The 131,192-nt window shown below is 56.3% G+C and overlaps 12 protein-coding genes and 3 long non-coding RNA genes across 26 annotated transcripts in view; 10 read left to right on the top strand and 5 right to left on the bottom strand.

Annotated features, from left to right (window-relative positions):
- The window catches only part of ORMDL3 (ORMDL sphingolipid biosynthesis regulator 3), a 9,856-nt gene extending 5,625 nt beyond the window's left edge, over positions 1 to 4,231 (top strand). Inside the window, exon 4 of the mRNA XM_065699225.1 lies at positions 1 to 4,231. This exon is cut by the window's left edge and continues 140 nt beyond it. The gene's annotated coding sequence lies outside the window, so the exon portion shown is untranslated.
- Positions 1 to 11,573, bottom strand: part of LOC136024122 (uncharacterized) — a 12,667-nt gene extending 1,094 nt beyond the window's left edge. Inside the window, exons 1-3 of one of the 2 annotated variants that reach the window (XR_010616756.1) lie at positions 11,412 to 11,573; positions 1,066 to 1,157; positions 1 to 305 (exon numbers count right to left, since the gene is read on the bottom strand). The exon at positions 1 to 305 is cut by the window's left edge and continues 199 nt beyond it. This is a non-coding gene — a long non-coding RNA (uncharacterized LOC136024122). The remainder of the gene's footprint in view (positions 306 to 1,065; positions 1,158 to 11,411) is intronic. The other variant, XR_010616755.1, reaches the window with a different exon arrangement.
- LOC136024117 (gasdermin-A-like) lies at positions 5,430 to 11,306 on the top strand. Its single transcript, XM_065699217.1, has 9 exons — positions 5,430 to 6,612; positions 6,766 to 6,976; positions 7,454 to 7,619; positions 7,705 to 7,798; positions 8,527 to 8,574; positions 8,817 to 8,971; positions 9,364 to 9,514; positions 9,649 to 9,722; positions 10,423 to 11,306. The coding sequence occupies exons 1-9, from the start codon at positions 6,282 to 6,284 to the stop codon at positions 10,651 to 10,653; spliced, it is 1,461 nt and encodes a 486-aa protein (XP_065555289.1). The 5' UTR covers positions 5,430 to 6,281; the 3' UTR covers positions 10,654 to 11,306.
- Positions 11,574 to 11,705: 132 nt separating the features above from the next.
- PSMD3 (proteasome 26S subunit, non-ATPase 3) lies at positions 11,706 to 17,347 on the top strand. Its single transcript, XM_065699216.1, has 12 exons — positions 11,706 to 11,924; positions 13,799 to 13,989; positions 14,190 to 14,327; positions 14,530 to 14,666; positions 14,745 to 14,935; positions 15,100 to 15,203; positions 15,290 to 15,404; positions 15,618 to 15,737; positions 15,817 to 15,920; positions 16,184 to 16,339; positions 16,709 to 16,759; positions 16,879 to 17,347. Exons 1-12 carry the CDS (start codon positions 11,762 to 11,764, stop codon positions 16,954 to 16,956), a joined length of 1,548 nt encoding a protein of 515 aa, XP_065555288.1. The 5' UTR covers positions 11,706 to 11,761; the 3' UTR covers positions 16,957 to 17,347.
- On the bottom strand, positions 14,867 to 23,121 carry LOC136024121 (uncharacterized). Its single transcript, XR_010616754.1, has 4 exons — positions 21,420 to 23,121; positions 18,714 to 21,055; positions 16,853 to 18,144; positions 14,867 to 16,408 (listed from the first exon to the last, which is right to left on the bottom strand). It is a non-coding gene; the product is annotated as an uncharacterized LOC136024121 (long non-coding RNA).
- On the top strand, positions 18,637 to 22,345 carry CSF3 (colony stimulating factor 3). Of its 4 annotated transcripts, none has more exons than XM_065699222.1 (5): positions 18,647 to 19,262; positions 20,001 to 20,161; positions 20,435 to 20,542; positions 20,641 to 20,787; positions 21,488 to 22,345. In XM_065699222.1, the coding sequence occupies exons 1-5, from the start codon at positions 19,247 to 19,249 to the stop codon at positions 21,656 to 21,658; spliced, it is 603 nt and encodes a 200-aa protein (XP_065555294.1). In that variant the 5' UTR covers positions 18,647 to 19,246; the 3' UTR covers positions 21,659 to 22,345. The 4 variants fall into 4 exon arrangements, with proteins under 4 accessions (XP_065555292.1, XP_065555290.1, XP_065555294.1 ...); XM_065699221.1 differs by having other exon boundaries at positions 18,650 to 19,262; positions 21,482 to 22,345; XM_065699220.1 differs by having other exon boundaries at positions 18,637 to 19,262; positions 20,001 to 20,542.
- Positions 23,122 to 25,391: 2,270 nt separating the features above from the next.
- On the bottom strand, positions 25,392 to 30,343 carry LOC136024086 (uncharacterized). Of its 2 annotated transcripts, none has more exons than XR_010616738.1 (2): positions 29,111 to 30,343; positions 25,392 to 26,919 (listed from the first exon to the last, which is right to left on the bottom strand). It is a non-coding gene; the product is annotated as an uncharacterized LOC136024086 (long non-coding RNA). The 2 variants fall into 2 exon arrangements; XR_010616739.1 differs by having other exon boundaries at positions 29,648 to 30,343.
- On the top strand, positions 29,639 to 37,875 carry DCAKD (dephospho-CoA kinase domain containing). Of its 2 annotated transcripts, none has more exons than XM_065699163.1 (5): positions 29,639 to 30,166; positions 31,523 to 31,640; positions 33,855 to 34,058; positions 35,894 to 35,981; positions 36,435 to 37,875. In XM_065699163.1, the coding sequence occupies exons 1-5, from the start codon at positions 29,858 to 29,860 to the stop codon at positions 36,718 to 36,720; spliced, it is 1,005 nt and encodes a 334-aa protein (XP_065555235.1). In that variant the 5' UTR covers positions 29,639 to 29,857; the 3' UTR covers positions 36,721 to 37,875. The 2 variants fall into 2 exon arrangements, with proteins under 2 accessions (XP_065555235.1, XP_065555236.1); XM_065699164.1 differs by lacking the exon at positions 29,639 to 30,166 and adding an exon at positions 30,441 to 30,459.
- A 5,436-nt stretch (positions 37,876 to 43,311) lies between these two features.
- On the top strand, positions 43,312 to 48,927 carry C1QL1 (complement C1q like 1). The gene is made up of 2 exons (XM_065699116.1): positions 43,312 to 44,009; positions 48,086 to 48,927. The coding sequence occupies exons 1-2, from the start codon at positions 43,446 to 43,448 to the stop codon at positions 48,263 to 48,265; spliced, it is 744 nt and encodes a 247-aa protein (XP_065555188.1). The 5' UTR covers positions 43,312 to 43,445; the 3' UTR covers positions 48,266 to 48,927.
- A 600-nt stretch (positions 48,928 to 49,527) lies between these two features.
- KIF18B (kinesin family member 18B) lies at positions 49,528 to 59,049 on the top strand. The gene is made up of 16 exons (XM_065699071.1): positions 49,528 to 49,553; positions 49,830 to 50,333; positions 51,631 to 51,788; positions 52,238 to 52,342; positions 52,611 to 52,721; positions 54,116 to 54,313; positions 54,500 to 54,676; positions 55,079 to 55,153; positions 55,273 to 55,385; positions 55,707 to 55,827; positions 56,095 to 56,207; positions 56,924 to 57,138; positions 57,589 to 58,117; positions 58,218 to 58,295; positions 58,484 to 58,575; positions 58,910 to 59,049. The coding sequence occupies exons 2-16, from the start codon at positions 50,030 to 50,032 to the stop codon at positions 58,999 to 59,001; spliced, it is 2,481 nt and encodes an 826-aa protein (XP_065555143.1). The 5' UTR covers positions 49,528 to 49,553; positions 49,830 to 50,029; the 3' UTR covers positions 59,002 to 59,049.
- Positions 59,050 to 65,442: 6,393 nt separating this feature from the next.
- On the top strand, positions 65,443 to 71,568 carry GFAP (glial fibrillary acidic protein). Its single transcript, XM_065698806.1, has 9 exons — positions 65,443 to 65,897; positions 66,687 to 66,747; positions 67,152 to 67,247; positions 67,318 to 67,479; positions 68,271 to 68,396; positions 68,511 to 68,731; positions 68,866 to 68,909; positions 69,538 to 69,623; positions 70,243 to 71,568. Exons 1-9 carry the CDS (start codon positions 65,443 to 65,445, stop codon positions 70,282 to 70,284), a joined length of 1,293 nt encoding a protein of 430 aa, XP_065554878.1. The 3' UTR covers positions 70,285 to 71,568.
- Positions 71,569 to 72,819: 1,251 nt separating this feature from the next.
- Positions 72,820 to 74,058, bottom strand: FAM187A (family with sequence similarity 187 member A). Its single transcript, XM_065699499.1, has one exon. It carries the CDS (start codon positions 74,056 to 74,058, stop codon positions 72,820 to 72,822), a length of 1,239 nt encoding a protein of 412 aa, XP_065555571.1.
- A 719-nt stretch (positions 74,059 to 74,777) lies between these two features.
- Positions 74,778 to 79,449, bottom strand: CCDC103 (coiled-coil domain containing 103). Of its 2 annotated transcripts, none has more exons than XM_065698807.1 (4): positions 79,357 to 79,449; positions 78,034 to 78,229; positions 77,370 to 77,502; positions 74,778 to 75,411 (listed from the first exon to the last, which is right to left on the bottom strand). In XM_065698807.1, exons 2-4 carry the CDS (start codon positions 78,174 to 78,176, stop codon positions 74,938 to 74,940), a joined length of 750 nt encoding a protein of 249 aa, XP_065554879.1. In that variant the 5' UTR covers positions 78,177 to 78,229; positions 79,357 to 79,449; the 3' UTR covers positions 74,778 to 74,937. The 2 variants fall into 2 exon arrangements, with proteins under 2 accessions (XP_065554879.1, XP_065554881.1); XM_065698809.1 differs by lacking the exon at positions 79,357 to 79,449 and adding an exon at positions 78,437 to 78,785.
- Positions 79,450 to 79,592: 143 nt separating this feature from the next.
- On the top strand, positions 79,593 to 101,703 carry EFTUD2 (elongation factor Tu GTP binding domain containing 2). The gene is made up of 28 exons (XM_065698805.1): positions 79,593 to 79,701; positions 79,904 to 80,009; positions 80,639 to 80,804; positions 81,295 to 81,373; positions 83,394 to 83,469; positions 84,178 to 84,243; positions 84,489 to 84,524; positions 85,355 to 85,445; positions 86,494 to 86,576; positions 87,069 to 87,235; positions 88,288 to 88,412; positions 90,045 to 90,108; positions 90,457 to 90,547; positions 90,902 to 91,037; positions 91,321 to 91,448; positions 92,425 to 92,618; positions 93,162 to 93,273; positions 93,498 to 93,638; positions 94,019 to 94,120; positions 94,672 to 94,754; positions 95,940 to 96,026; positions 96,306 to 96,432; positions 96,884 to 96,971; positions 97,441 to 97,559; positions 98,014 to 98,108; positions 98,944 to 99,097; positions 99,928 to 100,035; positions 101,046 to 101,703. Exons 2-28 carry the CDS (start codon positions 79,905 to 79,907, stop codon positions 101,139 to 101,141), a joined length of 2,919 nt encoding a protein of 972 aa, XP_065554877.1. The 5' UTR covers positions 79,593 to 79,701; position 79,904; the 3' UTR covers positions 101,142 to 101,703.
- A 2,429-nt stretch (positions 101,704 to 104,132) lies between these two features.
- GJC1 (gap junction protein gamma 1) lies at positions 104,133 to 126,281 on the top strand. 5 transcript variants are annotated; one of them, XM_065699212.1, is made up of 4 exons: positions 104,133 to 104,210; positions 120,066 to 120,179; positions 122,030 to 122,105; positions 122,231 to 126,281. In XM_065699212.1, the coding sequence occupies exon 4, from the start codon at positions 122,250 to 122,252 to the stop codon at positions 123,429 to 123,431; it is 1,182 nt and encodes a 393-aa protein (XP_065555284.1). In that variant the 5' UTR covers positions 104,133 to 104,210; positions 120,066 to 120,179; positions 122,030 to 122,105; positions 122,231 to 122,249; the 3' UTR covers positions 123,432 to 126,281. The 5 variants fall into 5 exon arrangements, with proteins under 5 accessions (XP_065555284.1, XP_065555286.1, XP_065555287.1 ...); XM_065699214.1 differs by lacking the exon at positions 104,133 to 104,210 and adding an exon at positions 104,570 to 104,733; XM_065699215.1 differs by lacking the exon at positions 104,133 to 104,210 and adding an exon at positions 105,763 to 106,164 and having other exon boundaries at positions 122,033 to 122,105.
- Positions 126,282 to 131,192: the final 4,911 nt, after the last annotated feature.

Raw genomic sequence — 131,192 nt, 5'->3', positions numbered from 1 at the left:
CGTGGCTGGAGCGAATGCAAGAGGAGCAGGGGGAGAGGGGGATGTTCCTTCTCTCTAGTTCCGTTTCTCCTTCCCCACGCAGACTGGGATGCAATTTCACAGCAGCTGTTTAACTGCAGTATCTGATAGACATACACCGCATGCTGGATCCTCACGCCCAATAAACCTAAACCAGCTCCAGAGTAGAGTTTAGTGGAAGCAGGATGCATGGCACGGGATTTCTTATATCCCAGTGTCATAACTAGATGCAGACTTCAAGGTACAATGAGGATGAATTCTGGCAGGATTTTCATCTATCCCAGACACTGAATGAAGAGGGATGAGGGGAAAAGCTTTTAGTGCTGGTACTATTGCTGTGGTAAATGCACTTTAATATATTTCCCTTTCTGAAGCTAAGTGCTTTAAGCAGTACGTGGGGGAAATTCAAAGGGATACAGCCAAGCTTTCCCAATACCTGATTGTTCTGGGGTTTGAGTTCCATTTTGGCACAGGGGAATGGGAAGAGAATGGCAAATTCTTATTTTACAATCTTTTACGCCACTGAGATAGGAAGCTCTTTAGTAAAACCAGTAGAGGAAGGAGTGACCTGCAACCTGAACAACTTCCTCTTTACTGTGGAACAATTCGTGTGCTTCAGGGAAAAGCTCAATAGAACCAACATCAGATTTGTTATTTTCAGCTTGTAGCAGAAGCTGATTAACAGCTCTCCAGCCCAAACTGCTGATTTTTAAGGGCACTCTGAGTGCTCAGGCAGTGCAGCACTCAGCCCAGGAGCTGGGTGCAGGGCAGTGATGACTGACAGCAAATGCCACTGAGCAGCTCACACGCAGCGACTGCACCAGTGTGGGAGAAGCTGCAGACTGACAGGTACAGGCCAAGTGAGATGGATGGATGATGCCTGCTTGCTGTAATCAGTGACTGCAATTTGGATTGTTTTCTCCTCAGTCCAGCTCTTGGTTGTTCAAGTCCATGTCCATGTTACTGGGATCTGCCAGTTCTCCACTTAGCCATGGACTTGGCTCAATTCCTGACTCGAGGCAAGTGAGTGTTCCAGTTCCGGCTTACCTGGAAATCAGTCGCTCAGCTCCACACGAGTCCTCACGTGGTCACTGGTGAGGAGACCGTAGGAGAGCAATACCGACCAGCACCAGCCTGACCTGGCCAACAGAAGGACACAATGGGTCACTGGTAATAATTATTTAGTACAGGAACAAAATCAAGCCTTTTTCCCATTAAATTCCCACCTAAAGGATGCAGGTTTGCAGGTTTAGATTTCCTGGCTAAGAGAGCTTTCTCCTGTTCAAAGTCATTGCTTTTAATTTTGGGTTGTGTTGATGAAATGTGTGAACCCTCATGCTTCCCCTGTAAAAGCCTCTCTTTTCTTGTCTTAGTGCTTCTCTCATACTTTGGACAATGGTATAAACATTTTAAATACGTCCTTTTTGTTCCTGCATTAGCTTTAGAGGTCAGAGTGGACATTGTTGAGTTGTTTGATGGTCTGAGCATAGGACATGGGAACTTCAGGTTTGCATCTAAGATCCAGTACTATTCCGGGTAGAATTTTACGCAAGCTGCTTTACTTCTATCTCAGACTTACTGCTGCAGAGAAGGGAAAAACATTTCATGTACCTCACAGAGGAATGCAGAAAGAATCATTACCTAATGTTGGGTAAGTGGAAATATTTGAAGTGAAAAGAAGTTTTCAAGAAGGTGGGAAGAGGAAAGAATCTGGCTGGATACCTGAGTGCTGTTGTCCAGTTTGACACGTGCAATTTACTGGATAGGGAGGTTGAAGCTTTTAACCACCACAATGCAAGGACTGCTGCTGTAGTTAAGGTACTATATGCCCTAAAGCCAGCACTCTTTAAGCTACTAGACAATGACTTTTGGGAAAAAATTCTGTTTTCAAAATAGAGACATTTCAATCAGCCAAGTACCTTTGAAATGCCTGAGAGATCAATAGCATCAATGCCCTCAGAGGCAGGGCGACTGTCCTCAGCTACAGCTGGGTCTGTAACACAGGCTGCATGTTGTTTTAACAGATCTCAATGTCTGCCCACAGCTCAGGCTGGTAAATCTCCAGAGAAAACAAAACTACTTACATATTTTGGTAGAAAACAAGGAGAAAACCTTTTCTTGCAACAGAAACAGTCCCTGTATCCTTAAAACCATTACTCCTGTATAGATGTGTGCTGATTATTTCTAAGTACATGCACATTACCCAAAGTCAGAGGAGTTTTGGTATTTTTAGCCTAAGTGTGAATTGAAGGTAGGGCTCAGCTCTTCTCAGTGGAGTTCAGCACTTCATGCAGTTTCCTTGAAAGCCTGGGCATTACAGCAGCTGAGGGTCTGAACTTGTCCCTTGTGCTGTTAACTGGGACATCCGATCCTAAACCAGGGTGGGATTAGAAACTTCTCCAAAACGCAGTTTTTAAAGCCTGAAGTTTAAAACTTCTTGATAGGCAAACCCTTAATTCTGATAGTGAGTTTTTCTGATTTACCTTGTTCACACAAAGGATTAAAATAGCACAGATGTGTTCGATGGCAAATGACATTCTTTACAACAGATGCCATGGAATAACTGAAATTAACTCAGACTCATACAGTTAATCCAATCAAGGGAACATAAATGAAAACTGGATAAACAGGGAAAGTGAGAACGGAAGGTTTTATGGTAATAGTGGGGTGTGTTAAGTAAGTATCTACACAAGATTAATAATTGAGTAGTTATACATCTGATAGTATCTTCCTTAAGATCCCATCTTAAGGGTAGGTATGAGAATTATCAAGACTAGAAAAGAAACCATAAGTGAATTGTAATTAAAACCACAGCCACAATTGCTACTTGTTAGTGGTGCCTGAAATGAAAGAGTTATGGGGAGTGCTGGCTGAGCACCCCCTGTGCCAGTTGCATGGCTCTTTCCTGTCGTATCACAGGAGCAAGTGGTGCCTGATTTCAGCTTCCACTTGGATACCACCACTGTAGTGGCCTGGAAGAACTGGACACAGTTCTGGGTCTCCTGGAACTGAAACCACTTTTAGTTTCTTTGTGTGTGTTAAATTCATGCAGAATCACGTTCAGCACTCAAAGGCTGCTCTTGCACACGCACAAGAGTGGAATCAAAATACTAAAACTCTTAAAGGATAAGTGATTCCTGAGAAAAGGAGATCAGGACAGTGTGGGCAGGAGGGGGGTTTCCATACCTGCAGCCACCAGAGCAGTGATCCCAGGGTGAAGCCCACCTTCTGCGTGGAGAGCCAGAAGGCGAGCACAAGGACTGTCTGCTCATACACACTGTAGAGCTTTCTTCAAGTACCCGTGTGAAGGAGACAACTGATTGTTACTGGTTTTAAATGGGATTTTGATCATGACAGATTTGCCTCTCAGACTTGTACGGGCTTTCTGCAGAGTGACCAGGGGCAAACTTCAGCCAGAGAATTAACAGCAGGCTCCATCCTGTGCCTGAGAAGCAGTTACTGGGTAAGCAGGTACTCCAGATGCTTTTCTTTTTCATTCTATCACGAATGCCAAAGGAGAAAAGCCTCTGGAAAGTACCACTTGAACAATTCACAGGCAGTGGCAGATAAAGTCTCCCTGCCCCATCCTGTCCTGGGCAAAGTCTCTTCTAAGCCACTGTCAAGGCCATGTGGGTATTTACACAGAATGGCAGTTACTGCACCAGGGAAGTCAGAAAACAATTGAGTACTGACAGCCTGATGCTTCTGTCCTGCAATGCCTTTAACACACCCCATGGGATGGCCAACAGCTCAACCCTTACCAGGAAAAAGCCTTTAAAAACATAAAAGAGAAAAGCAAAGCTGAGATATGGGGCTACTGAATTCCCAAGTACTTCTTTTTAATCATGATTTCATTTTTGTTTTAATAGACATGCGGTTCTGGCCCTTGCTAAAGGGCCAGCAGCTGCTTACTACTGTCAACACATTAACGTTTCTTCTTGTGACTGACATTGCTTTATCATTGCCTATAATCTCTTTTCAGCATGCAAGTGTTTGTGTGTCTGTAGCCTCCCTGGAACAGTTGGAGTTGAAGTAGTTGGGGTTTTAAGGGAACATTCTGACACTGTACAAAGTTGTAGGTTTTTTTTCCTCTTTTTGCTGTGGATACATGAGTCTCATGTAGAGAACTTTCTAAAATAAAGTGTGAATATTTTTATTACTCCTTTGTACAGTATTCTAAGAGAAACTAATAAAGTATTCCTGTAAAAACCTGGGTTTGGGTCCTTGCATTGTTACACAGACAGGTTTTGCTTTTAAACCAGCAGAGCAAATAAACACTTCATACAATAGTTAGGGTTGGAAAGGACCTTAAGATCATCCAGTTCCAACCCCCCTGCCATGGGCAGGGACACCTCACACTAAACCATCCCACCCAAGGCTCTGTCCAGCCCGGACTTGAACACCACCAGGGGTGGAGCATTCGCAACTTCCTTGGGCAACCCATTCCAGTGCCTCACCAGCCTCACAGTAAAGAACTTCCTCCTTATATCCAATCTAAACTTCCCCTGTTTAAGTTTTAACCCGTTACCCCTTGTCCTGTCACTACAGTCCCTAATGAAGAGTCCCTCCCCGGCATCCTTATAGGTCCCCTTCAGATACTGGAAGGCTGCTATGAGGTCTCCACACAGCTTCTCTTCTCCAGGCTGAACAGCCCCAACTTTCTCAGCCTGTCTTCATACGGGAGGTGCTCCAGTCCCCTGATCATCCTCGTGGCCTCCTCTGGACTTGTTCCAACAGTTCCATGTCCTTTTTATGTTGAGGACACCAGAACTGCACACAATGCTACAGGTGAGGTCTCAAGAGAGCAGAGTAGAGGGGCAATTCCAACACATGATGGACTGAGCAACAATTGATCCCTCAGCAGGCAATCGCACCTGTATGCCACACAAACCCCTCTGCTACCAACAAGCCTTAATGCATGGCAGCATGTGTGCACATGCAAGTTATAATATCATCTATAAGTCAACAGAAGTTCATAAAAGTGCCTACAGCAACATCATATTGTCTCCTTGTCAGGACCACTCTCCCAGGCTAAAGTGAAATCCTCCTAATCTCGGGACATTCTGCTCCTCATCCCAGCAGGCAGAGTATGAATGAAACCCAGAATGACGCTGGAAATCCAGTTCTAGAGGAGTGTCTTATCTGTAGAAGAAGTTACCCACAGCCATTGCAACCAATCAAACAGCTTGACCCAGGTCACTGACTAGCTTTTACGGGAAGAATTGCACAAGCAACGAGTGTTTCTGCCTCAATCAGCAGAAGTTTCCGAACCACTGACGAAAAAGGCAGGGAGAGAGCAGGTCCTAGCCTGCTGCTGGAGAGGCTGCTTCATTTCGGAAGCTCCGTGGACAGCTCCACAGGTTGCCCTCCCGTGAAGGAGAAGCCACTCACCCCACAAACAGGCAAGTATATTTTTAAGCGCTTTCGGTCCTGATGAGGGGTAGAGCAAACTGTGAAGTGTTCTGATTTCTTTTTTATCTCTGGTTGATGTCTCCCAAGGGAATGAGTCCTGTCAGAGCTACCTAAATGATTCCGCATTCAGCACGAGATGATTTCTCATCCATAGCTCCATCACACAAAGTTCTTTATCACCCCTTCTATATGCTAACTGAAGCAAAACTCAAACTCTGGATTAAAATCGCTATTAGGAAACCAACAGCGATTCTCCTTCTGCCTTTGAAACAGCCAGTTCTCTCAGGGGGGTGGGGGGGAAAGACAGGACAACACTTCTGGGTTTCATTTATACTTCTACTTATAACGCACTGTTCACCTCTCAGCACTTTCAGTTCTCCCAGTAAGACACAAATACAAGCTTTTTGTGCTGCTCTTATTTTGAAGCATTGCTCTTTCCTGCCAAGCAACAAAATGCACAGGGGAAATAGCAAAAAACAGCAAGAAACTACTCAACCTTTTTCCTTTAAAACTTGCATCAGGGCACCAAATTAAACTGATTCAAGCATTTACGACAATGACAGGTCCTAGGTTAAGGTGCAATGTCCAGTAATGAAAATGCTAATGGTAAGTACTAGCACATGCGGCAAAATAGCTTAACTGAAAGTTAAGAGACGCCAGTGTTGAAGGTCAGTGTGCTCCCAAATGACCTTTCCTCATCCGCAAAGGATATGGTGAGTCGAAATGAGATTCATGCTCCTACCTCTCCAAATGCTTTCCTATAAACCATCCAGTTCAAGTTGTGTCTTGGACTAACACAGGGTTTTTGGGGTGTTTATCCATTTGGAAGAGTTCTTCCTCATTACAACAACATGTTTTGTTACATCTTTCTCCTTGTACTTCAAGTAATTTGGCTTAACGTGCCTTGCCTCTTCCTAAGGCACAAGTCTATGTTGCTGTGGATCAAAAATTCATCCAGCTGCAACAGGATGTTTAAAAAAATCACCCAATCCATAGTGAAACAAATGGATCCAGATGGAGACCTGGTCCCAGTTCGCAGCATGTTGGACCATGAACATTTCAGACCCCTGTGCCTAGTGAGAAGAAAAAGAAAAGCCACATTCCAGCGATCTCCCCGCTACAGACAGACATGGTACAGACTGGAGGATGTGCTGCTGCCTAGACAGGATGGTAAAAGCTCAGGTAAAGACCACATTTATCAATCTTAAGCTCACAGTTTCCACAGACAAAACATTTGGGGCTGAACTAAACCATGTTCCATCTTTCTTGTGCATGAATAGTTGTAACATTGAGTCTGTGTAATCATGCTTAAGCAAATGCATGGAATGATTTCAGAGTATCTCATTCCCAATGGAAGTGAACAAGATTCAAGGCAATTTCTAATCAAAAGGAGTGTCGCTGACAGAATTGATGGGACTCTCATCGTTCCTGCTGACTGCACAAGAGCGGAGGTGAAAGGAGCTGCCTCCTTGGCCAGCGAGTGGTCCATCAAGCTGCAGAAGAACCACATACCACCAACAAAACTTGAGGCACTGAAAACAGAAAGGTAAGGCAGGCACAAAGGGTCATCCTCCTCTGCCCCATGCTAGGTCACACAATGGTTTTTCCAACAGCCAAACCCCAAGACCAGGGAGCATGTATCCTTCCTAAGGAAGCAGATTTCCAGAGTCCAGGAAAGAGAGGTGGTGAAAACTCCTCACCAAGCTTTGTAATGCTTATAGATCTGTCTGCCATTCAGAAAGCAGGAACACCTCAAGATGGAGTCAAGGCCTCTCCTCTCATTGTTTGTGCCTGGAAAGGAGCAGTTAGATCATGACACATCACCCATCTGACCTGCCAGGCCACCACCTCACTGCCCCTTGGAGAAGAGGAATGCATTGAGGACAGCAAGAATTCTAAGCCTATTTTCTGCCACCTTTTTCCCCCCAGAAGCCACAAACACAGTGATATTTTCATGTGACACAAGCATACAGTCCCACAGGACTTTTGTCCCAGCTAAAACAGGACCTTTTTTCTCTTTTAGGAAAATTAATACAAATCATGCCTTCATTCAACAACTACAGAAAAACCACCAGAATTTGTACGTGGTTCATGAGACCATAGAAACCCTGGAGGAGACCAGCTATCAGGAAATCTCTGAAGCAGACGGGAACTTCATGGCCCAGATTTACGTCAAGTTCTGTGCCAAGGTTGGGTTTCAGGCTCAGGATTCAGCCATTCCCCACCCTCTGCACATCCTCCAGCCTGATAACATATTAATGTTTCACTAACCAGGGCACCAGAAAGAACAAACAAAGCATAACCATACCCAAAGGTTGCACCATGGCCTTCAGGGCATTCCAGCTGGCCATTTCAGATGCATCGTGGGGTAAGTAACTTCCAAATACTGCTAACTCCTCCATTTGGGAAACACCACAGGAGAGGAAAGATGTTTTCTGAAGCATTGTTCAGCCTCACAGATGCCCTCACCTGATTTCAGGCACGAACACAATGTGAGTGACAGAAACCCCCTGGGAAAAAAGCTGTGCACAGTATACAAGTTAAAAGAGCTATCTGGGAAAGAGATGCAGCTTCAAGGGGGTGATAAGGAATGAGAGGGGGAAGCCCCAGCTCCGCATTCCAGGAACTGCAGAGCTCCTGCTGAGAAATGACACAGAGCAGCGCTGGTTTTGGTTTCCTTTCCTCCTCAGAAGGTCAGGGAGCAAACAGGGTGGCTGTCCCTCCACTGGGATGGGCAGAGAAAGAAAGGACCGAGCTCCATAAATCCTGCAAGACTGGAGAGCGCACATCTGGCTTTCAACCCCTGTGCTCCCCACACCTGTGTAGATCTGGTGGAGTATAAGCTGTCATATTAATTTCCTTGTGTTTTAACACACTCACTGCCTGATGAAAGGCACAGGACAGTAAGGAATGAGATTCAGGAATAATGAGTCCTAAATGAACAGGTGCACTAGAGAAGAGCACAACCTGACCTACAACCAGCATGTGATATCAGACCTGGGACACCAACATCTTCAGCCTTAAAATCAACCACCCTGGTAAAATATACCCCCCAGCTGAAAGCCTTTCAGCATTATCCTTTTTTTCCTGTTGCAGATCTTCATTATTTCCCAGAAAGTCTTACAAGCAGTCTTCAATCTGATGGTAAGAAACGTATTTTACTCCTTTCCCTCACACTGTTTCTCCCCGCTCTGGGCAAGATTGAGTTTCTCCAAACACAAGCCACCAGAATCAGTGTCTTTGCTGTAGTTTCAACACATGACAACTCAAAAGTTGTACACTGCTTTAAAAGAAAGTATTCATAGAAGAGTTTCAAATTCTAAATGTAAGGTGCCAGTGAACTTGCCTGGTTTGGAAGTGATACTTGGGCTCGTTCTGCTTTTCAGATGTCTTGCAAGGAACATTAGGAGCACTGGAGGCAGAAGTTAAAAGGAATTGTCACATTCTTTCCACGTTGTCTTCTCAGCTGTCCATCATCTTATTAAAAGCCATCAAAGCTGTGATGGGAGACAGGAACCTCTTCCAAGAACTGAGCCACAAGGTAAGCGCAAAGCTCTTCTCACTACCAGGATTTACAGACAGAGACATCCACCTCTTGCCCCAGAAACCACCTCTCCTGTACCACAACTAGCAACCCAAAAAGCCTTCACTCGGTGCATGTCTGGTCTCCATCACCATACAGACAAAGACAGTGCTCAGGACAGAGTCAACTGCAGAAATGTGTCCTCTGTAGAACCTAGCAGGTTCACTTGAAGGTATCAAACCATTTAAATGTCCTATCCTGTCTTTAACTGCAGCCAGTGTGAATGCTAAAGCCCCAATTACAGCCTCACAAATAGCATAGAGAGGGGAAGACACGTATTACATGACTGTTCACAAGCTCCTGGACTCACAAGCCTCTTAAACCCTGCTGTTTCCTCCTATCTCCTCTAGATGGAAGCAGTTCTTGACGAAGGTGACAGTGGCGAGCTGAAAACAGAAAGCCCAGCCTTAAAACATCTGCTGAGGCTCTTGCAGCAATCCTCAGCAGACATTCTCCTCTGCATGGCAGCAGCCATCGCCTACACCCTTGATGCTTTAGAAGGTAAGGCTTGCTGGCCACTTTAACAGAGAAATCAGTAGCACCAGAATACGTGAAAAGCATTCCTCACCCTTCACTTCTCCCCAGCTGGCTTCAGTTGTGGTGGGGTTTTGGCACAACCTGTTTTAATTCTGCAGAGCTCAGTGAGGATCAGCTCCTGCTGCTGCTCGAGTCCTTGGAAAACAAGATCGTGTCTCAACAGCTTAAGCTGGTGAGAGAACATACATCTCATTGGGCCCAAATGAAGGGATGGGTGGGGTGTGTGTTATTTCAAGTAAAGCAACTTTGACATGATGACACAGGTAGCAGTATCACAATTTAGGGTAACACTGGGAAAAGGGAAGGAATAATTGCTTCAAACATGGCAGGGATCAGATTACTTTAAGGAAAATCACCCCAAGACATGAAGGCCAAAGATTTCTACCAACTGTTCTGCTGATAATCAGCATTCAATCGGGCCCAGCTACCACCGCTTGGCTGGAAATGGTGGTCAGAGATCCCTGGCTTCTTTGGCTCCTGATTTAAATAAGAAAACAGCATAAACCCCACTATTTTGCCCAGGGAAATTGTGAATGCTCCATCCCTGGTGGTGTTCAAGGCCAGGTTGGACAGAGCCTTGGGTGACATGGTTTAGCGGGAGCTGTCCCTGCCCATGGCAGGGGGGTTGGAACTGGATGATCTTAAGGTCCTTTCCAACCCAAACCATTCTATGATTCTACAGTTTTAATTCCTTGGCCATAACTAATCCCCAAGAAGCCAGGAACTGAACACACGAGCACAATAATCTTTCAGGTTGAAAAGTCCCATATGAGCAGCACTTCACAAACCCAAGAGATCATTTACTTAACGACTTCCACAGCTGCGATATAAAAATACTGATTTTGCCTTTTCTTTTGGTCCTTGCTATGAAGGTTGAGAGCATCTTGAAGCAGAGAGAATACGGGAAGGGGTTCAGGGCAGACCCCAGCTTGCTCTACTTCTCCCGAGAGAGGGAACACCAACTAACCATTGCAATGGTGGAGATGAGCGGGGTGAAGCTCCATGAGGACGGATCTGCTGCTTGCACTAAAGAAGCCTTCTCAGCCACAGGAGCTCTGTACGTGTCCCTGTATGTCCTCAATCTTCTGAGTAACCCCCATTAGGTTACGCAGCCCTCCCATGCGGGCTGATTTAAAGATAATCACTTAACAATGTATTTGAAAGTCTCTTAGCACAAGCCAGCTTCTTTCTCCAAGTTTCATCCCTGTGTAGGTGAGGCTCTTGCACTGCTTTGAAATGAGTGGCAAAGGAAAAGAGCTGTGGCTGCCCCATCCCTGGCAGTGCTCAAGGCCAGGTTGGACACAGGGGCTTGGAGCAAGCTGCTCCAGTGGAAGGGGTCCCTGCCCGTGGCAGGGGTTGGAGCTGGAGGAGCTTTAAGGTGTTTTCCAACCCAAACCACTCAATGACTCGAAAAGCAAACCTAACGCAAGAAAACTCCTTATGGAAGCCAGATCCCAAACCTGCTTTTTTCTTTCCTCCCACATGAATGCCGAATGCCGGCTGCAAACCCCACTAGCCCAAACGGCCACACACCACTGAGCTTTACATGACCTTGGGTTTCCTCAGCGACCCAAAGCATCACCCCCGCTGCTCAGGCAACCCCTCCGCAGTAACCCCATAGCTCAACGAGTGGGAGCTCAGAGCAGTTCAACCCCGCAGGCCCCACCTGCAGCAGTAAGGGGCAGGCCCCGCTTCGGAACTGTATTACAAACGCTTTGCCGGCTGCTTGACAAATAAAGCTCTTTGCTGACCAACACAGCGCTTTCCAAGGGCACTTTTTACCCTGAGGTAACGCCGCGCTGCTGCCCGCTCGCCCACCCCACAGCTCGGAGGCCCCTCACGGAGGGGCACCGCTGCTTACCTGGGCGGCCACCGACGGCTCCGGGGGCACCAACAGCGCGGGTGGCGATGCCCATGGGGCGAGCGGAACCCGAGCCCCGGTTCCTCGAGCCCCGGTTCCCCGAGCCCCGGTCCCCGGAGCCCCTGCAGAGGGAGGCGGCGGCGGCGCCCATGCCCGCTCCCTCGCACCTCACCTCAGCGAGCCAGGCGGGAGCAGCCGAGCGCGCTCCCGGAGACACCCGAGGGCGTGACGGAAACAGCCGAGCGCTCTGCCGCTCGGCGCTCGGCTGCGCGGGCCTAGCTATGAGCGCGGGGCGGTGCGGCTGGCCGCGCCTGGCGGCTCCCGGCGTGCCCCGCGGTTGGTGCAGTGTCATGAAGCAGGAGGCCCCGTCCCGCCGCCGAGACAAGGCCAAGGCCCCCCCCGAGGGGCCGCCGCCCGCGCCCCCCGACGTGGAGATGCAGGAGGAGGCGGCGGCCGCCGACACGGGCGGGGAGCGGCAGCCGCAGCGGGAGCTCGACGCCGTCACGTTGGAGGGTGAGCGGGGCCCGGCGGGCGGAGGCGCCGGGGTGTGGGGGCAGCAGCGGGCCCGTGTAAGGGGGGGGTCGGGAAGGGGGAAGGGGCACGGAGGGGAGCATCAGTGAGGGGCGGGGGGGGGATGGGGGGGCTGCAGGGGGGATGGGGGAGGAGGAAGTAATGGGGGGGTCCTTGAGGAGGAGGAAGGGTAATGGGGGCGTCTGAGGAGGAGGAGAAGGAGGAAGGGTAATGGGGGCGTCTGAGGAGGAGGAGAAGGAGGAAGGGTAATGGGGGGTCCTTGAGGAGGAGAAGGAGGAAGGGTAATGGGGGGGTCTGAGGAGGAGGAGGAAGGGTAATGGGGGGGTCTTTGAGGAGGAGGAAGGGAAATGGGGGGGTCTGAGGAGGAGGAGGAAGGGTAATGGGGGGTCCTTGAGGAGGAGGAGGAAGGGTAATGGGGGGGTCTTTGAGGAGGAGCAAGGGAAATGGGGGGGTCTGAGGAGGAGGAAGGGTAATGGGGGGGTCCTTGAGGAGGAGGAAGGGAAATGGGGGGGTCTGAGGAGGAGGAGGAAGGGTAATGGGGGGTCCTTGAGGAGGAGGAGGAAGGGTAATGGGGGGGTCTTTGAGGAGGAGGAAGGGTAATGGGGGGGTCTTTGAGGAGGAGGAAGGGTAATGGGGGGGTCTTTGAGGAGGAGGAGGAAGGGTAATGGGGGGGTCTTTGAGGAGGAGGAAGGGTAATGGGGGGGTCTTTGAGGAGGAGGAAGGGTAATGGGGGGGTCTTTGAGGAGGAGGAGGAAGGGTAATGGGGGGGTCTTTGAGGAGGAGGAAGGGTAATGGGGGGTCCTTGAGGAGGAGGCAGGGTAATGGGGGGGTCTTTGAGGAGGAGGAGGAAGGGTAATGGGGGGGTCTTTGAGGAGGAGGAGGAAGGGTAATGGGGGGGTCTTTGAGGAGGAGGAGGAAGGGTAATGGGGGGGTCTTTGAGGAGGAGGAAGGGTAATGGGGGGGTCTTTGAGGAGGAGGAGGAAGGGTAATGGGGGGGTCTTTGAGGAGGAGGAAGGGTAATGGGGGGTCCTTGAGGAGGAGGCAGGGTAATGGGGGGGTCTTTGAGGAGGAGGAAGGGTAATGGGGGGGTCTTTGAGGAGGAGGAGGAAGGGTAATGGGGGGGTCTTTGAGGAGGAGGAAGGGTAATGGGGGGGTCTTTGAGGAGGAGGAGGAAGGGTAATGGGGGGGTCTTTGAGGAGGAGGAAGGGTAATGGGGGGGTCTTTGAGGAGGAGGAAGGGTAATGGGGGGGTCTTTGAGGAGGAGGAGGAAGGGTAATGGGGGGGTCTTTGAGGAGGAGGAAGGGTAATGGGGGGTCCTTGAGGAGGAGGCAGGGTAATGGGGGGGTCTTTGAGGAGGAGGAGGAAGGGTAATGGGGGGGTCTTTGAGGAGGAGGAGGAAGGGTAATGGGGGGGTCTTTGAGGAGGAGGAAGGGTAATGGGGGGGTCTTTGAGGGGGAGGAAGGGTAATGGGGGGGTCTGAGGAGGAGGAGGAAGGGTAATGGGGAGGTCTTCGAGGAGGAGGAAGGGTAATGGGGGGGTCCTTGAGGAGGAGGGGGTAGTGTGGGGTGAGGAAGAGGGGGTGCTGGGGGTGCTGAAGGGGCTTCAGTGGGGAAAGGGAGCTGTGAGGGCCTTAAGAGGGAAAGGGAAGTGGGAAGCAGTGTTTGAGGGGGGCACCCTTAGGAGCAGGGGGTGGGGGGAGCTGCAGAAGAGCCACGGTGGGATCCAGAGGGGCTGCAGAGGGAGGATGGGGAAGGGGGGGGGGGCACTGGGGACCGCCCGGTCCTGGTGCCCTGAGCAGACAGAGGTACCCGGCGCTGCCTTTGCTCCGGGTGAGGCTGTTCCCGGTGCTCCCGCAGACATCAAGGAGCACGTGAAGCAGCTGGAAAAGGCTGTGTCGGGCAAGGAGCCGCGCTATGTCCTGCGGGCTCTGCGGGCCCTGCCCTCCACCTCCCGCCGCCTCAACTCCAACGTGCTCCACAAAGCCATCCATGGGTTCTTCACGTCCAACAGCGCCGTGCGGGATTTCCTCCTCGGCTTCCTGGAGGAGGTACGGGCAGAGGGGACGCCTTTCCCTGCACTGAGGAACCTGTGCTGGGGGGGCACCGGGAGCTCAGGGATGCTGGGGCTGCGGTGCCAGCAGCTGGGCTGGCTCTTGTCACCCTCTTGTCACCGCGCTGGGGATGGACCTCGCTGCAGGCAGAGGTGGCACAGGGGGGAGCAGGCGTCCAGCAATGTCTCTGCCCTCAGTCCATGGACACGGAAGCTGAGCTGCAGTTTCGCCCGCGCACGGGGAAGGCGGCCTCAGCCCCGCTCTTGCCAGAAGTGGAGACTTACCTGCAGCTGCTCCTGGTCATCTACCTGATGAACAGCAAGCGATACCCAGAGGTGAGGTCCCCTGAGCTGCCAGCTCGGGAGCTGCGCTCTTTGTGTGGTGCTGCTGCAGCAGGCAGGGGCTGGGGAACCCCAGGGGACCCCCATGTCTGCGTTCCCCTTTGTTCCAGCTGTGTCTGGAGGCAGCCCTGGGCTCAGCCTCCCTGCTCTTCAGAGCATCACTTCCTCCACCTTGAGCTCTGTTCCCCTCCTGCAGGCTCAGAAGGTGTCTGACGACTTGATGCAAAAGATCAGCTCCCAGAACCGCCGGGCCCTGGACCTGGTGGTGGCCAAATGTTACTACTACCACTCCCGCATCTATGAGTTCCTGAACAAACTCGACGTGGTCAGGAGGTAGGCTGGGGCCTGTGTCCCACAGAGCCAGGGCTGCTGCTTTCCTCCTCCCTGCCACGTTCCCTCCCTTCCCTGCAGCTTCTTGCACGCCCGGCTCCGGACGGCCACGCTGCGGCACGACGCTGACGGCCAGGCCACCCTCCTGAACCTGCTGCTGAGGAACTATCTCCACTACAACCTCTATGACCAGGCCGAGAAGCTCGTCTCCAAGTCCGTGTTTCCTGAGCAGGCCAACAACAACGAGTGGGCTCGGTACCTCTATTACACAGGTGAGAGAGAGGGTTCTGCGCTAGGGCTCTGCCCAAGATTGAGGGCTCTGCATCTGCACAGAACCCATTGGAACAGCTGGAGATGGGGTTTCCAGGCAGGATTTGATCCAGTGGATCCAGTTGGATTTGCTTTTCCAAGCCCCTTGTGGCCTGTCTCAACGCAGGGCGCATCAAGGCCATCCAGCTGGAGTACTCGGAGGCACGGAGGACCATGACGAACGCCCTGCGGAAGGCCCCGCAGCACACGGCCGTCGGTTTCAAGCAGACAGTGAGCAGGGATGGGAAGCTCGAGGGGTTCGGATCCTCCTGGATCCTCATGGAAGCTGCTGCTCATGTGGTCTCTTTCCGCTCCAGGTGCACAAGCTGCTCATCGTGGTGGAACTGCTGCTGGGGGAGATCCCGGACAGGCTCCAGTTCAGACAACCCTCCCTCAAGCGCTCGCTCATGCCCTACTTCCTCCTGACTCAGGGTACAACAGGCAGCTCCCTGAGCCATGTCCCAGGCTCTGGGGGAGCAGGAAGCCTTGGGAAGGGGAGCAGCGGGGACTTCCTCCCTCTCCCCTCAAGGGGATTCAGCTTCAGGCTCTGCTTGGGGAGAGGGAGGAGGCGGCTGTCGGAGGACAGGAGCTGCCCTTCTCACTTTCCCCATTCTCCTTCCCTGACAAACACCTTCTCTCCTACAGCCGTCAGGACAGGGAACCTGGCCAAGTTCAACCAAGTCCTTGATCAGTTTGGGGACAAGTTCCAGGCCGATGGCACCTATACCCTGATCATTCGTCTGAGGCACAACGTCATCAAGACGGGTAGGGGGCTGCAGGGATGGTGCCTAGGGCCCCTTGGGCTGCCTGGCCCAGGGGGCTGCACTCCTGTCCCTCCACGCAGGTGTCCGGATGATCAGCTTGTCCTACTCTCGCATCTCCCTGGCTGACATCGCCCAGAAGCTGCAGCTGGACAGTCCAGAGGACGCAGAGTTCATTGTTGCCAAGGTACCTGCGTCAAGTCCTGTCCCTCTGCGTCCTGGGCTGCCCACAGCCCCTGGTTCTGGCAGCAGGCTCCCTCCCTGGGGCAGTGGCTGGTTTTAGGTTGAGGCCTCTCCAAAGGGACGCTGGGGACACGCAGGGCACCACATCCCCTCCCTGTGCGCCGCGGCCTGAGCTCACCGCTCCTGTCCCAGCAGCCAGCTCCTCCCTTCCCCTAAAGCTCAGCCCTGGCAGGCAGCGGGTGCCCTGACCTGCGCTCCGGCTTGCAGGCCATCCGGGACGGTGTGATCGAGGCCAGCATTAACCACGAGAAGGGCTACGTCCAGTCCAAGGAGATGATCGACATCTACTCCACCCGGGAGCCCCAGTTGGCTTTTCACCAGCGCATCTCTTTCTGCCTCGACATCCACAACATGTCCGTCAAGGTGCGAGGGGCTGCAGGGCCTGGCCGAGGGGACAGCAGCGTCACTCGAGGAGCTTCTCCTCTTGGAATCCTAGAAGAGTTTGGGTTGGAAGGGACCTCAACGCTCATCGAGCTCCAACCCCTGCCACGGGCAGGGACCCCTTCCACTGGAGCAGCTTGCTCCAAGCCCCTGTGTCCAACCTGGCCTTGAGCACTGCCAGGGATGGGGCACCCACAGCTTCTCTGGGCACCCTGTGCCAGCGCCTCAGCACCCTCACAGGGAAGAGCTTCTGCCTTATCTCCAACCTGAACTTCCCCTGTCTCAGTTTGAACCCATCACCCCTTGTCCTGTCACTCCAGTCCCCAATGAAGTCCCTTCTTTGTTTTCCAGGCCATGAGGTTTCCCCCCAAATCCTACAACAAAGACTTGGAATCTGCAGAGGTGAGGTCTCTTTGTGTGTGTGGGGGGGGGGGTTCCTCTGCAACCACCGAGGCTGCAGCACGGATGCAGCTCCTGCCCCCGGCCCCCACCAACCTTTTCCTTTGGCCTTTGCCTTGCAGGAGCGCCGGGAGCGCGAGCAGCAGGACCTGGAGTTCGCAAAGGAGATGGCAGAGGACGACGATGACGGCTTCCCGTGAGCCTCTGGCCTGGCTCTACTTTTTTAGCTGTCCCTAGGGCAGATGCTGCCTGAGCGGCGCTTCCCCCGTGCGGCCCCGGCCCCTTTCTTTTATAGATACCTGCATGTCTGTCCGGTGGGGGGGCACACCGGGGGGGGGAATCCCTGGCCATGCAGCCTCTTCCCACCCCCAGCTTCCTGCAGCGGGCTCCCCCTTCCCCGCTAACCCAGCATTCTTTTAAGGTCTCCTGTGGTCACAGTGATTGCACAGAGGAGCCCCTGCCCTGGGGCCGCAGAGCCGGGGCGGGTGCGGGGAGCGCGGCACCGCGGGTGCCCCCGGCTCTCGCAGCGATGATGGGGTCAGACTTTGTTAAGCTTCAATTATGACTTTTAAAATAAAAGTGGGAAAAACACCATTTGCACAGAGGGCTGACCCCCCCACACACCTCAATACTGCTGGGAAAGGCACGGGGGGGGTCAGGCTTGATCCATGTGCCTCACAGACACCAGCGCTGGGGAGCGATGGGACCTGCAGCTGTGCCAAGTGGGTCCCACCACCACTGGGGCTCATTCTGCAGGGCCATCCCTGAGTCTCCCACTGTGTCCGTGCCTGGCCGTGGGCTGAGGATTAAGCATGGGGCTGCCCAGGGTGCAGCCTCTTCCTGCTCTAAGGCCACCCCTGGGGCAGAGCAGGGAAGGTGAGAGCTGGATCCAGCACTGGGACCACAGGGGCCACCCTGGAAGCATTCACTTACAGATGCTGGCCAGGGGCTGATGGTGCCTGGGTCAGGCCCTGCACAGGAAGGGTGACCACGAGGCAGAACCGCAGCGGATGCTGGGGACAGTCCCCAGGGCCGGCCAGCTCCGGTCCCAGGGGGTTTTGTGCTGCCCTCGTGGCCCAGCACCCACCCACACTGTTTCGGGTCTGGTCACCACTTCCTTCCTTCCTTCCCTGGAAAGCTGACGGGGACTTTGGGCCCCACCAAGCACTGATTCACGTCCCCCCCACCCCGATTCCTGAAAGCACCGACCTGCTGAGATGTGAGCTCCGCTCCAGGGTGACCCCCATGGGCACCGGCTCTCGAAGGGCCATGGTTTCCAGTGGCTCTGGGGAGGGCACATGCAGAGTTGGGGGGTGTCCTCCTTATAAACAGGCTCCGCTGCCAGGGTCCTTTCACACAGCCTGAGGGCAGGACATGTAGTGCCAGGTCTAGGAGGGGAAGTCCTCATTAGGTTTCAGAGTTAACACCAGCCTCGTGCCAGGCCCTGGGTGATGTTCACAGATTGACTGCAACCACTGATGGGGGGTTCCTGTCTTCTGCTGGAGCAGCTCCCAGAGCCTGGTGCTGGCCCTGAGGCCCATCCCAGTGGTCCCCATCCCCATGGCCTGCAGGAGGGCAGTGATGGGACCCAGGCTGGGCGCAGAGCTGAGCACTGCGCCGGGATCACCCTGCCCGGATCCCTGCATCCCACACCCAGGCCCGTGCCGGGCAGGAGCCGCTCCAGCTGGCACCGGCCCAGCAAATCATCCTGGAAGCTCTTGCGGGAAGCAGCATGAGCCAAATCCCCCGGTCAGTGCTGTGGGGACACAGCGGGGCAGGAGCAGCCGGCCCCGGGCCAATGCTTCCCCGAAGGTGCTGATCAGGACAGCCCCAGCGAGGGGGGGCCAGGCCCCTTGTGCTCATGTGTGGGGATGCTGAGCATGGCCCAGCCCTGCAGCACCCATCGAGGCAGGATCCGGCACCGCGGCCCTGGGCGAGCACCTGGATGAGATCTCACCTTGGCCACCTCCAACTGCTCCCATCACCGTGAAGGTCACACCATTGCTGCCCGCCCCGACGCCGCGGTGAGGGGCTCGGGCAGGGGAGGTGTCCACATGGGTTGGGAATGGCGCTGATCCCAGGGGAATGCCGGCTGTGAAAAGCCACCATCCCCTCACCCGGTCACCTACGAGTGACCCCGCAGTGCTGGGCCCTGGGCGGCGAGGCGAGGGCCGGGTTAATGTGTCACCGAGCCACCGGCCCCGCACCGGGCACCCACCACGCTGCCAGGGCTCCGCCGGGCGCCGGGTGCCGCTGTGCTGAGGGGCACCCGCTGCCCACCGGGAAAGCCCCAGGACAGGAGGGGTGGGCAGCGGCGAGCACCCGCGCCCGGATTTGCATGTTGGTGATTAAGGCAATGAAGCAACCGGAGCTGTTGCCACATCGGTGTGAATCCCCGGGGCCGCTATAAATGCCCTGATCAATGCCGGGCCAGGAGCTGCATCGGTCGGGCCACGCTCACACGCAGGAGGAGACACCGAGCTGGGCACCATGTGCGCTGCCACCCGTGAGTACCGCAGCCCCGCGCTGCCACTGCTCCCAGTGCTTCCTGTGCTCCCACTGCACCCACTGCTAAAACTGCTCCCACTGCTCCCAGTGCTTCCTGTGCTCCCACTGCTAAAACTGCTCCAGTGCTCCCACTGCTCCCATTGTTCTCACTGCTCCCATTGCTCCCACTGCTTAACCTCCTCCCACTGCACCCACTGCTCCCATCGCTCCCACTGCTCCCATTGCTCCCACTGCTTAACCTGCTCCCACTGCACCCACTGTATCCACTGCTCCCACTGCTTAACCTGCTCCCACTCCACTCACTGCTCCCATTGCTCCCACTGCTTAACCTGCTCCCACTGCACTCACTGCTCCCATTGCTCCCACTGATTAACCTGCTCCCACTGCACTCACTGCTCCCATTGCTCCCACTGCTTAACCTGCTCCCACTGCACTCACTGCTTCCATTATTCCCATTCCTCCCAGTGCTCCCACTGCTAAAACTGCTCCCACTGCAGCCATCATTCCCACCGCACCCTCTTTTCCCCCAGCTCCCCCACTAAACCCACTCTACCTCTAGCACCCGCTGCACCCACACACCCAACGCCTGCAGCCGACGGCCCCAGCACCGTGGCACTGGCAGCGCACAGGCAGCGCCTGCTCCATCTGCCCCATTCCGCGGGGTCCCTGCGCCTGCCCCAGGCTGTGGCGGTGCAGGGGATGTGCCGCGGTGGGTGCTGAGCCGCTGCTCCCGCAGGGGTGCTGGCACTGCTGCTGCTGTGGGCGCCGTGGCAGGCGCTGCTCGGGGCGCCGCTGGCCGAGCTCTCGGGGGACCAGAGATTCCTCATCTTCCTCAGCAACAACCTGGAATTCACCCGCAAGATCAAGGGGGACGTGGCCGCGCTGCAGCACGCGGTGGTGAGTCCTGGGCACCGCGCTGGGGGGGCAGCGGTGGCCGTGTCCCCCTCCCATCCTTATTGCCCCCCGCTGCTCACCCAGGGCACCCGCAGCGGCTGTGGCCACGCACGGGGCTGCTGCTCCCTTGGGGACCGCCCCAGGGCACAAACCAGAGGGGCAGCCCCATCTCCACCATACTGGGTACCAGGTCTACCCCATCGCACACCCCAGGGATGGGAGCTGGGGGTGACGGGGTCCTCCAGCCACCCTGACCATGTCCCCCCTCGCCCGCAGTGCGACACCTTCCAGCTGTGCAAGGAGGAAGAGCTGCTGCTGCTGCGGCAGGACCTGAGCATCGCGCAGGCGCCCATGGAGCGGTGCCACGGCCGCAGCTTCCAGGCGGTGAGTACCACAGCCCACCCGTGCCACGAGCTGGCTGGGCTCAGCCCTGCCGGTGCTGCGGTGGCCGTGCCGAGCTGACCACACCATGCACCCCGCAGGAAGCCTGCTTCAGCCAGATCCGAGAGGGGCTCCGCACCTACCAAAGCTCCCTCGATGCCGTCCTGGAGCTGCTGCCCGGGCACGCTGCGCTGGTGGAGAGCCTGCAGCTGGATGCTGCCAACCTGTCCTCCAACATCCAGCATCAGGTGAGGGGAGCTGGGGGGCAGGATGGGCACAGCGAGGGCACCACATCCTGGGCTGCACCCCCAGAGTGTGAGCAGCAGCTCAGGGAGGGGATCCTGCCCCTCTGCTGTGCTCTGGGGTGACCCCCCTGCGGTCCTGATCCAGCTCTGGGGCAGCAGCACAAGAGGGACGTGGAGCTGCTGGATGAGGCCAGAGGAGGCCATGGGGATGCTGCGAGGGCTGGAGCAGCTCTGCTCTGGAGCCAGGCTGAGAGAGCTGGGCTGGGGCAGCCTGGAGAAGAGAAGGCTCCTGAAGGGGAGACCTGAGAGCAGCTCCAGTGCCTAAAGGGGCTGCAGGGAACCTGGAGAGGGGCTTGGGACAAGGGCCTGTAGGGCCAGGCCAAGGGGAATGGCTTGAACCTGCCCGAGGGGAGACTGAGCTGAGCTCTTAGGCAGAAGCTCTTCCCTGGGAGGGTGCTGAGGCGCTGGCACAGGGTGCCCAGAGAAGCTGTGGCTGCCCCATCCCTGGCAGTGCTCAAGGCCAGGTTGGACACAGGGGCTTGGAGCAAGCTGCTCCAGTGGAAGGGGTCCCTGCCCGTGGCAGGGGTTGGAGCTGGAGGAGCTTTGAGGTCCCTTCAACCCAACCCACTCTGTACCTCCATGGGGCTCTGCTGCCACACTCCCTGGGCCCGGAGCTGATGCCTCTGCCTCTGCTCAGTTACAGATGGAAGACCTGGGCCTGGCCTCGGTGACGTACCCCACGGAGGCCCGGGGTCCCCTCCCCGTCTTCTCCTCCCATTTCCACCACCAGGTCGGCAGCTTCTTCATCCTGGCCGACTTCCAGCGGTTCCTGGAGGCCGCGTACCGGGCGCTGCGGCACCTCGCGCACCTCTGACCCCGGCCCCGCACCACCTCTCCCCATTTATTTATGTCCCAACCTTGGCACCCTTCCCGGGAGCTCCCGGCTTTCCCACCTATTTAATATTTATGGCTATCTAAGCTCTCTCCGGACGGGAATGCTGCCCGGCACCGGCCCTGCGCCGCCACCGCACACGGACCCGTGCGCAGCATCGCCCTTGTTTAATATTTAAACTAAAGTGTATCTCTGCTACGAGTTGCTGGGCTGAGCCCCCATGGGCTTCCCCAAGGGCTCAGCGCGCTGCATCCCACAGGGAAACCGGCTTCATCCATGGAAGAAGAAGCTTCGGAGCAGCATTTCCCTGCCTGGGCTGCAGGGACAGACCTGACCGGTGTCACTCCTCGTTGGCACAGTGACATTAATATTTATTAGTCATTAGGGAAGAGGGAGGGGAGGAGGGAGGTGCCGTAGGGATGCAGCAGCTTCCCACGAGGAGGATTTTCCACCGCCCATCCCCGTTCCCTGCTAAACTCAGTGTATTTATTGCAGTTTAAGTTATTCTCACCCGTTTCCCGGTCTCACAGTTCCCGGAGCTGTATTGGATGGTTCCCAGCCCATCCCGGCGTGTTTTGTACTGTATTTATTGCTGCCTGAGCCCCACAGACACATCCCTGCTCGGTTTTCTATGCAATATAAATGGAAATAAACTATTTTTGCTCCAGAGCCCGGCTGCCTGCCTGTGCTGCCTGCGGAGGGCCGGGGCGGGGGGACACGGGGACAGAGACACGGACCGCAAGGGAACAGCATCCTTTGGGACCGGTCTGTGGCTGCTGCCATTGCCCGGCCCCGGTGCTTCCAACGCGGGGTGGACCGGCTCCGTGGGTGGGGGGACCGGCTGCGGCTGCCGCGGGGGTGGCGGCTTCCTCTGGCACCAGCACTCGGGCAAGAGCCGGTTCCTAGAAAGCACCGGAGCTGAGCGCCGGCAGCCCCGAGCGGGGGCACCGGCAGCGCACCGGGAGGCGCCGGCAGCGCGGAGCATCCCTGCGCTGGGCAGGGAGAGCGCAGGAGCGCTCGGGGCTCTGTGCCCTGGGCTTGGTGGCAGCGGGGACGCTGCGGTCCCTCTTTTGCTGCTGCCACAAAGGGAATCTGTCCCAGAGCTGCCCAGGGATGTGCCTGGAGCCCTCCTGGAGTTGCCATAATGGGATGGGACTTCCAGAACCGAGAAACGCGAAGAGGATGAAAAACAAAGCAAAGCCAAGCCAAGGAAACCTGGGCATCCCCCCTGGGCTGTCCCTGTGCTCCCAGCCTTGCACCAACCCCGTTTCCTCCCACCAGTCCCATGCTCACGTCCCATGACCGCCGGCATCCCCACAGCACACTCAGCCTGGCCCCAGTGGGTGCCTGGGGGTGCCTGTTCCTGCTCTCCCCCAGTTCTCCCAGCCCGGGGAAGGGCCAAGCAGGGAGCCCCATGGCAGCCCATTGCCACCGCCCTGCCCACGCTGCCCTGGTGCATGCGCTGCTGTGGTTGGTGCCTCTCAGGAGAGCAACCACGGCTCCTTCCTGCCCCGGCTTATCAGTGCTTACAGGAAACCCCTTCTCCTGCTCCAGCCCCTTCCTGGAAGGTGAAGAGCAGGAGCCAGTGCCAAGCATGGGGCTGCTGCCGGCAAATATTGACAGAGCTGGGAAGGCCGAGGGCCAGGTCCTGCTCTTTGCTCCGAGCTAACGGTAAAGACCAGCCCCAGGCAGAGGTGCCAGCTCCATGCAGGACTCAACCCAAGTCCGGCCCCGCACGGCTCCTCCACTGCCTGCAGCAAGGTCTGTCCCTGCCACAAAGCCCGGGGGCAGCCAGGACCTGAGCTCATCCTGGGGACAGGCAGGTCCCGACTCTCCAACCGGCTGCCTGTTCCCTGCAGCATGGACCCAAAGCCCCCGGCACCGCACCGGAGCCTCCCTGTGCTGCCTCTTCCCCGGCATCACCAAAGCACCCTCTTTGGAGCCCCCAAAACACAGGGTGAGCCCTGCTAATGCCAATGGGGGTTGGAGGCAGAGCCCAGCCCTGGGGATGGTGCAGGGAGCGGGCTCAAGCAGAGGCACCCTGAGGGGAAGGCTGGTGCCCGGCTCCCCAAGCACCGCTTCCCCCTTTGTCATGAGTCAAAGAGAGCACACGCATGGAAGGAGCGGAGACGAAGCCGTCCCAGCCCTGCCACCCCCTCAGGGTCAGGGAGTCGTGACAGTTCGATGTGGATTCACCCCCAAAGCAGCTGACCCGTGCTGGGACAGCCCCGCTGAGGAGCCTCTCCCTGCGCGGCGCTGGTGAGGCCACGGTTACTCACCGGGTGCTGGGGACGTGCTGTGAACTCACGCTCACGTGGAGGAATTTCCAACGGGAACTCGCCTGCAGCTTCCGGCATCTCTGCTCCGCTGAGGCCAGCACCACCCGCAGCCCCCCGCGCTGCTCTGGGCAACGGCAGAGCAAGTGGCATTTCCATCCCCTGCCCAGTCCGGGTCCTGGCTACTTCCTCTCCATCATCCCCACCATCAAGCTCAGGGGTTTGGGCAATGCCCAGCACCAGCTTTCTGTCCTGGCTCCTCGGCTGTGGGAGCAGGGGCCGGGTGCTCACCCTCTGTGAGCCGAGAGCAGCACGCAGATGGAGTTTTAGGTGGCCAAGGCCATTGTTACCACGCTGCAGAGGTGATGATCCTGGGACACAGTGGCTGCTATAGTGGGAAACCATTATACTGCAATGCTGGAGCTAGCAAACTGAGACTGAGCAGCAAACCCCTTTGGGAGCCTGCGCCAGGGCATTGCCCATCCTCCCTGGGATGTATGGCAGCCCCATAGCCGATGTGATCATCCTAAAGCATGAAACCTCCCCCTGAACTCAGCTTTACTGAGCAAGTCCAGCAAGGACCTGATGCCAGCGCACAGGAAAGGTGCCTGCTCCCAGCGCGGTGGATGTGCCCTCACCCGGGCGTTACTGCTGCAGGGCTGGGACACCTCAAGCCAGGAGCGTCCCTGTCGCTGGTCCCCACAGCAAGGTCACAGCTCAGGTTCAACCCCAGGCTGGCCAAAGCAGGACCGAGGGGAGGGATGAGGGGAAGCAGCAGGGACACGGGGCCAGGGGTGCTTTGCCGGCTGCCAACACGCACGAGGGGCCCGTGCACACCAGCAGCTTCGCTCAGCTCTGCCCTGGCCCTGGCAGTGCTGCAGCCAAACTGCAGCAAATCTCCTCCTCTGTTTTCCCCGAGGACAACAACCCGGGTCTGGCTCGATGGGCAGAGGCCAGAGGGAGGAAAGCCATGGAAAACCCTTGGGTGGGAGCTGCTCTTTGCATCCAGTGGCACAGCCGCAGCACCGACAACCGCAACGTCCACCGCTGGTGGGCACCGTCACCCACACCAGCGTGGACCGGGCTGGAAACCAGGATGAGCTCTGCAGGGCTGGCTCTGCCCAGGGTGTGATGTGGGACATGTCTGGGGTCTCCAGTACCCGGGGACCTTGTCCTCTTCCTTCCCCAAATCTCAGGGATCCAACCAGTGTATTTGTTGTTCTATGGCACAGAGGCATCTCCGTCCTCGCATCCCCAGAACGAGTGCTGCTCTCCCAGCAGGGCCAACCACACAGCTCTGACCTACCCAGAGGCACCAGCCAGCCTGGAAACCCCAGTGAGTACCACTTGCTCCTGGCCCAGATTAATGTCTATACCAAGCACAGGAGAGTGGTGAAGAGGGTGGAGCGGGGAAAGGAAAGAAGAAACATGCCGGAAAATACGCTGGAGCAGCATCCAACCGTTTATTTGAGCAAGGCCAGGAAAAGGAGAGAACCTGAAGGGGAATAAGGTTTAAAAACATCCCTGGGCTGAGCAGTGAATTCTGAATGCAGCTGGATAGAGAAACGCGGCTTTGAGGGATGAAGCTGGGCATGGAGATGCCTGCGGATGGTGAGGCCACAGACACAGCAACCTGACGTGACGGGGAGCTGTCAGCCTACGGAGCAGAGATGCCTGCAGGACATGGAGCAGCTGAGCTGGTGCAGGCTTTCCTCTGGACAAAACCTGAACCCTCCTGGAGCCTCTGCAAACGGCATTTGCTGGGAAGAAAGATTCCCATTTATCCCCAAGTGAAACATCAGGAAAGGGCCAGCAATCGCCCAGCAGCAAGGGAACAAGCAGCGGTGCAGGGCGAGCTGCTCCACGAGCTGGGCTGTGATGAGAAGCCCCAGCTCTTCTCCAGAAGCACATTAAGCAGCAGAGCAGAGAGAGGAGCAGCCACGGAGCTGCTGAGCTCTGACAGGACAGCACGAGTGATTACAGCAAAGCGGTGCTGACAGCCCCATTGATCTTGGTGACAAATGCACCAGGGGTTATGTTTTTACACCCCTTGCAGAGGAGCACGGGTGAGAGCTGGGTGGGCACATCCCCAGGCAGGCAGGATGGCTGCACCAAGGTACTGGGCTGAGGCAACCGATCCTCCATGCAGCTGCAATAAACACAAGAGGGACAGGGACCTCCTTGAGCGAGTCCAGAGTGGGCCATGGAGATGCTGTGAGGGCTGGAGCCAGGCTGAGAGAGCTGGGCTGGGGCAGCCTGGAGAAGAGAAGGCTCCTGAAGGGGAGACCTGAGAGCAGCTCCAGGGCCTAAAGGGGCTGCAGGGAACCTGGAGAGGGGCTTGGGACAAGGGCCTGTAGGGACAGGCCAAGGGGAATGGCTTGAACCTGCCCGAGGGGAGACTGAGCTGAGCTCTTAGGCAGAAGCTCTTCCCTGGGAGGGTGCTGAGGCGCTGGCACAGGGTGCCCAGAGAAGCTGTGGCTGCCCCATCCCTGGCAGTGCTCAAGGCCAGGTTGGACACAGGGGCTTGGAGCAAGCTGCTCCAGTGGAAGGGGTCCCTGCCCATGGCAAGGGATGGAGCTGGAGGAGCTTTAAGGTCCCTTCAACCCAAACCAGGCTGGGATCCTGTGATTTCTTACCAATTTTAACACCACAAACTGATGGCACGAGGCAGGTTTGTGAGCACATCTGAAGGCAGACGCTGGAATCCTCCCCTTCCGAAGGGGATGGACACGTTTTCCCAGGTCACCTCCACATTGGGATGCTGCAGGTGTCAGATGAGACAAACAAAACCCTCCCAGACCCTGAGTATTCAGTCGGTGTCACTTTGCTTCATAAATCAGAGCTGCCAACTCCCAGCTTGCTGCTAATGAGTTCAGCCCAACCAGCACCATTTCACCCCACGCCAGGCTCGCAGGATAAAGGCACGGAGAGAAATCCTCCTTGATTTATGAGTTAAGCCATCGTGACCTGGAAGAAATCAGGGTGGAATAAGGCAGGATGAGGTTTTGCATTCCCAGGGGCTGTGATGTGGGGAAGGGCCCTGCTCCAGCTGGGAGATGAAAACCAACCCAGCAGAGGACTTGCCTGCATGCTGGAAAACCTGAAGGACCAACTTGCTATGCCTTGGGAAGCAGTCATTACAGGCATTTTCTATTTTAAAGTCCATTTAGGAAAGCAAACATCATCTTCTCTATGCTCCAGTGTAGCTGCAGCCCCTTGGACTCTCCTCATATTAACAGAAATGTCCCACTGGTATCCTGGGATGATCCAACACCATCCAAAATCCCAACTACTGCGGCTGATGCGACCCACATAGATGCAAGGGCTGAAGCTGGTTTCCCCCCTAGACGGGTTAACTGCCAGCCCAGCTCCTGTCCCACAGCCTTCCTCCCCTCCTTTCCAGCCTGAGCTGAGTTGATGGCAGAGCACAGGTCCCAAAGCAGAATGTGCCGTTACTGGGCTCCTTACAACACCTACAACTAAACCCTGCCTGATAGAGCACGGTGGTTGTCCCAGGAACATCCCCCGGCCAAACCTGGCAGCTGCCCCTCTCAGAAAGCCCCTTTTCCCCCCACGCTCCATCCAGTAACACCCAGTTCATGCCCCGCGACCCTCCCTGAACACTTCCCACCTTCCCTGGGTGGTTTTGCCAACAACAGCCCCATTTCACAGGGCTGGGACACTCGAATCCTTGCTCTCATCACTGCCACTCGCTGCCTGTGACCTGACAAACCCCATGGGCTGGCACCAGCACTGGGGAGCAGAGCCCGTGCTGGTCTCTGCCCTTGCAGTGTCATTTATCCACAATGGGAATAAACCCTCCACAGCACTGGGGACACGACAGGAGCACAAAGGGTCACAAAAGTGGGATTTGTTTGTGCTTTTGGGGGGAGGAAATCAACTTGGACACCACAGCAGAGAGCAGTGAAGCCACTTCCCTGTGCTGACACAGAACCATGGCAGAGGTTTTTCCTCTTTCCTGGCCTTAAAAGGAAGGGAAGTGTTGCTTTCGCTAAGTAATATTGTCGTGTCTTAAATCTCAGAGCCCAGATCCAGCCGCTCTCACCATGAGCAGGGCAGAGGCAGGACTCGGAGTGTTGCTCTGCAACCCCCCGGCAGCTCAAGGCACTTTCCATGCCCTGCTTTTGGGGGACAGTGACAGAAAACACTCCCCCACTCCAGCGTAACACAATGGTATGGAATCAACAGAACCATCGAGAAAGAAACCCCCTCTTTTCCTACTGCTCCGTCTTTTCTAAGTGGATCCCCCCCTCATTAGGTTTTGGGAAACATGAGCTTTGCCAGAGCACTCCAAAGCCTCGCTTGTGATCACTGTGCCCGTCAGCCACGCTTCCAACGTTAGCTCCTGAGTGATCCATGCTCTCTCTTTGTTACTGGGCATTTCCCAGCCTGCCCAGGTAGCTCGTTGCACTTCCATGCTCACCCTAGTCCAGGCAGGAAACTGTATTTTAACTCCTGGAGGTTGCAGGAGGTGCGATGAGGATCCTATGATGTGAAGAGGGCTCAAGAACACACCTTTTCCTGGCAAAGGGCAGACTGAACGGCTGGGCTGGGAAATAACAGTGATTAAGCACAGTGTCTCCTCTCTGCTTGGCTCTGCTTTCCACAAACCTAATCATGTCAGAGGGAAAGAGAATAAAGATCTCCCCAAGCCCAGCTAAACCTATTAGCCTGAGACACAGCGCCGCACCCGGGAGGCACATACACCATAAGCAGGCATCTGTGCTGTCATAACAAAATCCTCTGCGATATTTCTTGAGTGACCTTTTATTCACTTTGGTTACCGGGCAGGCGGGATTGCCTCTGGAAAGCTGCCGATGGAGGCAGAAGAGCTCTTCAAGGTGATGGGCTCGGCATTGCAGAGCTGCTGGGGCACAGGGTGAGCGGGAAGAGCATGAAGCATGAGGTGCAAGACCTCTGGAAGCACACGATGTAGCACAAGGCACACGCGGACGTGCCCTGCTGTATATAAAGCCAGCAGGAACGAGAAGGAAACCAAGAGTTGAGGCAGCTCTGTGCTTTATCAAACAAAGTGATGAGTAATGGGGGCATTGCTGGGGATTTTAGATCTTCCCTACCTAGATAAAGCCCTTCCTTGCCACATCCATCGCTCCCAGGCTAACTGCTGCTAACTCACCATTCCACACCGGGCTCCTCAAACCACAAGACATCATCAGCCGAGCTCTGCAGAACCCTGGGCTGTTTCCAGGATGAGGCCAGAACGGGTGTGCAGGAACCTGGGTTTCTTCCAGGGCAGCCCCAGGCTCCGGGGAGCGGGATAACGCACCCCGGGTACCACCGTGGTGCTGGAGATGCCAGGAGGATAACGGGGCTGGTACTGGGGGCCACTGGGAACGCGAGGCACACCCCCCCACACGGACAAGGGCTCGGGTTAGGCTCATTCCTGCCTAAGGAACAGGCACCCCGGACACGGCGCTGCCCATTCCCCGACACCGCTCGGCTCCAGACACGCTCCCCCCCACCGCCGTGAACGGGAGCCAGCGGCTCCGCCCCCCCGGGCAGACTGACGGGCAGCTGGACCAATCGTACAACAGGACGCCGCCTCGCAGCCAATCAGCGCGCCCTCAGGGCGGGGCGCCGCTCACAGGCCTGCCCCCGCCCTCCTCAATGGGCCCCGGCGCCGCCGCGGCGGGCGGCCCCGGGCGCTGCTCACCGCCGGTTGGGGCCGTGCTCCGTCTCCTTCCCGCAGCCGCTGCAGTGCTCGGGGTCGTTCTCCCCCGGAGGCTGCAGAGACCTCGGCGGTGGCCGCCTCGCTGCTGCCGTCCGCCGCCTTGCAACGGGGCCTCGGCTCCTGCCGCACCCCCACAACAAAGCGCGCCACGATTGGGCAATGGGCCGCGGGGCATGCCGGGACCGGTAGTCCATGCCAGCATGCGGAGACCGGGCTGTGCCGGGACTACAGCTCCCGGCGGCCTTTGGGGACGGTTCGCGGCGGGGCTCCGCGGCGGCAGGGCTCTCACACACGGGCGCAGCCGTGCGGACACCCGCTGCCCGGTCCCTCTGTCCGCGGTCCCCCGCCGAGGCTGCGGGGCCGCTGCCCTCACTCGCTTCCTGCCTCAGGGAGCGGGCCGACTGCAGTAAGGGAGGTGCTAATTGGCTGGCAGACAGACCCCTTTTCCCACCAGCCAATAGGCGCGCGGGATGTTGCGCCGCGCATGAAGCCGGCCACAGGGTGAGTGGGTGAAGGTCCGGCCCGGGCGCTCCCGCGGGCCTCCCGGTCCGACCCCAGCCGTGGCCCAGGCCCCGGCCTCGGCAGCGGTGGCGGCCCGGGCCCACCGGGAACGCGCCGGTTTGCAGCAGGGCCCTGTCCGGTGGAGGCGGGCAGCGCACGGGGCTTCACTGAGCACCCGCCGGGGGGGGGGGGGGTCATGGCTGTACCGGGGGGGGCTTCCCCCCCCCCCCCCAAGGTACCGGTGCGCTGTGCGGGTGCTCCCTTTACTGCCGGCCCGTCAAGCCGAGCACCGGGTGTGTGAGTGCGCCAGAGCCGAGCGGAGCGGCGGCAGTGCCGGCGGGCACGCTTCAGCGCTGTCCTCAGCCTCCCGGCGCTCCGGATGAGGCCTGGGGCTGGGAAACCAGAGGGGCCGGGGCACGGGGGGAGCTGGGGCTCCTCGGTGTTTGAAAGCCGCTTTTCCGGCTCGGGGGTGCGTCCCGCAGGGCCCGTTCCTCGCAGCAGGGGTAGCGCGGCAGGTTTTCCATGTCCTCCGTGGCTTTCAGCTTGCCCCACGTCTGCTTTTGTTGGTGCTGGCCAAATACACGCGAAAACCAAAGGCGTATTTGGGGGGAAAGTGGTTCTGGCTCCTGCCTGTAACATCTGCAGGAGCCTCGGTACCCTTGTGTGCAGTTCAACCCCGGGCTCATTAAAGATTTATCCTTCCTACCATGGATCCGTACAGGCCCTTCGGCAGCACAAGTGTTTTCAAGCCCCGATTGGCCGTGGTTTCTAGGTTATCCCTTCCAAGTGCTCTCTTGCCCCTGCAGTAATGTTCACGGCAGAGGGATGTGACAGAGGGACAGAAACAGCCGAGGTCATTGGGAGCAAGTCCCAGTTGAGGCTGGAGGCCTGAGCAGCGGGGTTACTGCAGCTAAAGCCTTGCGGCTGCATGGGCACGAGAGGTTTCTGTGTGGCTCTCGCACAAGTGGAGCCTCCATCCCCAGCGTGCCAAAGGCCTGATTCCCGTCCTGCGGCGTTCCCCCTCGCAGGCTGGTGCAGAGGGCACAGAAGATCGTGCTGGAGAGGGCAAGGTTTTAACCCGCTGTGATAAACAGAGACACAGCCGCTCTGTCCCCCCAAGCCCAGCGTAACACCAGGAAAGGCTCTGTACCACCAGGAATGGGGCTTGGCATCAGTGGGCTTTCCATCAGTCACTGCTGTTTAGCATGAGTGCCCTCTCTGATTCCCTTTGAGTTGCCCCTTGTTGTTGCTCCTTTAACCCCATCTGTTTGCTTGCCTCTTGGAAGGAGCCCATAGTGTGTGAGCCGAATGGTCCCATCCTGACGTCTTTCCGAGGTCTTTTTCTCTCCGTTTCAGAGCACGATGTTCCTGGTCGGCCTCTCGGGGGGCATCGCGTCGGGGAAGAGCACGGTGGTGGCTGTGCTGCAGGAGCTGGGCTGTGCTGTGATTGATGCCGATGTTATTGCCCGGCAGGGTGAGTGCTGCTCGCTGAGCTTCTCCTGACAACCGGGGTTGCTGTGGGGAAGCGCAGACAGCAGAGGGTGCTCTGGGTACGGCAGATGAGGCTTTCCCTCCTCTTCCCAAGCTCTGTGGAGCCGCTGGCTCGGGGAGGATTGGATCGAGGATCTACGTTTAATAAAGTGAAAACCAAGATCATGTCCTAACGAACACTGCGGGGAGATCTTGCCCTCAGTTTTCCTCTCCTGCAGTGCAGTGCTTCCAAGCTGAGAAAGCCGAAGATAAAGGTGGTTCTCTGTAAAGCAGGTTCTAATCTGATGTCCCCCCTAAACCCCAGCACACCCAACCCATAACTAAACGTTAGGTGGCATTACTGACAGGGTTGGAAGGGAATTTCTTTCCGTGCTGGAAGTTGCTTGGTAACATTGAGGGACTGGTCCACAAAATTCCTTGTGCCTCAAAACCAATAAAACAAAGGGGCTCCCAATATCCCAGGTCAGCGGGAATTTGGGCTGTGGCACAGCACATCTGCCTTCTGCTGCTCCCAAAACCTGGTTCAAGAAAAGACCCAGACATGCAGCTGTGGTCCCCCAGCAGAGCTGGAGGTGTTCATCCCTCTGTGCCATCGGGATGCCATGGGGAGCAGCGGGAGGAGCGGCTCACTGTGGATGCGGAAGGGGCTCCTGGCTGAGCGTGGGGCAGGAGGTGCTGGTTTGAAGGGCCTGTGCTTTTCTGTTTGGGCAAGAACTTCTCAAGGCCGTATGAAGACAGGCTGAGGAAGTTGGGGCTGTTCAGCCTGGAGAAGAGAAGGCTGCCTGGGGACCTCATAGCAGTCTTCTAGTGCCTGAAGGGGGCCTATAGGGATGCTGGGGAGGGACTCTTCATCAGGGACTGCAGTGACAGGACAAGGGGTAACGGGTTAAAACTTAAACAGGGGAACTTTAAATTGGATCTAAGGAGGAAATTCTTTCCTGTGAGGGTGGTGAGGCACTGGAATGGGTTGCCCAGGGAGGTTGTGAGTGCTCCGTCCCTGGCAGTGTTCATGGCCAGGTTGGATGAAGCCTTGTGTGGGATGGTTTAGTGTGAGGTGTCCCTGTCCATGGCAGGGGGGTTGGAACTGGATGATCTTGAGGTCCTTTCCAACCCTAACTGTTCTATGATTCTATGCTCTGAACATTTTATTGCACTGTAATTCTCCTCAAGGTGTGGGAGATTTGCTGGAGGTGCTAAAAGCCCTCGGAGACGGTAGGAAAACACCGCAGCTGCTCAGTGTTGGGTTTCTACCAATCACTTCCTTTTCCTCCAATTCCTTTTTTATCTGCGTTTATTTACTATGTGAACTTCCCCCATCCTCAAAACTGCCTGCGCGTGAAATTCCATGGGAGAAAGAAATTGGCCTTAAAGATTTTTATTAGGTTGGGCTGAGGTTCCAACCTGTGGCAACATTCCTGGCTTTCGGAGAGGAAATGATACACAGGCTGTGATTCTCTGTGGTTAGCCTCAGCTTGAGCTTCATGATGCTTTTATTACTGCATCCTTTGTGTTGGATGGGTTTTGGTGGCTTTCAAATTCACTCATGTAACGTCAGAGTCCCTGCAAGTACCTATTGGGAATCGATCTCTAAGAGGGTTTCTCTGCTTGTGGCACTGAAGAATTGGGTGACTGAGGTGAAAGTCAGTAAAAAAGGATAAATCACGTTAGTAGCCGACTTGTAGCAGTCAGGCTGTATTCACCCAGTGCAGAGGTTTGCAGCTAAAATAACCCTGATGCTGGTCCTGATCCCTTTAGGATCTCCCTGCTCCACTCCTCACCCTGCAGGTGATGGGAATTGCTCAGCCCCATTCCTGCCTGTGCCTTGGCTGTCAGCAAATCCTCCCAGCCACGCTGTGCCTCCTAACCCCGAGCAGCAGCAGCACAGGTTGGGTTGTGGCGCTGAATTAATGTGCGCAGGATGCTTTGATCTCTCGGGTGTCAGCGCTCAAAGGGACCTTGGGCTGAGAGGGGGTTTTGCAGCCCCTTTCCTGCTGCGGCACCGATGCAGGTGTGTGCCGGGCTGTGGTGCTGAGCCATGCTGCTCCCAGTGCAGTGCGTGCTGCACGCAGATGTGCTCCCACCACGGAGAATAAGCTGGGTTATTTAATGAACCAAGCTCAGCTGAGGCCGATCACTGGTGCAGACACCAACTGTGCTGTAGAACTGGCTCTAACCTCCAGCTGTTTCATGTTCTCAGTGGTGCAGCCCCACCTCAAGGCCTATCAGCAGATAGTGCATCACTTTGGCACCGAGATCCTCCTGGAGAACGGGGAGATAAATCGTGAGGCTCTGGGAAGCATTATCTTCTCCCAGCCGGAGAAGCGGCAGCTGCTGAACTCCATCACCCACCCGGAGATCCAGAAGGAGATGCTGAAGCAGATCTTGAAGTACTTTGTGTTAGGTAAGAGGCTGTGTCCCAGCACACCGGGACTCCTCCTTGGGCAGGAGCTCTACCTGCTTGCTCTGCCTTTGGTTCTAAAGTGGGGAGAGGGCCAAGGAAGGACAAAAGGAACCAACATTGAGCGACGGCCTTTGTGCTCCGCCAGCGGTGGCCTTTAGCGTTGGTGTTTGGAGGATTCATTCCTGCCTTTCACTGCTGCCCTTCACCACCTTCTTCTATGGTTTAAAGTACATCTGTAGGGCCTGAGCAAAAGCATTGTGAGGCCTCTTCTGAGATTACTTGATGGATAATGTCATACCTTCCGAAACGGGCGAATAGTCCTCCCTGCCGCCAGCCTTCCTGGCCTGCCATGGAAGCTGCGGAGCCCTTTTAGTCTCGATAAGGTGAGAACTGGGCTGACAGCCGTGTCTTCCAAAGTCCTGCTTTTTCCCCTGGTAAATGTAACAAATACAGCTGTCAAACTTGGTCTAATCAAATGCCAGATAACATCACCAGCTGGTTTGGAGGTCTCTGTGTAGACAGAAGGATGTCTTAATAGAGTCAGTCTGGTTTCATAGAGCTTATCAAAGCTGAGCCCTGTGACAGCTGAATAGGCCTGTGCCGGGGCACTGCAGGGGCCGTGCTCTGCTGCAGGGTGAGGAGGAGGAGGAGGCACAAAGGCAGCAACAGGCAGGAAAGCCGGGAGCCAGAGATGGAGTCTTGTACCCAGGGCTGCAGGCTCGGGAGGCGGATGCTGTCCTGCCCCTCAGCAAGAGCACCGAGTGTCTTGTGCAGGCTGCTTTGTCCTCATTAGTCAGGTTTTAATGATTTGGGATAGCTGGATGTTGTCTCTAAGGATGGCTGTGCAAGGAAAGCTTGTATCGATCCAACTGGAGGGCAGCGAGAAGTCTCTCTGGGCGGAGATGCTGGTAAAATGGTCGCTTGGTGGATGAGGATGTCTTTGTCAAGGCTTTTATTGCTGTGGCCAGCTCAGTTGGGGGGGTTTGGGTTGTAAAGAGGGGACACCATCGAAACGGAGGTGTCCTCATGGCTGGGGGACACAGAAGGGAGTGAGGTCCTGACTTAGAGCTTTCCCCTGCCCTCACCTCCTCCCCAGGTGCAGCAGAACATGCCCCACACCCCCAAATACTGCTGTCTGTGGGGAACAGACGTGGAGAGCCTGTGGTGGGCTGCAGGGCCCGGGAGGATGGTGGCGGGTGGGTATGAGCTCTCCTCTGCAGCTGCTGTGTGGTGATGGGGGTTTTAAACCAAGCTGGCCCAGTTTTGGGGAGGTTTCAGCCCCAGGGAGCTGTGCCAGTGTCACAGCTGCAAAAAGTCTGCAAGATTTCCTTGCTCCCTTTGGAAACATGGAAGTGTTGAACCGAAGCCTTCCATAAAGGGAAGAAAATTGAGCTGGGAAACATCAGCTCAAGTGGCTGCAGTCGGGTGAAGCCTTGGACAAGTGAAAGAGAGGAGAGCAGATTCTGCTGTGAGCACTGCTCCCCTGGAGAGCCCAGCAACAGCGGCGTGGCTGCGGCTCCCGCCAGGCAGGAACAGGCACTTTCATTTGAGCTCCTTTCAGCTCCTCATTATATTTGTGCAGCTTCACCTTTGCTCTGAGATGAGCCAGGTTAGGGTTTGTTGGCGCTGCTTTTTCTCCCCCTCTGGAAACTTGGAATGAAACCACATCCTGAGAGGGAGGAGGGCAGGAAGGCTCTGCTCTCCTCTCGGCTGTCATGTGGAGCTGTGGAGCTCTGCTGCTGGAGCAGCTGTGGCTGCAGCGTGTGTGCAGTGTGAGGGATTTGGGAATCCAAGTAATGCCGTTCCCTTCTTGTGGGGGGGGGATGTTCCTGCAGGCTACCGCTACGTGGTCCTCGACATCCCTCTGCTCTTTGAGACCAACAGACTGACCAAGCTGATGAAATACACGGTCCTGGTTTATTGGTAAGTGCAGCGTGAACCATGAGGCTGGGATGCTGCCACCTCTCTGAGAGGCTGGAGGGGACCATCAGGTCCCTCCTGCTCTGGTGAGGATTTGGCCACAGCCCTGGCGCAAAGCCTGTCAGCAACACCACCTCTTTCCTGGAGGTGTGAGGAGTGGCACCTTCTGTATCCTAGCGTGCAAGGGGCTTCTTACTGCGGTTTTCCTGAAACCTGGCACCATTGTGACAGAGGAAATCGCTGTCTTTAGGCCTTCCACAACCTGCGCCCTGTTGGCTGGGGCAGGCTTTGGGGTGTTATGGGCCTGGCAGCGCTGCAGGGGTGCCTGTGCTGCTCCGAGTGCAGGATGCCCACGCAGGGCACATCTCTCTTCCCCCCCATTTCTGCTGAGGAAGGCAGGCAGAAGCCTCCTCTTCCTCCCTCAGCCCACCTCACCCCATCCTCCCATCCCCGCAGCAGCCCCGGGGCGCAGCTCTCCCGGCTCATGCGGAGGAATGGGCTGTCCCAGGCGGAGGCAGAAGCTCGCATCCGCTCCCAGCTCCCGCTGGATGAGAAGCGCAGGCTTGCAACTCACATCATCGACAACTCCGGGGAGCGGGAGAGCACCCGCCGGCAGGTCCTGAGGCTCCATACCCACCTCGAGGATTCCCTGGATTTCCTCTGGGCGCGGCTGGCAGCGGGCACGGTTGTGGCCGGGCTCGGAGGGCTCGTGTACCTCCTCCTCCGGCATTTCTTCTCTTAATTCACCTGCTCTTTCTGTCGTGCAAGAGGCCTGAATTTCCAGGTTTGAAAAGAGCACTGAAAGGCCACCTCCTCTAATGAGCTTTGCTGGCTGAATGCAGACAGTGGGATGAGGCGTCTCCTTGCAGCCTGCCCAAGGGGGAATGTAGGGGGGTTCTACAGCATCGTCACCCCTCTCCTTTCTTCCTGCTTGGGTTCCTGCCCACCAGCTGTGCCTGTGGGATGGGACCGTTCCCCTTGCATGGCTGTGGCCAGTGGAGGGAACAAGTCCTTTGTTTTCCCCCCTCCTGGCTCTGTATGGTGGGACTTCAGTGGATTTAGGCACTTTAATGTCTTCCAGGACAATCTTTGCCAGTCTTCCAGTACCTAAAGGGGGCCTACAAGGAATATGGAGAGATTTTTTTATGGGAAAATGTAGGGACAGGACGAGGGGAATGGCTTGAACCTGCCCAAGGGGAGGCTGAGATGAGCTCTTAGGCAGAAGCTCTTCCCTGTGAGGGTGCTGAGGCGCTGGCACAGGGTGCCCAGAGAAGCTGTGGCTGCCCCATCCCTGGCAGTGCTCAAGGCCAGGTTGGACACAGGGGCTTGGAGCAAGCTGCTCTATGGAAGGGGTCCCTGCCCGTGGAGCTGGATGAGCTTTAAGGTCCCTTCAACCCAAACCAGGCTGGGGTTCTGTGAATCCATTCACTGGGGCTGTAGGTAGCTTCCCAGGTCCTGTTTCTGCTATTGGGTGTCTGCAGGTTGATCCCTCCCTAGTCCCTAGCCGCTGCTAGGCTGAATTCAGACATGGAATTCCCCCTTCCTTCACACGGATTGAATGGAAACGTGCTCAGTCCCCGGGGGGTGGCAGCCAGCACCTCCTTGCACACAGGCTGGGCGCTCAGCTCACCCTCCCTCCTGCCCTTTGTTTCTGCCTTCATCACTTACGGGTCGCCCTCGGTGTTGGCTGAGGGTCTGATTCATCCTCGGAGCAGGCTGAGCCCTGAGCCCTGCCTTGTTAGAGCTCATCCAGTGCTGTCTGAGCTCTCCGGCAGCGGCAGCGTTCCCGCAGGGAGCTCCAGCCTGGGCTCCTCACATTTGTTTTAATAAAGTGCTAACCAGCAGCCGGCTCCCCGCAGCTCCGCAACCTGGGGGCAGCGAGCGCTGCTCTTTCCTGGCCCATTCCCAGGTTGTTCCTATGCCGGGGCACGCCGCGCTCGGTAAAGTTCAGCACACACGAGCAGAGCTGACGTGTGCGCTGAGTACACAGCTCCTGGGGAGCTTGGGGGAGCATCAGCCCCTGCCGTGAGCTTCCGTGGTGGTGGGGGGGGGACGGGACCATGGCTTCGTGTTGGCTCCAGGCACTGCATGGGCTGGGTCTGGCTTCCTGGGGGGCGATTTTGGGGCTGGCTGTGGTTTTCTATGTCGGTGCTTTCCGCTTGGGACAGCCCTGTCCTGCAGGCACCCCCCTGTCCCTCTGCCACCCCCCTGTCTCCGTGCCCTGGCACTAGGGAAAGGCCGGCTTTGCAGCCCCTGCCTGTGCACGGTGCTTCCCCCGCAGGCAGGGATGCAGCAGAGCCGGGCACCATCCTCACTGGCCCCTGTGCCAGCACAGGGACCTTCCCCAGGCGTCACAGCCCCTTTTTGGGGCCGAGCCCCCTTCCCACCCCGTGGCCATCCCCTGAGCCCAGCTCTGCCCCCGGGGCTCCTGTGTCTCACTCGCCTGCAGTGCTCCCTGTGCAGCTCCAACCCTCGGTGTCCCCCCCCGTTTGCGGGCAGTGCTGGGGGAGCGCGACCCCTCCGCGCATCCCTCCGCTGCTTTGCGCTCTGTTAATGGCGATGCCGGGAGCCCCTCGCTGCTGAGCCATGAACCGGGGCTGGAGCCGGAGCGCTGCGGGGTGAGCGCCGCTCGCCGCCCGCCGCCGCCGGGAACGGGGCTGCGGGAGGGGGGGAGCCGAGACCGGCCCCGTAATCGCATTTGCGGCTCCGCTGCGGCCCTGCTGACGTGCGCCAGCCGCTAACAGGGTTAGCGGGGCGGGGGGGGCGGCGGGGCACGGCGCTGGCCGGGGGGGGGCTGGTTTTGGGGTGGCCCGGGTTGAGCCCCCCCCCCCCCCGATATGGACCCAATCCGCACCGGGCCCCACTAGGGAAGGGTTCCGGAGCTGGGGGCTTGGCCGCAGAGTGCAGCCCCCCTCGGGGACCAGCGGCAGCGCTGGTGACTGATGGCTCTGCTGGGTGGCATCGACAGCGCGATTGATGGCCCTGCTGGGGGCCTGAAGGGCAGCGCGTACCCAGCCGGGGGGGGGGGGGGGGGAACGGACACATCCCGAGCCCTTGTCCCCAGCAGCTGAGGCCGCCCCAGCTCATCGCACCTCCCGCCATGGGTCGGGAGCCGGGCCCGTCCCGCAGCCACGTTTCACTGCTGGCAATTGGGGGGGATCCGTTCTGCTGCTGCTAAGGGCTTGTGATGGACGGACACCCCCATTCCGCTGCACCCCCTCCCGGTGTACCCCTTCCCGGTACACATCCTGCTGCACCCCATCCTGCTGCACCCCCATCCCACTGTACCGCTTCCTGCTGCATCCCATCCCGCTGCACCGCTTCCTGGTGTTCCCTATCCTGCTGCACCCCCATCCAACTGTACCACTTCCTGCTGCACCCCTATCCCACTGCACCCCTATCCCACTGCACCCCATTCCTGGTGTACCCCTTACCTGGAGCATCCTGTCCCAGAGCATCCCTGCCAGAGCACTCTCCCTGCAGAGCACCACCCCAGGGTATCCATTGGGAATGGGAAGTGCAGATGTCCCAGAGCTGGCAGGTTCCCCCCTCCAGGGCTGTAGGGACATGGTGACATCTCCCATCAGGGACTGTCCCCAAGTGTGGGCTTGGTGGGGACCCCAACACCTACAAGGGAGGGACCCCCAGTGGGGGAGCCAGATTGCAGGGCCCGAGTGTGGTGTCACCACACGGCACTGGTGCCACCTGTGTCACTGCATGGCCCCGGGTGTCACAGCTGTCACCATCCCTGCATGGTCCCTGGGGTGTAGCACAGTGTCCCTGTCACCGCACAGCCCCTGGGGTGTCACAGTGTCACCGTGGCTGCCCAGCCCCACTTGTGTCACCCAGCGCTGCTGCACAGCCCCACGGTATCGCAGTGTCACTGTCGCACGTGGGGTGGCACACGGTGTCGGTGTCGCACGGTGCCACTGTCACTGCGTGGCACACGGGGGTGTCACTGTCACTGCGGGGCCGCCGGGTGCCACGCGGAGCCACCGCGGCTCCCGTGGGCTGTCACCCAGAGTCACCGTCAGTGCCCGGCGCATGGGATGTCACACAGTGCCCTGTCACTGCACGGCCCACGGGCCGTCACCCCGCGTCACCGTCACTGCTGTCCCGCAGTGTATCATCCAGTGTCGCTGTCACTGCATGGCCCACGGGCTGTCACCCGCTGTCACCGTCACTGCATGGCCTGGGGTGCCGCACGCTGTCACTGTGCAGGATACCCCCCAGTGCCACCCCCTGCACCCCCCGCAGGCTGTCACCCAGTGCCACTGCGCAGCCCGGCCATGGAGCGCCCTGGGGACAGCACCGCAGGTCCCAGCAGCTCCAGGCCCTGCTGCTCCAGCCCCATGTTCCCTTGAGCCCGTCCCGGATCCGGTGCCCCATCCCTCCCCAGCCAGGCTCTCAGTAGCAGCAGAGCCCTTAATTGCAGCACGGGGGGGGGATGAGTCCCGCTGTGTCCGTAACGAGAGGCAGCAGGATCGGGATGGGGACAGGAACTGGGATGGGGACAGGGGGGACCCGTGCCCTGCAGCTGGGCTCCTGCATGGGCAGGGGCAGTGCCCAGTGTTGGGCTGGGGTGCGCTGGCACGTCCCTGTCCCCAGGGCCAGAGCTGGTCAATGAGCCTGCCACTGGCCAGCAAGACATGGGGCCAACGGGTCAACTGGCCACGCAGCCAGCAAGCTAGCCCACCGCTTAGCCGGTCAGCCAACTGGGTAGCCAGCCACCAGCCAGACAGACAGGTAGGTGGCCACCAACTACCCACTGTCAGGTAGCCAGGCAGCTAGCAGCCATCCAGCCAGGCAAGTGAGCAGGTAGCCAGCAAACAGCCACCTCAGTGGCCTTCAAGCCAACCAGCCCGTTGGCCATCCAGCCATGCGGCCAACTGGCCAACCCTCTATTCAAGTGTGCAACCAACCAGCGAGCCATCCATGTGGACATATAGGTGCAGGGATGCATGGATATATATGTGGATGAATGCACAGATGGAAGGGTGCATGAGCAGATGCACGGCTGGATGCAGGGACACAGGATGGCTGTGTGGATGATGGACAAATGGATGCATGGATACATGGATACATGTGTGGATGAATTCATGGAAGGATGTGTGGATGCAAGGAGGTGTGGGTTGGTGGATGGATGGATGGAGGGATGGATGGAGGGAGGGAGGGATGGAGGGAGGGAGGGAGGAAGGGATGGTGGGATGGATGGAGGGATGGATGTGCTCCCACAGCCCCCTCTGGGCCCCATGCACACAGCCTGAGTGTGGGGACCAGCACCTAAAACCATCAGGGCCAGTTTGCAAGCAGCAGCTCCCTTCCCAAGCTCAGCAGCGTGGGCTGACATCGGGGTTGTTGGTTGTTTCCAGCTCCGAGCGCTACGTTCCTGCTGAGCCATCGGTGCTGCCACAGCAGCAGTGCAGCGTCCCTGTGCCCCCCAGAGGGGAAACTGAGGCAGGGCCCAGCACTGCCCCCCACAAAAGCCCCTTCCCTGTCCCAAATCCCCCTTCGTGAGCTCCCAAGGGAGCCATGGGGGGATGCATCCCTCCGGCAGCATCCCCTCGGTGTCACCCACCCCGCTCCCCGCGTGATGCCGCAGAGCAAACAGCGGCGGGCTCGGCCGCGCATCGATTGTGCCGGCGCTGCTGTTTGCTTAACCTTTGCAGAGGAGCGGTGGCGGCTGGCGTCGAGCAGAGCCAGCGCCGCAGCCGCTGCCGCAGCCACCGCTGCCACCGCTGTCACCTCCTGCCTTTGTCCTTCCTCCGGAGGCAGGGCCCTTCGGAGCTTTGTGATCGGTTTTCCATGCCCAGGTGGATGCAGCCGGCCTGGAGGCCTGCGCTGCATCCCCTCCTCACGCAGGGGTTGGGAACAGGGGCAGGGAGCACCTTGGGGTATCCGGCCAGGGCCAGCTGCGGTGCTGGCCCCATCCCAGGGCAGTGGTGAAGCCGTCCCGGCTCGGCTATAGGGACATGGCCTGTGGACGTGGTGCCCGTGCCCTGGGGACGTGGTGGCCCAGGGCGATGAGGTGGCCTGGGGTAGTGGCCACGCCATGGGGACACAATGGCCTGTGGCAAATGACTTGGGCTGGGGTCCCCACTGCAAGGACCCAGTGGCCAGGACCAGGGATGTCCCCTGAATCCTTCAGTGCCCTGATGCAGCTGGGGTGTGCCTGGGACCCCCATGGCCACCCCATCCCCACGCAAAGCCCGTGCCCACCGGGGCCACCGCGGCACCGTGCGGCAGTGACTCAGGTCCGGTGGCCTCAACCGGGTGTGATTTTAGGTGTAAAACAGAAAGAGAATGAACGGGGTGAAGGGGGGGGGGAGAGGGGCAGAATGGAGGAAAGAGCCAGGGAAGGAGCCAGTGCCACGATAGTGACAGCTTGAGGGGGGGCACGGGGCTGGCAGCACCCCCACCCCAGAACACTGCCCCCCCCCCCCCCCGCCTCGTTAAACCCCAGGAATAAATCACCTCCTTAAAGCTGACTAATTGATTTTTGCTCATCAAAGTAAAGCCTCTGTGGGAGCTGGGGACGATCGATGGGCTGCGAGTGTCCCCTTGATCCCCTCCTCTTTTGGGCTGGGGGGGCTCTTCCATGTGTGTCCCTCGGGGCTTAGGGGAGACGCACCCCCCACGGGGGGTTCTTGGGGGGGGGGGGGACGGACACACAACGATGACCCCACGGACCCCATCGGTGTTGGTGCCACCTCGGCGCTGTCACCTGTGACGGGTGGCACTGGGAGCAGCCCCGGGGCCGCGCTGTGCTGTGCGTGTTGTGCCCCCCCCGCCCTGTCCCCATTGCCTGTGTGTCCCCCCCCCGGCCCCGCGTCCTTCGCTCACCCCCGGCGCTGGCGGCGGCTGTCACATCCCATCGCGTCCCGCTGTCCCCGCCGAGGCCCAACGGCGGCGGCGGAGCGGGCGCAGCCGCGTGTCCCCGTGCCACGGCCCCCCCCCGGTGCTCAGCGCCCCGCGGGGACAGCTCCGCAGCGCGGCCGCCACCTCCCCGGTGCCCCCGGGGTCACCGCGGCCTTCGCCGGCCCGAGCACGGCGGGGAGGGGAAACTGAGGCACGGGGGGGGGGGGACGGGGCCGGGGCCGTCCCCCCGTGGGGACCCCGGTGCCGGGTTCCGGGGGGTGTCCCCGTGGCCGCCGGGTGGAGGAACCGGGGAGGGGTCCCATGGAGAAGCGAGGGGGGGGGGTGTTTGTCGGTGGGGGCGTGTCTGGTGGGCGGGGCGTGTCGGGAGTGGGCGGGGCGTGTGCGGGCGCGGGGCGCACCGGAGCCAGCGGAGCGCAGCGGAGCGGAGCCGCCGCCGCCGATTCCGCCCCCCCCCCCCACGCCACCGCTGCCGCCGCCCTGCTCCCCCCCACCGGCACCATTGCCCCCCCCGGGCGGCAGCGCGCCCCGGCCGGGCGGCGGCTCAGCCTGGGCCGGAAAACTTTGCTGGCGGCCGCGGCGGGGGTGGTGATGGTGCTGGTGCTGGTGGTGCTCATCCCGGTGCTGGTGAGCTCCGCCGGGACCGACGGCCGCTACGAGATGCTGGGGACCTGCCGCATGGTCTGCGAGCCCTACGGCCCCGCCGCCGCCCCCCCGCAACCGGCGGAACGAGGCCCCCTCCCGCCGCCCTCCACCCTGGTGCAAGGTCCTCAAGGCAAACCGGGCCGACCGGGGAAACCGGGACCACCGGGACCGCCGGGAGAACCGGGACCACCGGGACCCGCGGGGGCACGGGGTGAAGCGGGGCGACCGGGACCGCCGGGATTGCCGGGACCGGGGGCTACGGGCGCGGTGAGCGCCGCCACCTACAGCACGGTGCCGCGCGTCGCCTTCTACGCCGGCCTCAAGAACCCCCACGAGGGCTACGAGGTGCTCAAGTTCGACGACGTGGTCACCAACCTGGGCAACAGCTACGACGCCGCCTCGGGCAAGTTCACCTGCGCCATCCCCGGCACCTACTTCTTCACCTACCACGTCCTGATGCGCGGCGGCGATGGCACCAGCATGTGGGCCGACCTCTGCAAGAACGGCCAGGTAAGGGCTGGGCATCCCGGCTGCCAGCCCCACCGCGGGGACGGGACCTGCTGCTGCCCCCCACACACCGGGGACGGGCTCTGGGGGCTTCCTAAGGGTGCCCCATCTCTTCTCCCAGTGGCAGTGATGGGCTCTGGGTGCTTCCCTGGGGTGCTCCGTGCTTTTCCTATCCTAGGGCTGCATCCAGAGATTGCCACATCCTTCTCCCCGTAGCAATGATAGCTCTGGGTGCTTCCCTGGGGTCCTCCGTGCTTTTCCTATCTTAGGGATGCATCCAGAGCATGCCACATCCTCCCCGTAGCAATGGTGGGCTCTGGGTGCACCCTTGGGGTGCTCTGTCCTTCTCCTGGCCCCAGGGATGCATCGCTGGGGTGCTCCATCCTTCTCCCAGAGGTGATGGTGGGCTCCGGGTGCACCTCCAGGGTGCCCCATCCTTTTCCCATTCCCAGAGATGTACCCCCAGGGTGTTCTGTCCCTCTCCCGGTGGCAGTGATGAGCTCTGGGTGCTTCCCCAGGGTGCCACATCCTTCTCCTGGCCATCGAGATGCACCCCTGGGGTGCCCTGTCCTTCTCCTAACGACACGATGGGCTCTGGGTGCATTCCCGCTGGGCCACATCCTTCTCCCAGCCCTGGGCAAGCTCCCCCAGGATGCTCCATCCTTCTCCCGGTAGCGATGGTGGGCTCTGGGTGCATCCGCAGGGTCCTCATCCCTGGAGATGCTCCCCTGGGTGCTCCACGTCCGCGCTGCCCTGATGTGTCCCCAAGGGTCCCCTCAGTCCCATCCTTAGCTGTGCCTCTGGGGTGGCCCCCCAAGTGTTCTGCCCCCCCCGGCCCCTCTGCACTGCCCTTTTGGGGGGGGGACAAGGCTCCTCCACAGAGGTCAGTGCCTGTGGTGGCCTGGAGGGGGGCAGCGCCTGCCCCGCTTTAGGGGTGCTGCACCCCCAGCCCGGAGCCGGCTCTGCTGCTGCTGCTGTGTCAGGAGAGATGTCCCCATCCCTGCACGGGCTGTGTGGGGATATTATGGGGGGGACAACATGGGGGGGGGGGGCACCTCGAGGCTGTCTCCGTTGTTTCCCCCCCCCCCAAGCATTCCCCCCAGCCCAATCCATCCGGAAACGCTCCCCATGCCCGGACACAGCCTCTCCATCCCCGCGGCGCTCGGGTGATGCCCAAACCGCGGCCCCTTCCCCACCCCGTGTCCCCCCCCAGTCACAAGCCGGGGCACAAGACATGGCCCTGACCCCCGAAGCCTCACCCGAGCCCCATCCCCTTGGCTGTCACCGGCGGGATCCATCCCACCCTGCTCCCGCTTCCCAGCGTTTTCTGCCGGCACCAAGCCCCGCGGTGCAGCCCCGTCCTCAGGACGTACAGCGCGGAATTAACCCAACACGGAGTTATCAACCCAAACAGCAGCCGGGGGGGGGGGGGGGGGGGGAGAGGGGGGGCCCTGCACGGCCCCCCCCGGAGCGAGAGCAGGAGCCCCACATCCAAACAGTTGCCATTTCCTTCCCTTTGGTTCATTTCTTTTGTCTCCCCCAAATGCCGGGGGGGTCGCAGTGACACCTGGGTCTTTCCCCCAAGCTCCGGACCGAGCACCCCCCCAGCACCCCCCTCACCCCCTTTTTTCCCCCCTGGAATAGTATTGGGGACCCCCCCAACCGTTCCCAACCTCCTCCCCTCCCTCTGCGCGCTCCAGCCCGTGTGGGGTGGATGGGAGCGGATGGATGCGGACCCCCCGGCCGGGGGCTGCAGCTCAATTAACGGGTTGTTAATTACTGAGGAGCTGTCACGGCTCCGGTGGTGCTGAAGCAGCCGCTCGGGAGCGCTTCGGCTCGGACTGAGACGGGTACCCCCCAAATGCCCCCGGTCTTTACACCCTGCGTTAACTGCGGGGGGGGTCGTTGCTAAACCGCCCCGTCCCTGGCAAAGCTGGGAGGTCCCAGGGGGTTTCCCAGTGGATTCGGTTCAATCCCGGTATTCTCCAAGGCAATCAGAGCTTGGCCCCCCCCCGCTCTGAGCCCTCTGTCTCCTCTGGGCGCTGCCGGTTTGGGGCGCAGCCCATCACCGCCGTGTCGGGGCTGGAGCTAATGAGAGCCTGGGGAGCCCGTGCTCGGGGAGCTGCTCCTGGTGCTTCATTAGTGGCAACGGCTCCGGGTTGCCTTAGCCAGGGATGAAGGCAGAGGGGCAGCGGGACGGGAGGTGCTGGCTCGGAACCGGGTGGTTTTGGGGTCCCCAGGGGACCCTGTCTGTGGGGGCACTGCCGGGGGTCCTGGAGGGCACCCACTGCCCTGGCCAGGGGGGGCCGAGGAGCGGCACCCACCACCACACTTGTGGGTTCTTGGGTGGGGGGTGCCCATTGACACACACTGGGCGTCCTGGGCCATGGTGTCCCCCAGGCACCGAGTGGCTCAGCCTCTACACAGGAGCACCCCGTACCCCAACAGCCCAGGGCCCTTGGGTGCAGCAGGGACACTGGGGACCATCCTGCAGTGTCCCCAGGGATGGTGACACCCCCAGCGCTGTCACTGGGGGCAGCGGCAGCGGCTGTGGCAGAGCCGGCTCCGGGGGCCGTGTGTCCCCCCATGGTTTCCACCTCTGGCTGTGGCATGGGGAAACTGAGGCACGGAGCAGGATGAGGGGCGTGAGGCCATGGCGGGGGGCCCTGGTGGCAGGGGCTCGGCCTGGCCCTGGTGAGTGCCAGGGCACACGGTGCCGAGGGAAGAGGGATGGCAGCGAGCGGCAATGGCTGCAGGGGGGGACGATGGCAGCAGAGCCCAGCGCCAAGGCTCTTCCTCGCTTTCCTTCCCCCTGTGCTTCTTCCCCTGCTCCTCTTCCTCACACAACCCCCGGCGAGGCAGCATTCCCTGGAGACCGGGGCACTGTGACCCACGGTGAGCCTTGGGGACAGGGACCCCCGTGGTGCTGGGGTAGACTCAGGGTGATGGTGATGGCACGGAGGATACGGCTGCATGAGAGCAAGCCCTATGGGACCGCCTGCTGCGCTGTCAGTAGGTTCCAGAGTTAACAGTGCTTGCCCCCCCCCATCGCAGGCCTCCTGTGAGCATGGGGAGCAGCAGCTGCACTCCCAGGGCGAAGCGCACCCCTGGGACGCTGTCCTAGGGGCAACTGACAGGGCTCCATGGGGACACCCCTCCTTCCCACCCCCCATCTGCGACCCCGCAGCCTCTCGTCGGTGCCTCTCTGCCTGGCGTGATCCAATTAAAAGCCCATTCTCGTCGGTTGTAATTAGGACCATCACGTCTGCCTTTCGCTTGGGGTTTTACCTGCCAGCTTGTCACTGTCACCCAGCGCCACACCACGGCCCTGCAAGGCGCCGGCGTAGATTTGATTACCCAAATGATGCTGCAGCAGCAGCAGGCTCCAGCCACAGAGCTTCCAGGCAGCTCCAGCTCTGCCGGCACCTCCTGGCCTTGTCCTCCAGCATCCTGCTCCGCAGCGGGCTGGGAGCTGGCTGAGCTCAAGGCTGGGTTTGGGGGGGGTTCGAGCTCACCACATGTTCATGGTCCCCATGGAGCTTGTGGGGATGCGCTGGGTTCATTAAGTTGGTTTGGGGCTGGGCTGGGAGATGGGGTCCTGTGCGCAGGACGTGGTCCCACATCTGGATCTGGAGCTATGTCTGAGCCATCCAGACCTGGAGCCAGGTCCATGTCAGAGCTCTGGTGCCACATCTCGATCCTGTGCCTGCACCCGCAGCCATGGTCCCACGTCCGAGCCGTGCTCCTGCACCCAAACCTGGAGCCGGGGGCCGTGCCGGAGCTGTCAGCATGCTTCTGAATCCAGAGCTGGGCTCCCATGTCTGAGCTGTGGGCCCGCATCCAAATCCGGAGCCATGGTCCTATGTCCATGCCATCGTCCCCCATCCAAACCCAGACCTGCCAGCTCGAGGCGAGGCTCTGGGTGATGCTTGGAGCGGCCACCTCCACCCAGGACCCGTTCACCCATGGGTGGGCACCCAGGGCTCCCCACACCGCACCCCGGCTCTGCGCGAGCTGGGATCTGGGTATCCCACGGGATCCGAGGCGCCGAGCCAGGTAACGCGGTGTCCCCTGCGCAGGTCCGGGCCAGCGCCATCGCCCAGGACGCCGACCAGAACTACGACTACGCCAGCAACAGCGTCATCCTGCACCTGGATGCGGGCGACGAGGTCTTCATCAAGCTGGACGGGGGCAAAGCCCACGGCGGCAACAACAACAAGTACAGCACCTTCTCCGGCTTCATCATCTACTCGGACTGAGCCCGGACCCACGGCATCGCCCCCCGGCATCCCCCACTGACCGTCCTGCCCCATGGCATCCCCTTGCTGTGGTCTGGCCCAACAGAATCCCCCCAACCCACGGTGACTTCCACTGACCCCCCCCCCCCCCCCAGCCCCACAGCATCCCCCTGCTGCTGTCCAGCCCCACGGTTTCTCCCCACTGCTGTCCAGCCCTATAGCCTCTCCTTACTGCTGACCAGCCCCACAGCATCCCCCCGCAGTGCTCCAAGCCATCTGTGGTGCCCCACAACCCCTCTTTCCCATCGGCTGACCCCAGGGCTGCTAATCCGGGGTTTGGGGGGCAGCCAGAAGCTGGGGACCCCCCCGTGCTGCCCCACTGCACCCCCATTCCCCGGCCGCGTGCCCCGCTTGGCCCCGTGGCTCCCCACTGCCTCCCCACGATGCCGGGGCCGGGGGGGTCCTGCCCTACAGCTGCACAGGACATGGAGATGTCTGCGAAGGTGCCCCCCGGCCCAGCCCTGTGCACTGGGGGGGCTGCACTGGGCCGGGGGGGGCTCCATGGTAAAGCAGAGCTGTGACCTCCGCCCGGCTGCTGTCTGTGTCCCCACGTGGGGCAGAGCCCACGGCCCCTTCCTTGTGCCGCCGCCCCGGGACGGGCTCACTCCGGGGGCCCCTGTGCCGGCCCCATGCGGACACCGCCGGTGCCACCGCCCCCACGGCGCTGCCCCCAGCGCCCCATGGAGGGGGCCCCTCAGGGCCACGGCGGCCCCGGGCCCGGCGCGGGGATGGGGTCGGGCTCCTTGGAGCCGGGGGCACCCTCGGGCTCACTCCGCCGTCCCCGCGGGCTCGGCACGGGCAGGAGCCGCCAGCGGGGGCCCGGGGCCAGCGGCCTCCTCCTGGGGGCGGTTCGAGGACGGAGCCGCTGGGGCCGTGCAGGGGGCCCCGCGGTGGGGCTCGCCCCTCAGCACTCACTGCCCGGGAGGCTCCTGAGTGCCGGGGCCGCCAGAGGCAGACTCCAGCCCCCGAGCCCCCCGCGGGCCCCGCTCTGCTCTCTGCCCGCTGGCACCGCCGGCTCTGCCGCCTCAGGGCCCGCCCCGGCACCGAGGCCGCGGGAAGGATGGGCACGGAGCGAAGATGGCGGCCGGCCAGGGCACGGCGGGACTACAACTCCCATGGGGCACCTCGAGGGGCGCGTCCCGCTAGGAGCCAATGGGAGGGGAGGCGTGGCAAGGAGACCAATCAGGAGAGAGGGCGGGTATTGAGCTTCCGTTTGACTCCGGAGCGGCGGCCGCTGTGGAGAGAGGAGGTGGGGGCTGTGGCGGGGGCGAGCGAGTGGGGCTTAGGGGGCGATGTGGGGCGATGTGGGGCCGGAAGGGAGCAGGTGTGAGGGGTCCGAGGCGTCAGGGAGGGCGGTGGGGCAGGGCCCTGGAGGGGGTGAGTGGCTGTGGGGGCCCGGAGGGGGGTCGGGGGTCGGTGCCGGGGTGGGGGGGATGTGGGGCCGTGGGGGAGGCAGTTGGGGGTTACAGCGGTGACCCCCCCGCTTTAAACGCTTCCCCCGCGCTGAGCCGTTGCCCTCCCCCAGGGTGTGCGAGGTCCGTTGAGAGACGTCGGAGCTCGGAGCTGAGCCGTGCCAGCAGCCGGGGGCCTGCCCCTGCTGCCTGCCTGGTGCCTGCCCCTGCTGCCTGCCTGGTGCCTGCCCCTGCTGCCAGCCTGCTGCCTGCCCCTGCTGCCAGCCTGCTGCCTGCCCCTGCTGCCTGCCTGGTGCCTGCCCCTGCTGCCCCCATGGGGCCGTGCCCCCCGCCCGAGGAGGGCACCGTGGCTGTGGTGGTGCGTGTGCGGCCCCTGGCCCGCAGTGAGCAGGCCCTGCCCCGGGTCGTGCACGTCGTTAACCAGCGCGGCATCGTCCTCACCCCCGCGGGGCCCGGGGCTCCCCCCGGCAGCGCGCTGCCCACGCGTGGGCCCAAGGGCAAGGGCCTGGACTTTGTCTTCGACCGGGTCTTTGGGGAAGAGGCCACGCAGGAGGAGGTGTTCCAGCACACCACCTCCGAGCTGCTGGACAGCGTCCTCGAGGGCTACAACTGCTCTGGTGAGAGCTGCCGAATGGCTTGGAGCCTTTGGGAGCTCCTGCCCCGTCTGTTGGGAGAGCTGTGGGTTTAGTTTGGGGGCCCGCAGGCAGGTGGTGGGGGGAGGCACAAGAGCAGTGCAAAACCTGCAGCCTTCAACTGGTCGGTGGCATCCCTTAGTGATGGCAAGTGTGGTCAGGATGTGATGTGGTTTGTGGGAGAGCCCCGGCTGGGCTGGGAAAGGCGAACCAGAATGGTGTGTAGCTTAACACAGAGGAGTGGGAAGCCTTGCGCTTGTGATGGGTTAACCCAGGAGCTGGGTGCAGGCTGGGATCTGTGTGACTGGGAGGGACCTGTGGGTTGTGGTGGGCACTGACCTGAAGGGGAGTGAGCAGAGCACTGTGGCAGGAGTGAAGGTAGGTTGGATGTGGGGCTGCATCCACAGGGGATGCTGGGTTTCAGAGGGGGATCTGGGGTGAAGCAGCCACGTCTTGGGGTGCTCTGGGGGTTGCTGTGCCCCTCCTGAGCATCTCCCAGCCTGGCAGCTCCATGAAGCTGGGCCTGAAAGCTCCTCTCATGGTGCTGCAGGCCCTGTGCCGTTTGCAGGCCGTCAGCAGACGGTGCCTTAATGAGCCCATCACTTGTGCGAGGCAGGCACCGAGCGGGAGACACCGCGCTCCCGTCTCCTCGTGTGCCGAGCGGGGCCCTGGCGCTGCAGGATGCTATTCCTGGCTCCCCGTGTGCTCGGCGAGGCGCTGAAGCCTGCCTCTGTCACTGTGCCCACCTGGCAGGCATGTCTCGTGTCTCTATCTGCATAAAAGAGCTCCAGGATCCTCAAAGGAGAGAGTTGCGAGGCATCGAGTGCTGCTAACAGGGAGAAGGGCTGAGGCTCTCTAGATCAGTGTGTCCTGCTCTGATGATGATGCTATAGAGAGGGTGTTGAAAGGCTGGGGTGGAAAAATAAGATGAATTACGAGGGCTGGATGGAGAAACCCATTCTGGTGAGAGATGGGGGAATGGGGCTGCTTGGTTTATTAAAGGGAAGAGTTTGGAGGCGACTGCAGCATCCAAACGGTGATGGTTTGGGGACCCATTCTGCTTCTGCTAAATGGGAGAGGCTGAACTGAGGAAATGACCTGCACTGAAGGCTCCTGCCGGTAGTGCAGAGGGTAATGGGCTTTGCCTCGTCTCTGGGAGCCTGTGAGCGAGCCCTGCTGCAGGGGTTGCTGCGGGAAGATCTCCACATCTCCTCTGCAGCAAGGAGCGGACGTTCTGCTGCTCCCAGTCAGGCTTTCACCCATCCGCCCTTTCTCCTCTCAGTGTTTGCCTATGGCACGACCGGAGCAGGGAAAACCCACACCATGCTGGGCTCGGAGCACAGCCCTGGCATCATGTACTTCACCATGGTGGAGCTGTACAGGAGGATGGAGGCCAGAAAGCAGGAGAAGAGCTGTGAGGTCCTAGTCTCCTACCAGGAGGTGCATTGTGGCTGCCGCAACTGGGTCACTGTCACTAAGATTCGGGGTTGATGCAGACCCTGTAGTGCCACGTTCAGGGTACCCAGTGTCCCCAGGGCAGCCCTAGAGCCCAGCTGGAAGCATGCTCAGCCTGCCAGTTCAATGAACTGGTGTTCCTGGTTTCTCCTGTCTGGAATCGGGGCATTTTCTCCTCCTTGCCACGGTGCACGTAGCAATGAGGGGTTCCTGCCTGGAAAGGCTTTAGAGGAGCTGTGGCCAAGTGCGTTGCTCTGAAAGCCCTCCTGAGCTGTCCCCTAGGGCACCATCAGCGGCTCTGGGTGCAGTGACGTCCTGGAGGGGGTGTTGGGGGTGGGACACGAGGTCATGTGTGACCCTGGGCTACAGAGCTCCTCTCCCTGCTCACCACTGGGGAGCCAAACCTCAGCCTTACAGTGAGTTCCCTACTTCAGGTGTACAACGAGCAGATCTATGACCTGCTGGAGCCCAAGGGACCGCTGGCTATCCGGGAGGATCCTGAGCGAGGAGCTGTGGTTCAGGGCCTCTCCTTCCACCAGGTAGGTATTAAAATGGGCACACTGGGTATAAAAACGGGCAGTGCTGCACCCCACCAGCTCTGAAAGCAGACGTGTGCTGGAGATGGGGGTGTCTGAAGATAGGGGGGTGCCACCTGCACAGCTCCTGGCTGGCAGCAAACATGAGCCTGAGCTGAAACAAGGCCCACTGTGCTGCAGAATGCCGGGGTTGTGGGTGCTCTGGGTCGGGTTGTGTCTGTGCCTGCAGATGGGGCACACTGGTATCATCCCTCTCCCTGTTCTCTCCCAGCCTGCCTCAGCAGAGCAGCTTCTGGAGATGTTGGCCAATGGCAACCGAAACCGGACGCAGCATCCCACTGACGCCAACGCTGTCTCCTCCCGCTTGCATGCCATCTTCCAGGTGAGGGCTGGTGGCTGCAGTGTCACAGGGGTTTGTGCTTAAAAAGGGACGAGGAAGCAAGGCCATGCCAGGCCTGGGGTTCCTGCCCCTGCTCCTCATGTGCCATGGGGTAAAGCAGAGTGGTTGTAGCCCTGCAAACAGAGGTATGGGGCTGAGCAGGGCCCTGGCCACGCTGCTGCAGAACGGGAGGTACTGGTCATGCTGGTGGCCACGCCTCCCAGGCAGCTCCATGCTCTCAGCTTGGTGTTCTGTCTCTTGGGGCTGCAACTTCACTGTGTGCTTTTCACTCTTGTTGACTCAAGGTGTGGGAGCTGTCCCTGAAACCTGAGCCAGAGCAAAGGGTGCCTGGAGCAGGCTGTCTCCTCCATGGTGTCTCCCTTGGCACTGAGCTGGGAATTGCCCTCCCGCAGGGGCTCTGTGAATTGGCTCCCCAGTTTCTTGGTGCTTTCCTGTGCAAACCTGCCAGTTGGTTTCAGTTCCAGCCGGGCCCTCTCCTGAATGAGCAGGGCGGTCACGGCTGTGTGCGCAGACGGAGGGCTCTGACTGCAGTTTCAGTCTAAACCTGGTGTCTCATCCGTGGCTGCTTCCAGGGGGAAGTCCAGGTGTCTGGATGCTTTTCCAGCTGGCATCCCAGCTGGGTTTGTTGGGGGGTGCTGGATTGCTGCCTGCTGTGAATCCATTCGCTGTGCTGGAAATGTGCCCTTCCCGCTGCCAGCTTTGCCTCCTGGCAGGCGAGCCACAGTCGGGTGAGGATGCAGGACCTGTTAGTGGGCTCCAGCACTTCCATGGCATCTCCAGTCTGTGCAGGCGTTGTTCCTTGGGGGCTGAGTGTGTTTGAAGGCTGTGGGGAAAGTATTTGCATTCTCCAGGGAGACCTTCAGGGATGCAGAAGAGGAAGGATGCTGCCAGATGAGTCTTGGTGGCTGTGTCCCTCCTTGCCCTCACCAGCTGGGATCTGGGCCCAGCACTGAAAGCCCTGGCTGATGCCTGCAAGGGGGCACAGAGAGCCCCTTCTTTTGAGGGCTTGTAGCCCCCCCATTGGTGCCTTGAGTTTGACAAAATCCGCTGGTGCTGGGGCTCTGGGTGGTGTTTTGCCCTTTGGGGACCCAGCCGGCTCTGCCCTGCTTGTGCACCACGCATAGGAGATGCTGATTATTTTCCACAGCTCTGTCACTTCCTGCAGGATCCCTTCCATGGTTTTGCTGTTTGTCCCCTCACTGAGGTTTTGGCTTCTCTTCTTGGCGTGCCAGGCTCCTCTCTGCCCCACAGCCCACACGATCCACTTGGCCATCCTGTTCTAAACATCAGCCTCTTGCCCTGCTGTTGAGCCGCCTCCAGCCACGGCCCCCATGAGCCTTGTGGAGCTGCGGCCTCACCCATCTCTGTCCTCACAGATCCATGTGAAGCAGCACGACTGCACTGGCAGCCTCAGTCGGGGTCTGAAGGTGGCCAAGATGAGCCTGATCGACCTGGCAGGCTCAGAGCGGGTGTCGGTCGCCAACACCGGGGGAGAGCGGCTGCGGGAGGGGGCCAACATCAACCGCTCGCTGCTGGCCCTCATCAACGTCATCAACGCCTTGGCTGATGCGAAGGTAACGCTGTTCCCCACATGGCCCTGCTGGGCTCTGGCTCCCTGGGCTGGCTGAATGTGAGCCGTGTCCTCAAGTGTCAGTGCTGCTGGTGCTGGGGGTGAGCGCAGCCATCCCCTTGTGCCTCAGGGTTAGGAGCTGAGTGCCCAAGGGCCAAGAGCTGAGCAGGTCCTGGATCTCTTGCTACAGAGCAAGCAAAGCCACATCCCGTACCGGGACAGCAAGCTGACGCGCCTGCTGAAGGACTGCCTGGGTGGCAACTGCCGCAGCGTCATGGTGGCGGTGGTGAGCCCCTCTGTGCTGGCCTATGAGGACACCTACAACACACTCAAGTATGCCAGCAGGGCCAAGGAGATCAAGCTGTCGGTGAGGAGCTCGTGGTGGTGGTGGTGATGTGTTGTGTGTTTGGGAGCTGCTGATGGATGGGAGGGAGTCTGCTGCGTGCTGGGGGAGATCAGTGGGAGCCTCTCTTACCCAGCGTGAGTTTTCCAGCCCTGGGGGTGCTGCTCTGGGCAGAAAGCAGCTGATGGAGCTGCAGACAGTGTGTGCTCAGGCTTCTGCTAAAGCTCCCCGGCCCAGAGCCTAGAAAGGCTTGTGACTGTGGCAGTAGGTCCCTGAGTGCAGGTTGTGTCTGCTGCAGGCAGCCTGGGGCTCCATGGGGACCCTGCATCCTGGAGGAGGCTGAGGAGCTGCCCTGCTCCGGTGTCAGGAGAGGGTATGTGCTGCCCCAGTGCTTCCTTAACCTCTCTCTCGTCCCTGTCTCTGCAGCTGAAGAGCAGCACGTGCAGCTCTGCCTCCCACGTCTGTGAATATGTGAAGATGTGTGAGCAGCTGAAAGGGGAGGTGAGATGCTGGTGGGGAGGGCAGGGCTCTGCCTTCAGCTATGGTCTGTTTGGGATGCAAACCTCTGAGCTCCAGGGGTCATAAAACCATCTGAGCGAACAGAGGATCCTTCCTTGCAGGTGGCAGAGCTGCGGGCAAAGCTTTGTGCTTATGAGGATGCTGCCCGAGAGGCAGAGAAGCAGGCAGCAGGGCCCCAGGCTCCCTCCAGCGTGAGCCCAGTGGAGCTGCCCAGGTGAGGCTGGGGGGAAAAGAAGCAAGAGAGCTTTTGTGTGTGACCTCCTGGTGTCCCCTGTGTCAAGGAGCCTGCAGGGTTTTAGTGCTGGTAAGAGCCTAGTGCCTGTCAGAAAGCAGAGGAGCGGCTGGTGTGCAGCATCATCTCGACTGTGGTCGGGTTTGGTTCTGAACCTGCTGGAGCAGAGCACGCAAGCACCAAGGGACGCTGGGTTGCAAAGGCCCAGTCTTGTGTTTGATCCATTCCAAAACTTGTCATGCAAAATGGTGCTTCACCAGAGGATCTTCTCTGGCTCAGTGCCGGCTTCTCTGGCTTCTGTAGGTTGGAGGAAGCTGTCCCAAAGACATGCTTGGCCCTCGATGATGAGGGGGAGAATGATGGAGAGCAGCAGGAGCTGCGGGCTGGTTTACCTGTTCAGATGCAGCTGGAATTGGAGGGCGAGGTGAGAGGAGGGATGGGCAGCACAGGAGGGCTTGGCGTGATGAGCAGGGCCCAGAAGAAGCTGGGGCTCTCACGGGATGCACTGGGCCTGCTGGGCGGTGGCAGGAGCTCGGCGGGTCCATGTGTCCTGGCTCAGCACGTGCTGGGCTGTGGTTTGTTAGCGAAACCCCTTAACTTCCCAGGGAACAAGCATCTTGGGGACCAAACTCAGCTCAAATGTGGGCTACCATGGGCTGGATGGGTAAGGAATGTTGGGTGATTGCTCCAGGCTCCAGAGGCAATGCCTGCCAGCAGACCCAGAGCATCCCTTCGGGCAGATCTGCGGCTGGGACTTGGAGGAAGCAGCCCTCTGCAGGGACTGTCCGGCCACCGCACAGAGAAGTGAGTGTCCTCCTGCCCTCCCTGTGTCCTCTTGGTTGCCTGGGGAAGGTGGACTGTCCACCCTGCTGTTGCATGTAACCATCCTGGGGATGGTCTAGATGAAGGCGGGCCCACATCTTTGCTTTCAGATGACTGCCTGCCCTGTACAAGAAGGGATTTGGCTCCTGGGATCTAATCCCATGGAATAATCTCTGCTGGAAATGCCAGCTGCGAAGGTTTCCAGGCACAGCAACTGCTGGAGTCTTAAGTGTGTGTTGTTGGTTCTGAAACTGCCTCTGAAGTCTTTGCTGCAGCCTTGGCTCCCCTGGGTCCTGCCCTGGCAGGGCTCCCCCAGCACCATCTGCTCATGGCTCTGCCCGAGCATCTTGGCAGAATGAACCTCTTTAGAAAGGTCTCCTGGGGGAAGCCGGCCTTGGTGTGGGCCTGGATCTGTCTCCAGCCGAGCTATCGAGTGCCTGAAGGGCAGCAAAAAGTCTGTAGGTGCCGGCTGGTCCCTTGTAAGCAGGCGCTGAGCGCACAGCTCGCTCTTCTCTAGCAAGAGATTGACATTTGGGCACCTCGCAGCTTCCATTGGCTTCTCTTCCCCCAGAGCTCTGCTAATGGGCCCTGCCCCACCTGAGCTGGTGTCTCGGAGGTGATGCTGGTGGTGCTGAGCCTCTGTTCCTGGTGACACTGGCTCAAGTCTCCTGCTCACTGGTTCCTGTCTCTGTCCCCAGGCCTGTGGCCTCTGGCCTGAGTGGCATCCGGAAGCTCTGTTCCGTCCTGAAGGCTGCCAACCTCCTCACCCCTGACTTGGTCCTCGTGCTTGAGGAACTGGCCCAGCTGGTCCCTCAGGACACTGGTGGGAGCCCTGAGCAAGCTGGGCCTCTGAGCAGGTCTGCAGAGCTCAGCGAGGCACCCCCAGCCAAGAGGACGAAGTGGAGCTGTGATGGTGAGGATTTGGATCTGGGACAGTCGGTGCTGGCCCCTCTCCTTTGTCTCCGTGGTTTGTTTGCCCAAGTCACCCTGGCTGTGTCCTCGGCCTACGTGTGCCCAGGGCTGAGCTCTTCCTCCTCATCCTCCTTGCGAACACATGGACCCAGCAGCCGAGCTGTGGGCTGCGCAGACCCCATGTTCCTGGGAGAGCTCAGGCATTGCCACAGGCAGTTGCTCTGGGAGCAGGCTGGTGCCTTTGGGCTGCCAGGGGCAGGATTCCTTGTGCTGGCTCTTTTCCTCTGGGTTTAATGTGGTTTGGTGGAAACCCCCGCTGGGAAATGACTGCCGTGGGGCTTGTTGGGCAGAGTCCAGTGAGCGGTGCTGGAGGAGAGGGAGATGCCCTGAGCTCCGGGCATTCCTGGGAGCTGCAGGCAGAGGGGTGACTGCTTCTTTCCTGCTGCTTTAGATGAGGCATCTGTCACCGTGTGCGGTGCCCCGGTGCTGAGTCCCACCCCGCAGTGCCTGCAGCAGCCTGCTCCGTTCTCCGGCCGTGTGCTCATGGCTTCCAGCCCGATTGAGAGCAGGAAGTCTGGGCTGGGCGGTGCCTCCCCATCAGGACCTCGCCGCAGCGTCAAGAGGCAATTGAAACGGCAGCAGGGATGTGGGAAGGCAGCGGAGATTCCCAGTCCGGAGAGCCCTGGCACTTCCTGGCTTGAAGCAGGAGCTCCAGCATCCCTTGGCTCCCCGGTGCCACTGGGTTACACCCCCAAATCCTGCCCAGCACCAGTCCCCCAAAGCCATGTGCCCCCGGCAGTGTCAGCTGCCCAGAACCTGTGCTCCCCGCCTGCCCATGAGCTCAATGTGACCTTTGAGGTCTGCCCGGACAGCAGATCCCCCAGCGCCATCGGGCCCCTTCCCGTCCGCCACTCAGAGTGCTTGGACAGGGAGAAGAGTCAGTGCCAGCAAGCAAAGCAGGAGGGCCCCTTCATGCCTAAGTAAGTGCTGCCCTGGATGGGCTCAGTGTGCGTTTGGGGATCTGCGGCCCTGCAGCCTGGGGGAATCCCCTGGCGCTGACCCTCTTTTCCTTGGCTACAGAGCCCCCATCCCAGCGCTGGCCATGAAGAGCTCCTCCATCCCCAAAGCACCTGCGCTGAGGCGGAGGCGAGTGGAGAGGTGAGACAGGCACCAGCCCCCTGTGCCCCTCAGTGCTCCGTGCAGGCAGCTCCTGCCTCTGCTCCCCGCTGGGGCTCGAGCCCCCATCCTTGCCTGTGTCTGTGCCACCTCCCCTGTGCCAGCTGGGGATGAGGGGGGCCTCTGCCCTGAGCCCTGCGGGTTTGAAATGGTCCCTTTCTCTTTGCCAGCGTCGCCCTGCCCTGCCCGGGGGGGCTGCAGAGCTGCACTGCCCAACTGCAGCGCAGCAGCAAGAGCTGTGTGCAGCCCTCCCGCATCCCAGGTGAGCCCTGTGCTCCTCCGCACCCAGGCAGGCACCCAGGGAAGCCCTTTCCCTGCAGCGTGATGGGCGCTGGGAGTGCTCCCTGCCTCGGCGAGCTGCTGCTGTGCCAGCCCCGTTCAGGTCGGGGGGGGCAAACACCTGGGAATGGGATGTTTGGTGCTGCTGGAAGAGGCCGTTTGGGGTTTGCTGTTCCTGGCTGCAGCCACAGCCTTGGGAAGGGTCCTTGGAGAGGGGTGGGCAGGAGGAGGCTTGGATCCTCCTCAGGAGGGGCTCTGGGTTTGCTGCTGTTGCCCAGGAGCTGCCTCATCTGTTTCTCTGCTCTTGTCTTCCTCAGAGCCTCGCTGGGGGAACAGCACCCGGAAGGGCAGCAGGAGGAGACCCAAGGACCTCACCCCTGTCCCCCTTGCGCCCGCCCCCAGCCAATGAAGCTCTTGCGCTGATGGCTCCCGGATCCCTCCCCGTGTCCCTAACCCAGTTACCCAGGGGGGTTGTGGAGTCTCCTACACTGGAGATATTCAAGGCCCGCCTGGACAAGTTCCTGTGTGATGTACTGTAGGTTACCCTGCTCTTGCAGGGGGGTTGGACTAGATGATCTTTTGAGGTCCCTTCCAACCCTTGGGATTCTGTGATTCTGTGATCCTTCCTCTGCGTCCTCCTTGCAGCCCCACAGCGCTCCCCTTAAGTGTTTCTTCTCCTCACAGTCACCCCCAAGTCCCTGCCCTGTCCCCCATTCCCTGTCCCCCATTCCCTGTCCCCCATTCCCTGTCCCCCATTCCCTGTCCCCCATTCCCTGTCCCCCATTCCCAGCCCAGCCCTGGATGTGTTTTGCACCAGATGATTTATTGTCATTCCCTCCCAGCCCCTCTCTTATCCCTGCCGGGTGTCGAGTGCCAACACATGGGGCATGCTAAGAACTAACGTGTCCTTTTAATACATAGTTTGGTTCAAAGCAGAGGGCTGAGCAGAGACATCGGCTGCTTCTTCTTGCCCCCCTCCTGGGGGGAGCTGGGTTTGGGCCTGGCAAAGGCCCTTGCTCCTGGGGCTGAGCTCCATCGTGGCTTCCCCGCTCATGCAGGGGTTCCTGCGGGTGCCTTCTGCCCCTTTGCTGTGCTGGGGGCGTCCAGCCTGGGCCGTGTCCTGGAGTGCAGGCCCAGCCCCTGCTGCTTTGGGTGCTTCGGTGCTGTTCCCCCCTTGCTAAAACCCTGCTGCTGCCGCCCTGCTCTCTGTGTCCCCCTTGCTCCGGCTGCTTGCAAAGCCCCAGACCTGGGGCAGAGAGCTCTGAGCATCCCTACCCTGGGACCGCACTTGTCCCTTGCACCCCCTGACCCCCTTTGCTGCCTTGCCAAGGCACATGTGGGCTCTGGCACACGTGGGCACTGGCACACATCTGGCTGCCTGCACCAGCTCCTCGTAGCCACCCTCCAAGATGGGCAAGTGTGGTGGGAGCAGGACGGAGGGGCCGTGGCTCCGGGTGTGCTGCAGTCCCGTGGGGACCGGGGGCACCGGCTCCTCCTGCCCTTTCCTGCCTGGCAGCGGCGCCTTCGCCTTTGCCTGCTCCCAGCCTGGAAGCCTCCCCTTAAACCTTCCAGCCTGCTCCTGCTTCCTTTGCCTCATTAAGAGGGGGCTATGGAGGAGGAGGAGGGGGGAGCCCAGCGCTGCCTCCCGCAGCCGCCGGCACTGACAGTTTTCCATGCTTGGATCCCAGGTTTTCCATCCTTGGAGCTGGGAGAAAATGAAGCTCCAGGGAGCAGCTTGGGGCTCGTGCAGGGCCCTGGAGCCCCTGTGCTGTGTCCCCTGCCCGGTGTGGGCTCTGCAGCCCAGGGCACTGCTGACAGTTGACAGGCACAGGGGCTGCTGGCCCCATGGGCTGCCACGGAGTGTGGGTCCACAGGGGGGTCGCGGCTCCAGCAGGCTGGGGATGCCAAGCATCCCCTATGGTGCAGGGAAGTGTCCCCCCTGAGGTGGTTCTGTGGGTGAAACTCCTGCCTTTTGCTGGTGACACTGGCCCAGGACAGCTTGTGGGGACACAGGCCTGGATGGGGACACAGGCCTGGATGGGGACACAGCGCTGGATGGGGACATGGGGCTGGATGGGGACAAGGATCTTTTTGTGTTAAATGGGGATGCGGCAGCAAGAGGTTGGCCCTCAGCGCTGCCCCAGTGCCACCACTGTGCCCCACTGCAACCAATGCCTCTGGGTGCCCACAGGGCGCACCCATGACTGTTGCCACAACCGTCCCTGTCCGGATGCTGTCGGTGTCCCGGTGCTGGTGGCTGTGGTCCAGCAGGGCCTGGCTGCTGTCCCTGTGCTGCAGCACTCAGGGAGCCTTTCCCAGCCATCAGATGCCACCTCACTGCCAGCCTGTGCGAGCTGTCCCCATCCCTGTCCTCAGCATCCCTACAGTGACCCCCTGCCCCCAGCTTCATCTTGGCTGCCTCTTGTGGTGGCATCCGTGTGGACCCCCATGGCCCTTACAGCCCTGTGCCTCCAGACCCCCCTTTGTCCATGCCCAGGCCATCCCCAAGGCCTGGCCGTGCCCCAGTGCTGGAGGGGACAGGGCGGCCGCGTCCCCATCACCGCCACTGCCCCTGGCTCCGTCCCTGTGTTTCCTGGCAGCGCGGTGCCCGGCACAAAGGCTCCCATTGCCTGTGCCCGGCAGCGCTGGCTCCAGCCCTGCACACAAAGCCCCTTTCAAGCACTCGGGGAAAGCCCCTGGCACGGAGCCCCTGCCCGGGGAGGGCTCTGGCCCTTGCTCCATCCCCGGGGTCACTGGGGGGCAAAAGGCCCCCAAACTCGGTGCGTGGGTGACCGGGGTATGGCCAGGCACGCGGGGCTGGGGCTGGGGCAGGATTGGGCTCCATGGGGGCTGGGAAGGGGCGCAGGGTCCTGAGCTCTTTTGCAGAGCCCCTGGGCTGGAAGGGCCTGTGGAGGCTCCAGCCTCTTCAGTGAGAGCCTCCTGCGAGGAGCCCCGGGGCTGTGGTGGCCGGTGCTGACCTGGTCCTGCTGGGGCTGTCCGGGGGCTGTGGCCATGGGTGCCCTGGCCATGGGTGCCCGCGTGTGCAGAGCAGGGTGGCTGTGCCTGTGCCTGGTGCACCCATGGAAGGGTGGATGAGCGTGTGCAGCTCTAGGGCTGCGGCCATGGGCAGGGACCGCAGCGCGGGTGTGCATCTGCCCAGGGCACACACATGCGAGGGCAGGCACATGTGTGCTGCACATGGCTGTGGAGGGATGGAAGCGCACGTGTGAGCTTCCCTGGGCGCATGGGTACAAATGGATGTGCACGTGTGTGTGTGAGATGTGCACACGCATGGATGTGCACGTGTGTGTGTGAGATGTGCACACGCATGGATGTGCACGTGTGTGTGTGAGATGTGCACTCGCATGGATGTGCACGTGTGTGTGTGAGATGTGCACACGCATGGATGTGCACGTGTGAGTGAGACTGCAGATCCAGATCCACTCTTACAGGGGTAACAACTCAAGCTCTTGTGGCTGTAAAAGGCCGCTGGTTGCTGGACCCCCAGCACCCCACGTGTGCGCAGGACCCGAGGCTGCCGTTGCTGGAGCTGCGGAGGGAATGCCAGCCCCCATGCAGCTGCCCCACAGCAGCCTGAAAGCACTCATGGCTGTGGCACCCGGCAGGCACAGGGTGTCTGGTCCTGGCCATTGCCTGCAGATGCTCTCCTGTGGCTGGGCGGAAGCCGCGGCAGGGGCAGTCCTGTTGTGAGGAAGAGGCAGAAGATGAGGCCGGACGAGCCCATCCTGCAGGGCCCCAGCGAGGTCCTTTACCGGTGGGAACACAAGCACGGCCTCGACCCAGGTTAGTGAAGGGAAGGGGCCTTCCCATTCAGGGCTGTCAGGACGAGCTTTCCCCTGCACAAGCCCCTTAGAGCCCTGGCCTGGCGCAGTACAGGAGCATCCCAAACAAACACCCCAAACATCCCCCACTTTCACTGTGCGTTCTTGGGGTTAACCCTGAGCTGCCCCTGGTTTGTTCCATGGATCTGCTCTCGATGCCTGCTTTAGAACACTGCCATCCTGTTGGAATCTCTCTGGCTTTTGCCTTAGCAGTTTCTAGCAGCTGCTGCAAATGTGCACGCTCCAGCACCTCTTTTACAAGGGACAAATCCATACAAGGTGCAGTTTCTCATCAGCTCCTGGCCAGTGAATACAGGTGCTGTACACACAAAACCACCGCCTCTGCTCACTGCTACGTTACAAGCACGCACATTGAAGCTGTGACCTTTCAGCTGCCCCCAAGTGATGCTTTGCAATCATTCGTTTCTCTCTTCCTGCCTCCTTCTGCTCGGGGTATTCACGGGCAGCTCCTGCAGCCGAGGCATCCGGTTCCTCCACTCCCCTGCCCAGCCCATGGCAAGGCTTGGCAAGCGCTGCAGGCAGCCGCCATGGACCTGTAGGCAGGAGGACACAAATACCCCTCAGGTTATCAGCAGGTTGAAGGGTTTCCTTAGGGCAGAGGCGTCCTGATGCACAAGGAGCGTGCAGCAGCCGCAGGAGCAAGCGGCCCAGTGTTAACACTGCAGGAGTCGGCTGGGCCATTCCCCGCGGTTAAAGGGCCCGGCAGGTTGGAAGCACAGGAGCTGCACTGGCTCCTTCCTGTTCCAGGGCTGCCTCGTCTCGGTTTGTTTTCTTCTGCTCCTGCCCCGCGATGCTGCTTGGCTGGCGGCTGATGGAAGGGATGGAGCTGATGGAGGGGATGGAGCTGATGGGGCTGATGAAGCTGATGGAGCTGATGGAGGCGATGGAGCTGATGGGGCTGATGGAGTTGATGGAGATGATGAAGGTGATGGAGCTGATGGGGCTGTTGGGGCTGATGGAGCTGATGGAGGTGATGGAGCTGATGGGGCTGATGGAACTGATGGAGGTGATGGAGCTGATGGGGCTGATGGAGCTGATGGGGCTGATGGAGCTGATGGAGCTGAGGGAGGTGCCGGGGCTGATGGAGCTGGGGCTGCGCTGCCCCTCTCGCTGTTCCAGCCAGCAGCTCTGGTGTCACCCGATCCATCCGTTCCTCCCAGCCCTGGTTTCACCCCCAGGTCACTTTAAACACACTGAGCAGGGCTCCTCCCGTGTGCCCCGCGTGTTGCAGGCGCTCTTTAGGCCTTGTCTGTGGGGTCTCTACAAACTGCCCCAGTGCTCAGAATCACAGAATCACAGAATCCCAAGGGTTGGAAGGGACCTAAAAAGATCATCTAGTCCAACCCCCCTGCAAGAGCAGGGTAACCTACAGTACATCACACAGGAACTTGTCCAGGCGGGCCTTGAATATCTCCAGTGTAGGAGACTCCACAACCCCCCTGGGCAGCCTGTTCCAGTGCTCTGTCACTCTTACAGTAAAGAAGTTCTTCCTGATGTTAACGTAGAACTTCCTATGCTCCAGTTTACACCCATTGCCCCTTGTCCTAGCACTGGATATCACTGAAAAAAGCCTAGCTCCATCATCCTGACACCTACCCTTCACATATTTGTAAACATTGATGAGGTCACCCCTCAGTCTCCTCTTTTGCAAGCTAAAGAGACCCAGCTCCCTCAGCCTCTCCTCATAAGGGAGATGTTCCACTCCCTTAATGGAAATAGATGGAAAGGGTTTGGGTTTGTTTTCCTTCACTGCATGGCTCCGGTGTCCATCCCGGCCGTGCCACCGGTGGAGCGCTGGGAAGCGGATCGGGGGGCAGCTTCTTTTGCACACGGTGATGCAACAGCTGAGGGGGCCGCACTGCCGCTTCCAACCCCTTAAAAACTAATGTGGGAACCCGACAACAGAAAGCACACAGAACACTGCCTGCCACCAACACACAGGCACACGGACACAGACACACGCATGGGATCGCACAAGCGCACTCCCCACAATGACAGTGTTTGAAACACAAAACCCGGACCATCATTACGCCACTCCACAGCCCCCTGCACAGAACGTGGCGCCAGGACCCCGAGAGGATGGACGATCAGGCTGGAAAAGTCTCCAGTGTCGATGGCAACATGGATCTATTTGTATGTGCCAGCCCCTGGTACGTGAGTATCCCAGAGAGACCCTGTCAAATGAGCTCTCTATGGGGCCCCGGGTCCATGGTCCGTCACCATTCGCCTGGTATCTTTCATAAGAGCATAGCAGAGACCTTCCCACGGCGGGTCCTGCTCCGGCACACACGCCACCGGGAAAGCTCTCTGTCCATCCGCATCCCTGCCCCTCTCCCTTCTCCCTTTACAGCTGCCCGTTTGTCATAAGGATGTGGGGGATGTGAACCAGGCTCCTTGCCCGGATCCAGAGGCCCCGGCTCCAAAGGAGCATCCAGGTCAGCATCAGCATCATCAGGCGGCAGAACCACAGGAGAGCCTCGTGTGTGTGCATGGCGGGGGGGGTGCACACCCACCCTTGAGCCTGCCCAGGGGCTCTCCCTACCCTGAGCACCTCAAGACGCTGCTGGATGGATCCCCAGGGTGCAGGCACAGCCCTGGCACTGCAGCGGGCACCCTGTGACACCTCGGACCCAGCACCCCGTGTCCCCAGGGCATTGCGCCCAGCGAACCCTCCGGCTGCCCCATGGGTAGGGATGGAGCCGGGATGGGGATGGAGAAGGGATGGGTAGGGATGGCCGTGCTCTGTGCTCCCCATGCCGGCTGTCGCGGGCCCTCCCCGGATCCCAGCAGAGCCTGTGGATGGGGCAGGCGGTTCCCGGTGCCCAGGCCGGGTGCCAGGGCACATTCACCCCTGCAGGCGCCGCAGAGGCTGGGTTTTGTGCCATCCCTCCAGCTCTGTGGCCAGTGGCCAGTGCCGGCGGGACGGGGGGGACGGGGCTCCATAAAACCCCTCATCCCGGCGCATCGCAACCCCTCATCCCATCGGCATGGAGAGCCAGCGCCTGTCCTCCTACAGCCGCCGCTCCGGCACCGCCGCCCCGCTGCACCGGGTGCTCCCCGCCAGCTCCCCGGCGCGGCTCCGGGCGCCCCGCAGCACCCGGCTGGGTCCCCGCATGGGCACGGGCAGGATGGATTTCTCGCTGGCCACTGCGCTCAACTCGGAGTTCAGGGAGACGCGCAGCAAGGAGAAGGTGGAGCTGATGGAGCTCAACGACCGCTTCGCCAGCTACGTTGAGAAGGTCCGGCTGCTGGAGCAGCAGAACCGGGGGCTGGCGCTGGAGCTGAACCAGGCGCGGGACCAGGAGCCCTCGCGTGTGGCCGACGTCTACCGGGAGGAGCTGCGTGAGCTGCGGGGCCGCGTGGAGCACTTGGCCACTGCCAAGGCCCATCTGGAGACGCAGAGGGACAACCTCAGCCAGGACCTCGGCAGCCTCCAGCACAAGTAAGGAGCTGCCTGGCTTGGGGCAGGCGTGGGCTCAAGGTGGCCGCTGTGACCAGGAGGATGATCAGGAGCAGAGTGGTGATGGGGAGCAGGGGGACCACCAGGATGCCCCCAGGGACCAAGGTGGCCGCTGGGACAGGATTGAGAGTGGCCACTGGGGATGGGTGTGAGGAGCATCGCCAGGACCAGGGTGGATGCGGGGATGGTGATCAGGCTTGTTCTGGGGACCAGTGTGGTGATGGGGACCATGGTAGGAACAAGGACCAGGGTGCCACCTAGGACTAATGTGGGAATCGGGGTGTCCCCAGGGACCAGGGTGGTCACCAGGACCAGGGTAGCCCTGGGGACCAGGTACTGCTGGGTACCAGGGTGGTGATGGGGACATGGGTGGCCCCTGGGGACAGTGGTGGAGGGTGTGGGATGGGCACGTGCACCTAACCCAGGGTGTAGGGGCTGGGGTCGTGGGGCTGTGTTGACCTGGGGGGGGGCTGTCCAAGGGGCTGAGCATAACGGTGCTGAACGGGTAACGGTGCTGAATGGGAAATGGTGCTGAATGGGTAACGGTGCTGAATGGATAATGGTGCTGAACGGGTAACGGTGCTGAACGGGTAACGGTGCTGAACGGGTAACGGTGCTGAATGGGTAAAGGTGCTGAACGGGTAACGGTGCTGAATGGGTAATGGTGCTGAATGGGTAACGGTGCTGAATGGGAAATGGTGCTGAATGGGTAACGGTGCTGAATGGATAATGGTGCTGAACGGGTAACGGTGCTTTTCCACCCCGGCACAGGCTGCAGGACGAGGTGACCCTGCGGCTGGAGGCCGAGAGCAACCTGGCTGCATACAGGCAGGTGAGGACAGGGGCCAGATCCTGCATCCCCCACTCTACGCCCCAGCGGCTCATCCCCTGGCTCAGGCTCCTTCAGGGATACGTGGGGGAGCTTGGGTGAAGCGGGGATGGGGATGGACGGATTGGGTAGGGATGGGGATGGAGCAGGGATGGGGATGGAGAAGGGATGGGGATGGACAGATTGGGTAGGGATGAGGATTGAGCAGGGGTGGGGATGCAGAAGGGATGGGTAGGGATGGAGTAGGGATGGGGATGGACAGATTGGGTAGGGATGGGGATGGAGAAGGGATGGGCAAGGGCAAGGACAAGGCAGGGCAGGGATGGGGATGGGATGGGCAAGGACAGGGCAGGGATGGGCAGGAGCAGACCCCTGGCACAGCCCCTCCTGTCTCCCCTTGGTGACAGGACGTGGACGCCGCTGCCTTGGCTCGCGTGGACCTGGAGCGGCGCGTGGGGACCCTGCAGGAGGAGATCTCCTTCCTGTGCATGGTGCACGAGGAGGTAACGGTGCTCGGGGAGCCGGGGGGGGCCCGGCGCTGGGGGGTCCCTCTGACCATCGCTGTGCCCCCAGGAGCTGCGGGAGCTGCGGGAGCGGTTGGCCCGGCAGCGGGTGCACGTCGAGGTGGACGCGAGCAAGCCCGACCTCACGGCTGCGCTGCGCGACCTCCGCGGGCAGTACGAGGCCATGGCCAGCAGCAACGCGCAGGAGACCGAGGAGTGGTACAAGTCCAAGGTGCAGTAAGAGCCGAGCACCCCATGGACGGGTGGCCTGGATGTGCCCTTCTTAGGGCAAGGTTGGATGGGGCTTGGAGCAAGCTGCTCTATGGAAGGGGTCCCTGCCCGTGGCAGGGGTTGGGGCTGGAGGAGCTTTAAGGTCCCTTCCAACCCAAAGCAGGCTGGGATTTACGGTACGTGCGGTTTGGGGTCCTCGCTGTCTCTGCTTGTGTCTCCCATCCTGGTTTGGTCCCTGTGGGGAGCGGGGATGTGTCCCCTGTGCTAACTCATGTAGGCACGGTCCCTAAGGATTGGGTGGCATCACCCACGCGCGCCATCCCACAGGAGCAGGGCCACGTCCCCTGTGACATCCCAAGGCACCGTCCCTCCCACCCGCACAGCTGGGACACGTCCCCAGCAGTTGCCCTCAGGGATGTGCCCCACATCCCCTGTCCCGTCACCTCGAGGGCGCAGGGACGTGCTCCCACCACACGCGCCATCAGCCGCGGGCACCGCTCCTTCCACCCATGGCAGCAGGGACCTGTCCCAGCACCACGCGCGCTGGGGGCACATCCTGCGTGCGCCGTCCCTTCCTCCCAGTGGAGCGGGGATGTCCTCAGCACCCTGCAGGAACAGGGACCTGCCCCAGTGCCACCGAGCGCACGTCCCACGTGAGCACGGACGCATCCGCAGCGGCACTGGGGCGGCCCCGGGCAGGGACAGGGGGGGTCTCCCCGTGCCGGGTGCCCCCGGCGCCGCTCACCACGCGGCACCGCGGGTCCGTGCCCTGGCACGCGTCGCTGCCCGCAGTTCGTGGACCTGATGGATGCGGCCGCCCGCGGCGCTGAGGCCCTGCGCGGAGCCAAGCGGGAGGCCAACGAGTACCGGCGCCAGCTCCAGGCCCTCACCTGCGACCTGGAGGCTCTGCGGGGCTCGGTAGGTGATGGGGATGCGGTGCGAGGGGGAGAACGGGGCCTCCGCCACCGCCGCGGAGGTGCCGCCCGGTGCTGGGGCCCCAGGGCAGGATGGGTGCCATGAGGGTGCCCCCAGAACGAGTCCCTGGAGCGGCAGCTGCGGGAGCTGGAGGAGCGCTGTGCGCTGGAGGCGGCCGCGCACCGGGACGCGGTGGCGCGGCTGGAGGAGGATGCCCATGGCCTCAAGGAGGAGATGGCGCGGCACCTGCAGGAGTACCAGGACCTGCTCAGCATCAAGCTGGCCCTCGACATGGAGATCGCCGCCTACCGCAAGCTGCTGGAGGGCGAGGAGAGCAGGTGACAGCACAGGGGCTCCATCCTGCTCCTGTCCCCATCCCCAGCCATGCCCCGAACCAAGACCCAGCCCTGGGCAGGCTGGAGCTGGTGCTGGGGGCAGCAGGACCCTATCGCTCCCTGCGTTGCTCCTGCAGGATCACCACCCCTGTGCGGAGCTTCTCCACCCGGCAGATCCGAGGTGAGCCTGGGGCTGTGCACGGGGCAGGATGGTGGCACAAGCAGGGGCTCCGTGGGAGGAGAGGCCACCTTGACCGCCCCTGCCCCATCCAGAGGGACCGGGAGGGGTCCTGCTGGGGAGCCAGGACTCCTGGGTTTTCCCAAGTTGCGGGGGGAGCATCCCATGGCCACATCCCCAAGGCAGAGCATGTCCCAAGGCCAGTGGTGTCCCCAGGACTGTCCAAACCGCTGTGTCTCCAGTGCCAACGGCATCCCCAAGGCTGACCGTGTTCCTCAGCGCCAGCTGCGTCCTCAAGGACAGCCCTGTCCTCAAGTCCAAATCTCATCCCAAAGCCGCGATGTCCTCATTGCCAACCACGTCTCTAAGGCCAAACATGTCCCCAGTGCCTACTGTGTCCCTAAAGCTGATCCCATCCCAAAGCCAGCCCCATGCTCAGTGCTAAGCGCATCCCCAAGGCCAAGTGCATCCCCAGCTGCATCCAGCGGTGTCCCTGAGGCTGGCTGTGTCCCAAGGTGCTTTAGGGATTTCCAGCCCAATGTGTTTCCTTTGGGCCTGTCCACCTGAGCACGGCTGGAATGGCTCTACCCCGGTCACTGAGTCGCTGCCATGTCCTGTCCGTGTGCCCTAGAGACCAGCCTGGACGCTAAATCCATGTCAGAAGCCCACGTGAAGAGGAGCATCGTGGTCAAAACTGTGGAGACCAGAGATGGAGAGGTGGGAATTCCTCATCCGTGTCACTTGTGCTGCCTCCCCTCCATCCCTGCCTCCCGTGGGGGTCCCCAAGGGGACGCGCACATGGGGCCACCACCCCTCAGCCCCAGGAGCCGGTGATCCCAGTGCCCTGACAGCAGGGCATGGGCTGCCTCTGGACCGTGGTGGAGCTGAGCCTGGCAGCTCATAGGGGAAACCATCCCTGTCCCCAGGCTCATTCAGAGCCCAGGCAGGCTCAGCTGGAGCCAGGCGCAGGGTGATGGTGCAGAGTGATGGTGCAGGGAGATGGTGCAGGGTGATGGCCCAGGGTGATGGCGCAGGGTGATGGTGCAGGGTGATGGGGCAGGGTGATGGCGCAGGGTGATGGCGCAGGGTGATGGTGCAGGATGATGGTCCAGGGTGATGGTGCAGGATGATGGTCCAGGGTGATGGTGCAGGATGATGGTCCAGGGTGATGGTGCAGGATGATGGTGCAGGATGATGGTCCAGGGTGATGGTGCAGGGTGATGGTGCAGGATGATGGTGCAGGGTGATGGTGCAGGGTGATGGTGCAGGGTGATGGTGCAGGATGATGGTGCAGGGTGATGGTGCAGGATGATGGTGTCTCTCCCTCTGCCTCCAGGTGCTGAAGGAGCCCAAGCAGGAGCCCAAGGAGCTGGTGTAGGGCCGGTGCCTGCAGCAGCCGCACGCTTGTAGCTGTAGCTCCGTAGGTCCCATCCGATGCTGCGAGGGAGCCCCAGGAGGAGCTGGTGGTGCTTTGGTGGGGACATCTCCCTCCCATCCACCTCTTGCCTCTACCACATCATCCCCTGCCCCAGGGACATCGCTGACACCCTGCTTGGAGCTGGCTCCCAGCGGAGCACCCATCTGGGTGGGGATGGACAATGCCCAAGGGAGGTGAATAGAACTGGGCAGAGCTGAGGTGCCCAACGGGGCTGCTACCACCTTCCCCTGGCATGGAGGGGATGGTGGATTTGGGGCCTGCATCCCACCTTGGTGCCCTCTGCCTGCGCTGGGAGGTCACCCCAGATCTCCCCATTGCATCCGGACCCTGAGCACCCTTGGTGCTGGAGGGCTGCAGGGTGCAAGGTACCGGCTGGTCAGGGACGTTGCCCCATCACCAAGCATGGGGTGAGCTTAGCCAAGAGGTACGGGCAGGAGGAAGAGGATGGAAGATGCAGGGTGCTGTCGGGATGATGTTAAAGGGGGATGAAATGAGGATAATGAGGGATTCCTGGGGATAAGAATGGGATGCTGGGGTGTCCGGGGTGCTCTGTGGGGCTGACGCAGTGGTGGGCACAGCAGGCTGGGTGGCCACAAGGGCTTCTCCTGGCACAGACCTGCCCTGCATTGGGTGTCCACCACTGCCGTTCCCCATGGTCATGGTGAGGAGAAGCAGCCCCAAGGGACTCATGGCAAGGGGTGATCCATGGCCCTGGGGGGGGCCCAGGCAGGTGGAAATGGAGCTGAGGGTGACAGGAGAAGGACAAACGGAGCCATCCCCATCCTGCCTGTCCCACTGGGAGCCAGGGGGACTGGGGCTGGGGCTGCCCCAGTCGATCCCTGCTGTGCATGGAGCCCGAGCCTGCCCTCAGAGCGGGCATCCAAGGAATGGATGGAATGGGAGGAATCCCTTGTCCTCGGGCTCCACGTGGCTCTGTCCCCACATCTGTACTCCCATTCTCCCCCCTGGACCAGCATGTGCTATGCGGGGCCATTGCCCAGCCTGGTGCTCGCCTGCAGCCCCTATACCCACCTGCACCTCAGCTGCTGACCAAGAGCAAACCCTGCCCTGATGCCACCTAACACAGGAGCAACAACCTGCAAGCCCTCTGGGGTGAGCACACGGGATGCCACTCGGATGCCATCCCCCTCATCCCTTCTGTCCCCCTTGTCCCCTGGCTCAGGTCCTGAGCATACTTTGCCACCGCCGGCACCAGAAAGGCCATTCCCAAGGGCAGATGTCTCAGGAGATGGGTGCTGCCTGGGTTTGGCATCCGGGGTGGGATGGTGGTGGCTCCGGGGGGCTCAGTCCCCTGCGGGCAGCCTCCGGCTGGAGCTTTGCAGCCCACGTTGCTGCTGAATTAATGCACTAACGCCCGCAGCCGCTTGAGACGAGAAATAAAGCTAAAACAAGTGCTCTGCTTCCACGTTCTGCCTGCAACCGCCTCTCCACAGCCGGGGCTGTGAGTTAGATGGGGTTAGTCGGGGTGGAAAGGCCCTTTGGGAGCTCAAACTGAGCTCAAAGCCATCAGGGGACACAAGCCCAGTGCTGTACCCCAAGGCATGGCCGATGCTTCTTGGGTCAACACCTGTACGGGAGCCTCGATGGACAGAGGGATTTCTCTTGGGAAAGCCGAAATCCCCCAGCCACATCCTCAAACACGGGCAATGAGCCCTGCGAGGAAGTCCTGCTCCGTGCCTCAGAGCAAGCAAGTGGCCACCTAAACCCCCTGGGGATGCCATCCTCTTTGGAGGCCACGCATGATAGTTGCATCAGGCGTAACTATTGGCTCCCAAGCTGGTGCTGAGTCAGGGGAGTTCAAAGCAACCAAACCCCAGAGAAATTTCTGCAGAGGATGGCCAGATTGATTTGAAAAAAATTCAAAAAAAAAAAAAAAAAAAAAAACCTAATAAAAATCAAAATAAAGGACTTTTCAAAAATGGACCTAAAAAATGATGAAACCTGGATCTGCAGAAAGGGGAGCTCCAGCTGGGGAGCTCAAAGGAGCATTGAACAGTTTGAAGGGTTGGCACTCCGAGTTCTCAGCAGAGCAAACCAGTAAACAAACAGGGTAAGGAAAGCGAGGATTAATCGGATTTAAATAGGCTGATGGTTGGGCTTAGCAGCCTTTCAGCAAACCAGCTCTAATAAATCCCTGATGTGTTTCGAGAACTCTGTAGAGCTTGGCCAGAAGATCCTGCACCAACTCCAGGAATTCTTTTGGAAGGGACTATATTGAGAAGCCAGCAACGGAGCCAGGAACAAATGGTGCTGCTGTGAAATCCCCTCCTGTCCCTGCTAAGCCAATCTGCTGCACGAGGAGTTTTCCACATTGGGCCTCTCCATCACGCTCCGGACCCAGCAGGGAGGCTGAGCAGCTGCCAGAATTCCTGCTCAGAACACCAGGAACTTCCAACAGGAGAACGGGCCGAGGTGTAAGAGTGTCCCATTGGGGCCGTGCTGGAGAGGCTGGGTTCAGGCAGGGCCCCTGAGCGCTCGCCAGCAGCACCGGCACACGTGGATGATGACGAAGAGGATGCCCATGACGACGTAGCTGATGCCGATGATGCGCATGGCATAGATGGTCTCGGGGTCTTGGAGCGAGCGCCGGCGCCGGGCCTGGTGGAACACGCTGAGCCGGAAGCCAGCCACCATCTCGCCCTCCCGCCAGCAGAAATAGGTGCCTCTATCCCTGCCCCGGACCCGCTGGATGTGCAGGTGGTTGCCGTGGTCAATGAAGACCCGCATGGTCTTGTTGACATGGATGAGGTAGCGGGAGCGGTAGAGCCGCACGGAGTCCTTGTCCCAGGCCACGGCATGCTCGGGCCGGGCTCCTGGGCACACGATGATCAGGTCAGTTCCAATGGGCTGCTTGTGGAACTGGGTGGGGACACGGGGCAGCCAGGGCTTCTTACCCAGCTTGGAAATGATATTGGAGATGGTCTGCACACCCTCCTCGGGGACCTCGTCCATCCGGCAAGGGGTCACGCAGCTTCGGATGGCCACCTCAGGGCTTCGGAGGTGGCTCAGGCGCTGGAAACGAGCAGGGACAGCCTTGGAGCCACAGGACGTGACGTTGGGCACAGCAGCACGGTAGCGGGGGTGCAGCTGGGCTGTCTGCACGTAGCAGAGCCCGATCCGCCGCTGCTCGCCTCTCACCCCGCAGCGGTCACATCGAGTCCAGTCCCAGAAGGTGGTGAAGAGGCTGATGAGCTTCCCCGTGCGGTCATCCTGGACGTGCTGGCCTTTGTCCTCAAAAGCCACCGTGATGGACTCGGTGGGCTGCACGTCCACGTCATAGCCATAGAAGAAGTCCCCTTCCTTAGTGCCACACAGGTAGTGGCCTGAGTCTGTCACCTGGGCTCGGAAGACGATGAGACTGAACATGCGGATGCTGAAACGCTTCAGCATGTCACTGCCTGCGCGGATGTGGCCCGAGTCAACGATCATGTTGCCAGCAAAGTCCGTCAGGACCGTGGTTTTATGGCTGCCCATGCTCTTCTGGAAATACCAGGTGACAGAAGAGACCTCTTCAGGCTTGCAATTGCAAGGGAGCTCGAAGGTCATGTCAGCCAGGTAAGCGGCATTGTCAAACATCAGGAAAGCAGGACAAGCCATTCTCTTGAACACATCTCCCTTCTCTTCAATCGCAAAAGCATGGAGAACATCTACCAGGCAGAGGAGAACAGCAGCTCCCAGCAGCCTTGTCCCCATCGCACCGCACAGCCTCTGCAGTCACAACTGACACAGCCACCGCGGCTTCAGCAGGGATGGCAGGAAGCCACAGGGTCAGCAGTGTCAGCGCCGGGCAGGGACGATGCACACACCAGCTTGCTGGCCCGAGATGGGGTTTGCAAATGACCCCCTGCCTTCAGTGCGCATGGCTGATAGCAGGGATCAAACAGCAGCTGAAATACCCCATTCCAGCCCAGTACCTGCTGGGAAGCCCTCTGACCAACCCCGGGGCAGGCTGTTTCCCGGGACACGGGCTCTAGAACCTTTCCTTTTCCCAGCTGCTCTGGAGTGTTGTGACTATGAGCTGGTAGCTCCTTTGTGCAGCACAGCCATGGAGGAGAGATGCAGCAATGGGGAGCGTGGTGGCAACAAGGGAATTGCCACCACCTTCTCGAAAGTCTCAGCTGCAGTGAATGTTAACCATTGCTCTGAACCCTCCAAGCACAACGAACCCAGAGAAGACCCTCCTCTGATGGCAAATGACCTCCACAGCCCAGAAGAAGAGGTCTCAAACATGGTAGTTAGACTTTTACATCTTCCCTCATGGCTTTCCAAGGGTTTGTGTGCTGAAGCCCCCGCCACCCCAGGTAATATTTGAGACTCCCCCCCCTGCATCTAAGAGACTCTCCCAGAGCTGTTCTGTGAGGACACCCTGCCCCAAAGATCACAACGCAGTCCTCTCAGTAACCAACCTTTATTTGTGCAGAACTATTGCTCTGCGTGGCTCCCAGGTACAGAGAAAGGTACAGCAGTGCTCCAGAAGTATCCGATTTATCCCCCTCACACAGCAATGCCAAAATCAAGCTTTGAGCCTCTGTTTGTGCTCTATTTCTGCACGATTCCAGTGCTTCTGCTCCTTCAGTTGATCTGGTAACATTTCATCAACTCCAGCACTCTCCTTTCCTCCTCGGTTTCCTTTTGCAAGCTGGCACCCATGGGGTGGGCTTCCTGCTCTGCTTCGCAGCCAGCTGTGCTGCTGGGGTGGCCGGCGGCCCGATACCCCCTGCTCATGCTCCACAGCTTCCTAAACAAATCCCTGCTGCTCTCCTTCTCCAGCTCGCTCAGAAGATCCAGGTTTAACCCGAAGCGCTTGGTGCCCGAAAGGCTCTGTAAGATCTGAAGGACGGCATCTCTGTCTTCATGACAGACGTTCTCTGCCAGCACCGTAAGGAATTCACCCAGGAGGCCATAGCCCAAGTCAGCCTGAAAGATTCTGCCCAAGGCCTCCCCTCCCAGTTCCAGCAAAAACTGGTATTTCAGTTTTCTGCTTTTTAAGCAGCGGCGCCAATCTCTGTGAAATTCAGCAGAGGTTCCAGGCAGTCCATCCAGCTCCTGAAAGGAAAAGTAGTTCCTTCTAGTTTGTTCCCACTGACGATTTGCATCCTCTCCCCACTCCCGGCCCCGGATCAACCTGTGGATGGCTGAGATGTTTTCAATCCACGCTTATAGCACAAAGGGCTGCATAAAGCTTGGGGGGTGGCAAAACATAGACAAGGAACTACCATTTCTGCTTTCTGTGGGGTTCCTCGAGCCCCATAGAAACCAGAGGACTTCAAAGAAAATAAAGGAAGAATGGATGAGGCATGAAATGTGGTGTGAATAAATAGACCAAGAGTGGAGTAACCCCAATCCTAACCAGAACCAGACATGCTGCCCGCTGCGGATCCACCACTGCTGCTCGGGAAGGGAGCTCCTGGCGATCAGGGCAGCTCAGCAGAAACCTCTGCTCCACCTCGAGCACTGTGAGGCAAATCAGAGGAGTAAAGAGATGAAAGAGATGAGATGTAACCCCCAGAAAATATGCAGATGGCTCTCACCCACCGCCTTGTAACAGACTGCATTCATAGGGGTCTCTGGCAGAGCTTGCGTTACAAGAGAACCAAGCTCAATGTGGCAGTCCCAGATAAAAGGAAATCCTGTTTTATACAACACGCAATTGAACTGCTGAACTCATCAGCGCCGACTTCTGTAACTAACACACAGACTGAAGGAGCATTAAAATGTTTAGGCTTTCATCCAGAGAGCAAGAACAAGGCCCAGCAACGTCAGGCTGTGTCGGAACACAAACCGGAGAAGCTCTGGAGATCAGAGCCCAGGCGCTAACGGGATTAGGAACAGGATTTGCTCTGGGGAGATCATTGCTCACTCTAAGAAAACACAAAGCTGCCTAGAGGAGTTGCAGAAACATCTCATAATAAACAGGCAAATTAGGTTCAGTGTCAAAAAAATCATAGAATCATAGAATCATGGAATGGTTTGGGTTGGAAAGGAAAGCTCATCCAGTTCCAACCCCCTGCCACGGGCAGGGACCCCTTCCACTGGAGCAGCTTGCTCCAAGCCCCTGTGTCCAACCTGGCCTTGAGCACTGCCAGGGATGGGGCAGCCACAGCTTCTCTGGGCACCCTGTGCCAGCGCCTCAGCACCCTCACAGGGAAGAGCTTCTGCCTTAGATCTAACCTGAATCCTGCCTGTTTCAGTTTGAACCCATCACCCCTTGTCCTGTCACTATGGTCCCTAATGAGGAGTCCCTCCCCAGTAGGCCCCCATCAGATACTGGAAGGCTGCTATGCGGTCACCATACAGCCTTCTCTTCCAGACTGAACAGCCCCAACTTTCTTAGCCTGTCTCCATGTGAAACATCCATAGGAATCATCCTTGTCTATACCTCCAGTGACCAGGACACTCCAGCGTGGGCAGAGTCCAACGGTGAGGGCAGGATAGATGCCACTCCAGTCACAAATGACCCAGATAGAAGACGTTTAGACACCATCTCACACAACCGGAGAACTAAGGAGCATCCAGTGAACTCCTCAGGCAGCAGGTTTGGAACAAAAGAACACTTTTTCCATCGTTAAACCACGGGATGAGGAAGCGCTGGCTACGCTCGCGGTCTGTAGCTATTAAACTCGACGCTCCAGATGCACAGCCCTGGCTCCTGGTCTCTAAACCGTAGCCAGCTGGAAAAGTGCAGTCAAGGGAGGGCACTCTTCCCTAAGAATCTGTTCCTGGCCACCACCAGAGGCAGGGCACTGGGAGCTCTGCAGCTGGTCTTGGATTCCCACAGGGACGAAAGCAGATCCTTGAGGCAGCTGGTGCAAGCTCTTCTCAGACACAAAGTAGTGGCCAAGGCTGAATCCTGTGGTTACCCAAGCACCAATGCGCCCAGGGACTTTGAGGGCTTGTTCACGGGTAGAGATACTGCCGAAGAGCTTGCATTTTAAGAGAATACCCCAAATTATTTTGGAGTAATGTTTAGATGTGGATAAAGGCCTGGAGAGCATCTCTCTCACCTGGGGTATCTCCACATCACCGGCTTGCGGCGCCTTGGCATGGGCTGCACAGGGATTCCACAGCACGTTCCTCCTCTGGCCCATCTTGTCCTTTTTCTCTAGGGGCTTGAGGTGTGATGCCAGCACAATGTTCCTGCAGGCAACGAGAAGGGCAAGGGATGCTTAGCAAGAGCAAACACTCTGAGGCTTCAAGCTTCTTCTCGGAGGCAGTTTCTCAGTTTGGACCGTAGCGACCTGGACCGGCTGGAGGAGTGAACCCAGTCTGGAGGAAGGGTGCATTGGAACAGGCTGCCCAGGGCAGGGCTGCAGGCACCGACCCTGCAAATGTTCACACACCGTGGAGACGAGGCCTCGGTGCCGTGGGGCAGTGGCGGCCTTGGGAATGGTTGGCTTGGATGAGCTGAAGGGGCTTTTCCCACCTGGTTGACCCCAGGATTCTGTGATTCCACAGGGCCCCGCACCGGGGTTGGGGCGCTCACAGAGCCAGCCGAGCGCAGCGACCTCCTCTCTCCAGCGGCCTCGGAGCTCCAGAGCTCACCCCTGCGGCTGGGTCTGCGCCACGGCAGGAGCGCCCCGTGCTGATGGAGCCCTCTGGGGTGGGACCCCCCGGGTGGGACCCCCCCGGTGCTGATGGAGCCCTTTGGGCTGGGACCCCCGGCCCCACCTGAACTGCTCGTAGGAGGGGAGGCGCTGGCGCAGGGCGCGCAGCTTGGCCGCGTTCTCCCTCTCCCGGCGCTCGTCCTCCGCCACCGCCGCCTGCAGCTCCCGCTCCAGCGCCCGCGGGTCCACGGCCCCGTCCGCATCCATCCCGGATGGAGCTCAGCGACCTGAGGGGGGCAGGGACGCCCCTGGGCGCGCTCCTGTCGTGACAACCACACTCTTATTGCGATAGTCCAGCCTTGGGGACGCCACTCCTATTGCGATAGCCCTGCGAGGCCCTGATTCACCTCCAATCCCGGAGGCTCTATCGCAATAGTCCCACCAGGCCACGCACACCCCCGGCTCTTAGAACCTTTGCTCTATCGCGACAGCCCTGCCAAACCACGTGAACCACCGGCACCGGGAACCTTCGCTCTATCGCGACAGCCCCGCCAGGCTGCCGGCACCGGGAACCTTGGCTCTATCGCGATAGCCCCGCCAGGCTGCCGGCACTGAGAACCTTCGCTCTATCGCGATAGCCCCGCCAGGCTGCCGGCACCGGGAACCTTCGCTCTATCGCGACAGCCCTCCCAGGCTGCCGGCACCGGGAACTTTCGCTCTATCGCGACAGCCCTCCCAGGCTGCCGGCACCGGGAACCTTCGCTCTATCGCGACAGCCCCGCCAGGCTGCCGGCACCAGGAACCTTCGCTCTATCGCGACAGCCCCGCCAGGCTGCCGGCACCGGGAACCTTCGCTCTATCGCGACAGCCCTCCCAGGCTGCCGGCACCGGGAACTTTCGCTCTATCGCGACAGCCCTCCCAGGCTGCCGGCACCGGGAACCTTCGCTCTATCGCGACAGCCCCGCCAGGCTGCCGGCACTGAGAACCTTCGCTCTATCGCGACAGCCCTCCCAGGCTGCCAGCACCGGGAACCTTCGCTCTGTCGCGACAGCCCCCCCAGGCTGCCGGCACCGGGAACCTTCGCTCTGTCGCGACAGCCCCGCCAGGCTGCCGGCACCGGGAACCTTCGCTCTATCGCGACAGCCCCGCCAGGCTGCCGGCACCGGGAACCTTCGCTCTATCGCGACAGCCCCGCCAGGCTGCCGGCACAGGGAACCTTCGCTCTATCGCGACAGCCCCGCCAGGCTGCCGGCACTGAGAACCTTCGCTCTATCGCGACAGCCCTCCCAGGCTGCCGGCACCGGGAACCTTCGCTCTGTCGCGACAGCCCCCCCAGGCTGCCGGCACCGGGAACCTTCGCTCTGTCGCGACAGCCCCGCCAGGCTGCCGGCACCGGGAACCTTCGCTCTATCGCGACAGACCCGCCAGGCTGCCGGCACCGGGAACCTTCGCTCTGTCGCGACAGCCCCGCCGCCCCCAGCCGAGCTCCAGCCGCGCGCGCGAGCTCCCCTTCCGTCACCATAGCGACAGGGCACCTCATACGAGGCCCCCGCGGGGCTGTCCCGCCCGCGCCTGACAGAACCGGCCCCGCCGCTCCGGGCCGCGGGCACCGGAACCCCGCCGAGACCGGCTCCGGCTCCGGCTCCGGCTCCGGCTCCGGCTTCGTCCCGTCCGCCGCGGGCGCGTCGCTGACGGAGGACACGGAGCGCTCTTTGGTGTCCGGCGGCGCGGGCAGCCCTGGGGCCTTCCGCAGCGGTGTCGGCGGCGCCGGAGGCGAGGGCAGCGCGGCGGGTGAGCGCGGGGCCGGGGCTGGCGCGGAGGGGGCAGCGGGGCAGGCGGAGGCCGCTCGGCGGGCCGGGGCCGGGGCCGGGGCCGGGGCCGGGGCCGGGGCCGGGGCCGGGGCCGGGGCCGGGGCCGGGGCCGGGGCCGGGGCCGGCAGCGCTGGGTGCGTGGGGCAGAGCCCGCGGCCTGAGTGACCCCGTCCCGCCCCCAGCATGGACACGGACCTGTACGACGAGTTCGGGAACTACATCGGGCCCGAGCTGGACTCGGACGATGACGACGATGAAATGGGCCGGGAGTCCAAAGACCTGGATGAGGTGAGCGGGGGGCACGGGGCGAGGGGCGGCGGCCCACGGGAGCGGGGGACGAGCACCTAAGCTGATAGAGATTCCTTCTGCATGCTGGGCCCTGGTCCTGCCGTGGGGCTTTGGGTTTGACTCCTGAGGATGCAGAGGGATCGGGTTAAAGATACCCCTGCTGATCCCAGGGGCGTTGGACTAGGTCAGCTTTGAAAGTCCATTCCAATCCAAACTATTCCGAGAGTGGATTTGGTTTTTGAGGGATTCAGGAGAAGCTGCCCTCCTGTTCCTGTGGTAACGGGAGAGACAAAGCTCCTGCTTGAGTCACAGGACGGGGAGCTTCTGCAGCTCCAGCCTTATTTGGCTTTTGGAGGTTCTGCATCCCTTCAGTGGGGTCTTCAGGCCTTTAGTAACATGTGCCAGTGCTGCGGCTGCGTGGCCAGGAGCGCAGTTCCGCAGTGCTGAAGGCAGAGCAGACTCCACAGGCACCAGAGGACAGCGACAAGGGCAGGGGGGACAGCAGAGGTTCCCTGGCTGGGTTGTGGCTCTCTTTCCCTGTACAACACCGAGCCTGTGCCTTCTGGGCTGATTGGTGTCTGTAAAGCCCTTTGGTGCTGGCAGCAGCTCAGTGTGAGCATTGGTTGCAGCTCGAGGATGATGACGATGATGATGATATGGGGGACCATGACGAGGACCACCCTGGGATGGATGTGGTGCTGCATGAGGATAAGAAGTACTATCCCACCGCCGAAGAGGTCTATGGGCCCGAAGTAGAGACAATTGTACAAGAGGAGGACACGCAGCCTCTCACTGGTAAGTGGTGAGGAAGCAGCAAGCTGGGTATGGAGGGAGGAGAAGATGGATCTTGATGGATCCTTGGAAAAGAGGAAATAATATTCCCTTCCCTTCTCCCCATTGGTTTTAATGCCCCTTTCAAATTCCCTTTAGCCCCAGGAGCATGTAGGCTCTTGTTTGTCCAGCGGCATGCAGGCTTTGGCACTTGGGATTATTACAAATGCCAGACAATGTTTTAAAGAGCAGAAGCTCAGCAGATACTGGAAAGATCCTGAAGAAAAAATGAAAATGTGTTTAAGTCATCTCAGTTGTTCCTTCTGTAATAGACCAGTTCAGTTGGCAGGGTCCTGCAATAATCATCTGGTACAGCTTAGGAAAGCCAAGAGCATCTGTCAGCTTGAAAACTGTGCCCGTGTCTGTGTTGGTCCCTGTTCCCTCTGGCTGTTTCTGAGCCGGCTGGGTTCAGGGGCTCTGGTAACTGATTTATGGTTCTTCCTCTTGTTTCCAGAGCCTATTATTAAGCCTGTGAAAACCAAAAAGTTCTCTCTGATGGAACAGACATTACCGGTCACTGTCTATGAGATGGAGTAAGTAACAGGGGTTTAAGGGTGGCCGGTGGCTGTGGTTCCCTCACTCTTTGTTGCTTGCAGGCAAAGGCAGAGGGAGGCAGAGTGAGGTGTGCTGTGTGGAGGAGGCACATTGCGGGGGACATTGGTTTTGTTTCTTACTGATAGCGCAGCAGAGCTGAGGGCAGCCATTTGCAACGTTTTGACCCAAAACCAAGTGGAAGGCAGTAGCAGAGTAACTGTTTGACAGTTATTTTCCCTCCATGGTATGCAGCACAGTGCAGGTTTCCTTCACTGGCTCAAGAAGTACTTATACGGTCAGTATGTGGCACTCCTCAAATAGGGGCATTTTAGGTTGATCCCTGTGACCACTGGCCTCCTGCTGTCTCAAATGAGTTCCTTTGTATCCTGGAGGAAACCTGCTCTAGTGGAAGGTGTCCCTGCCCATGGCAGGGGGTTGGAACTGGATGAGCTTTAAGTTCCCTTCCAGCCCAAACCAGTCTGGGATTCTCTGAATTTCTGTGCTGCTGGATATAATATCTCACCCAACTTTGTTAAGGAATAAAGCCTGTTGTTTACTTCCTGTATTAAAAATATAAGCTCAGCATCGACGTCTGTTGTCACTGGGTGGAGGGGCTCTGTATCCTCACATAGTGTTTCTATACGTTGTCTTCTATTTGAGGATGAACAGATTGAGCTGCGTGAGTGTCTCATAGGCTCCTCTTTCCACATGCCCCTTTGTAGCTAGTCAGAGCCTGTTCCAGCTTTCAATTGTCATGTTCAAGTGGAGATCCCAGAGCTGGATGCAGGGTGAGCAGCAGCTCCCTGTGTGCCAGGCCCCAGCGGGAGCTGTCCCTCTTCCCCCCAGTGAGGATCCTTTATTTTCCAGCAACAGAATTTCACTGGAGTTTGTATTCACTCAGTTGTGTACTTGGACGTCTGGGATCTTTATGGAACGGCTGCTTCTTGGGGCTGTTCCCTGATCCTGTCGGTATGGCTGTGCTCATTTATCCAGGAGATCTTTGATATAGCCAGATAGTAACTGAAAAGCCTGCTGGGTCTTATTTCCTTAAGCAATTCATTTTGCTCTTAGTCAATGTCCTGTACTCTTCATCAGCCACCCTTTTCCTGATCCCTGTGTCCTCTGCTTGTTCCATCTCTAATGAATTCCTCTTCCTCCTGTTTGTTGATATAAATGGTTAGGATGGTGCCAAGAGAAATTCCTTGTGGGACTTAGCCAGAAACCTGCAAGCTTGGTATTGATTTCCCATTTAGTCTTATTTTCAGACCAATAAGCAAGATTTAGTCTGTATTATTATTGATTTTTGCGGTTTTTAGCTCTTAATCCACATTTTGCACGTTAAAAAGTCAACCACATAAGGGAAAATTAAATCTTTGCAAAAGGAGGTTATTTGACAGCACTTTATTTCCTGCAGACCCATAGCTCTGGATCCATGTTTGTAGCTTCCAGTTATTTTTTAGGGGAGTTGGGAATTTGTATGTTAGCCAGGATCCAAACAAGCGACTGGCCCATCGTTACTGATTCTAAAGAGATTTAAATCCCATTACTGTTTCCTAGAGTCCCTGAGAACATCGCTGTTTTAAGACCTGAAAATCAGAACTAATAGTCAATGGAGCGCCATGGTTACCTTTTAAAACTCCCTGGGGTGCTTGGTACCCAGCTCTGTGATTTACTTGACGGCCTGCCACTACTTGAGTGGAAGGATTTCATCATCCGAGTACATGGATGTGACTTTTGCTCCCATACTGACAAGAAGAGGAGAAAAATACTCAATAATATTCCATTGCTGGCAGTTTTACCAGCTCTGTATCCTCCCACCCACTGCCATCTGTCTAGGACTCCAACTTTCTTGTCTTCCCCATCTGGAAAGTGGGATTCTTCCTCCGCAGGGCACTGGCAGAAAGAAACTTTGGAGAGGATTCAGGGGGGACCTTGGATAGAAAGTGTAGCTGAAATGGCACCTGCTTTTCTTAGACGCAGCAGAAGCTTCTAACAGTCTTTTGTGTTTCGTTCCTCCAGTTTCCTGGCAGATCTGATGGACAACTCGGAGCTAATTCGAAATGTGACTCTGTGTGGGCACCTTCACCACGGCAAGGTAGTGTGGACATCCAGCCTGGGTCGGTGATAGCAACGATCCCTGTGTTGCTTACTTTAGCTATTGCTCTAGACCCCTCGCTCCCCGCAGCAGCAGACTGTCTGCTCCTCTTGCTAACACAGTTATTTCTAGGTTTTAGTAGAATCATGGAATGGTTTGGGTTGGAAGGGACCGTAAAGCTCATCCAGTTCCAATCCCCTGCCACAGGCAGGGACCCCTTCCACTGGAGCAGCTTGCTCCAAGCCCGTGTTCAACCTGGCCTTGAGCACTGCCAGGGATGGGGCAGCCACAGCTTCTCTGGGCACCCTCACAGGGAAGAGCTTCTGCCTAAGAGCTCATCTCAGTCTCCCCTCGGGCAGGTTCAAGCCATTCTCCTTGTCCTGTCCCTACAGGCCCTTGTCCCAAGCCCCTCTCCAGGTTTCCTGGAGCCCCTTTAGGCACGGGAGCTGCTCAAAGGTCTCTCCTTCAGGAGCCTTCCTTGTCCAGGCTGCCCCAGCCCAGCTCTCTCAGCCTGGCTCCGGAGCAGAGCTGCTCCAGCCCTCGCAGCATCTCTGTGGCCCTTCACAAAGGTTTTCATGAAAGAAAACCATGTGGAGCTAACAACATGCTCAGCTTTCTGTGTCCTGCTATCTCAGGGATGGGACTGTGCTTGTATTTCTCTGTCTGAAAGTAGTCACATCCTTTCTCTTGCTGTCTGATACTTTCCAGACTTGTTTTGTTGACTGCCTGATAGAACAGACACACCCGGAAATCCGGAAGCGCTACGACCAAGATGTAAGTGTGCTTTCGGTGTGTTCCTGCCCTGAGGAACATGGGTTGGCTTTTCCATTCAGTGGGAGCATGACTGTTTGTGGGTAGCATGTGGTTTAATGATTAAAACGTAGGATTGGGCAGGCAGAGCTCAGTCCTGATTCTGTCACTTTCCATCTTAACTCTGTGTAAAGAGTTATTATGTCCTGCTTCAAACTTAATATTTGGTACCACTTTGTGATATTCTGACTTTCGTTTTGTCTTTGCAGCTTTGCTACACTGATATATTGTTCACAGAGCAAGAGGTGAGTGAGCCTTGTAGAGCATAGAGCAGGCAGTGATTTTTATCCAGTTACCTCACGCTGAACTCACAGTTACTTGCTGAAGGCGGTTCCATCTTCCATTTTAACATCTTTGTGTGCATTCCACATTCTGATGATTTTCTTCGTTGATGTTTGCTTCAGTGAGATTCCCTGATCCAACTTTCTTCCATTTCCTGCAACCTTCATCACGTGTGATTTATTTATCTGAGATCACAGCCTGTGTAGTGTTGAAAATCTATAGGAGAATTATCCGGTTTGGGTAACTCTTCTTTTCTTCCAGAGGAAGAGGTGGAAGGGGCTCACAGCAGTGCTGGATGAGAACAAAAATGATGATTTCAAAATACACGTTTCTCCTTGGTTTCCTTTGACGGGAACCCCTAGCTGGGTGCTCTGACTCCATGTGGTGGGATGTGAATATTTTGCCCTACTTGCTTAAATACTGCCGTGACCAGAACAACCCTATGAAGCGTTTGTTTTCTCTTCATCTTAATGTTCTACTTCATACCCTGTGTGATCAGATCTTACTCCATGAGGAGTAATTTGGCAGCAGCATAAAGGTGAAAGCGTAGAAAAGCATGCGCATTCTGTCTCTGGTGTTGCATATTGTACTTCTTCAGCTGGAACCAGGGGTGGATTGGGCAGTGGTAGCTCACCAGTCTGAGCCAGTATGGATGAGTGAGGAGTGCTCAGGATGTCCCAGATGGATGTTTACTTCTTTCCACTGTTTCTGATTTTCCCTTGGTCATCTTTTACATCTTTACATGGTCATTTTGCTTTCTTTTAATGGATAATCCTGGTTTCCTGTCTTTCAGAGGGGAGTAGGGATCAAGAGCACACCAGTGACGATAGTTCTGCCAGACACCAAAGGAAAGTCTTTTCTCTTCAACATCATTGACACTCCAGGTGATTCGACAGTCCTGAAAACCCTGGGTTTGGGATGTACTTAGCTGGAGGCAGCAGAAGATACAGGACCATGTGAATCCAGATTTGTCATTAATAATCCTCTCTGGCCCTCTGGATAGGGCTGTGCACAGGAGCAGAGCAGTAAAAACGTGTTAATGAAGGGCTTCAAAGAGCTTTTGTGTTGGATTGTGTAGCATTGGGAAGAATCTGTACCCTGAAACCTCATTGACTCATGGAATGCCATGGAAACATGGAAACCCATGTTTTGTTTTGTGTTTTTTATAGATGATTCCGGCCTAGTCCTGAGCCTTTAGTTAAGTCCATGCTGAAATCACATCCAGCAGTAAGGACTGTGCACCTGATGTTTAGTCTGGCTTGTGTTTCTGAGTGGCCGGCCTAATTGATGGCTAATGAGGCTGAAAATGTGTTTCATTCAAGTATACAAGAAGCACACATAGAATTGGGTTTTCCAGGTATCACCATGCACAGTGGGGGCTGTGCTTTTCTCAGATGCTGTTTGCCCCACAGTGAGACTCTCGGCAAGTTCCCTCAGGCCTTTTAACAAGCTCCTTTGGGGGGGCCATAGTTGCGGATCAGTTTGTGGCAAGAAACCAAGGCCAAACTTTAGGAATGAGGGTCTTGGGACACATCTGTTGAGTTACAGCTCAAGATGAGGGAGGTTAGAGCGCAGGAGGAGACTGGAGGGAGAGGCATCTGTTGTTCTTTGGTGAGAAGCAATCTTCCTCTTTTTCCTGAAGTACTTGCACGGAGTTGTGAGAAAAACAGGAGCAAATGTGAGGAAAAGTGCCTGTTAAAACAAGTTGTTGTGGTTATTCTCAGAAAATAGCATTAAAGCTGGAGCAGATCCCTACCCAGAGCTTTGGCAGCCGTTCTCGGGTCCCTGTCTGAGGAGGAAGCCGTCTGTCTTCTGCCTTGCTGGATACCAGTGACCAGAGCAGGCTGCAGAGCAGAAGGGTGGCTTTCCACCCTCTGTGCTGCTGGTGGCAGGGCTTGCCGTGCTTCTCACCCCTCTTTTGTGTTCTTGAAGGTCATGTTAATTTCTCTGATGAGGTGACCGCTGGCCTTCGTATTTCGGATGGCGTCGTGCTTTTCATTGATGCGGCTGAGGGGGTGAGTGCCAGGTTTTCCTTGGGGTGAACTTCAGAATCAATTCCTCTGGACTCGTTGTTCCTGCCTGAGGATGAAGGCCTGGGCTGGGTTCTGCTTTCTGGGCTGAAGGGTTTTTGGAGGACAGTTTGGGAAGCAAGAGTGTTTTCCAGCCAAAACAGGCAGTCAAGCCTCTGGCTTCAGTGTCCAGGGCTGACGTGGTGTGTGTGACCCGCAGGCTGATTATCTAACTTGTTTGCATCTCTATCCCTATGATACCTAAAATTGAGCGGGTTATTTATATCAGGGAAGTCCAAGGGGTAGGATTCAAGGAATTTGGTTGGGTTAGCACCTACTTTTAAATTTCAGGGTGATGAGCTGATTGCTGGTGGCTGAGCTTAGACTCTTCTAGACTCCCAGCCCTGTGTATAAGGGTCGCTGCTTTGTCTCTCACGCCCTAGATAGCATTTTGTGGAGGGCTTTCACCAGGGGTGTTTGTGCTCTTATTCCCTGCAGGTGATGCTGAACACAGAGAGGCTGATCAAGCATGCTGTGCAGGAAAGGCTGGCGGTGACTGTGTGCATCAACAAGATAGACCGACTGATCCTGGAGCTGAAATTGCCCCCTACAGATGCTTATTACAAACTCAGACATATTGTAGATGAGGTTAATGGTCTGATCAGGTAGGGGTGGTTGAGATGATGCATTGTTGGTGCTTGCTGTCCCTGTTCTGTTGCAGGTGCTTTGCTCTCTGAGCCCTTTGTGTGCCTAAAAACTAATGAGTTTGTCTCTCGAGATGCTGAATTGTAGAAAACGGGGCAGGAGGAAGTATTGGAAATCCATCTCAACCAATATATTGAATTAGGATTGGCTCTTCATGATGAACTTCTTGGGATCAGCTCTTCTTTTCCCTTATTAAAAAGTAGGGAAAGCAGACATATGACCAGAGCAAGGATCTTCTGTGCTCCCAAATGTCTCAAATACACTGAAATTGTCCAGGCTGTATCCCAAACTGTAGGTTTGTTACAAAACTAGTAGGAACTTGCTGTCCCAGCCCCTAAAGAGAGACTATGGTATTGCTATGGTCAAACCTTGCAAGCTCCTGCTCAGAGGAGGGAGGCACATCTCTGGCTTTCACAGCAGCAATGCATCATTCCTGTGATTCTTCTGCATCCAGGTGATTTCCTTAACAGCGTTCTCCCCTTCAAGTGTGTGAATTTCCACACGAGCTCACTTGCATGTCTCTCTGTTCAGTTGCTACTGGCATCAAGCAGCTCGGAGCAGGGTGATTTATCCTGTCTAGCACTCCTGTGAACTCATTCAAACTGTTTTGAATCGATTCTATCCCTAATTAATTAATTAATTGCCTTGCATTATCATTTCCCTTGCTTGGTTGACCTTCTTTTGGGGGAAGAAACACTTGACCTGTGAAAAAATACTTGTGCTGCTAACTTTGGAGTTCCGGGTCTTTAACTGTTTCTTTGCATGCTGATATTTCTTTTGTGCACATGAATCTTTTGAAGTTTAGAGTCATAAAATGATACTGACTCTGACATTCTGATGGCAAGCACGCTGCAGCCTCTTTTAAGATGCTATTTGGCAATGTAGAACCCTTCCTTGCCTCTCGCATACTGCTGTTTGGTGTGGGAAGTGGATTTAAGTGTCTTCTTTGGTTCATAACATTGATTTGTTTCTTTTTTTTTCCGTCTTGTCTCTAAAAACTGTCTCCTCTCAGCATGTATTCCACGGATGAGAATCTCGTTCTGTCTCCCCTTCTGGGGAACGTGTGTTTCTCCAGTTCACAGTACAGCATCTGCTTCACGCTGGGATCTTTTGCAAAGATTTATGCAGACACATATGGTGAGGATTATCCAGAAACCTTGCACACTTTAACATCTCATTGCTTGACCTTTTCTGTTGAGGCTTTCTGAGCTATTTAGCTTCTGCTTTCACTGCACGTGTAAGGCCAGGATATGTGTTCTGAAATTTATAGCAGTTGAGAACTACTGCAGATCTGAAACCTGGGTGGTAAACAGCAAAGCTACACTTCCAGGGTGGTTTTAGCTGGATAGTTTCTCCTGAGAAGTGTTTCTTGACTCAGAAGCCACTATTTTTTACATATCCTTAAGCAGAAAACCCAAGTCCTGCTATAGCAGTTGGAGGCAAGTGGATGCGTTGCGGTTTTGCCTCCTTCTCACAACAGCTCAGAAGTGAAGCGGTTAAGTTCTGCCTGGCTTTTCACACAAGTCTCCAGAGTGTGGGACTCAGCTGCAGCCGGGCACACGCTTGGCCCACAAGGTTTTGCTCTCTTGCCCTCTTTCTTTTTTAAGAAGCTGTCTTCTTCTGGCTTTGATTTAATTTGCTGTTCCCCAGGTGCCCGCTCAAGGCAATCTGCCACTTGTAAAAGCAGGCCTTCTGCTTGCATTAGCCAGCTGCACAGCGGAGGTTTTTGAAGTCTGACACTGGGGAGTTTGGGGTGATCTGTAGGATGCCCATGAGCAGGGGAAGAAGGATGTTGTAAAGCAGCCGGCCCAGCTCTTGCAAAGAAGTTAGCCTGAGGGAGGATGGAGTTGTAGGGGTCAGGGACTGATGTGTCAGGATTATCACGTGTCCTCATGAGCTTGGAGAAGTAAATGAGCTCCCTGGGCATCACAGTATTAACCCAATGCCTGCTAGGATGGTACCCCTTTAGGGAACTGATAAAGATGCAGGGTGCAGGCACAGTCACTAGGAGATGTCTTCCATGTGGGGCAGACACAAGCTGAATGGGTACTCGAAGTCAGTAGTATTCAGTTGTGGCGACTAGGGATTTTATGTGCAGCCACTACACTTCAACTAACATGAGTTAGAGCAGTTTAACTGTCAAATCTGCAGCCACCATGAAATTTCTTATGCTGCACATCTGCCCACAGCAAAAGCTTGCTTGGGAAGTGCTGTAAATTGTCACCGCTGTCTTATTATTTGTAAATTCACCATGACAGCCAAGCACTGTGGCATTCCTTCAGCACTTGCCTATGTGCTTAGCGCATCAGCTGAACAAGAGAAAAGAACCTGGAGATGCTCAGCAAGGCAGAAAGTGCTTGTGATAAGCCTGTGGGGCAGATGGGGTGTAAGCCACCCCAGCACCTTGGCACTGCAGTGTCAGGATGCAGTGTTAATGTTTGGGAAATGAAGCAGATGTAGCTGGGCTCCTGCACACACACCTTGTGTGTAACTGAGAGTGGAAATCTTCCTGAGAGGCAAGTCTGTGAAGCCACAGTGTACCTGGGCTGCTGGTGCCATCCTCAGGGGACTGCTGTCTGCTCACCTCTCTGCTTGGTCTCCCCAGGTCAGGGGATAATCATATATTCAGAGCTGGGACCAAGTGGTCACTCGTCAGCACTGGTCCATTAAATGGAATCCGCAGGAGTTTTATGAAAGCCAAGAAACAAAGATTTTCAAGGTGAGAGAAATGCAGTGACATCTGAGAGACTTCTGTCTTTTTTCCTTTAGGAGATATCAACTATCAGGAGTTTGCAAAGCGGCTTTGGGGTGACATCTATTTCAATCCGAAGACGTAAGAAGCCTGTTTAAACATCTATTAGTTTATGGCTGGGTTTTCCCCTCCTTACCATGTCAGACGTGGAGTAGGTGACCACCCAAGCTCCTTTCCAGCCTATGCTAGAGAAGTGTGCGGGAAGGGTTGAGTCAGGCCTCCTTAGCGTGGGTCCATGTGGTCCTGGTGAATCCCATAAGCAGGAGGAGAGAGCCTCCTCTGGCCTTCATTTGGAGTAAGTGTAACTCCTGTGCCCAAACAGCTTCCCAGGAGGACTGGGAGGGGGAAGGTAATGTGGGAAGAGCAGAGGTTGTGCTTGCAGTAGGGATGCTTGCAGTGTACTCAGGTCTCTCTTTGGTCTCCCAACAGCCGCAAGTTCACTAAAAAGGCTCCAACGAGCAGTTCCCAGCGCAGTTTTGTGGAGTTCATTCTGGAGCCCCTGTACAAGATCCTGGCTCAGGTATGTGGTGGCTCATTCTGCCTCCCACAGTCCCGGATGGGAGCAGCTGAGGGCTGGGTGCTGGTGTACCTGCAGTGGGTTCTTCACAGATTCAGTTTGGGGGTGCAGAGCAATGGTGAGCAACTTCTTAACAGTTGCTCCTTGGAAAGATAGCCCTATATTTGCACAGTTAATGGAACTGCCTTTGCTCTCTGTAGTGCACTCTAATATCAGCCAGTGAGTTCTGTGTGAGCTCTAGACCAGAGCAGGTCAAGAGACCTGAGGGTGATTGCTGCTGGTGTGTGAAGCTGCACCTGAAAGGCCTTCGCTTGGACCCCTGCAGCAAAGCTGAGAGTGGTGCTTGTTGTCTTGCAGGTGGTGGGGGATGTGGACACGACCCTGCCCAGGACTCTGGATGAACTCGGCATCCACCTGACCAAAGAGGAATTGAAACTGAACATTCGGCCCCTCCTGCGGCTCGTCTGCAAGAAGTTCTTTGGGGAATTCACAGGTAAATGCTCTTTGGTTTCCCCTTCCCAGTCCTCCCAGCACACAGCACCACAGTTAAGGGCTGTAATACAGCCATGGAGTGCTCACTTGCACAGATCCCTTCTTGGCTGTCCAGATGTAACATAGTAAACCCTTTGCCCAAAGGACAGCTTGAGACACTGCTCACATCTTCCCCTTGGCTGTGGGTGTGCTGCAGTCAGAATGGCTTTGCCTTGTGTAGACTGGAGGCCATTTTTTCTCTCTCCATTGCTCCATCCTGTCCTCATGAAGTATTACTTTTCCAGGCTTTGTGGACATGTGTGTGCAGCACATCCCCTCCCCAAAGGTGGGAGCCAAGACCAAAATCGAGCACACCTACACCGGTGGCGTCGACTCAGACCTAGGGGAGGCCATGAGTGAATGCGACCCTGACGTAAGGAAACTCTTCTGCTTTGCTCGGAGGGTGCAAAAGCAAATGTGGCCAAGTGTGCTCTCACTGCCTCAACAGGGCCCCTGCCCTCCTAGGCAGCCATCTGCACACATTTGACTGGCAGCATTCTGAAACCTCTCATCCGATACTGAAGCAAATCTCTTCACTCTGAGAAACTTCAGCCGCCTGCCAGGGCAGGCCTGGAGAGGGAGGGAGAATTGTTTGGCAGTGCTCAGAGGAGAGCAGGGCTAGGTCAGGCAGAGCACGTGGGAGCTGCAGGGTGATTTTGTGTCCTTTTGTTGCCTTTTTGTCCCCTTTTCCTTGAAGTTTGAGCCTGTCTCCAAACTCTGAGGGAACTGATCTGAATTGCACTGATTAAAAATAACCCTGAATTAGTTAGTCAGCACCTTTCCTATCAGAGCCTTGCAGAAACCTTCCTCCTCAAACAGCTTGTACTGAGCTGTCATTCCGAGTTGTCTAGAGCCACCAACGCCAGGCAGCAGCTTAGGGAGGAGTTTGCCCAGGACTTTTGCTCTGGTGTTTGGAGAGAAAACAAATCTCTCATTTTAACGAGTTGTGATAAAATTATACTGTGGTGACTGGCAACCAGATCACCACGGATGGAGGGACCTTATGGGACTGAAAGCCGTGACCTGTGGAGGCTCGCGTGCTCTGCCCTGAGCTGGTTTGCAGGCCAGGAGGTGCCATTTCTCCTCATGGCCTTGTCCTAACCACTATTCACTGCTTCACAAGAGGAGGGAAAGCTCCAGAAAAAGCCACTGAAGTTGTTTTAGGGGTCTCCACACAGGGCAAGGAGATGCAGGACTTCCAGTGGAAGGAAATGAAGGACTTGGCAAGTCCAAAGTAATGTTTCTAAATTCCAGCCCATTTGTATCCATGAATCCTGCCAGGTCTGTGTCTGTTTCTTGACTGCGTTTTGAAAGAGGCTTATTTCTGTCTTTCTCTCTGTCGTGGGAAGGGTCCACTGATGTGTCACACAACGAAAATGTACAGCACAGATGATGGCGTTCAGTTCCACGCCTTTGGCAGAGTGCTCAGTGGTACCATCCATGCTGGGCAGCCTGTGAAGGTCCTTGGGGAAAACTACACCCTGGAAGACGAGGAGGATTCCCAGATCTGCACCGTTGGACGCCTCTGGATCTCAGTGGCAAGGTATGGAAAGCTATGGCAGTGTGCTTGTTTGGGAGAGAAGTCACCTGGAGTGGTTGCTGCCAGGGACACGGAGGGAGACAGTGCTGGAAGGGGCCTGAAGCTGGAGGGATGCTGGAGCAGCTCTGCTCTGAAGCCAGGCTGAGGAACCTGGGCTGGTTCAGCCTGGAGAAGAGAAGGCTCCTAAAGGGGAGACCTGAGAGCAGCTCCAGGGCCTAAAGGGGCTGCAGGAAACCTGGAGAGGGGCTTTGGGCAAGGGCCTGTAGGGACAGGCCAAGGGGAATGGCTTGAACCTGCCCGAGGGGAGACTGAGATGAGCTCTTAGGCAGAAGCTCTTCCCTGTGAGGGTGCTGAGGCGCTGGCACAGGGTGCCCAGAGAAGCTGTGGCTGCCCCATCCCTGGCAGTGCTCAAGGCCAGGTTGGACACGGGCTTGGAGCAAGCTGCTCCAGTGGAAGGGGTCCCTGCCCGTGGCAGGGGTTGGAGCTGGAGGAGCTTTAAGGTCCCTACCAACCCAAACCATTCTATTACATTCTCCTGCCTTTTAGGTATCACATTGAGGTAAACCGGGTTCCTGCTGGCAACTGGGTGCTGATAGAAGGAGTGGATCAGCCCATAGTGAAGACTGCAACTGTCACGGAGCCTCGGGGCAATGAGGAGGTAACTGGTGTATATATCAGCATAGCTGGTATCACTCAGCTGTACAGGGAGTCAAGGGGATGGAATGCAACCCAAAAACTCAAGGGGTGAGGTTAGAGAAACGTCTGCTGAGATGCCAAGGTTCAAGAGCCACTAAGGGAAAGGCAACAGCTTCAGAGGTTGTCTCTAACTCCAGTGACCACCTAATGATGCAGTTTCAGCTCTTTGTCCTTGTCTGATTTCAGGCTCAGATCTTCCGCCCTTTGAAGTTCAACACCACGTCTGTTATCAAAATAGCTGTAGAGCCAGTCAACCCCTCAGAGCTGCCCAAAATGTTGGATGGTCTCCGCAAAGTCAACAAGAGCTACCCCTCCCTTACTACAAAGGTATTTCTGGTGTATGTGGGCCTGTGTCCAGCTCATGCTGTGGGCTGCCTTGTGGACTGATCTTAAATCATTTTCTACTGTTGTTTTGTCTGTAGTGTGGTTTTGTTCACGCTGTTGTAGTTGATTTCATAAATCAGGTGGAAATAAGAGAAAACTGTAAAGCCAGCAGGAAAACACACACCTTGCTGTGCCAGCAAGCATCTTCCTGCAGAGCACATCAGCACTCGGAGTTAGGAAAGGCTGTGGGAGCTTTCCTTGGCATGCTCTGATCCTAACCAATTTATTTAAAGCTGATGCTTCCTCAGGCTTGTGTAGCAGCCGGGAAGGGAAGGGCCTGGGAGCAGGAGAGCTGTCAGTTGAACACCTCCCTCATCTTTCAGGTGGAAGAGTCTGGGGAGCACGTGATCCTGGGGACAGGGGAGCTCTACCTGGATTGTGTGATGCACGATCTACGGAAGATGTATTCAGAGATTGACATCAAGGTGAGGAAATACCTTAATACCTTGAGGGGGTTTAAAAGAAAGCTGGAGAGGGGCTTTGGACAAGGGCCTGTAGGGACAGGCCAAGGGGAATGGCTTTAACCTGCCCGAGGGGAGACTGAGATGAGCTCTTAGGCAGAAGCTCTTCCCTGTGAGGGTGCTGAGGCGCTGGCACAGGGTGCCCAGAGAAGCTGTGGCTGCCCCATCCCTGGCAGTGCTCAAGGCCAGGTTGGACACAGGGGCTTGGAGCAAGCTGCTCCAGTGGAAGGGGTCCCTGCCCGTGGCAGGGGTTGGAGCTCAACGAGCTTTAACATCTCTTCCAACACAAACCATTCCATGATTTTATACCTGGAACTAGGCTTAAGTGTTGCTGTCTTGTTTGAATGAAGGAATTAGTAAAGCTGCCTGTGCAGGCCTCAGTGGTTCATACATAACACTGAGTAAAACACTTGGTAAAGGAGCCAGTTTTCTCTTGTAGGTGTTCAAAGGTTTCAAACAGTCTCTTTAAAAACAAAGTACTTGAACCCCTTACAAACCTGTTGCTGTTATCCCAGGTCGCCGATCCGGTTGTGACATTCTGTGAGACAGTGGTGGAAACGTCCTCCCTCAAGTGCTTTGCTGAGACACCCAACAAGAAGTAAGAGCCTGTGGGTGAGCTGGGCATGGAGGAAAGGCAGGAGGGGTTCACTGGGGACAGGCTTCATCCCCTCCAAGGGGTCTGTTCTTGATGGTTGTTGTCCAGACAAGTGGAGTGTCCTGAGTTGACAGCATTCTGTTGCAGCAGCTCTGCTGAGCTCAGTAACACACTTGTGTCTTAGGGATGTTTCTGTGCTTAGTAGGAACTCTCCTAATGGAGGCAATAGAGACAGATCCACATCCTTTACAGGAACTCTCATAGTGGAGGTGTGGAGGTAATAGAGACAGATCCACATCCTCCTTTCTTTTACCTATATTTCACATACATTTCACGCTTTCTCAGCAGTTTTATGGTGTTTTGAAGACTAGGAGGATCCTAGAGAAGGAGCCAAAGAGTGCAGTGCAGCCTTCAGGAGCTCCCCAAACCTTCCATGACAAAAGTTTTGTCTTCTCTCGTACTTAATCTTGAAATGGATGTGTTCCTTTCCAGTGATGCACTGGAGCTTTACAGCCTGGTCTCATCTTCCTCCTCCAACAATGCATTATGAGATTCACGTGATTGAAGGAGGGAGGCCTTGGGAGGGAACACACAGGCTGAGTAAGCAGGTAGAGATCTGGGAGTACAGGACATTTTAATACCTCAATTCTGAGAAAAGCATGATCTGTCCTGTGCTGAAGATGGCTTTCCTGTGTTCCCCTGTGGCTCCTGGTTCTTCTTGGCCTCTTTTATTCCCATACACTCTCTCCATAGCTGGCAACCTTATTCCTGGGAATGGAAAAGTTCCAGCCTTTGGTCAGTCTTTGAACTGTTGGGCATGTGGAATGACTTGCTCTGGGAAGAGGTTTGTCACGTTGGTGGGGTTCTCCAAGGCAACATCCCATGTGTCAAACACAGTGAATACTGGCTTTCCTAGAGGCTCATTGCCTGGCCCATGGGCTTCCCTCTGCAGCCTGGACATCTGGCAGGAGGGATGGAGCCACTCTGTCCCTTAGCAATCTGCTTCTGGAGTTGAATGGACTTCAAAGAGTTGTTAAGCACATGGGCTGCCTTTACAAGCAAGGCAGAAGGACAGGGATGGCTTCATCTCCCTGACTGCGTTCAGGGCAGTGCACAGTCCCTCAGGTCCTGCCAGTTAGTCCCATTTCCAACAGTCTGCAGACTAATTGCAACTGTCTGTCTCCTCAGGAACAAGATCACTATGATTGCTGAGCCTCTGGAGAAGGGACTCGCAGAGGACATTGAAAATGAAGTGGTCCAGATAACATGGAACAGGTATGACTGATCCAGGGAGAGCAGGAATCCAAATCACTGGGCAGGGGAAAGGGAATGCTGGGATCTGCAAGGTGCATGGTATCAGTCCACAGCCTATAGGCAGAGGTCGTGTGTTCAGTACTGCTGCCAGCTAGTGGTGAGCATCCCTGCCCCCAGCAAACAAGTTGCTCCAGGTGAAAAGATGAGACCGTTTTATGCCTGAGGGGAGCAGGGTGGTGATGTTGTGCGTGCAGGTCAGGTACCTCCTTCCTAAAGTTTCTTCCTTTCTTCTTCCATCAGAAAGAAACTGGGTGAATTCTTCCAGACCAAATATGACTGGGATCTGCTGGCTGCCCGTTCTATCTGGGCCTTTGGGCCAGATGCAACTGGCCCAAACATCCTAGTAGATGATACACTGCCCTCAGAGGTGAGAAACGCAGGCAGGGGGGTAGATTTCAGTGAGATACTTATTCTGTGATGCCAAGAGGTGACTGCTCCTTCCAGAACAAGGTCCTAATGCAGCTGGAATGTTCATTGCTTTGTCAGATCTCAGATCTGCTGTACTTTCTCCGCCATACTCCTACCCTGGCTAGGAAATTGCCTGTTACTGTTCTGGTGTTACTATTTGGGTCAGCGTCCTCAAACTTGGCAACTAATTGGTCTGTGTTCCAGCATTACCAAAATAGGGATTCTTAATTTATAGCTCTAGATGCCAAACTCTGAAGATGATGCTCCTGAGCTGTGACAGGGAGAGATGGACATTGGGGGTATATGGAGATGTTGCTGCTCTTCTAGGAGCTGGCTTTTAAACACTGCAGTGTGCATGTTACTGTGTTGTGATGCAGGCTTGGTCTCTGAAGCAGACTGTGTCTCTGTAGGTGGATAAGTCGCTGCTGGGCTCTGTGAAGGACAGCATTGTGCAGGGATTTCAGTGGGGGACGAGGGAAGGACCTCTCTGTGATGAATGTAAGTAAGCCTTCTGTGGAGAAGTGGAGCTGATAAGATTGATGAAATGCTTCCAAATCTGAGCATTCGAGTGAGTTTGCTGGTGCAGTCCCTCAGTGATCAGTTCCCTTCTCACATCACAGCTGGGGGTGCTTGAGGAGGGAGATAAGAGGACTTCTCCCTTCATCCTGGTTGCAGATGCTACCCAGGCATCTTGCTGCCTGCCTACAGCCAGCTCTACTTTGCCCTACTCATGTAGTTGAGGTGCAGACCACTGAGCACCCTGCAAGATCTGCTGCTGAACTGTTTGCGTTTCATATGCAGGGTTAGGGCATGGTCATGCGTTCCCTGCTGGAATTCAATGTAGAACTTCTTCCAGTGGCTGTAGGTGTTTGGGTGTTCGCTGTGTGCTCAGACTCTCTGGGGATGTGTGTTCTGTGCAGAGAACATTCCCCTGGGGTCACTTGCTGTCTTTTCTGCCCTTCCTCAGTGATCCGCAATGTGAAGTTCAAGATCCTGGATGCGGTGATTGCTCAGGAGCCGCTGCACCGTGGGGGAGGACAGATCATCCCCACGGCCCGCAGAGTGGTGTATTCTGCTTTCCTGATGGTGAGCACTGCTCTGGGAGGACAAAGACTAACCCTTGCTCTGTGCCAGCACCACGGAGAGTGGGCTGCATGTGTGCTGCACGGTCTGCCCCAAGGATGTCAGTGTAGGCTGATTCATTCATCCATTAACGTTTCCAGCTCCCCTGTGGGCTGCCAGACGGGTTTTACAAGTGATCACGTTCCAGTCTGGCTGGAAACTTGTGTGCATCTGCTCTGTCTCCCCTTTTTGCTACAGTTTGGCTTGCTGGGAAGGGTGGGCGTGAGGAAGAGGGAAGCATATGACTCATGGCCAGGAGAAAAGCTCTTTTCAGTGTTGGTAGCCATGGGGCAGCAGGAACCCTTCCATCCCAGTCAGGCGCTGCATTTCACCAAAGCTTGCCAGTCCCTGACTCTTTGAACCAAGTTGCGTTGGTGCTGCTGGAAGATCAGTGGCTTGTGTCCCTTTCTCCTCACAGGCTACCCCTCGCTTGATGGAGCCCTACTACTTTGTGGAGGTGCAGGCTCCTGCTGACTGCGTGTCTGCAGTGTACACGGTCCTGGCCCGGCGGAGGTGAGCTGCTCTGACCACCTGCCATCACCTTGTATTACACAGCAGCAACTGCTCGCTTGGGATTTGGGTTGCTAGAGATGATCACAGTCCTAGCGCTGCTTGTAAAGCAAGGGGAAAGGGTGAAATCTGTACAATGTGACAGCTGAAAGCTTCCTTGACTGATCCCAGCCCCTGTGCTGTGTGGCGAGGGAATGTCCAGGATCACATCCAGCCTTTAGTTTGTGCCTCGTTCTTCCTGTGTGTCAGAGCAGAGAACGTATAAAGGGGTATGAGACCCTACCAGGGGTACTGTGTGCAGCTCTGGATCCCCCAGCATAAGAAGAATGTGGACCTCCTCAAGCAGGTCCAAAGGAGGCCATGGGGATGCTGCGAGGGCTGGAGCAGCTCTGCTCTGGAGCCAGGCTGAGAGAGCGGGGCTGGGGCAGCCTGGACAAGAGAAGGCTCCTGAAGGGGAGACCTGAGAGCAGCTCCAGGGCCTAAAGGGGCTGCAGGAAACCTGGAGAGGGGCTTGGGACAAGGGCCTGTAGGGACAGGCCAAGGGGAATGGCTTGAACCTGCCTGAGGGGAGATTGAGATGAGCTCTTAGGCAGAAGCTCTTCCCTGGGAGGGTGCTGAGGCGCTGGCACAGGGTGCCCAGAGAAGCTGTGGCTGCCTCATCCCTGGCAGTGCTCAAGGCCAGGTTGGACACAGGGGCTTGGAGCAAGCTGCTCCAGTGGAAGGGGTCCCTGCCCGTGGCAGGGGTTGGAGCTGAATGAGCATTAAGGCCCCTTCCAACTCACATCAGGCTGGGATTCTGTGACATGTAGGAAGACTGATCTTTGTGATGTGTTGGCAGAGGCCACGTGACGCAAGATGCTCCCATCCCAGGCTCTCCTCTCTACACCATCAAAGCCTTCATCCCAGCCATTGATTCATTTGGGTTTGAGACAGACTTGAGGACCCACACTCAGGGACAAGCCTTCTCACTCTCTGTCTTCCACCACTGGCAGGTAAGTCCATATCCTGGTGCGACGGGGAAGTGGGACATGGTAGGACCAGGAACCAGGTAGGTGCTCTCAGTAGAGCTCAGTACCACAGCTCATGCAGGCAGAACTCTGGAAAACATCCTCAAATGGTCTCAAGCTGGGGAGGCTTTGTACACCAGCTGTTAAGTGTCTACCAGGAACCATTGGCTTTGGTCCATGTCACATCACCCTTTGCCCTAGTAAGGAAGTGCTGAATGCTGCCGCTTGCTGGGTGTGAGGGTCCTGTAGTGCCTGGAGAGAGGACGTCTTCATCTGGAAGAAAGGAACCTGTTTGGGTGCATTCAGTGCTCTGCAAGCCATGGGTTGCCACACTTCACTTTGCCTCTCAGAGGAGGCTTTTTAAAACTATGCAAAACAGGGTTTGGGAAAAAATATTGTCCTCTGAGCACTCTGTGTTTGGGGCAGATGAGGTCGTGTGGGAGCTACCACTGTGAGCTGCACAGCTACAGGTGAGAGCAGCAGCAGCCATCTGAGCTCCAAGACCTGGCTTAAAGGTCACGATATAAAAGTCTGAGGCTTAGCTCCGAGGAGAATAAACTTGCTTTGTAGAGAGGGATGTGCTGACTGGGACCCATGGGGGTTCTGGTTAGCAGGATCTCAGAGGTCTTTAAACACTGCTCAGGGACTGCTCACCAGGAGTGATGTGACAGCTTTTCTGTGCCAGAACAGATGGGGCTGGTGTGCCAAGGCTTGGGGTGTCCACAATGCCCTTGGCTGCTTCCTGTTGCAGTTCAGGTTCTCCAGAAGGCTGAACCAGCCCCTGGCATCACTCTCATGTCCTGGCCCTGTTACAGATTGTGCCTGGTGACCCCTTGGACAAGAGCATCGTCATCCGACCCCTGGAGCCCCAGCCAGCCCCACACCTGGCCAGAGAGTTCATGATCAAGACCAGGCGCAGGAAGGTAGGTCTGGGACAAATCCCTGTGGTCTCCCTCTGTCCATCTGCCCCAGCAGCTGAACTGTTGCAGTGTTGTCCCTAGGGCCTCCTCTGTAGTGGACCGATGTCATTTGTGTCTCTTCTCTCACTCTTGATCCCCAGTGCTGCCTGTTGGTGCCTGTGGTGGTCCCGTAAACCACTCATCTGGCAGCAGCTCCAGGTGAAGTGGGGTCCTGCAGCATCACTGAGCCCTGCTCCCTGCTCTGATCCCTCCATGGCCTCGTTTAGCCCATTTATCCTGCACAAAAGCAGCAACCAGTTTCTGTGCTGATTTAGTGAACTGGACTGGGGGGTTGGAGGCGCTCCTGGGACCGCAGGGTGGGGAGAATCAAGCTCCCCTTTGGGACAGCAGTGAACTGGTGGATATGCTCAGCAGCAACCACACGTTTGCAGCTTCCTGAGAGGCTATGAGATGTCTTCAAGCGGCTGAGGAGTGCCTTGTGCCTTGCACATTCTCCTGCTTTCTCTGGAGCCTGAAAATTTATCTTGCTGTGGGACAACAGTGATGGCATCTGCAGTGATGTCTGGATGAGTGCTGGCTGACAGAGGAATCATAGAAGGGTTTGGGTTGGAAGGGACCTTAAAACTCATCCAGTTCCAGCCCCCTGCCATGGGCAGGTACACCTTTCACTTTCATTGAGCTCATCTCAGTCTGCCCTCTGACAAGTTAAAGCCATTCCCCTTGGCCTGTCCCTACAGGCCCTTGTCCCAAGCCCCTCTCCAGGTTTCCTGCAGCCCCTTTAGGCCCTGGAGCTGCTCTCAGGTCTCCCCTTCAGGAGCCTTCTCTTGTCCAGGCTGCCCCAGCCCAGCTCTCTCAGCCTGGCTCCAGAGCAGAGCTGCTCCAGCCCTCGCAGCATCCCCATGGCCTCCTCTGGCCTTGCTCCAGCAGCTCCACATCCCTCTTGTGCTGCTGCCCCAGGGCTGGATCAGGGCTGCGGGGGGGGTCTCACCTCTGGCTTTGTGATTCCCCTGCAGGGCTTGAGTGAGGACGTGAGCATCAGCAAGTTCTTCGATGACCCCATGTTGCTGGAGCTGGCCAAGCAGGACGTCGTTCTCAACTACCCCATGTGAACGTTCCACTGCGGCGTGAGGGCTGACCTGAGTCCTGGCAGGCGTCTGTCTCTCCTTCCCCATCCCTGCTCATCCAGCCCTGGCTCCTGGATGCTCTGGGCACACAGAGAACCTCTCCTCAGGTCACTCTTTCATGGCTGTAGGAGTCTCCCTGGGCATTCCTGGACTGTGCACTTGGGGCCTGCTCCATACAGGCAGCAGCCCAGAGCACTGCTGTTTTAGTGGTGTTAGTCTTCAGCAATTGAGGCTTCCAGTGAGGTTTTCCCTTTTGGATGGGCTCTCTCCAGGCACAAGGGTTATCCTTGGCTGCAGCAAAGCAGTGAGAATGTGATGTCAGGATTCCTAAGGAGTGTAAACATGAGTCAAGCAATAGAGCTTTCTCTTAACCCTCTCCTGGCTGCCAGGGGGGCAGTTTTGCCTTGTGCAAAGCATGTCTTTGGGCAGCTAAGGGAGGTGGGAGATGCTGGTGGTGGGAGGGCTTTACCAGCCTGTCCAGGAGAAGCAGCAAATGTGGCTTTTACCTTTTTGTACCTCTTTTGAACCCTTGTAAACATTTAATACATGTTTCCAGGTGGGGCTTAGTCTGATTGCGCCGAGAGCACTGGGAGAAGCTCAGCCTTCACTGGTGCTTAGAGCTCACGCTGTGCTTGAGGTCCCCTGTCCCTCAGCCATCCCACTCCTGCATGTAGCTGATGGACCAGGCCTGGATAGTCTTGACCCACACTAAGGTTTTCTTCCTTTCTTGCTAGGTCTGATTGCTCCTGCTGTGCTTTCAGGTATCGCAGCAGCTGCTTGTGCTCCAATGGGGTTTTAGTGGTCCCTCTGTCCTGCCCCAACTCCAGCCTCTGCCCTGGGTCTGCTCCAGACCACATGCTGGGAACCCAGGGCTGGTTTCCATCTCCTGGGGGGATTTATGGGCTCTCTCTGCCCTGGCTCTGCTGGAGCCGCTGTCCCCCCCACAAAGATTGTGTCCCCCCCCTTGCTGGCATTTGTGCTGGATTTGCCCATTGCAGCCTGGTCCAGCTCAGACCTCACCTCCAGGAACCTGCCCCAGAGCATCCCTGTGCTCAGAGGGGCTTGAGGTGGCTCACGGGGGTGTGCAGCACCCTGGGAGCAAAAGATAAAGCCAAGGCCACCCCCCCTGCCACCCCAAACCTCCCGGTTGCTGGTGGAAACTGGGAGGCACTGGGCTGATGTAGGCACAGGGGAAGGAAGCAGCCCCGGGAATGTGTGTCCCACCTTGTGCTGGGTCTCTGCGGAAACTGGAGCTGCGGGGAGGTGGATGCTTCCAGCAGAGCCTGGAAGCCAGGATGGGGAAGGGCTTCCTGCTGCTGCCAGTGGATAACAGCATCACCCATGTGAGCTGCCCCATCCCATCCGCCCGGCAGGAGGGTGAGTGCTGCCGGGGGCTCCAGCTCTGTCTCTGGGCTCAGCCTTTCCTGCCGGCAGTATCCCCATCACCTCCTGCATCCACACCAGCACCATGGCCTCGCTGGTGGCACATTCCCCCTTTGTCCTGGGGGAAAACAGCATTCAGGCTCTGCTTTGTGTAGCCCAGACCTGCCATGCAACCCTGCCACCCCCCCTGGCCTCACTGGGGATGCTTTTCACTTCCCAGTGGTGCTGAGCTGTAAACTGGGTCTCTGGGGAGCAGGCCAGGCAGGTCCTGGAGCTGCAGCAGGATTGGTGCCCATAGGGCCAGTAGCTTGCTCAGTGCTGCACAGCACGTCCCAGGGCTCCAGGGATGTGACCCTGGCTCCAGAGCCAAGCACTCGGCTGCTCCATCCCATTGGAGCGAGGGGTTTGTCCAGGAAGGAGACATCCATCATTCTTCCCCGGGAAGGCTCCGATCCCAGCCCTGGGCTCTCCAGAGCTGGATAATAGGGCTGGAAGTTGCCATGGAGGCACCTGTACACTGATGGGCATTGGTGCTGGTCATCCCTGCCCTCTGATGAAGAGAACCAGGGGGCTGCGCTGTCTGATGGGTCCCTATGGATTTGAGCATCATTCCAGGAAGGGTGGCAGGATACGGCCTGGGCTGGCGTGGGAAGGAGCCGGTTCTCACGCTGGCTGTTCCCAGCCTCTGGAAAACACTGACCCGCAGCAGGGCCCGAGTGGCCGCACGAGCCCTTGTGGCTGAAAGCCCGGCCCCATGCGCACGGGATGGGAATTTTCCATGGAAGTGGTTCTTCCCTGGGAATAGGGGCTGTGCATGGCCAGACCCTGACCCTTACCCCTTTCCAGCTGGAATGCCATTCCCTACCCTTCTCCCTTCGCACCCCCCCCCCCCCCCAAAGGGAGCTGTGCAGGGTGCCCTAGGCAACGGGGCTGTGGAGCAGGTAAACCGAGGCACGGCAGCAGGCAGAGCTGCTCCCTGGGGCTGCGGGTGCCGAGGGCTCCATCCTCGGCACGAGTTCATCAGGGCTCAGCACTGGCACACACCGAGGGGCTGAATGGCCCCTCTGCAGTGAGCGGTGCTGCACGGACCCCTCGGTCAGTCCCCAGTGACTTGATGCGCTTCCCTGAGCAGCCAGCTCCCGGTGTCCCCGTCCCGCTCCCGGTGTCCCCGTCCCGCTCCCGGTGTCCCCGTCCCGCTCCCGGTGTCCCTGTCCCCATCCCGCTCCCGGTGTCCCTGTCCCCATCCCACTCCCGGTGTCCCCATCCCGCTCCCGGTATCCCTGTCCTGCTCCCGATGCCCCGCTCCCCCCCCTGCCCCGCTCCCCCCCCCCCCCCCCCCCCCCCGTATCTGCCCTGCTCTCCCTGTCTCGTTCTCGGCCCCCCCATCCCCCCCCCCCCCCCCCCCTTCGGTTTCCCGCGCGCGGGACCTCCCGCGCACAAACCCCGCCCCCACCTTGGCGGGGGGCGCGCGCGCCGGGCGGCACGTGGCGGGTGGGCTCGCGGCGGCGCGGGCTGGGGGGGGGGCGAGGGGGGGGGGGTTTGTGTGTGTGTGTGTGTGTGTGTGTGTGTGTATGAGAGAGGGGTTTCGCGCATGCGCCGAGCGCCCCCCGCCCGGGTACGGCGGCCCCGGCGCTGAGGAGACTGAGACCGGGAGCGCGAGAGAGGGGCGGCGTGAGTGGGGCAGGGACCGGCACCGGCACCGGCACCGGCACCGGGCTCTGAGGGCAGGCGGGGGCTGGAGGGGCCCGAGCCCCGGCGGGCGGCGGGGAGCGGAACGCGCTGGCTCTGGGGGGCACGGAGCTGTGGTGGCTGAGGGGAGAGCGGAGCCCGAGGGGCCCGAGCCGGGCGCTGTGAGGGGCGCGGGGCGCTCGGGGCCGAGCCGCGGGCTCTGCGGGAGCCTGAGGGGAGCGAAGCGGGGGCTCCGAGCGGTGCTGAGGGGCCGGGAGGAGCCGCCGCTTCCTCCGCCGCCGTTGCGAGGTAGCGGCCGCGCCCCCGGCACCCGGCTGGGGCCCTCGCGTCCCTCAGGGCTGCCCCCGCAGGCGGCGTTCGGGGCCGGGCGTTTCTAACGCGTTTATCCCGGGGGGAAGAAACGCAAAGCCCCGTCCCGGCTTTCGGAACGGGGCCGGACCCTCCGGGTGTCCGCACGTGGCAAAGCGCGCTTTGTGCCGCGGTGCGGGGCAGTGCCGAGTGGCAGGTATGTGTGCCCGCGGTGCGGGGCTCCTGCAGAGCCAGCCCGGCCCCTCCTCGGCCCGGCGGGGCACATCCTCGGTGCCCCCTCCCCGGGCTGGGCACTGAGCAGCTCCTCGCTCTCCGTGCCCGGAGGAGCGGTTCTAACGCCGGGTTATCGCTGTCCGGAGCCAGCTGGGGCTTGTGCGGTTTGACCTTTCTCTGCGCTTCAGCCGGGCGCAGAGCACGAGGAGAACCCAGCCCTGCTACCAGGCCAGGGAAGTTTCGGCCTCTGTTCGGTCTGACTTTCACCCATCGCCATGGATTGTCACAAAAGCCGTGTTTGTACGGGTGTTTTTAGTGGGGGTTTTTTAGCCCCTTCTCTTTTCTGCTGGCAGGGGTTGGTGGTGACTGTGGTCATCGCGACCTTGCTTCCCAGGGAAGTGCTAATTTCGTTCCACCCTCAAATTGATTACAAATAGGAGACAGTGTGCAGAGATTTAATTAGGGCATGGATGTGCAGTATGGATTCTCGAGCAACAGTTGGTAGCACGGGGCTCAGCCTTTTCGCTGGGCTTGGGTTTAGAAATAAGAGGGGGAACAAAAACCTTGCGTTCGCCAGACCGGTCGTTGTTCCTGTCATCGCTTCCATGTCTTCTGCCCAGTGGAAGTCAAAGAGAAGCAGCAGAAAGAAATAATCTGACCCTTTCTGTTAGCAGTCTGTGTCCTGGTGATGTTCAGGAAAGCGGCTGTCAGTGCAGTGACCAAACCCCATCTCTCTTCAGGTCATGTAAAAGGGGAAAGCTGGTGTGCATGTCAAGACCTGTGATTAGGAAAGCAAAAAGTACCAAATCCCACCTTTCTTCAGGCCATTTAAAAGGCAAAGCTGTCGTGTGCGTTAAGACTTGTGATGAGGAAAGTGGAAAGTGCCCTTCTCTGTATTTGTGACTTTTCCAAGTATATTCCTAAGTTATGCTTGTGCTTTCTGGGGGAACAAGTGAGCTCCGCTCTGTGAAGTGGGATATGGAAGGGTCTGAAGAAGAAAGCGAATACGTAGCCCCACAGGTCATTTGTGCCTTATTGTGCTGTTCCTTATTCTCCCCATAGGATTGCGAGCAGCAGCTGGAAGTCCTGGATTTCCAGCAATCCCAACATTAACTGCAGCGTTCCCACTGTTCTAAGAGGCAGGAGGGGACGATGTTTGTTTCCGCTCTTGCGTCGCGCTGGTGACTGGAGGATCCCGAGGGCTTGGCGGTGGGTGGGCTCAGCACTTCCATACTTTCTGTGCCTGACGAGTGCACAGGCTGCTCGTCCTCCTCTCTCGGCAGCAGCAAAGCCTCCCAGTGGATAGCTGGTCCTGAAGGTTAAAGCTGAAGTAGTTTGAACACAAGGGTTTCCTGTGCGATGGTGCCACCGGGATCCTTTATGGCCAGGGGCTTCTGACCATGGCAGTGGCGAGGTAAGAGGTGAGGGGCTTGGAGTGAAAGCCCAGCTATGCCGGGGCTGGTGATGTGTGGAGAGTTGTGTGCTCTGGTCCATGGGGGCAGCGGGTGTCTGCCCTGGCCGTGCTCCTGTGGCTCCTTGTAAGAAAATGATCCCTTTATAGCATGGTTTTGGGGAAAACAGTAACTTGACTGACATTTCTATGTTGGGAAGTTTGTGTTTTGGATCATGTGAAACTTTTTAATGTGGTGGGTTTTTAACTGTGTTGAATACATGTTCAGCTGCTCTTTGTGGTGCTGTTTGGATTCATCACCCAGTTTCTCTCCTTGCAGTGGCTTTTGAAACGGGCTTTGTTGAGTTTTAGATCAGTTTGAACTGGGAAAAGCTATTAAAAACTGAAGACTGGCTTTACTGTTTCCAAACCTACTTTTAGCGCTAAGACTGGAATTGCAAGTTTACATTATCACTGGTGCAGTGGACATTTGAACTTAAAAAAATAAGTGTTTTCTTAATTGCTGCAACAGCACGAAAGTTTGGGGGTTTTTAAAGCAAAGCAACTCAAAGGTCTGAATGTGTGATTGTAAATGAGGAACTGGCATGAAGTGTCTATTTGCCACCTGGGTTCCACTGCTGCCCGTTCTTAGCCCTTCATTAGTGATTATTTTTGCCTGTTGCTTCAAAGCAAACGTCTCAGGCATCCCAGATAACTTGCAAGTGATGCAAATATCAGTAAAGAACTGAACAAATTGGGGTCACAGACTGTGAGGACTGCGGGTGGTTTGGAATGAGTTAGGGAAGAGTCCAGAAGGGTTGAGAAGTGTGGTCACAGTGAGGACTTCCAGCAGTCCATCTGCCTCTAAGCAGAGAGAACGTTACAGCTCCTTACCAGTCTGTGAGCTGTAGTGAGGACGGGGCTGTAGCAGGGCAGTGGTCAGCTGCTGGACAAGTTCAGACCCATTGTAAGAGTTCTGCAAAGATTTTAGTACTTACTGAAGAGTTTTAATTGTAGACACAGGTTATCTGAGGAGTTTTCTGGTATTCCAAGGGCAGTTCTGAATTGGGTTGCTTAGCTGGAACTATCTTAAAAGGTCTTTTCTTGGCTTTATATGGTTTTGTAGCCAATGGGTGAGATTCAAGAGCAATTCTTACAACCTATGGTGGAGAGTTTGTGGTGAATTTTAATGCAGAGGTTTATTGACTTGGTGATCTCCTGACTGCCAGCAACTTCTGTGGGTCCAAACAACCAAACTCTCCTGAAACATCCCATTTTCCCAAGCAGAAGATGAGGTCCGGTGCACATCTTGCAGTGCCTGCAATTGTGAGCGGATGTAACTCAGCCACTTGGGACCAAGAAAGCAACTTAGAAACATGCTGCTGGGAGTAATTTAATCCTGAAAGCACCCTCACGGGTCCGTTCTGAATGGGGTCGCTCAGACTCCTGTGTCACACAGGCACTCGCAGCGTGGCTGATGCTGCTTTTCTGACCAAGCTGTGATGCTGGCGAGTGAGAGCTTCTTCCAGTCTTGGTGACCTGCCAGTGTTCCCCTCACAGTCATTTGGACCTGGCTCTTTCCTAATGCCACTTCAGGTTTTCATTGTCTCCCTTTTAACCACCGGGAATGCCAAGTGAGTTGTGGCAGGTACCTCATTTCCACCTTGGCCCTGTTGCTCGGATGGGATTCTCTGAACTACTGCGCCAGCTGAGACTGCAGTCATAATCACTGGACAGTTGGAGTAAAAACCTGGCAGATAATGGGCCCCTTTGTGGTCTGGCTGCTCTTCATGGGGCCGCTGGCTCATTAGGGAGAAGGTGATCCTTCTTTCCCACCCTAGTTCCAGCTTTTGTTTTTGGTGCTGTAACTCAACAAAGTGCTTTATGGAGGCTGTGCGTCAGATTTATGTATTTTTAATCTGGTTAATAGGAAGTAAATTATTTCCTGTGAGAAAAAGATGCATTAGTATTCCCTACTTTTTGTGCGTGCTTTACAATAACACTGCTGACCCGTATAGGGAAGCACATTCCTTCCTCACGTCCACTTAGGAAGACTCCTTGAACTACAAACGCACCTCTGAAAACTGATCCCTGGACTACATCAGCCCCCATGTGGGAAAGGGATCCCCATTGCCTTGGAAAGAAGGTTTTCTTGCAGGACCCCACGCCATTATCGGTGTTTCCAGCTGATCTTTGCACCTCCCACAAGAAGCAGCAGGAGGGGAGTTCCACCGTCCCGTGCTTGCGCTGTGTAGTAACATGTAGTTGTGGTTAATAATGGTCAATTCCTATTAAATCCCATCTCACTTGCTGGGTTCCGTATTGCTCGGTGTCCGAATGCTGCCTCTGTACTTTTAACTGAATTCCCTGCTCACTGGCCATTGTTCCTCGTGGTTCTGGTGGGCTATTTGCTTTCCTCTCAAAGCCACACACAAAAAGAATTGATCTTCAAAATGCCCCGTGGAGGGGAAAAAGGCAACGGTGGCTTTCCTTTTTTGACCTTCTCATGCCATAAATATGAGCTGTTAGCAGTGCTTGGGTGGTGACTCACAGTTCTCCCCGAACTGGAGAACGCTGGGTGACTGAGGACATTACTTGTCTGCAAGATCTGGTTGGGATTTTTAAACACTTGCCTTCTTTTCCTGTAAAACAAAAGATTTCAGGTGCAATTGCTGGCTGTGCTCCGGGCAGCGTATGGCTGGGCAGTTAGGATGTTACTAGGTATTTTGTGGTAAAGGAAATACTGAAAATGGTTAATGTTGTAGCAGAAAGAAATCGCTTTTCCTTCAGCAAACCAGATAACTGAGTTTCATCCCTCAATATCGGTTAATAATTCCGTAAGGATTAAATCTCAAAGAAGAACCCTATGGCTTTAAGTAATAATACGAGTTACAATAAACTCCATAAATAAAAAGCTATATTTGGAAGAAAAGGAGTAGTGTATTTATGGGCAAAACTGTATTAAAGGAAATGTGATGGAAAAATTGAGTCAGATGAGCTGATGTATGAGGCATTTCCCTATGGAGTCATTGGGCTGAAAAATGTTTTCTATGCCTAAACTTGAACAGATGCTTCAACACACACACATACACACATGTACAATCCTCCCTAGTTTAATATTAGCAGTTGTGTGCATAGCACTGTGATTAATTCACAGACCAGCCTGGTTTAGTCTCTTTTCCAGGGGCTATGGGATATTTCCAGATCATCCAGGTACTTATGTCTGGCTGTAAGCAAGCAGCCTGTTCAGTAGCAGTGTTTCTTCCCGGCTTTCCACCAGGCACATGCTTAAGTCACTTGCTGACCTGGGATTTACGTTTTTACACAGGAGTGAAAAATCTCTCCCTATTACCTTGCTCAGATGAAAACCCTTGGAGTCAGGCAGCTCTCTTGCCTAAATAAGTCCATGATCCCAGCTCTGGGCTCTCAGAGACATTAGTTCCACCTTTTTAGTTACGGATTTGTCAGAAAACAATTCGGAGTGCAGTGCTTGACCTCGATTAAGATACTGTGGAAGTACAAAGAGAAGACATACATATGAATGAGCAGCAGGCTGTGCCTACAGTTCTTTTGAGTACTGATGTTGCATTTGGTGGTGCTGGAGAGGTGGCTGAGGGTTGTAGTTTATTATTTCCCCTTTGAAGACCCATTGTGGTGTTGCCCTTAATCCCCTTTCCCAGAGTTGTAGGATTTGCCTTGTAGGCTTCCTCTCTTCTAAAACTCCCCAAAGCCAAATGCAGTGTGTTGGAGCTGCTTGTTTCTACTTTGCTTTCCAGACTGAGCCAAACTGATGAAGGAATGTGGAAAAATGACTTCTGGGTCTAAACATGGCTCTGGCTGTGGTGCCTCAGAAGTGCATGTCCTCAGGATGAGCGCTGATGCTACTGGCATCAGGATATTGACTCCTGCTCCTGGTGACATCCCAGCATCAGCCCCTTGTGAGTGCTGCGGCTGTGCCAGACTCTGGTATAACAAGTCATCCTCTGTAAAGTTCTGTATCTCTCTTGTGCCTAAAATAGTAGAGAGCCTGGAAGGGGGATTGGATTTCTTGTGTGTTTCCGTGCCACCTTGAGGGTGAGTTTCTGACTCCGTGTTAACTCATGGAACTCTTGCTGTGGTATGGATTCAGGGACACAGCTGACAAGTAATGCTGCATAATCCAGGGGCCTGAGGTTAGAGAAACATCTGCAGGCAGGCGTGGGGCTGGTGTAGGTTGTGCACATGGGGCTGGTCCTGGTGTTGCTATGCTTTTAAATGGCATAAAAATAAAATCAGTAAGGCTTGTAATGTGTGTCTGGAAGGGTGGGTGCCTGTCATGCAGCAGCTCCTCCTGAAAACCTCCTGATTTTCATGGAAAACATACTGAAATAGTTGAGAAGCGACTGGATTTTAATTGCAGTGACACCAATTCACAAGAGTTACTTGGCTGACATTCAAATAGGTAGTTTTTAAAAGGCGAAGAATTTTCATAGTGGAAACTGTGATTCCTGGGATATTCAAAAAATAAAATGGAAGTGTTTGGGAGGAATTACACAGTGATCATCCAGCCAGCCGTATGGAAATGATCTTTATTCCTTGGTGTAAGTAAAGACTTTGCTACTTGTGCCATTATTAGAAGCATCCACCTCTGTGGCATTGCCCGGCTCGATCTGTATTCCTCAGCCCGCTTTTGCTCTCTTTGCAGTCTGTGGCAGGCCCCCATCGATCCGGGTGTCTGCAGAATCCAGTTCCCTGGAGGATTGTGCTGGGGAGGTATTGACAAATGAATCACTGCTGCCCTTCAGGTGTGCCCATTGCGTGAGATTTGCCCGACGAGCACACACTGAATGCCAATCAGCTGCAACTCACCAGCGATCGATAACCTGAGGTACCAGTGGGTCTGCTTTTTGGCTTCCTCTGGTACCTCTCTTTTAGCTGATTCGTGGAAGTGCTCTTCCCGCAGGCCCCTGGGGAGCCGTTTGCTTAAGCAGTTGCCATGCATTTGAGAAGCTCAGTGTAGTTTAAGCTGCCTTAAATTTGCTGCTAGTTTTCATAAGCTTTTGATAATACTAAATCTGATCAAATCTGTGGCTGTGGAAAGCAGTCAGGTGGCCAGAAATGACCCCCCTGTGCGGTGGGAAAAGGACTTCTGGCTTCCTCTCATAGAATACAAGTTATTTGTGGCTATTCTCAGATGGAACAGAAGCAGTTGGTATGTGTGTTCTCCCAGCTGGTATGATGGAGCGTAGGGACTTCAGTCAGCGAGTGCCTCAGGTCTCTTCCCTGAAGAGTCTAGGGGAGTATTGAAGGCTTTCAGAAAATGGCAATTTTGGGTTTCTTATTTCACTCTGGGAAATAATTGTTTTTCAACAAATAATTCACCGAGTGGATTTATGTGTGTAGTTATATTCTAAATTTTATCGTTGGCAAAATAAAGCCCTTGAGACTCCTGTTGAGCTGGAGGAACAGTGGAATGCCAGTGCTGCAGTCTGGTGATTTACTGCGCTCCTTTCCTCAAAACAAACTGTACTTAAACGCAGCTTCCCACAGTGAAACTCTTCAGTTATTCCTGCAGTTTAAGAGCGGCTGGGAGCCATGGAAGCAGCAGGACAGCATTTGGCTAGCGAGTGAGCTTGCCTGGCCACCGTGTATGATTGCTGCTCGCTCGTTGTCGTGGGCCCCTTGCCCTCTGCATGGTGTTCTGGAAGGAGCATCTGTGTTGTAGAATGGTTTTGGTGGTTTGGAGGGATGTGTCATTCTGTCCTTGGCTGTAGATGTTCCCAGCACCATCCTCATGTATTGTTGAGGTCTGTAGGTAACCTGACAGTGAGAAGATGGCCTTCTGGTGGCTGCCTGCCATCCTCGTGAGCTTAGTGCCCTCCACCTAAGGAGACATAGGGATGTGGAAAGTCGCAGAGGTCTGCAGACCTTTCTGGTCCTTGTTCTTCGTATCTCAGCAAGCAGAAGGTCCTGAGCAGGTTTAGCAGAACTATCCCAAGTGCTGGAAGAGGGATTTTTTACAGCGGCACGTAGTGACAGGATAAGGGCGAATGGCTTTTAGCTGACAGAGGGGACATTTACTATGAGGGTGCTGAGGTGCTGGCACAGGGTGCCCAGAGGAGCTGTGTCTGCCCCATCCCTGGCAGTGCTCAAGGCCAGGTTGGACACAGGGATTGGAGCAAGCTGCTCCAGTGGAAGGGGTCCCTGCCCGTGGCAGGGGTTGGAACTGGATGAGCTTTAAGGTCCCTTCCAACCCAAACCAGGCTGGGATTCTGTAATTCTAATGTAGTTGGTGGTGAGGGTTTGCAGTGTCCTCATCTGCCTTCTGAGCATCCTTCTCTAGAAAGCTGCTGTTGAAGAAAATGTTGCATGAATTGGATATAATCGTAGGGTGAGGTGGTGTCTTCTACCAGACCAGGTGAGAGAGCTGGGAAGTAATAGTCTGGTTTTGAATTTGAGTCACAGTGAAACAACTGCTGTGTTGCAGAAGGGGTAACCGGGGCCCCTGCATCATGGTATGTGCTGTTCGTTTTATATACAACCTGCTAGTTTGTGAGGCTTATCTCTGAAGCAAACACTGTCTTAGTTTCTTTTGGCTATCATAAGATGGTGGTGGGTGAATTAGGTGTTCATCCCATTCAGTTGAGAGCTCAGCTGAGAGTCTTTTGACGTACAGGAGCCGACAGAATTGCTCTCTTTTGGCTTCTCTCTCCTTTCCCGAAATGGCTGCAGAGTGATATTTGGGTCACTTGCCTCCAGTGTGTCATTTTCTTTTGACACTCATCCCTCTGAGCAGATAGGAGGAGCCCGATGGGGAGCTGCTGTGGTGCTGTTGGCTGCACTGGAATCGGGAGTAGTTAGAGGGGTGTTGTGGTTGTTTGAATCACTAATCACATCAAGACAAGGAGATGTCTCTGATGCCTGACTGAAACAGTATGTGAGTGAAGATACACAGAGCTTGCTGCAAGAGGGAGGAGGGTACCCAGGTAGGGGCTTGGATGCTCTAAGCCCCATGCAAAGGCTGTTGCTCTGCATCAGCGTGTGTCCTTCAGTGGCTTCCCTGTGGATGGAACACACAACAGCATTTGCGTGTTCTTCGGGTTGGACCAGACACCTTTTGGCTCTGAAAACCATGATTTTTTCCTTCCTTCCTTGCTGCAGTGCTCTGGGTTTTGGGGTGGAAGTGTCCATCCCTAGCACTGACCTCTCAGGCAGGGCATCGTGCTCCCTTTCCTCTGAGTGCACAAGCCCTGTTGCTCTGCCTGGGCTCTGCTCTTCCCCAGCAGGTCTCTGGCTGAAGCAGGACCCTGTCTTGCAGTTCCTTTCCCTCAACACACTGGTGAGAGCGCCTGATGTGTGGGATTCGTTGGTGGATGTGTGGGATTCATTGGCAGGTGTGTGCAGTAGCCCCAGCCCTGCTGTCCGTCACGCATCCATTGCTGCTGGTCACTTTGTACAGGCCTTTTGTCATCATCCCCACTGCATTTTTATCATCTTTATCCTTCCATTGCGCGTATTAAAACAACTGAGAACACAGGTGAAAAGGCTTTGCTGTAAGTGACTGGCTTCTACTTAGTGAGGAACAAGCACAGCAACACTGAGGCCAGGAGCAGGGCAAGGGCATTGATTGCCACTGCTGCAAGAGACCAGTTCGCATAGGAGCTGCTCAGAAGCATCCCAGCTTAAGAGCTGAGTGAGAGGAGAGTGGGTATGCGCTGGAGAGCTCCAGCAGGGTTGTTTCTGAGCCCCAGTGTGGCAGCTCTTCACTTGTTGGGTTATTCCTAACCCAACAGCTGTGTTGTGAAGGGAGAGGGATTGCCTGCACTATGAGGTTCAGTCCCAGCACTGTGCTGGTATGAGCAAGGTTTGGCAGGATGCCTTGTCAGTCTGGCTGTAGCTCGTTACCCTGAGGATGGAGTGTTTTGTGGCAAGGACTGTCACACACTGTGGCTCACCCTGTGATCTGCTCACTGCTTTCTTTTCTCCATTATTACATTTCACATCACCAGAGTACGAGCATCATCTGGGGCTTGCTTCAGCTTCTTGATACCTCAAGCTTGTAGGACGGATCTGAAGAGCATCCTGCTCAGGTTTGCTGAGCATCTGACAACTCTGGCCTGAATCATTGTAGAAATGCCAAATTTGGGAGCTCACCATGCCAATTGCTGAGCTGGTACACCTCATTCCCATCGTTCAGAAGGGATACTGAGTGCTGAGCATGGATAAAGGGATTCTGGCTGACACAGACCCCAAAATGGGTCTCCAAAAGAGCTAGCAGAGACTCTACAGCCCAGCCTCTGTTATGCTGACGCCTGGTGACAGTGCAGCTTCTGCTCTCACATGGGCTCAAGTCAAGCTTGCAACTTGTCACATCCTTGTGCTGCAGCACAGGCTGCCCGATGGACACTGCTCCTCCAGAGCCAGGATCTCGCGTGCACTGGGGTGTGTGACCCAGAGACGATGCTTCCTGGAGGAGTGTGGTTGCTGTAGGTGCAGTAAAAGCTGGGTTTGGGAAGCACAAACCACGTCGTGATTCTGTTTGAATTGTGTCACTGCGGGGGAGTGTTGCTAAAAGTGTTGCTTGGCTTCATGTTGGCATTACCTAGAGGGCACGCTGGGGCTACTGGAGGTTCGTGTCTTATCTGCACATTCCAGTTTATCTCTAAGCTGAATGCTTGGGTGGGTGGATGGATGTTGATTTTCCAACGGAGATGTAGTTGACATCTTTATTTTTTTGACAGCACAAGAATCTTATTCTATCTCTACCTCTTACCCATATTTCATTGTTCTATTTATATCCTGCATGGGATCTGTGGTCTCATCATTCAGAGAGGGGTGTTTTAGACTCCGGGGGGATTGGTGTGTGATCAGCAGAACCTTGTCAGGATGCCTGGGATTTGAAGGCACTGTTCAGAAATGGTTTCTAAATTGACATTCTAAATTGACATTGATGCTTTGTGGCTGTTGCAAAGCCATTCTCTGCTCATTGCCACGAGAGGCTTGCCAGATGAGAGTGTTTACTTGAAAAAGCAGCCTCTTCACTCCCAAATATTCTATAATACAGATTAAAACTGAAATTGAATACAGTTTTCTTATTCTTTTTCATCTGTATAGTGCTGTAAACACATTAGGGGCTGTAGTGATAGGACAAGGGGTGATGGGTTCAAACTGAAACAGGGCAAGTTCAGGCTGAATATAAGGAAGAAGTTCTTTACTGTAAGGGTGCTGAGGCACTGGCAGAGGTTGCCCAAGGAAGTCATGAATGCTCCATCCCTGGCAGTGTTCAAGGCGAGGTTGGATGGAGTCTTGGGTGCCATGGTTTAGTGTGAGGTGTCCCTGCCCATAGCAGAGGGTTGGAACTGGATGATCTTAAGGTCCTTTCCAACCCAAACTGTTCTGTGATTCTGTGAATGAAGTTGGTGGTGATTGAACCCACTTCCCTCACTAACGATGGAAGGGTGATAGCAATGAATTATCTTATCCCAGGAAGATCCCCACATCCTTCCCCCCACGTCCCTTAGGAGGATGGGTGCTGGAGCTGCTGCTCCAGTTGGGAAGGCAGGTGGCATCGGCACAATATTCAGTGGGATTTGTGGTGTGCTGCTGCCTTGCTAGTACTGAGTCTGGCCATGACTTTCTCCTTTCTTGAACAGCAGTCTTACTTGTTTTACAGGTTAATAAAGAAAGGAACTCATGGAATCATAGAATCCCAGCCTGGTTTGGGTCGAAGGGACCTTAAAGCTCATCCAGTTCCAACCCCTGTCATGGGCAGGGACACCTTCCACTTGCTTGCTTGCTCCAAGGCCTGTCCAGCCTGGCCTTGAACACTGCCAGGGACGGGGCAGCCACAGCTTCTCTGTGCCAGTGCCTCAGCACCCTCACAGGGGAGAACTTCTTCCTTATATTTGTCCTGAACTTCCCCTGTTTCAGTCTGAACCCATCACCCCTTGTCCTGTCACTGCAGTCCCTGATGAAGAGCCCCTCTCCAGCATCCTTGTAGCCCCCTTCAGACACTGGAAGCTGCTCTGAGGTCTCCACGCAGCTTCTTTTCTCCAGGCTGAACAGCCCCAGTGTTCTCAGCCTGGCTCCATACAGAAACTGCTCAAGTCCTTGCTCATCCTCGTGACCTCCTCTGGACTTGCTTCAACAGCTCCATGTCCTTCTGATGCTTAGGACACCAGAGCTGCACACAGTGCTGCAGGTGGGGTCTCATGAAAGCAGAGGAGCAGGATCACCTCCTGCTGGTTATTCTCCTTTTGATGCGGCCCAGCACACGGGGGTTCTGGGCTCAAGCACACACTGAAGCAGCTCATGTTAAGTTTCTCATTGACCAACACCCCCAAGTCCTTCTCCTCAGGCTGCTCTGAATCTCTTCTCTGCCCAGCCTGGAGCTGTAACTGGGATTGCCCCGACTCAGGGGCAGGACCTTGCACTTGGCTGTGTTGAGCTCCATGAGGTTGGCATTGGCACCTCTCACACGTGTAATTCCCATGTTTCCTCAGAAATCTGGTAAATCCTGCCCTTTCTTAGATTTCAGTGTAAATGAGATGTGAGTAATGCAAGTTATTCATTCATCCTCATGCAACTCCTGTTGTAATTAGCCTGTGGGACCAATTTTACTTTCATGGATCATGAAACCTCTTTTGACTAGCAACAGAATTGCCATGCATTTATTCTTGCATTTTTTCATGTCTTTTTAAATGGCTTCAGAACAAAGCAAATATTAATAAATTAATCAAATTTCATTAGCATGACATGGGAGGGCATCTTTTTAAGGGGAAAATGTCTTCCTGTAAATATATTCCCCTCAACAACTGCCTTTGGCTACAAAATAAGCTGTTGAACACAAACCTTGTCTGAGGAGGGGCTGGTGAAAGAGAGACCCTGGAGCTGCAGCTCCCTGGTTCCCCAGGAGCCATGCCTCACGTTCCTGCGCTGCACCTCGCCTCCACCCCACGGAGCACGTGCTTGTGACCTGAAGCCCGTACCCTGCTGTGGACTCAGCCAGGGTGGGTGTCTCCAGCTAAGAGGGGACGGTGAGCTGGGCTAGGGCAGCGCTGTCAGCCAGCCATGGTGCAGAGGTCAGGTGCAGAGTCCTTCAGCCAGGGTCAGGATGGTTCGGATTGAAGGGACTTTAAAAGCTCATCCAGTTCCAACCCCTGCCACGGGCAGGGACCCCTTCCACTGGAGCAGCTTGCTCCAAGCCCCTGTGTCCAACCTGGCCAGGGATGGGGCAGCCACAGCTTCTCTGGGCACCCTGTGCCAGCGCCTCAGCACCCTCGTGGTAAAATGTTTCTTCCTGATGTCCTGTCTAAACCTGCCCTCTGTCAGTTAAAATCTGCTGCCTCTTGTCCTGTCACGAGAAGCCCTGATAAAAAGGCCCCATTTTACTTACAGGCCGCTTTTATATAAATTGAAAAGACCACAGTAAGGTCTCCCCTTCAGGAGCCTTCTCTTCTCCAGGCTGCCCCAGCCCAGCTCTCTCAGCCTGGCTCCAGAGCAGAGCTGCTCCAGCCCTCGCAGCATCCCCATCGCCTCCTCTGGACCCACTCCAACAGCGCCAGGTCTGACTTGTGCCAAGGACCACGCAGTGTTTGACGCAGCCCAGGATGCGAGTGGCTCTCTGTGCTGGGAGTGCACACTGCTGGTTCTTTAGCCTCCAGTACACCCCAGTCCTCCTCTGCATGGCTGCTCCCCATCCATCCATCCACCCTCCAGTCTGTGTTGTTTGGGATTGGCCAGCCCAGCTGCACACTCTTGCACTTGGACTTGTTGAACTTCATGAGTTTCACATGGGCGCTCTCCTTCAGCCTGTGAAGATCCCTCTGGACAACGCCTATTCCCTTCAGTGTGTCGGTGGCCCCTCAGCTTGGTGTCTCCACAGACTTGCTGAGGGTGCACTCAGTCCCACTTGCTGTTTGTGATGCAATGATATGAAATGAGTCTTGATATCACAGAAGCATCATAGCACCATGGGAGATCTTGAGTTGGAAGGGACCCATACGAATCACTGAGACCGACTCCCTGCTCCTTGCAGGACTGCCTTATACTAATGCAAACAGCACGCTCCCTGCTGTGTCCTCCCTGACTGGTGGGAGGCCATCACAGATGAGAACATCTCAGTTAGGTGAGAAAGCTGAAAGGAGATGAAATTAATCCCATGTTTAAATGGATTTTCAAAGCCGCCCATGAGCTGGAGAGGGGAAGCTGCAAACACAAGAGGCTGATCGCTGCCTGTGTGTGAGCAATAGCTGTGTTAAAATAACTCCAGCGATTTCCTGCAGTGAATCTTAGTAAACCTGATGGGTTTTTTCCATCTTTTTTTCCATGTACCTGCTCCAAATTCCTCTTTATTCTGTCTGGATCTCAGCGTGCAGAACTTTCTCCCCCGCAGGAGCCAGCTTGCTGTCAGAGGAGTGTCATGTTGTTGGCGTGGTATGTCCTGCCGGCTCCATGGAGCCTCCGCCGCTGGAAGGGTGAGAATGAGCTTCTGACAAAGACAAGGAATGAAAGTCTCTCTCAGATGCGCGTTCTGGCATGACTTAAATGAGCTGAAATTGCTGACATTTTGCCTTTTTCACGTATGTGTCAGTGTCCATAGACTGATTTCAAACAATGGAAAATTATTGAGTTAAATGTTGCCAGAACAGCAAATCCAGGAGACACCAAGTGTACGTGAGGTGAAGGTTACTGCAATGTAGCTGGGTCCTGCAGTGTTGTGAAGGCAGAAGCATGTAGCCTCCAACGCTGGCTGATCTCATGAATGAAGGATACCACTATTTCACATGCCCTAAGAAGATTCTTTGTATTCCATTCAGTTTAGATGGCTTAAACGTTTCCAGTAAGAGAAGGCTTTAATGGCAGGTCATTTTGCTTGAGCTAAACTGTTTCCTTAAAGACAAGGAGGGTCTTTGCTGCTGGTGGATTCTCCCATATTTGTGGCAGCAGCTCTGCTCTGGTCTAAAGCTAAATTTAGAACAAGTGACGCTTTCTTGTTGAAGAGAATCCGAGCTCTTCCACTTCCCATGTCCGCAGCCACCGCTCTGGAATCAGCAGATGTCTTGGTTATTAAACACACATCTGATAACGCCGCCGTCTGCATCTGAAGGCTGTGGTTAACCCAAATGTACAAGTGTGTGGGGTCAGTGTCGTGTGCAGGTTTGTCATGCTGCTCATTTATATAACGGGTGGAATCCAGGACATGGATCCCAGTCTTTCTCCTGAAGCAGGGCCCACCAGTGGGTGCCACAGCCGAGGGAGCCGAGCTGTGACCACAGTCTCCCTCTTTATAGCCGGTGAATGATGCCACATGATAGCCAGCCACAGATGTGCTCTGCAGATAGAAAACACGCTGTGAAGAGCTGATAAAGACCTCAGAAGAATTTATGAGATACTAAGGAAGAAGCTCATCTGAAAGTAAAGATTCAGTGTCCCTTCTGGTGTTGGAACTGTGGCACTGCAGCTTGGTGTGAACGGGAGTGTTGCGGCTCTTACCTCCGTATCCCTCTGTTGCAGATGTGGGGCTCTTGCATTTTCTGTGCAGTGGGTAGAAGCCTCTTTGGCCACATAGAGTACCCCTGATTCTGCCACTCCTTTTGACTCCTAATCTGAGTGTGTGCTGGGAAATGTGTCAGTCCTTCGTCCCAGTAGTGCAGAACTCAGGGCTGCAGAGCTGCACTTGGGGTCTTTCTCAAATGGGGTTCAGAGTGTGAAGCCACTTGCAGTAAGGTGCTGCACAGGGCTGGAAGCCTCGGGTCTTTTTTCCTGTTAAAAAGGTGTTATTTCATCCAGTTCTGTCTATGGCATAATGGTTGTGTAGAAAAAAGAGCTGGGACTGTAAACCTGGATTGATGCATGCCCAACTGACAGCCAGCAGATAAATTGATTCACTGGTTATCATTTTCTTCCCATCTAAGTAAACTAAACTCTAAATCTCTCACTTCCAGGCATCTTCCCTCTTCTTCAGCTGGTTTTGAGGCTGGAATACTCACTCTCTGATGTTTAAGCAACTTCTGAAGGATGCAGACGCAGGCATTGAGTGCTGTCTTGCTAACCAGGAGGTAAGATCACCCTCCTTGCTCTTGTTTGCACATGACACAGCCAAGGGTTGCATCTCTGCTGCATCACGAGCTCTCGCTGAGATGCTCATCCGTGAGGACCCTCACTCCCTTCCCTATTAACTGGTGGAGCAAGGAACTGCTCTGTCCTGTAGAGAAAAGACTGCTGTTCTTTCCCTTAGCTGCGTGTCTGCATTGAGCTTGCTTAAAGCCATAGTTTTGTTTCAGTGGCCTCAGCCTCTTGAGCTACCTGTGTTTTCCTGCATCCCTGGTAACTCTCACCCCTGTCTGTCAGCCTGCCAGCTAGCCATCCACAGCTTCTGGCAGCAGCCAGGTCCTGGTGCAGGCTGGGGAGGCTGCAGCTGATTTGCCAGGCCTGTTCCTGGCCTTTGCAAGAACTTGCTGCAGTTATGGGCAGTTGATCTTGGCTCTAATGTGGGAATCATTTGTCAAGACCTTTGTTAATTTTGATACGCTTAATATGGTCTCTTTTAATACTCTCTTGTGCTATTTTTTTCTTGCACTGTCATGGAGCAATAAATCAGATGTCCCACACAGCCCATCCACATGATGTCTGTGCTGTTGTCTTTTCAGCAAAATGTTGAATTTCACCAGAAGGGGGATCACATTTAGATCCTTTAATTCTGGATTGATTGCATCCCCTCAAATTTCATTATTGTGCCTCTGAAAAACTCTGTAGTTATATGGAAGAAGTGGAAGAGTTGCAAATACTCTTTTCTGGGCACTGGCTCAGAGTGCCCAGAGAAGCTGTGGCTGCCCCATCCCTGGCAGTGCTCAAGGCCAGGTTGGACACAGGGGCTTGGAGCAAGCTGCTCCAGTGGAAGGGGTCCCTGCCCATGGCAGGGGTTGGAACTGGGTAAGCTTTAAGGTCCTTTCCAGCCCAAACCAGTCTGTGACTGAAAGATGTCATATCCTGTGCTACATGGTCAAACAGTTCTTCCTGTCCTCAGTATTTGACCAGTTTCACTCTGTAAAGCTCCAGTTGGGCCTGTAACATTACTAGGTTTTGTTCATTGTTGCATGGCAGTGTTGCCAGCCCTGAGTTTCCACTGATCGTTTTTTTCGTGTCAGGACTGCAGATTCCTATTGATTTCTGTCTAGCATCTGTTCAGAAAGTTTGGCCAGATAGTTTTTTTAACTAGTTTTTCCTTCTACTCTCCCCAAAGCCACAAGAAAATACATACAAAAGTCTTTTCTGGCCCTGGGAGGGTGATTTTTAGCCTCCCTAAGGGACTGAACCCAAATCCATAGAACAGTTCCAGCAGCAAGTTAGAAGTTAGATCATAGAATCATGACGTGCCTTGGGTTGGAAGGGACCTTAAAGCTCATCCAGTTTCAACCCCTGCCACAGGCAGGGACACCTTCCACTAGAGCAGGTGACGTTCCTTAGGTTGGACCGTTGTCTAGGCAAGGCCTGCAGGGTAGCAATGCTTGGGTCACTCAGGTTGTCTTGCCTTTAAGGAAAGATAACAGCAGTTGCGTGTCTCGGGCTTGGGCTGGGCCATCCATTTTTGTCTCAAGACAGCTTGGCCCCATGGAGAGGACAGTTTCTCTCCGTGGGCTGTGCTTGAGACTGAGATCGTTAGCCCAGGCTCTGACAAGGCTTGGCCATCTTCCTGCAGTTAGAATAAATCCTTCTGTTAACAGTGGGACAGAGCCAACAGGACCCAGAGAGTTTCAGAGCTTAACTTCCCATCCGCTGTGTTTTGGAGACTTCAACCTGAAGTGTAAATGTTTTTATTAGCATTTGACTTTCTTTTCAGCTCGGGATTAGCTTTGGGAGCCCATTTGCTTTGTGAAATGGCAGTTAACTGCCCTTTTTTTTTTTGTAGCAGACTTCTCAAAAGCCTGTGGAGGAGGCGTAGGATCTTCAAGCAGATTCTGGCAGCTGGAGGTTCCCGATAACAGGTGATGCTCCAGGCGCGGTGGTTGTACAGCTCTAGAGGGTTCTGCCTCTCTTGGTTGAATGTTTGCACTGCTTAGGCTCACGCTGATAAACTTCTAAATATTTGGGGGGGGTATTTGTTTTTTAGATAAAATTACTTGACCACCATGAGTTGGAGTTTTCTGACCCGTCTGTTAGAGGAGATCCACAATCACTCAACCTTTGTTGGCAAAATCTGGCTGTCGGTGCTGATTGTATTTCGGATTGTCCTGACTGCCGTGGGAGGAGAATCCATTTATTACGACGAACAGAGCAAGTTTGTGTGCAACACGGAGCAGCCTGGCTGCGAGAACGTTTGTTATGATGCTTTTGCTCCTCTTTCACACGTGAGGTTTTGGGTCTTCCAGATCATCCTCGTTGCCACTCCATCTGTCATGTACTTGGGCTATGCAATCCATAAGATCGCCCGGATGGTGGAACACAGCGAAGCCGACAGAAGAATCAGAAGCAAAAGCTTTTCTATGCGCTGGAAACAACACCGTGGCTTAGAGGAAACTGAGGAGGACCACGAGGAAGACCCCATGATGTACCCAGAGATCGAGCTGGAAAGCGAACGGGAGAACAAAGAGCAGCAGGCGCCGGGCAAAGCCAAGCACGACGGCAGGCGGCGCATCCGGGAGGATGGGCTCATGAGAATTTATGTCCTGCAGCTCCTGGCGAGGACCACCTTTGAAATTGGCTTCCTGGTGGGTCAGTATTTCCTGTATGGCTTCGAGGTGAGCCCCGTGTTTGTGTGCAGCAGGACGCCTTGCCCGCACAAGATCGATTGCTTCATTTCCAGGCCAACTGAAAAGACCATTTTCCTGCTAATAATGTACGGGGTGAGCTGCATGTGTTTACTTTTGAATGTCTGGGAGATGCTGCATTTGGGATTTGGCACAATCCGGGACACATTGAACAACAAGAGGAAAGAGCTGGAAGACTCTGGTACCTATAACTACCCTTTTACTTGGAATACGCCATCTGCTCCTCCTGGCTATAACATCGCAGTCAAGCCAGAGCAAATGCAATACACTGAACTGACCAATGCCAAAATGGCCTACAAACAGAACAAAGCCAATATAGCTCAGGAACAGCAGTATGGAAGCAATGAAGAAAACATCCCTGCCGACCTGGAAAACCTGCAGAGGGAAATCAAAGTGGCTCAGGAGCGCCTGGACCTTGCGATCCAGGCTTATAACAACCAAAACAACCCCAGCAGTTCCAGAGAAAAGAAATCCAAAGCGGGCTCAAACAAAAGCAGTGCCAGTAGCAAGTCAGGAGATGGGAAGAGCTCTGTCTGGATTTAATGTTGGCTGAGTTTAGATACTGTGTTTTTTCCCCTAGTTTTATCATAACCAGCAACCAACCCCTTGAATAATGGCTTCCATTAAGTAACTATTTGACTGTGTTTAATTTCAGGGATGCCGTTGGCTCGTGATTCAACCTCTCACAAAGGGGTTAAACGCATATTCTAGGATTATAGAACTTTATTCTTCTGTCTTCCAAGTCAGGAGGCAAATACTTATATTTAAATCATTCTCAGTGAACGGTTTATGCTGTATGTACAGTATTATAGTACATTTATTATGCACAATTTTTTTGTATTTGTACACTGGATCTCTGATGTTACACTTTTTTATATTGCCAAGGAGCAAGCAATGGGTAGCCGGTAGCATTTTGCTAGTTTTATTACTGTGGTCCACAGTTTTCGTCGTTGTTCTTCCTTGTTTTAAACCTAAAACTTTCTATGCTGCGTTCCAGAAGTGCCTTGAACATGCAGACAGCCCAGCAGGGTCTCCACTTACCCAGGCAGCCCATGGGTGCAGCAGGGAGATTGGGAAGACATCTGTTAATGGTGCTCTTGACTCTTGTCTTTTACCCAAATGATGTGCTACTTAGGAAATGGAAATGTCATACAGCTACTGTGTGCTCCAGGGTTGGTTTCCCAGGAAAAGATGTGTGCGTGAGTCCTTGCGTTCCAAGTACCAGTGCCAACCGTCACGCAGAGAGGGCTCAAACCTCCCTGCGAGCTTCCTGCACCAGGAGGGAAGAGAGACTTCCAACTCCTGCAAAACATCCCCCCAAACGTACATAGAAATTACTGGATTCAGTAATTCCATGTAGTTCTGTGATATCTATGGATAGAGATGGGTTTGAGGTCTGTTGTTACAGACAACCGCTCCCCAAGGGCATGGAGTTGTTACCATACCTTTTGGATAAGATTTCTGTCTTTTCCAAAGTAATCTGCTTAGATGGAGTCAGGGTGAGTTTGTTTCTCTGTGCATTCCCTGGAGGAAGAACCTTCCTCCCCCCGAGCCAGGCCACATGAGCTGTCTGGAAGAGTTTTTACAAAGCCCTTTCTGAATATCAATGATACTGCCTTATTCCAGACCCCTCTTCCTTCCGTTATGTCCGAGGAATTCAGTTCAGACAGAGCAATCTGTAGAATTCAGATTTCTGCTTGAGAGACCAGTCAGATTTGGCATTTGGAGGTTTTGGCATTAATCTTGAATTTAGAATTAGAAAAGGAGAATGCGGAATGCGCTGCCTTCAGGGCTGTCTTTTTGGCAAGGACACGCATTAATGGTTGGGAGATGCTGATAAATGTGTATGCTTTTTGCTACTATTTATAATGTATTCAGGACCTCGCTCCACGCTGTGCTTTTGTTAGGTTTTCATGCGTTTGAATATATTTTGGGGGCTGTCTCAAGCAGGACTGTTCTGTTTCAAGGCTCCCTCAGTCCTTAGTGCCCTCGTTACAGCCTGGCCAGGGACAGGATTGACAAGGAAGGCTCTGTGGACATGGGTGAACCCACACTCCATTCCTGTCCCATAGAACATCTAAGCATAGGCTTCATGGTAAATTTAAGCTAAGGGGATATGAGCACATGCTTGCAGTTGTCCTCTACCCAAGCACTTGCTGACAGTTGGTGTTTTACTGACTTGATTTTGCTGTTTTCACTCTAGGACACCAGGCAGCCCAGGCGTAGAGTCCAGCTCTGCTTTAGGGAGAAATGAGTGTGGGTCAGTGGGAGCCTCCCCAGTTCGTCTCCAGCAGAGATGTTGGGAAGTGAGCTTCCTTTCTGCCTTTTTGTTAGGCTTTAACTGCTGGCCACTGCTCCAGGAAAGGAGCAACCTCCCAAGATTTATGCAGTGAAGTTTCAGGGTGATGTGTGTAAAGCAGAAGTAGGTAACACAGGAAGTACGTAGCAGTCTGGAACAGCAGAAGTGAGCTTGTGAGCAGGGACCAGCAGCGTGGGGTTTGTTAATAGTGCTCCTTTAGTTAATGAGTCTGAAGAGAAGCACACAGCCTGAAGATGGGCAGAGAGGCTTTGCCAGCAGAAAGCTCTGAGTGTGATGGAGAAGCTGGCTGGAAAACATGTTGTCTGAAACTACTAGGGAAAGACATTTGGAGCCTGGAGATAAACAGGGATGGTGGCTACAATCCGCTCATTATCCCAGACACTGGGGTGGTTCTTTTCAGCTTCCCAAGAGCGGGACGTTGCTTGTGGTGGTTTCAGAGCAGCCTTTCACCAGTTCAGTGGCAAGAAGTGAAAATCCTTTCCTCTTGCTGCTCTCTACACAAACTGCAGCCATTTCTTAGCAGCGGCTTCCAATAAAATGGGTTTGTGACAGCTTCTTCCCCAATTCATGATCCAAACTCTTCCCTGCTTCAAGCTGCCGCCTTGGGTCAGTCCTGTGAGCTTCTGTCCCCAGCAGTAGATACTCCCCTTAGTAAGCAAAGTGGGTAGAATATTCCAACCCCAGCACTGAATTCATTCCGAAAATGCAAAGTAATGGAGCTGTTTCTGTTCCTGGTTTTTTGTTTTCATTTGAATTGTGTATAAAGTGCACATTTTCTTTGAAACTGAGTGTTTGCTCTTAGTAGAGGATGTCTGTTCCAGCGCTAAATGTTCATGTCCGTGACTGTATTCAGTTTCAAAGCATCAGGCTTGATTTTTCCTTTTGAAGAAACGATACCTGCATTACTTTAAAATGCTCTTTTGCTTTGGCTTAATGTAGGCCATTCCGAAAGAAACGTTCGGAAAAGACTTTGGGAGAAGAAATCCTGAACATAACTTGGGTTTGTGTTGTCATTCTCTGGTTTTGGATGCAGTTTGGAAAAACCAATCTATTAAATCCAGTGGATTCCTCCAGTCTGAGTGAGATGGCTTCTTTTTTCCAGCCCTAGAACACGTTCTGAATATGTGAAGGAGGGAGAGGGTTGTTTTAATGGTTTGTCTTAGAGCCACAACTTGGAGTTTTTCTGTATTTGACCTTGTTTAGCATAATGGAGTCGGTCAGAACATAACTGAACCGTGCTGCACGTGAGCTGCTCTTCAGTGACAGCAGCACTCGCACGCGGAAAAAGACAGATCTGTAAACTTTGGAAGTCAGACCTTGAAAAGGTCTTAGAAAACATGGAAATCTGGGCTTATGCATATGACTGAGCACGCTGATCCTGTCCAGTGAACTGTGCAGCATTAGCTGCCCTAATTTAGCTGCAGTTTGCCAAAGAACATACGGAGCTGGCTGCCCTGCTCCATTCCGAACTGCCAGCTGAATGCCCGGCTGTGTTGCCGGCACAGAAGAGGGCTTTTGTCAGTGTCCCATGCCTTGCCCTGGCTGCACATTGCCCTCGAAAGTGGGAGTGGGTCTGAGGGAGGCATTACGTGGTTTCAGCTGTGAGAAGGCTGAAGTGAGATGGATTTGGTGGGGTGGGGGGCTTGAAATGAAAAGCTGTTTGTTCAGTTAAAAGCAGCCAGGTAGAGTAGGACAGCGCTGCCTGTGTCACAGAGCATCTTGTGTCCAGGGCTGTAAGGGCAGAGACCAGTTGTGGCAACCAAGGGGGGATCCAGCACTAATATCTCTGTGTGTTTTGTCGCTGTCAGGTTACCTGAGCATCCTGCAGCCGAGACACAGTCAGCAGCTCCCTGCCCAGGCAGGGTAACGCCAGCGTGAGCCATCCAGCACGGGTTCAAGTGCACGGATAACCGAGGAGGTGCAGAGGGACCTGGGGTCGTGCTCTGTGTGCCTCTGCTGCTCCAGAAGGACACTTAACCTCACCTTATCTTTAAGCATGTGATTATCTCTGCATGAGCCAATGCAGCCAGCTACAGGCATCCAGCTAAGCATGTGCTTAAGTGTTTTAAAGTGCAGAAGCCTTCATTTAACAGTGAATTTGCAGCAAGAAATTCTGAAACGCTTCAGGCATTTAGCTATAACTAAAAGAGGAAGGGTGCTGTTGCAGCTCTTTTCTTGCAGTGTGTTTCTTGGGGAATCATCTAATAGAAAGCATCATGTGATGGCTGGATTTGATCTTGTGCTCAGAGACAGGCACCCAGAGGTCAAAGCTGGGATTGTGTGCAGTCACCCCAGGCCTGCTTCACTTGCTCCGTGCAGATGTATCTGAGAACCCCCTGGGTCTTGTGAATGGCCTCCAGCTGCTGCCCCTCTCCCCAGGGTCCCGTGCCACATCTGCCAGCCCTGTATGGCTGCCCTGGGTGCCTGAGGCCCTTTCCAACAGCACCATGCGCCTTGACGTGATCCCAACTGATCCTCTGGGTCGCTGGGCAGGCCGGCTGACAGATCCACCTTTTCCTCAGCTATAAAGCGAGGATAATGCAACCTGGAGTTGAAAGTGTAAATTGGATCCTCTCTGCAGAGTCATTTTCCTGTTGGAAGCATAGATGAGGTGTTTAATGTTGTTAGCATTTCATTTTCCTTCCTGTAGTTAGCTGCAGTTTTGTCTCAACTGCACTCTTCATGATGAATTTTTGATACTGGGCACATAACTTCCCAGCTCCGCGGTTACTTTCCAAAGGATCTGTTTATTGCCTGGTTGCTCTTGGGGTGTTTGTGGCATGCCTAATTCCTGTGAATGGGATCTACTGTGCTCTGCACCTTGTGCACTTACCATGAAACAGTTCCTGAAAGATGGATCTAATTGCATGACGTACATCAGGGTTTGCTGTTAACGGTGCAACCCACCTTTCGACAGCGGTGTGGAAAGATGCTCAGGGGCTTCTTTCTGCTCCTTCAGGCCTTGCCATTCATTTGCTGTGTATCAGAGGAGACTTCAAATATCACTTCATCATTGCTTGGAAAATGACATTTTGTTTTGTGCAGCATGACATTAGTGTTGTGTAAATTCCGTGTTGATGGCTTTACAAGGGGGATTTCAAACATCGGAGCCATGCTCATTGGTGGTGTGGAGAGGTTTCTATACAGTTCAGATTTCAGATTGTGCTGTCCTTCTCCCTTTTCTTTTTCTATGGAACAGGGTGTTCTGGTTACTCTTTGTGGACCTGAGCCTGCTGCTTCCCCATGAGCAGAACAGAGGTGTCTGGGACAGAGTTTGTGACCTGCTGCCTCCTGGCCTGGGTTTCCTCTGTGTGGACACAAAGCCTGGGTGAGCAGCAGGAGCTGCAAACCCGCTTTCCTTCAGGGATGGCCGCAGCCTGGAGTGATGCAGACCTGGAACACATTCTGCCAGGTTAGTCTTGGTGTTCAGTTGGATGGTGGGATCCCAGTCTGGTGTTGAATGGAATATCTGGTGTCAGGAAGAAAGTGGTGTGGTGTATTTCAGCTTTGCTGTGAGGATTGGAAAGCATTGTGCCAACTTCTCTGCTTTCATCTTGCCCTTACTCAAGGACATGCTGTGACTTGAGGGAGTTACTTTTCCTTTTTCCCCTGAGTGCTTCTTATCCTTAGGAAATCAATATTCCCATTTACGAGTTGTTTGCCAGGGATTTTTTATCTTTTTTCCATAAACTTGAAATCCCCTGAAAATCCACTCTCAGGAAACTTGTTTAAAAGCCTGTTCTGTGTGGGAAATGGTTTTGGTAACACATTGATGTTAGCAGATGTCAGGATGCGGGTGTGTATCCATAGTTCTGGAGCAACCTGGCTCTTATGGCCCCTGACTTCTTGTGCAGGGAGGAAGGGGATTCTTTGATCTTCACATTGCGCAATACCTGCATGTAAGTGTGGTGGCTCTGTAACAGTAAGTGTAAGCTCTGAAACAGAATTTCTCTCTCACTTTCTACTGCTGATAGCAATATTTCTTTGCCATTCCTCTGAAGCTGGTATTATGGTATTGAGTAGACGGTGTTAACAATAGTGAGTGTGTATTCTCCTGTCATATACAAAACATCGAGACTTAATGCATCACAGACATCCTTGTGAGTGTTCGTATTAACTGGAATTACACCAGAACCCACTGTGGTGAAAAACTCTTTGAAAACAGGAAGTTACAAAGAGAAGTTTGTGCCTTGTTCGGAGGCTGGTGCCTGTTTGTGGGTACGTTGGATGTTCTATAAGCTCTGTAGCCTCCATAAGAGGTGCAGCCTTCTGGAAGGAGCTGGTTTCCGCTGAGCTGAGGGTCACTGACCCTTCAGCCCAGCCAGAGCCCTTTATGCGACATTCAAAGCACGAAGCACAAAATGTGGCTGATTTGTCAGCCATAGTCAGTAAGAAACTTGTGAACGTTTGAAAAGGTCTTTGAGAAGTCACTTTGATCACATCAGCTGCGTGCTGCATTTGAAGGCTTGTTGCCCCCGGTGTGAGAGATTAACATGGAGATGCCCCTGGGAGTGTATTTTCCATACTCTCCATGAGAAAAGAGCTAACTTTGCTCATACCAACACATGCCACTGTGGAAATGACAGCAGGTCGAAGGAGGTGATCCTGCCCCTCTACTCTGCTCTTGTGAGACCTCACCTGGAGCATTGTGTGCAGTTCTGGTGTCCTCAACATAAAAAGGACATGGAACTGCTGGAACAAGTCCAGAGCAGGCCATGAGGATGATCAGGGGCTGGAGCACCTCCCGTATGAAGACAGGCTGAGGAAGTTGGGGCTGTTCAGCCTGGAGAAGAGAAGCGGTGTGGAGACCTCAGAGCAGCTTCCAGTGTCTGAAGGGGGCCTATAGGGATGCTGGGGAGGGACTCTTCATCAGGGACTGTAGTGACAGGACAAGGGGTGATGGGTTCAAACTTAAACAGGGGAAGTTTAGATTGGATCTAAGGAGGAAATTCTTTCCTGTGAGGGTGGTGAGGCACTGGAATGGGTTGCCCAGGGAGGTTGTGAGTGCTCCATCCCTGGCGGTGTTCAAGGCCAGGTTGGATGAAGCCTTGGGTGGGATGGTTTAGTGTGAGGTGTCCCTGCCCATGGCAGAGGGTTGGAACTGGATGATCTTGAGGTCCTTTCCAACCCTAACTATTCTATGATTCTATGATTCTAAATGTGCAGTGAGGGTCTCTACAAATCAGGGCTGGATCCATCTGGTCCATTTGGTGATGAGGTTCATGATTCAGAGTTGAATATAAATGTGGACATCAGTCACTGCCGTGTTATGGTGCCACGTAACAAACTTGGCCAGGTAAGATGGGTTATTCTCACAAGGCAGGTGAAGCACACAAGAGCAGTGCTGTAGGTGATGGGATGGTGGGAATGCAGGAGGCAGAATAGGGCATTGCTAGTGTGAACCTGGTCTGCAGACCAAGAGATCAGAATAACTTGGTTTAAATTTTTGGTATTTTTATGTTTTTATCTGCTTTTTCCCCCCTCATATGCCAAATGCTCCAATGGAATGTGCAGGAGCCTGGAAGTGAGAGGTGTTCTGTGGAGGTCTGGACATAGGTACTGCTGTTCTCAGTGCTAAGGGCCTGGCATGACCTGGTGTGCAGTATTCCCCCTCCGAGAGCAGAACTGCTCTTCAGTTCACCTTCCACTGGAGCAGCTTGCTCCAAGCCCCTGTGTCCAACCTGGCCTTGAGCACTGCCAGGGATGGGGCAGCCACAGCTTCTCTGGGCACCCTGTGCCAGCGCCTCAGCACCCTCCCAGGGAAGAGCTTCTGCCTAAGAGCTCAGCTCAGTCTCCCCTCGGGCAGGTTCAAGCCATTCCCCTTGGCCTGTCCCTACAGGCCCTTGTCCAAAGCCCCTCTCCAGGTTCCCTGCAGCCCCTTTAGGCCCTGGAGCTGCTCTCAGGTCTCCCCTTCAGGAGCCTTCTCTTGTCCAGGCTGCCCCAGCCCAGCTCTCTCAGCCTGGCTCCAGAGCAGAGCTGCTCCA

Source organism: Lathamus discolor, chromosome 20, assembly GCF_037157495.1.
Source record: "Lathamus discolor isolate bLatDis1 chromosome 20, bLatDis1.hap1, whole genome shotgun sequence".
Classification (NCBI taxonomy): domain Eukaryota; kingdom Metazoa; phylum Chordata; class Aves; order Psittaciformes; family Psittacidae; genus Lathamus; species Lathamus discolor.
This window is presented reverse-complemented; position numbering and strand designations above follow the sequence as displayed.

What these genes read in the sequence shown, in the direction of transcription:
- DCAKD (XM_065699163.1), top strand. Translation starts at nt 29,858, where the DNA reads ATGCCAGCATGCGGAGACCGGGCTGTGCCGGGACTACAGCTCCCGGCG. An exon ending in CGATGTTATTGCCCGGCAGG is followed by an intron (nt 31,641 to 33,854) that starts GTGAGTGCTGCT and finishes TCATGTTCTCAG; the next exon opens with TGGTGCAGCCCCACCTCAAG. An exon ending in CTTGAAGTACTTTGTGTTAG is followed by an intron (nt 34,059 to 35,893) that starts GTAAGAGGCTGT and finishes ATGTTCCTGCAG; the next exon opens with GCTACCGCTACGTGGTCCTC.
- FAM187A (XM_065699499.1), bottom strand. Translation starts at nt 74,058, where the DNA reads ATGGGGACAAGGCTGCTGGGAGCTGCTGTTCTCCTCTGCCTGGTAGAT.
- C1QL1 (XM_065699116.1), top strand. Translation starts at nt 43,446, where the DNA reads ATGGTGCTGGTGCTGGTGGTGCTCATCCCGGTGCTGGTGAGCTCCGCC. An exon ending in ACCTCTGCAAGAACGGCCAG is followed by an intron (nt 44,010 to 48,085) that starts GTAAGGGCTGGG and finishes TCCCCTGCGCAG; the next exon opens with GTCCGGGCCAGCGCCATCGC.
- PSMD3 (XM_065699216.1), top strand. Translation starts at nt 11,762, where the DNA reads ATGAAGCAGGAGGCCCCGTCCCGCCGCCGAGACAAGGCCAAGGCCCCC. An exon ending in TCCTCGGCTTCCTGGAGGAG is followed by an intron (nt 13,990 to 14,189) that starts GTACGGGCAGAG and finishes CTCTGCCCTCAG; the next exon opens with TCCATGGACACGGAAGCTGA. An exon ending in TCCACAACATGTCCGTCAAG is followed by an intron (nt 16,340 to 16,708) that starts GTGCGAGGGGCT and finishes TTTGTTTTCCAG; the next exon opens with GCCATGAGGTTTCCCCCCAA.
- CSF3 (XM_065699218.1), top strand. An exon ending in ACGGCCGCAGCTTCCAGGCG is followed by an intron (nt 20,543 to 20,640) that starts GTGAGTACCACA and finishes TGCACCCCGCAG; the next exon opens with GAAGCCTGCTTCAGCCAGAT. An exon ending in CCTCCAACATCCAGCATCAG is followed by an intron (nt 20,788 to 21,481) that starts GTGAGGGGAGCT and finishes GCCTCTGCTCAG; the next exon opens with TTACAGATGGAAGACCTGGG.
- CCDC103 (XM_065698807.1), bottom strand. Translation starts at nt 78,176, where the DNA reads ATGGATGCGGACGGGGCCGTGGACCCGCGGGCGCTGGAGCGGGAGCTG. An exon ending in CCCTCCTACGAGCAGTTCAG is followed by an intron (nt 77,503 to 78,033) that starts GTGGGGCCGGGG and finishes CGTTGCCTGCAG; the next exon opens with GAACATTGTGCTGGCATCAC. An exon ending in GTGATGTGGAGATACCCCAG is followed by an intron (nt 75,412 to 77,369) that starts GTGAGAGAGATG and finishes TTTTCCTTTCAG; the next exon opens with GAGCTGGATGGACTGCCTGG.
- KIF18B (XM_065699071.1), top strand. Translation starts at nt 50,030, where the DNA reads ATGGGGCCGTGCCCCCCGCCCGAGGAGGGCACCGTGGCTGTGGTGGTG. An exon ending in ACGCCTTGGCTGATGCGAAG is followed by an intron (nt 54,314 to 54,499) that starts GTAACGCTGTTC and finishes CTCTTGCTACAG; the next exon opens with AGCAAGCAAAGCCACATCCC. An exon ending in AGGCGGAGGCGAGTGGAGAG is followed by an intron (nt 58,296 to 58,483) that starts GTGAGACAGGCA and finishes TCTCTTTGCCAG; the next exon opens with CGTCGCCCTGCCCTGCCCGG.
- GJC1 (XM_065699212.1), top strand. Translation starts at nt 122,250, where the DNA reads ATGAGTTGGAGTTTTCTGACCCGTCTGTTAGAGGAGATCCACAATCAC.
- GFAP (XM_065698806.1), top strand. Translation starts at nt 65,443, where the DNA reads ATGGAGAGCCAGCGCCTGTCCTCCTACAGCCGCCGCTCCGGCACCGCC. An exon ending in AGGAGTGGTACAAGTCCAAG is followed by an intron (nt 67,480 to 68,270) that starts GTGCAGTAAGAG and finishes CGCTGCCCGCAG; the next exon opens with TTCGTGGACCTGATGGATGC. An exon ending in CTCCACCCGGCAGATCCGAG is followed by an intron (nt 68,910 to 69,537) that starts GTGAGCCTGGGG and finishes CGTGTGCCCTAG; the next exon opens with AGACCAGCCTGGACGCTAAA.
- LOC136024117 (XM_065699217.1), top strand. Translation starts at nt 6,282, where the DNA reads ATGTTTTGTTACATCTTTCTCCTTGTACTTCAAGTAATTTGGCTTAAC. An exon ending in GAGGCACTGAAAACAGAAAG is followed by an intron (nt 6,977 to 7,453) that starts GTAAGGCAGGCA and finishes TTTCTCTTTTAG; the next exon opens with GAAAATTAATACAAATCATG. An exon ending in ACGTCAAGTTCTGTGCCAAG is followed by an intron (nt 7,620 to 7,704) that starts GTTGGGTTTCAG and finishes TTCACTAACCAG; the next exon opens with GGCACCAGAAAGAACAAACA.
- EFTUD2 (XM_065698805.1), top strand. Translation starts at nt 79,905, where the DNA reads ATGGACACGGACCTGTACGACGAGTTCGGGAACTACATCGGGCCCGAG. An exon ending in AGCCTCGGGGCAATGAGGAG is followed by an intron (nt 93,274 to 93,497) that starts GTAACTGGTGTA and finishes GTCTGATTTCAG; the next exon opens with GCTCAGATCTTCCGCCCTTT. An exon ending in CTGTCTTCCACCACTGGCAG is followed by an intron (nt 99,098 to 99,927) that starts GTAAGTCCATAT and finishes GCCCTGTTACAG; the next exon opens with ATTGTGCCTGGTGACCCCTT.